We start from the raw sequence: 106,086 nt of genomic DNA on the forward strand, positions 1-106,086 counted from the left end.
TGGCAGGGTTTACTCTAGTCTCTAGATATAAACATTTTTTTATCCAAACAAATGTAATAATTGAATAACAGGTATATAACGTTTGAACATAAAACTAATTTTTTTTTCAAAAATGGGTTGATAATGGCATTATATTTGTCAGTTATTTAATAAAAACGGGCACCTGTATAGAATTCCTAATCCCTAAAGAATATAGTGTTATCATCCGGTTTAAAATGTCTGTTTAAAGGAAATGTGAATAAGGAGACTGTGAGTATCAGACCTGATGTTGCAATTAAAGGAGTTACTATTAGGCCTACTGATAGAAGATGGAATAATTACTTTAAGAAAATATTGCACAATATCTTCTAAAACACTGGCATTGAGTGCATTGACTGGAAATATGCATATTGCATAACAAATAAGGTGAGAGAAGTCTACATTTTAAAATACTTGATCTGGTACCCTGTTAAAACTCTGTAGGTTTCGTACTGAGATGTTAAATGTGATTTCTGTGGGACTGAGAAAGAACATTTTGTCCACTTATTTTTTTTTATTGCATTTATAGCTAAATGTTTTGGGTATTTGGAATGTTTTCTTTGTAAATGCTTAGGGATGAAAGTTTACTTTTCTGAAAAATATGTATTTTGTTATTTTATTTGACAAAGATTACCACCAAATGTGGCCTTTAGTGTTAATCTTTTTTTGATAATGGGGAAATACCATATACATAAACAAAAATGGGCTGAAGGAAAACCCAACTTTTTGTTATTTCAGATAGATTTGAAAAATTATATTGAGTTACTACTTGGGTTGAAAAATAGAAAAGCAAAACACACTAGGTCTCTATCTGAAGATAGATCTTTCTTTCTTTTTACTTGTATTATTATTTTATAAATGACACATATATTTTATTTTCCTATTGTTGTAGTCTGTATTTGTTTAATATTTTTACACTATATGTTGGATTATTGTCATGTTTATTATTTGTATGTGACTGTCATTCAATAATTAAAAAAATTAAATAAAAATAGAGCTGCTTGAAGTGTACGTCGGATTAGATGTAGCCTAATCATAGTTAAATTATACAGTAAATTAGGAGCATAACGGAGTTGTGGCGCCATCTGTTGACGAGTAAACCAGGCGTGGTACGTTTAAAGAAACCAGTCTTTAGATGTAGGCCTACAGCTTGATTTCATTTATAAAAACAATAAATATAAATTTGTAAATTAACAGTTTAAGATTATAATTTTAAACACTAGGCTATTAGTATTATTGTTTGCTAATTTAGCAGCCTCTTGTGGAAGTGTAATACCTCATCTGGGAATAGAATTCATATACATTTCTGTAGTACATTGAATTTTGACAAAACTCAAAAAATCACAAAAAAATGTATTTGTTTGGGAACAGTATTTTTTTTTCTTTAACCAATTATTAAAAAATAAGTTGTCGATAAATGAAAAATGACCACCATGCCACCCTGAAAGAATCGATTAGCATTTTACATTTAATCGTTTAGCAGACGCGTTTATCCAAAGCGACTTACATTGAGCAAATGATTGAGCGAATGATTCAGTGACATACTTCCTACTATATAGTTGGCGAAAATCAGTTATGTGACAAACGAACTATGTCTGAATCGACAGTACTAATAACAGGCAAAAGTACCCGGATGACCTTCTGCTTATTTATTTATGAATTACGTAACTGACACTGGTTTGGTCATGTGATAATGACAACATGGCGAATGTTGTACGTCCAAATTACATTTTTACCATATAGAAACTATTCTATTAGTGTCTATGTATAGAACATACTTTTTAGCAGCCATTTTATTCAAAATAAGTACCTACTCTGGAGGGTATGCGATTTCAGACGTAGGCTATAAGACATGCAACCTGTACATGGCTATTCACTGAATGAATCTGTGAACAATATTTTTCTAGCACGTATTCAAATGATTCCAGGCACTGAAATAAACCAAAAATCCCCCTCAGGATAATAATACTATTCTATGATAATGATATATATAATAACAAAAAAAATCTAATATAAAATTCATGTAATATTAAAATATATTGTTGTATATTGCAATACATATTTTTATTTCTTTTTCTACGAACTCAAGTAGGGAATCCATATGAAAACATCATATACACACATATAATTAAATATTCATTTGTGTATATGTGCTTAAATAGACTATAGAATAGATATGCATCAATTAAATAAATAAATAAAGAAAGAAAATGTATAAATAAATAAAAAAATAACAATTATATATATATATATATATATATAAAGTGTTAATAATATTCTTTGAAAATATTTTTTTCTGGGCTGTATCATGTGATAAGAGTCACGTGACGAGTGATAGCGTCAGCGCACGGAAGTTGTCATAACGAGCTAAAAAAGAGGTACAGGCAGAACTGCTGATGTTATAGCCTGAAAATAACTCTCTCTGCTCGCTTACATCCCACCGAATTGCGTGTGCTTTTCGGATAATAAGCTTTATAAGCAGCAGAGCACGTCCCGCGGCTCCAGGGCAGAGTTTAAGCAGCGACATGGAGTGGTTTGGAGGCGGCGTGTTCCACACTGAACAGGACCGAAAGGAAAACATGCCCCGCACACACCCACACGAGGTACCCGAGAAAGTTCACTAGTGCTTCACGTATTACCCGAGGCCTTTTCATTGTGTTTTAAATCAACACGAGGTTGCTGTCTCTATGTGTTTACACTTAAACCCGCGCGGAAATGTGCTGTAAAGTCGTCGTTAGTTTGCGTTAGCTGGATTACTAACGTTAGAGGCTGCAGTAAAAGTTTCCGCAGGATGAGAAGGGAAAGGCTGTATCTCAATACGTCCCCGTTTTCCGGGGACTGTCCCGGCCGGGTTTTGTTGTCATGTCCCCGGAAATGTCTTATACACCCGCAAATACATTGCAAAAAACCCGACCAACATACAGCAGTAATAACAAATGAGATTTCAGTGATATTTTGACCACTGAAATAGAAAATGTTCACGGTTTCTAGTTCAGAAATCTGGTCATCTTAACCCAGACAGCATTTTTGGGCATCGCAATCACACCTGTCTAGACAGGGGCATCTCCGATAGGTTTATTTGTACATTTAACTGTGAGCATCTCTGACATGAGATCATGAGCCTATGTTTTCGGTTTTCAGCTGTCATCTTGTTCTGACAGCTGAGGATAATGAGTGCTTTATTATTAGATCCATTACAATTCCACTACTACTTTGATGGCTCACAGTTGTGTTATTGTATCTCTGTAGTAACTACATTGCAAGTGCATAACATAGAGATCACACAAAAACAGCGTGGGCCTATTTTAAATCAAACTCAATACTGCAAATCATTTTTTGGAGATAAAAAAGCTTGTTCAATCCACTTTGGAGGATTTTAGAAGGAAGTACAGTGTTATGCTGTTCTTTTTACAGTTTGACAAATGCATTGGGGAAAATATATAACTGTACCACCAACCTCATGAAATATCTGAATTTAAAAGGGTTGTGAATTGAGAAATCAAATTTTATTTGATCTTTCAACATGTAAGAGGTCATTGTGCTATAAAAATATCCTGTAAGTTTCGAAACTCAAAGCTTCCTCATTAGTTCAAAAACAGCTTTTATTGAAACCAAGCTCAGAAAACAACTCGTTTCAGATTGTCACATTACATCATAGTGAGACGAAAGACTGCCTCTACAGAAGATCAAAAACCTACTTCTACATCATTATCTCTTTAGCCCCGCCCACCGATTCACACATGTCATGTAGTAGTACATACAAGACAAACACAGGATTGATTACTCCAGCAACAAAATGATAGAGGATCTTCTGAGGATTACAAGATGTGGAAAAGCAGTCTTTGCATTGCCATCCTTGTGATCCTAACATTAAGAAAGCATGGATGAACTTTTTTTTTAACCCAGTTTTAGTCCGATCGTGTCAGTAAGACACTGTTCGTTTGTTTGCTTCATTTAACTGCGGATTAGTTTTTAAACAAGACGAAAGCAGGCTTTTCGCAGAGACTGAAAATAAAAGATGATGCAGTGACGACTACACTGGATCCGACAGTAATAATGTCGCAACACACAAGTGTGAGTAACAATGTTTTTACCTTGTGTCAGTATTGCTTTGTCTGATACAGATCGTTTATGTACTGAATATTTATACTGTTGCGTCACAGTCAACTTGAATTTTGTGATTTGCTGTCGCCGTTTATATGGTTAATGTGTTGGATTATCAGATATGGAAGAACGCACATAAAGAACGCTGCTTTAGTTATTGTTCTGATCGAAGCCAATCGCCGTAATCGTGAATAAAAGCTTCAGTGACCGACATCTTCTGTTTTGTCATCAACGTTACAACACATTTCATTTTATTTAAAACACGACAATGCAAAGGGCAATGTATGCTTTTCACTTTATTGCAAAGGAGGAACTGAATAGCCTATAAGAACAGCAAAGCATTGTGACAAACAATTGTACATTCATTCATGATTGGTTTACACGAAACGCAGTAAGTTATCTCTTGTCAATTGCAACTGTTGTAAGTACTTTAACTTTATTTGTCACAACCAGGACTTATAAAGCATGTAAAATGCATAAATGTTTCACATTGTTGGCAAATGTTTCAACTATGTAACAAGATTTTTCAACATTGGATGTTTTAAAAGACTATCACACGTGTAAAAAATATTTGAATACAAAACTGTTACTCAATCATAGCCGTAGGCATTCACTTCTAAGTCTTGTATGCGACATGTGGATCAAAACGGAGAGTTTGAAAGAGAGTCAAAAACAGGATAGAAAATAGCTTATTATAGCTAAATTAGGATGTTTTTTGATGTAAATTTCTTGATAACATCTCAATTATTTTTAAATGCAGTCCATGACCCCTTTAAAATAACAGTATTCAGGCTTGAAAAAGTCATGTAAATGTGTAAAATAATGATATTGTTTTTATCTAAATATTGCTCTTTACGAGTACGTATGTAAAGTAAAACTTCCTTGCAAAAAAATGTACTAACATCACTCTTTTTGTTGAGCTTCTTACTGAAGACATTTTTGTATGTTAAGTGTTTTTTTTTTTAAATCTAATAATTCGAAAGATTGTTGCTTGCCATATAAATATAAATCTGACCCTGCAGTCTTTATAGAAAATTATATATTGTGTATATATAAGAAACCTCTTACATTTACCAAGGCTGCGTTTATTTGATAAAATACAGTAAAAACCAGTAATATTGTGAAATGTTATTGTAAATTAGCTGTTTTTTTCTATTATTATAAAATGTAATTTATTCCTGTGATCAAAGCTGTATTTGCAGCATCATTACTCCAGTCTTCAGTGTCACAGGATCCTTCAGAAATCTTTCTGATAGGATGATTTGATGCTCAAGAAAAATTTATGGTGATTATTATTATAAATGTTAAAAATGCTGGTTCATATTTTTATGGAAAACATAATTTCTATTTTAAATAGAACTCTTTTGCAATAATATAAATGTGTTTACTGTTCCTTTTGATCAATTTAATGTGTGATCGATGATTCACATTATTAATTTATTTAAAATATTACTAAAATGTAGTGTATAGATATAAAATTCAAGGGAATTTTATGTTAAAAAAGAATGGTTTAAAAGTTCAGTGCTGCTAGCTTTGTAATGTCGCTGTCATTGAGGACTGGATCTGTTGCAAAAACAGAGCAATGTTCTTTATGAATATCTGAATTTTCCATGCAGACTGGAATGATTAGTGGGTGTGTTATCTCTGTGTCACATCACAGCCCAGTGCGGAGAGCATGGCGTCTCTGTGCCAGAGTCAGCAGCGCTGTTTGGAGGCTTCCATCGCGTCCCAGTGGCAGCTGGCAGAAGCACAGGACCAGCTCTGCGGTTTGGAGCTCCACAGCTCTGAGTCTGTGGAGCAGGAGCACGCACGAGCCCTGGCCTCCTCCGCTGAGCTCTCACAGACCGAACAGGAGTGGAGACATAAGGAGAGGATGCTGGGAAGAAGCCCGACTCTGTGTCCTGAGGCCAGCCGAGATGTGTTTGACAAGGTATCTTATATCAACACTCTAGAAAAGTCATTCAGTGCTCATGTCATGCTTATTTGTGCGTTGTACGATACAGTTCACTGTGCTGCTGTTATCTCAGCACTTAACTCTTTAGTCTAAAAATAAAACACACAGCAACCCCCCTAGCCCCCGCCCTTTGGAGGGCTACAATGTTTATGGACAGGGTTAACGGCTAATAAACGGGTAAAATAAATACATATGCACTTATGTTTACGTTCTTCTGAACAGCTAAATGAACACTCCAGTTTGTAAGTTTGGGGTCAGTAAGATGACAAACATTAATACTTTAATTCATCAAGGACACATTAAATTGATGAAAAGTGATAGACATTTATAATGTTACATTCTTTTGAACTCTCTATTCATCAAAGAATCCTGAGAAAATGTATCTCAGTTTAAAACTGATTTTTTTTAACCATGTGTAATAATACTTGTATACACCAAGCAATAAAGCGTTATGCTGAATATCCTGGCCTTTCCTCTCCTATATTCCAAGTCTTTTGACTTCAATGATTGTGTGACAACAGGCATCGTTATTCACTAATAGTCTTCCACTCCAGTGAGTTGCTGAGGTTGCGTTTCACTAGTTGCCTTTTTTTATATACGTTTATATTAGGGCTGGGAAAAGATTAATCGCGATTAATCGCATCCAAAATAAAAGTTTGTGTTTACATAACATATGTGTGTGCACTGTCTATAATTATTTTGTATATATAAATACACACACATGCATGTATACATATAAGAAAAAAATGTTATTTATATATAAAATATTTATATATAATATAAATTATAAATAAATATATACAGTATATACATGCAAATATTTCTTAAATATATACATGCATGTGTGTGTATTTATATATATATATATATATATATATATATATATATATATATATACACAAAATAATTATACACAGTGCACACACATATATTATGTAAACACAAACTTTTATTTTGGATGCGATTAATTCCCAGCCCTAGTTTATATACTTCTCTAGTTTAAAATGATCAGTTATGGTGGTGTTGTACCAGCAGTAATGGACTTATTTATACTCCGTTTGTGAATATACCACTACAAATCCACTTTAAGGATGAAAAATATTTAGTAAAATTAATCCTTTTTTCATTCTGCAATGGTTCATCAATACGTAGCAGCAGTGAAATGTGGACTTTTCAAACCCTTTTCTTCTTTTTTTATTTGGACTATTAGACTGAACATTTTACTGGCCCCACCACAAACAAAGTAATAAATTAATACAGGTATGGTTTATATCGTTTGACTCATGCAACCTAAATAAATAAGGTTATGACACCAAATTTGAGATGAAATTTCACATTTCTTGATTATAGTTTTGATACCACAGCAAAAACTACTAGCCTAACTAATTTCAAATATTATAAAAGTAAACAGCAAATTATGAGCAATAGTACAAATAAATACACCAGAACCAACATAAAAATGAAATAAACTGTGCTTTTCAGGATTTTTAGGTCTAACAGTAGTTTTCAGGTACAGAATTTGAATAAATTGAATAAAGTAATCAAATGTAAAATGGCACAGCATAAGTCAAGTCACCTTTACTTACATACTGCTTTTATACAATACAGATTGTATAAACAGCAGCTCTAAAAAACAAATTGTGTCATTGTTCAACTGAAGATATTCCAGTGTTATTTCAGTTCCATTGTAAAGATAATCAATTATTAAATGAATTTCATCTATAAAGCAGCTCTGTAGAAAACAGTGATGTCATCATCCGGCTCAGTTCAGTTCTCATGCGAGCACAGTCAGATCAGTAATGTTGCTTAATATTAAGTGTCCTCAACTAAGCAAGCCAGAGACGACAGTGGGAAGGAACCCAAACTCCATCAGGTGACGGGATGGAGAAAAAAACCCTCTCGGGGGGCCAGTTCTCCTCTGGCCGACGAACAAACAAGTGTATGATTATGATTCAGGCAGCATCACGAGTCAGAATAAGATTTTGGATCGGTAGTGTTCAAATATTCATCCAGTTCCTTTTACTTGAAGATAAGATTCATCACGCCAGTATGGAGACGAAGCTGGTAATAGATCTGTGTCTGGTTCTTGTGGTCTTTGCTGAGGATCTGTGCCGACAGATGTTGTGTCGACAAGGCCTTCACAGGGGATTGACTAGTTGACAGGATCTCTGCTGACATTCAGGGCTGCGTTGAGGTCGTGTCTAGGTGAAGGTCCACCATCTGGTCTGGATACGGCCCGGATACGGCTGACTACAGTAAACCTCAGGATAAACAGAGAGACTAATATTAGCGTAGATGCCATTCTTCTTACGATGTATCAAGTACGTAAGGTGTTATAGGAAGTATTCCCGGGTCCGGTTGACAATTTATGCAGCCTAATCTTCTTTTAAAGGATGTGAATTATAGAAATGTGATAATGTGTTTTGTGTATTCCAGATTTAAACTGAGAGTGTGTCTGCTTCCCAAACAAGGCTAGGAAGACTATTCCAGAGTTTTGGTACTAGATAGGAAAAGGATCTACCGTCGTCAGTTGATTTTGATATTCTAGGTATTATCAACTAGCCAGAATTTTGAGATCGCAATAGACGTGAAGGAATATAATGTGTTAAGAGCTCGTTCGAGAACTGAGGAGTTAAAACATTTAGTGCCTTGTAAGTAATTAGCAGGATTTTTTTTAAGTGTATACTATGTTTAATAAGGAGCCAGTTCAGTGTTGACAGAACCAGGCTAAAATGGTCATACTTCCTGGTTCTAGTAAGTACTCTGCGATGGGGGTATGTGGCGAGCAGGACGAGGTCGAGGGCCGTGGGAGGACGGCTCGAGGCCGATGCCGTGATTACTGATGAGCGACACCTGCGCAATGCACCGGTCTCGTATCTCTCACAGAGGAGCGGGAGCAAAAAAGAAGGAACGACGACAGTGGAGATCGAGAGAGGAACAGGCCTGGTCTAATGTTATGTTTTTGTGTGAATTTGTTCAAGTGCAAGAAGGCATGAAAGAGAACTAAAAGCAGTATTCGTGCGTAGTCTGAGAAGCGGTTTTCTGGGCGCTGGAGGTGCTTTGCGAGTACCGAATTCAGTTCAATTTCACGTCTTCAAGCGCCTGAATATTTAAATTGGCAGGTCTTATTTGATGAGCCTTGAGTATTTGGTCTTTTAACTTTTGCTGTATTTCATTTGGTATAGTTTGTCAGTTACATTTACATTACATTTATGCATTTGGCAGATGCTTTCCAAAGCGACTTGCATTCCAAGGTACATATTTTTACATTCTTATCAGTTTTTGCTTTCCCTGGGAATTGAACCCATGATCTTGGCGTTGCAAGCGCCAACGCTCTACTGTTTGAGCTACAGGAATCAAACAGCTGTTCCCAGTTACATGTTCTGTTCCCAGTTACAAAATTCTGTCCTAAAAGTGCGTTTCCGATATGGGAAAGTGTCAGTTAATACCTTGGTCAAAATTGAGCCGGAACACAATAGGTGTTACAATGTACAATTTATTTTTTAAATGGTTATATCTCTTAAATACCTTTTTAAAAAATCTGAAATAAGTTGTGTATTTTGATAGTATTCTTAGCTTTTTTGCTTCACATACTAAAACCTGGAATTTTGAATAATTTTTTTTTTACGTTTCATTTGTTAACATAAGTTAACTACATTAGTTAACTAACAATGAACAGTATTTCAACAGCATTTACTAATCTTAGTTTATGTGAATCTCAACATTTACTAAAACATTTTAAAGGTCAAAAGTTGTATCTGTTAACACTATTTAATGTACTGTGAACTAACATGAACATGAAATGTATTATTAACTAACCTTAACAAAGGTTAAAAAACACTGTAAAAATATATTGCTCACTGTTATTTAATGGATTAACTAATGTTAACAAATAAAACGATACTCGGTTACTAAAGTAACCTCGGTTCTCTCTAGAGAGGGAACGAGTATTGCGTAAGTTTAGCTTACGCTACGGGAAAGATTCATCTTCTCGAGAACGATACTGAACGATACAGATACTGAAGCCAAAAAAAATTCCATAATTTTGTATTCCTTGTCAACGCAGTGCAGCAGCTAGCAGACCTAGAGCAGGCCATCTCGCGTGCTCATTGGCTGCCCTGCGGGGAACTGCTGCAGCCTACCAGTGAGCCCGGCGTGACGTCACGCCCAATGATGGGCGCCTGCGCCTTCATAGCGTCACAGCCCGCCAGAATGGCCGTGGCCTAGCGTATAAAAGTAGGGGCTGTAGGCTGAATTCTCGGGTTTTTCGTCGACTGAAGCGAAGTCGCTTGTGGCGCGAGCACGGCCGGTTACGCAATACTCGTTCCCTCTCTAGAGAGAACCGAGGTTACGTTAGTAACCGAGAGGGCATTGCAGACCTTTCGACGCATAAGCGGCTGCTATAGCGTCCACTATCCATCTGGACAGGCTCTGTTTCGAGGAGGCGAGACCCTTGGTGCGCCCACCAAACGAAACAAAAAGCTGCTCCGAACGCCTGAAGGAGGCGGAGCGCGTAATGTAAACCCCCAGCGCTCTGACAGGGCAGAGGAGATTCACATCACTTTCGCTGTCAGATGCTGGGAGAGCTGACAATTAAATAACTTGCGCTCTGAATGGAGTGCCCATCACTTTAGGGACATAGCGATGTCTAGGTCTGAGGATGACTTTAGAGTCATTCGGCCCGAACTCAAGACACGACGCGCTGATAGACAGCGCATGCAGGTCCCCCACACGTTTTACTGACGACAGTGCAGTCAGAAAGACGGTTTTCAGTGATAGATGTTTCAACCCCACGGAGTCTAGTGGTTCAAATGGAAAAGCTTTCAGGGCCTCAAGGACGAACGAAAGATCCCACATGGGAACCGACGCGGGGGGCGCGGCGGATTCATCCTTTTAGCTCCTCTAAGGAAGCGGATAACCAACTCATGTCTTCCCAGTGACTGGCCGTGCGTCGATTCTGCGAACGCTGCCACGGTCGCCACGTATACTTTGAGCGTGGATGGGAATCTTCCCTTATCCAGCAGCTCTTGTAGGAAGGTGAGCAGATGCGCCACCCCGCATGTCCGTGGCTCCAGACCTCTGTCGGTGCACCATCCAGAGAACACCGACCATTTAGACGCGTAGAGCCTTCTCGTGGAAGGGGCTCAAGACTGCGTGATCGTGTTCATCACTCCTTCTGGCAGGGCAACGAGTACCTGTGGACACATTTCTTACATTCAACACTCGAGCGGCTTTTCTGCGCTTTATGAGAGTGTGCACTGTGAGTGACACGGCATTCTGAGTGCTTATGTGTAGGGGTGAACACTGAGGCGTGGGCACTTTCACTACACTTAAAACACTGACGGCGTGAGCCGGACCAGACATTATACTATTTTTGAGATTTCTCTGGGTCGCCGTGAAAACGGCGTTTGTGTGCAGGCGAGAGGGTGAATAAACCGGCTCGTTGGCTGCTAATTGAACCACTGCAGTAGCCTGTTTGAAGGGGTGGCGGTCTGTGACGGCTGTCTGAGCACGATCTAGGGCGGCCGCCCTGGCGTCGCTGCGAAGGCTGAGGCTGTGCTGGACGCTGGGTGCTGATTCGCACGGGCGGCTGTCTCTGTCTCTCGCGAGAGCGGCCTGTGGCGGAACTCGAGCGTCGTGGCAGGAAGAGGTTCATGGCCTGCGTGGTATTCTTCACCTCAGAGAAGCGGTCAACGATCCCGTTCACCGCTGGGCCGAAGAGACCAGTGGGGGAGAGCGGCGCGTTCAGGAAGGTGGCTCGCTCAGATTCCCTCATATCCGCGAGCGTTAACCAGAGGTGCCTCTCTGTCACAGTTAACGCGCCCATGGCTCGTCCGATGGCTTGGGCTGCGGCTTTGGTGGCGCGGAGAGAGAGATCCGTCGCACTCCTCAGATCCGTAACCGCAGCTGGATCCCGGCCCTTCTCATCCCACTCACGGAGGAGGTCGGCTTGCAGGATCTGAAGCACAGCCATTGAGTGTAGAGCAGACGCGGCCTAGCCGGAGGCATCATAAGCGCGCCCGACCAAGGCGGACGTGGCTCTGCAGGCTTTAGACGGGAGGGCTGACCCAAAGGTGCGCTGCGACCGCCTCTTCCACAGGGGGAATAGCCGTGTACCCTTTCTCGGTGGCGCCGTCCACTTGGGAGAGCGACGCGGAGGCCTGTGACTGAAGTCTTGAAGAAAAAGGTGTACTCCACGACTATATCAGCTCCGCATGAAGTTCCGGCAGGAATGGACCGGGCCTAGTTGCTGAAGCTGTATGGCGGCGGCGGCTCTGAAGGAAACAGCCGTCGAGCCTGTTCGGCGCGGGTTCCTCTGGCAGCGACCACTCGAGCCCGAGACGGTCAACAGCCTGTGTCAGCAGGCGCATCAGTTCCGCATCAGCTCCAGCGCGGGTACGGGTTAGGGATGGGCGATATAGCCTCAAAATTCTATCACGATATTTCAAGAATATTTGCGATAATGATATTTATGACGATATAGACATTTTTTTGTTGTTGTTGTTGAAAATTTTCTTATTATGTTTATTTCGCCTAAATGTTTGCTCACTCATTGCGTTTTTACAATGTGGTAATTTTGTTATTAAGAGTTTACACAACAGAAGGTCTGTAGGTCTAACACCAGTATTCAGAAATACTACAGAAACATAATAAAGTAATCAAATGTAAAATAACACATAGTCTTTTAGTTCTGTTTCCTGATTAAATTAAATACATAGGCTAATAATTCTCATTCATTACAATTAAAGCTATCTTTTGTTGTTTTGACGACAACATTAATGACAGACGCATAGCCTATGGCTGCTGTCACTTTTACAGCTAGTGCACGGATCCATTGCTGTTTTCATTATACTGTCTGTCACACTGTCACATGCGTTTTATACATAACCGACTGTGTTTATGAGTATACTTACCAAGACCGGAAGTTTTACACAATTTTGCGTTTTCCCCCCCATTAAAGCGATATAATCCGCGAAAAATAACTTTAGTTTCGCCCGAGCTGTAGCCTACTCTATGCACGCAGTGCAACTCTCTCAGAGAGTGCGCGAAAATCTTACTGGATAGTTTAAAACCGCTTGAATGTTTAAACTGATAAGAATTAAGAAGACTTGAAAATTATGAACTTTAGTTACGATGCACGGATGGCTAGATTGTGCAAGAGACCATTCAGTCATGTCCCGACTCCTAAACGCGCGAGAGAGAAGACGCGCGTCGGCAGCCCCGCTGAACACTCAAGCTGTTTGTGAAATTGCTAAATCGTCATCGGAGGCTGACAGGCTGCTCTCGCGCTCAGACAGGTGTTGTTGTTGTGCGTGCTAGGGAACGTAAATGCGCCATACGTCATCGCGTTGCTATATCATTGATATCGCGATATGACACTTTTTTTATCATGTAAAAATGTATACCGGTATTATCGTGGACGGTATGATATGGCACACCCCTAGTACAGGTAGATTCCTGGATCGACGGGGTGGCGGAATGAAGCGACCATTCCTCGCTGTCCGATGCCAGGATGGAGCAGCAGTCTTTCGTAGCGTGTTCCTCGGCCTCATCCTCCGATGCGACGACAGTGAGGCTCGTAAGCGGCAGCTGCGCGTCAGTGAGGAGAGGGGGAGAAGGCGAAGGCGAGGCTCGAGGGAGGTTCTCCAGCGAGCGCGTCGCTGTGGCCACAGGTTCCGGCTGTCTCAGGGAACGGCGCTTCTTCCTGCGCGGTCCCACAGAGGGCGGAGTGACTGCTGTGGTGTTAAACTCCTCGAGTCGAGCCCGCAGGGTCGACAGCGGAAGCTCCTCACAGAGCTCGCAGCCCCCGGACGCGAGGGCGAGCTCTGCGTGTTCCAGGCCCAGGCAGAGAGCGCAGATCAGGTGGCGGTGTCCGGCGCTGAGCGGGGCTCTACACGAGCCGCAGGAAGTGCGAGGCATCTTGAAAAAGACGCTCGCTGCTCTTTTAGAATTTTTTTTTTTTTTTTTTTTACGGTAAAAAGGATACGACGCCGGATAGCGTAGCTCACACGGATGGCTGAAGGCGGCGAAAACTGCCGGCTTCCTCAGCGCTGTCCTAAGCTGGCTGTTCGACCGCGGCGGTGGCTTCTCTCAAATCCAGCGATGCGAAGAGCTCGCTGAAGAGACGAAAAATCAGAGAATTCAGCCTACAGCCCCTACTTTTATACGCTAGGCCACGCCCATTCTGGCGGGCTGTGACGCTATGAAGGCGCGGGCGCCCTTCATTGGGCGTGACGTCATGCCGGGCTCACTGGTAGGCTGCAGCAGTTGCCGCAGGGCAGCCAATGAGCACGCGAGATGGCCTGCTCTAGGTCTGCTAGCTGCTGCACTGCGTTGACAAGGAATACAAAATTAAGGATAATTTTTTGGCTAGAGTATCTCGAGAAGATGAATCTTTCCCGTAGCGTAAGCTAAACTTACACAATACGAGAGAACCTCTCGTAAGAGAACCTTATTGTAAAGCTTTACCAAAATTTTTATGTACCTCAAAAACGGACCCGAATGCAATAGGAGGAATATGATTAATGAGCCATTTGATACAACAATTTATGTTATTGCCCATTTGTTTTGTGTTCTTGCACAAAATCTGAATTGAACACATTAAGTGTTAGTGTGTAGATTGCTGATGCCCCTTTTCTCGTTTTTTTCCTAGAGTATCATAAACATGTCACAGTCTTGGCCTAATGAATCCGATCATAAGAACTTGGGCTTCAATCAGCTCAATGAAGAACTCTTGAAACATTTTGGTAAGTTATGGGGTTTGTGTTTGATTTGAATGCTTATTAATGGAGACTGTTGATCCTAATGGAGGTTGTCGCTTCTTCTGATTGTACAGGTATGTTGAGGAGGTGGGATGATAGTCAGCGTTTTCTAGCAGAGTACCACCATCTCATCTGTGAAGAAACGGCCAATTTCCTGATCCTGTGGTGCTTCCGCCTGCAGGCAGAGCAAGTGAGTCCTCTTTCATTTTCAAAATAATATTCTACCGGTACTGTTTCTGTAGTTTGTAGTATGTAATCCGTGCACTGTGTACATGCATCACATGACCTGCCTCTGATACTGATTGCCTCTTCTGCAGAAAGAGGCATTAATGGAGCAGGTGGCTCATCAGGCCGTCGTCATGCAGTTTATTCTGGAAATGGCCCGCAACACACAGCAAGACCCACGAGGCTGCTTCCGTCAGTTCTTTCAGAAAGCCAAAGTGAGACTCACATCTGCACTGCAATGCTGCAGACATCACCTTCAACCGGTTTTACACACGACATTAAACATCTCTTACTGTACACCAGTTATTCAACCAGAGAAGTGCAATAATAAAGTCCTCAAGGATGTGGAATGGGGAATAATTAAGATTTCTTAATGTTTTTGTCTCTTATGCTCTCCAAGGCTACATTTATTTAATCAAAAATACTTTAAAAACTGCAATGATGTGAAATATTTTTACAGTTTATAAGAAGTGTGTTCTCTTTGAATACATTGTAAAATGTAATTTATTCCTGTGATCATTACTCCAGTTTTCAGTGTCACATGATCCTTCAGAAATCATTCTAATATGATGATTTGGAGTAATGATGCTGAAAATTCAGCCTTGATCAAAGGAATAAATTACATTTTAAAATAATTTCAGTGAATTTGAATAATTTCAAACAAGACAATTATTTTAAATCACAAAAATATTTAACTATATATATATATACAGTGTATATATATATATATTTTTTTTATTATTATTTTTTATTATTATTTTTTTTAATCAAATAAATGCAGCCTTGGAGAGCAGAAGAGACTTCTTCCAACAACACTAAAAAAACGTCATTATTCCAAATTTTTGTTGTTAATGAGATGGTGTGAGGCCCCGTCTACACCTGGTATTAAGATGTTTTTTGGTTGATCGAATCACAAATAGACGAGGGAAACATATTCCTGTTTACACCTGATGTTTTAATCCGTCTTTTTCATCCACTTCCACTTCAGTCCTGATTTCTTCTGGGGGAGGGTCTATGTGTAGGTAAATGTATGGGCTTTTTTAGATCTCTCGATCTAATGGACGAAATAAGCTCACACAATTTACATATGATTGCGCTCGGAGACGACAGAAAAACACGGAGAGCAGCTATAGTTTCTGCTCTGACAAACACAAGATCGAGTGCCACTTTCCGAACACTGTGAGTGTGTGTTAGAAATCAGGAATTGTGCTTGGTTTGTTTTTCATCTTTAAACCAAACTTAGGTCTCCAGTCGACAAAGTTTAAATCCCGTCTGGCTAGCGCACTTCCCATAATGTTTGCGCATTAGGTCAGTAGGCGGAGAGTAGGTGTTTTTTGTGGTTGTTCGAACACATTCGACCACATTCATCTACACTACGAAAGCAATCCAGTCGAGTGTGTTTTCAACTACCTCTGGAAGTGGTCAAAAGTGGACAAGCACAAAGCGTTTTACACCACGTTTACACCTGTATTTACCGTCGTCCACTTGTGATCCGATCAACCAAAACACATCTTAATACCAGATGTAAACAGGGCCTGAGTGTTATGCAGTAATGTCAGTGACCACTAGAGAGAGACATGACATAACTGACAGCCCGAGGCCAGGAAACAGCAATAGAGGACAGATGAAGTTCATATTCACACATTCATCCATGTCATTTGATTGAACTCGCATGATTTTTTCACTGAAAGTGAAAACTTTGAATGCACTTTGAATCAATTTTAATCTTGCTTTGCTCTTTTTTATTATTTTTTTAAGGCAGGGCAGGAGGGATACTTGGATGTCTTCCACACAGAACTCAAAGCCTTCAAGCAGAGAGTGAAAGAGTGTACCATGAAATCAAAAGGAGGAACCCACGATGCAGTGCACCAAAATACACCGCCAGGCTGTTGCCTCGACCCCAAGGAGGTTTTGGAGTCTTTGCCACCGGTAGGAATGATTATACACGTAATTTGCAGGTGGGACATTGTCCCCTCCACTTTTTGCCAGGGTCAATATTGTCCCAACCACTTTTTGAAACATCTCGAGGCACGGATGTACCGTATACAAATGAAATATCTCCAGTTGACTTGTAGAGTATTCATTTTGCTCGTTTGTGTTAAATAAGAGGCGATCTGGCGCTGGAATGTGTTGATTTTGAAATCATGGCGAATCCTCGTTGCCGCTGTTATCAGTTCTCTCCTGGCGCTTGTGCAACTTCACACAGACAAGCGCTTCAATCTTTCGCTTAACGCTGTTGCGGAGACTCTGTGTTAACGTTTTTGCGGATCTGTGTATTTATTCACTGATGTGAAGAATCTTGGTAATAACAATACATTGTATTATAGTAGATGTAAGGACATCACATTAACCATGACTTCTATTTCGATAAATTAAACTCAATGTACTGTTGAAATTGATTTCTGGACATCATAATGTTATTTTTACTGCAATTGTTATTGTAGGCTACATATCTGAAATAGCGTTGTATTAGCAACTGACACCCACTTTTTAAAACAAAGTTAAACCACTGGGAATGATAAGTGAATCAATCAGTTCTATGTCACTGACAGCATGAAGCACAGTGAATCAGAACATGTTTCATGGTTGATATACAGTTATGTAGAGAACCATTTTGAACCTGTGAGATTTCATTGTGGCCGTGAATGCATTGAAAATAGACTGATGACTAAATGTATCGTCACACTTAATTCGCAGCTGGTTAGGACATATCTTGACAATTAAATCTTGACAACATATACTGTTTTGAACATGTTTTTCAATGTTGATCAAAAATACAGTAAAGACACTAATATTGTGAAGTATTATTACAATTTAAAATAACAGTTTTCAATTGAAATATTATGTTAAAATGTCATTTATTCCTGTGATCAAAGCTGAATTTTCTGCATCATTACTTAGTCTTCAGTGTCACATGATCCTTCAGAAATCATTATAATATGATGATTTGATGCTCAAGAAAATTTCTGATTATTATCAATGTTGAAAACAGTTGTGCTGCTCCATATTTTTGTGGATATACATTTACATTTCAGGGTTATAGAAGGTTAAAAAAGCTTCTTTTTTTTGTAACAATGTAATTCTTTACTGTCACTTTTGATCAATTTAATGCGTCCTTGCAGAATTAAATTAAATTTTTTAAATTAAAAAAATTAAATGGTAGTGTCGCTAGTAGCAAACTATAAAACGAGTCAAATGTTGAATTTGCAGGAGCTGAAAACATGCATCCAGATGCAAGATATGCAGATTCTTCAGAATGTGCTGAGCAACATGAACCCACAGGTAACGCTGCGGCATAAAGGCCCGTTCACACCAAGGACGATAACTATAATGATAAAGATATAGTTTTTGAAAATCGTTCACACCACAACTACAACGATAAAGGAACGATATTTTTGGAATCACTTTCAAATGCCGAAGAGCAATAAAAACATTGACAGCCAATCAGAATCCATCCTGCTTTAAAGAGCTCCAGCACTTAAAGTGGCAGACGACAAAACTGGAGCCTGTGCTTAATTATCAGAACGATATCATGTGTTGGTGAGGAAGCGAATATAGTTGTAGATATCGTTTTTGGTGTGAACAGCACTTTATCCTGTAAAACAACATAACATGTCAAACATGCACTTCAAAATTTGATGATTCCAGTTCGCTGATTTATTATTTTAGTACTTTTGGAGAAGAGATTTGCGGCTCTAGTACTGGTATTGTGAATAAGAACGGATTCTTGGTTCCTAACCCCACAAATGTTATGGTACAGCTTTAGAAAGCATGCCGCATTGTCCGGAGCGTCAGGGTCTGCACTTTTTTCAGGTTCTTGAACACTTTTTTCAGGTTCGTGAACACTTTTTTTCAGGTTCTTGAACACTTTTTTTTCAGGTTCTTGATCACTTTTTTCAGGTTCTTGAACACTTTTTTCAGGTTCTTGAACACTTTTTTTCAGGTTCTTGAACACTTTTTTCAGGTTCTTGAACACTTTTTTCAGGTTCTTGAACACTTTTTTCAGGTTCTTGAACACTTTTTTTCAGGTTCTTGAACACTTTTTTTCAGGTTCTTGAACACTTTTTTTTCAGGTTCTTGAACACTTTTTTCAGGTTCTTGAACACTTTTTTTCAGGTTCTTGAATACTTTTTTTCAGGTGCTTGAACACTTTTTTTCAGGTTCTTGAACACTTTTTTTTCAGGTTCTTGAACACTTTTTTCAGGTTCTTGTACACTTTTTTTCAGGTTCTTGAATACTTTTTTTCAGGTTCTTGAACACTTTTTTTCAGGTTCTTGAACACTTTTTTTCAGGTTCTTGAACACTTTTTTTCAGGTTCTTGAACACTTTTTTTCAGGTTCTTGAACACTTTTTTTTCAGGTTCTTGAACACTTTTTTCAGGTTCTTGAACACTTTTTTTCAGGTTCTTGAATACTTTTTTTCAGGTTCTTGAACACTTTTTTTCAGGTTCTTGAACACTTTTTTTCAGGTTCTTGAACACTTTTTTTCAGGTTCTTGAACACCTTTTTCAGGTTCTTGAACACTTTTTTCAGGTTCTTGAACACTTTTTTTTCAGGTTCTTGAACACTTTTTTTCAGGTTCTTCAACACTTTTTTTTCAGGTTCTTGAACACTTTTTTCAGGTTCTTGAACACTTTTTTTCAGGTTCTTGAACACTTTTTTCAGGTTCTTCAACACTTTTTTTTCAGGTTCTTGAACACTTTTTTCAGGTTCTTGAACACTTTTTTCAGGTTCTTGAGCACTTTTTTTCAGGTTCTTGAACACTTTTTTTCAGGTTCTTCAACACTTTTTTTTCAGGTTCTTGAACACTTTTTTTCAGGTTCTTCAACACTTTTTTTTCAGGTTCTTGAATACTTTTTTCAGGTTCTTGAACACTTTTTTCAGGTTCTTGAACACTTTTTTTCAGGTTCTTGAACACTTTTTTTCAGGTTCTTGAACACCTTTTTCAGGTTCTTGAACACTTTTTTCAGGTTCTTGAACACTTTTTTTTCAGGTTCTTGTACACTTTTTTTTCAGGTTCTTGAACACTTTTTGTTTCAGGTTCTTGAACACTTTTTTCAGGTTCTTGAACACTTTTTTTCAGGTTCTTGAACACTTTTTTTCAGGTTCTTGAACACTTTTTTCAGGTTCTTGAACACTTTTTTTTCGGGTTCTTGAACACTTTTTTTCAGGTTCTTGAACACTTTTTTTCAGGTTCTTGAACACTTTTTTTCAGGTTCTTGCTGCTAAGTCAATGAGAGTCAATGGACATGGGAAGAGTTGCATAACTGCTTTAATCTGCTGTGTTTCCTTCATCAGAAGAACGCAGGCTGATCTATAATCCCTCTTCCTGCGCTGCATCAACATGGATGTGCAGATTAAAACGCTGCAGTCGAAGGAAAAGATCACACAAATATTAAAATTGTCATTTATACACCCTCATTTCGTTCCAAAACCGCTTGGCTCACTTTCTTCTATTGAGCACAAAATTTAAGATTTCTTTTTTAAATAAATGCTGTTCTTTTAAACTTTCTATTTATCAAATAATCCTTAAAAAATGTTTCATGGTTTCCACAAAAACATTGATGATAATAAATGTATCTTGAGCAGCAAATCCGTATATTAGAACGATTTCTGAAGGATCATGTGACGCTGAAGCCTGTCCCATTTAAAAGTGGTATATTTTGTTTGAAAACATTTCAGAGTAACATTGATGTTTTGATAGAAAAACAATAGAGCAGTCGTGAGTTAGAAGTTTAGAAGGAATTTTATTAAATTCAATGGAGTTCATACTGGTAATTCTCATATTATATGTTCTTATAAATTTCATATAATTATATAAATAATTATTGATATATATTGAAATGTACATAAATATTGATCAAATATATATTTTCTTGCAGCACACTGGTTTTTGCTGTAGTTGTAAAATTTGAATGAATGTTTTATGAATAAAAAGTGGTTAAATACTGTACAGCAATAGCATGGAAAAAACATGGTAACATTCAAAAAAAAATGCACATTCACTCATTAAAGAGAAGTTATTGATCAGATACAATATCCTTTAAGTTTAAAAATATTAAGTTATGACTGTTCTATAAGCTTACGTTGCACCAGGTCCATTTGCAGCAGTTTTTTTTAATGCATTATATGGGTTACAGGGATAGTTCACCATTCAAGTTGTTCCAAAACCATATGCATTTCTTTCTTCTGCAAATACTATGAAAGTCAATGGGGCCCGTCAAATGTCTGGTCACCCATATTCTTCAAAATATCTTTTGTGTTCAGCAGAAGAAAGAAACTCATACAGGTTTGGAACAACATGAGGGTAAGCGTAAAGCACACTGATCTTTTGCCGTTTATTAATATCCTCTTTCTCCATCATCACAGGTGGCAGAATACCACGTGAAGCGTTGCTTGGAGGCAGGAGTTTGGACGAATATACCAAGAGCCTCCAAAGAGGAGAGTTCAGAAACGGACGAGTGGAGAATGATGGAGACCTAGCAGTGAAGACGAACCTTCAGTAGGAAAACGGCTTTGGGTCGGAGGACAGAAGGAACAAGGGCTGCTGTGCTCAAAGACTTTTCTTTTGTATCTGTGCCTGAATGTGTGCTGCACTTTATATTTGTTTAATAGAGAAAGTATTTAAATAAAAAAACACAGGAAACTGTATTTTTTTGAGGCACTTATATTTTTGTGCAGATTTTAGTTAAATTTCTGTTGCTTGCTAACTTTTCGTCATCTGTTTTAGCAGTTTGAATAAAAGTTTAGGAAAGTGGTACAAGCAGGAGTGCAAAGGAAAACCTCTTTTTTGTCGTAAATTGGTTTTAAGTCAACCAGATCAGTGATATTCGAGAAGCATTTTGCTGTTTTCTTTGTGTTTGAACTTTTTGTTTCATATCCCCACCTTTGGATTGTAATCTATAAAGTCCACTGCACATTGAACTCGAGCTGCTATCTGGGAAGTGTTTCATGTGTCATGTGTGCATGAACGCGGCAGATAACAGTGGACTTCCTGCAGATAGCGAAACGACACCGAGGCGGGGCAGGACCACCCACTTTACCGTCTTCATGTTGGTAGTGAGACATTTGCAAAAAGTCATTTGCAGGTCCAACTGGACGGCATGAAAACCAGTAATGTAATGTTACCTAGAGTTATAATGAAAGAGATTCACATTTACTGTGTAAAATGTAAACCGGATGCTTATCGCACTTGGCCGTAGAGTTTGATTTGATGTTAAAAGCAAAACAATGGCAAACGTCAGCGATATTTCGTCTGAGGTTTAAAAATTATTTTTCTCATTTTCTCACCCTCACTAACCTGTATGAATTATTTTCTTCTGTGGAACATAAATGAAGATATTTAAAAAATATATATTTATTTATACAATTAACGTCAATGGGGTCCAAACTATTTTTTTTTAAACCCCATTGGCTTCGTTATATAGTCAAAACCAAAAAAACATTCTTCTAAATACATTTTGCGTTCTACACAGAAGAGAGTAAGTCATACATGTTTGAAACAACATGAGGGTTGTGTAAAACGATGACATAATGTACTTTTTTGGGTGAGTTGTCCTTCAGAATAAGATTTTGAGAGCTTTCCCTTACCAAGATTTTAGAAAACTGACTTCTATTCATTGATATAGTTGCATTGAAACCCTGCCGAAGCTGTTTGCGCATCACATCCAGCCAGTTTGCATTGCTTGTACTGCACACAACATTTACAGCAAACCTAGGATTTGTGTTATAATTAATGTGGTGATATTGTGCAAGTCTTTTACGATCAGATCAAACTGAATTAAATCTTTAGACCCACAGTATTGCTGACTGCTTGAAACGTTTTATTTCACTGTTTTTAAAATAACATTTGAGCACTTTATAAATGTTTTGCTAGTTCTCTGTGAGCGGGATTCTCCTGATTACATGCGCGCAATAAACTCTGGCTTAAAACGTTGGTTTTCGGGGGAGGGCCTTTAATTATTCACCCTGAGGTTAGTGGGTTGTACAATGAAAGTAGGATAAAATATACAACACGTGCTTCTTTTGGCACGTCCACTCAACAAAAGGAACATAAGGCATCGGTTATAAAATGTAACGATCTAAATAAGTTCATATATATATGGTGTTGTATGAACAAACGTGGGAGATAGTGATTGAGAAAATACTGGATTATTACTGGTAACGTTGATAAGAAAAATGCATACTTTCCTTTTTATTGTCATTATTGCTCTAAAGCCTACTTTGTCAATCTTTTGGTACAAAATATATAATGTAAACAGTGTTATTATTTACATAAAAATCTAGAGCTTCACTACCAAAACAAACTAAAAAGAGTCAAGCTTCACTGTTTATTGCAGTTGTTTCAAAAGTCCCCTTTCTAAAATGACATTCAGTACATTACATTTAATCATTTATCCATTATTCAATAGCAGGGTTTTCATTCACTACAATTTATACAGTGATGCACAAACAGCCATTAAATGCATAAACAAGTGAATTAATTTGCATTTCATTTGTGGCCTAGGACTCCATAACCACACAATAGCGTTTTATCAATACAAAAGGACTTTTGATCACAGAGAAATTCCCTTTATAAATTACTGTATTGTACAAACTTTTCTTAATTGAAAATAACATTATTTTGTATATGATAAAAAAATATTAACTCTGTTAACACCATTAAACATTGCAATTAAACTTTGCAATGGGAATCATCTGACTGATAATTAGATTGTTTTTGCTAATTAAGGCCACAGTGGTTCACACACAATGGGCGGTACAGGTTTGAATGTACCGAATTTTTTTGCACTGCATTCATCTGAAAACTTTATAAATGAGAACTGAGAACTTCTCTAGTAGAGATTTCAATAACATTAAAATGCTTTTATGGATAATAAACAGGAATGCATTTTGCAGCAACTTCTGCTAAGAGAGAAGAGTCAACTATTAGCATGCCTAACACTCAAAGCTAGTTTGTTTGCTTAAGATGGCAGTGCTGGTGTTCAGAAGACTAGTTTGACCATAATCCTTTAGTTTGCTACTAACTTGTCATAAAACCAGCTGTGACACTGAAGGCTTCAGCGTGTAAATACAGTAGACTGCTTCAGGCCACAGAGGTGCGTTGTGCTTCTTCAGACAGTGTACTTCAGTTGTTGTAAAAGTCCTAGTTTTTGTTGTAGAATCACGCTTTTCCCATAGCCTGCTGGATTCCTGGGATTTTCCTGGTCAGGAAGGCGTGAACATGAGGCCATATCTTGTTGGTTTCAGTTCCTGAGAATGTCTCTAACACTCCTTTACTCCTGTTAAAGTATATCATATGCATTGGCTTAAACAAATCATTATTCCTATGATGTTACACCCTCAGTCCAGCTTAAAGGAATAGTAAAGGAAAAGGTCACTTTAACCAATGACCATTGATGTAAAGCAGGGTTTCCCAAACTGCAGGGGTTTCTTGAGTTGATGAAACGCTAATAATGAATTATATCTAATGTACAATAAAAGGGGCTCCATGATAGCCACGATTCGATTTACTGTATTCAGCATCTCGGGAACGCAACCTGCGCAAGGTTTACTTTATTCACACATTCTCATAGTTTCCAACATTTTTGTGGGCAGAAGTTTACAGTATTTCAGCAGTATTGTGCCAAAATAAAAGCAAGAATATTTTAAATATTTAAAGCTTGAGGGTTTAAAAGTTTAAAAATGATTAATTTAGGGCATAAATATTAGTACTGTAACTTGTGGTGTAAAATAAAATTATTATAAACAAATATTTTTTTACAGTAGAATATGTCATATATAAATGTATTCTTCATTTTTATTATTAGTTAAACATAAAAACAATACATTGTTTCAAAAATTATTGTTGCAATTAGCAATCACAATTTTTTTGAGATAACTCAAATATCCAAGTTGACTAAACTTGAAATTCAGCATGAACAATTACTTTGAAACAATATTTTTAGACTAATAATATTAATCATTATTATTATTATACAATTTGATTAGATTCCTAAAATACCGTTGTAAATTATGTAATAAGGACTGAGACACTTTTAAAGTTTGGCTATAAAGTCAAAATAAAACTTATAAATATTTGATCTATTTACTTGCGTGTCATGTGACCATTAACCAACATCATAGAACTGTGGACTAGCAAATGTTTATTGAAATATTAACTTAAAATTTCAAGTATTTCAATTTAGTATTTTACTTCTTTGGGGTTTGGCTGACAAAATGTTTTATGAACCACCGATGACATCAAACCTGATGCAACATGCTTCAATTTGAATGTACAAGAACACAAGTGAGATTTTAGGAAGATTTTCCACAAATAACAACTTCAATTTTGATCCATTCTCATATGGCCTCTGAAGATTTTAAATATATTGAATACAAGATGTATGAAATATTTTATGTAACTTTTGTGAGTGTTTTTTGGAGCTCATCAGCCTCACATTCATTGTATGGAAAAGAGCAGCATGAACATTCTGCTAAATATCTTCTTTGTGGTTCCATGCAAGGAATAAATTCATACAAATATCAGAAGCACAAGTGTGAGTAAAGAGTGACAGAATTTGTCTGAACTATTCCTTTAAATATTTCCTGTTTATTTTCTGTGGTGTATTACTGCATCGTTTCATTCAGCATAAATCATAAAGAAAACACAGCTTTCTGTACAGCACCTGTAGTACTCTAGAACCGGCTGTGTCTGTCTCTCATAGTCCTTTAGTCTTCTGGACACAGTTTCGGGACTGTCGTCGTCTCTCTGGACCAGCGGTTCTCCTGTGACATCATCAAGACCCTGTGCACAAGAGACCAATGTTACACTCTACAGGCACACACGAGTCACGACATCACTGCAGAGCTCAACCACAAACAGCCCGACTTTAAAACTTGCAATAAACGCCAAATTAACGGTGCCATTGCTCAAGAATTCATGTATTGAAACAGTCAACAAGCCTTGGCAGGCGTTGTCAAACTCCACAGCTGAATCGATGTGACCTTCAGACACAGTTTTGTGGACACAACTGAATTTGAGCAACACTGACAAACACTGTTTCACACTTGGCTTGTTCTGTTTTATGATATCAGTTCAAAACACACTGAATTGCTGTCTTGTTTGAAATGATTGCAAAGATGAGCAAAATGTAACCATTTTGAAACAGTTTTGAGTTGTAACTCTTTGCGACCTCAAAGGCTTCGTGGTGATATATAGATATACAGATATCACGGAAAATCTTTTAGAAGCTCTTGCATATAAACGGATTATTACTCGTTCTTTGTTCAGTTTTACTTTTCTAAAACTCCCTGCCCTTAGAAGTTTTTCTTTTTCTTTTAATGTATAGCAGCAATATTTAAGCCCATTTTCTGTCCTTGCGTTTGCTCTTTTCTCGGACAGTGTTTCATTTATTTACAGGAAGTCCGTGACTTCCTCAGCGTGCTCCAGATTTATTGCAGGGATGAGAGCAAAGTTCCTTAGTAAACAGAAGCGTTCTTATCTGTCTTGAGCGGTCAGGTTGTGAAATACCATGACCTACTTTTACCACAAGAACAAGTTTAACACACACACACATTTATATCCAATGCTCCATTTTTTTTTTTTACTTTTTACTGTTTATTTACACGTGTTAACATGATTCCATTTTTATTATTTTTATTTAAAGAAAAACTGTTTGTTTTGAGTGTGTTTATATGTTGAAATTCTTTAAACATGAAAAATTACACATTTAATATAAAATTAATTTATATTGTATATTATATAGAAAATGTATCTATACACACATCACACATGTAATAAACCTTGTGAAAAGAAAGTCTGCTTAATTGTACTGAATGTGCACTTGTAGTGTTAGTGTAGTTCAGATCTGTTTTTAAGTATATATCAATTTTTAAAAACTGTACTTGCAGATAATATAACATTAATGCAATAAAAGGCCACTTAAGTGTAGTGTAGTGAAAGAGGGTACACATTCATGACTGTTTCTTGACACACTTAAGTACACTTTCAAAAAGGGCACTTTGCAATCATGTCAGATTAAAAGTTTTACTTTAAAGCATATTTTAAATCATTGTTTTAAAAATCATATGTTTTGCTTTAAAGAAGTACACTTATTTTGATCGTGAAGCACGTGTAGTATTTGATTATCATTTTAACTAGTGTAATGTTATTTGATATTACATTTAAAGTGTTTAAATGTACAAGTAACGAGAGTTATGTAATCAGATTTTTTCAAGTAACTAGTAAAGTAAGGCATTATTACAACAGAATACCTGAGTTTGTACACTTTAACCATATTCCAAAGACAATAGAATTATGAAATTACATGTAAAATGTACTTAAATCATAATTAAGTACACTTAAAAAAGCACTCTAATTTCAGCTAATTGCATTTAATATACATTTCAATGATAAAACTTTAATTTAATTGCAACTATCATGCATCATCTATCGTTCGCACTTACTGTAAGTATATTCTTTCAAAGTAACAATACTCTTTTTTAAGCATTCTGTGTGAATTCACTTGCACCTCACTCATGCGAACAGCATTTCAGCACAAAACAAATGTTCAATAACTACCTGCAATCCAGTTTAACCAGGCCAAGGTCAATGTTAGTATTTTTAGTGTAAACAAACCTACTTTATTCAAATTAGGCTAATAAATCCACAAAACTCAGCACCATTTACCTGACGTAATTAACGTTGCACTATTATTACCTGCAGAGAACAGGGATTGAACAGCATTTTAAGTATGCTTTCTTACATTTCTATTGATCATGGCAGCAATACTGATCAAATGTATTTTTGCAGTATAGACCTTATGTAGCCCCGCCCCTTTTTCTGTTCTGTCTTCCAGTTTGTATTTCCACAGCGTGAAGGAAAGATCTTACGGATTTATGAATGAACCGCTCGTTTTAAAATCTTCCCGGTCTAACTGACATTTGTTATGACATCTGTTTCAAACATTACAATGCTCAACAACAAGTTAACTTAACAAGTGTACAGGTCACTGTGGAGTTTTCATATGAGCAGAGGTGGACAACTTCCTGTTTCTTTCGTTTAATTATCAACAGTTCCCTGAAGTAATGTTAAACAGGATTGTAAATATCTCACTGGCTTCTTGGGCGGGTTGAAGTCTATATTATAGACCCTGCCGCTGGGAAGGTGCACCCAGCGGGACGTCAGACGCTCTCTGATGGTCTTGAAAGGCACGTCCAGGTTTATAACAGAGTCCACATCACACACGGCGTCCAGGGCCTCGGCCTGAGCCACGGTGCGAGGAAACCCTGCCAGGACACAGAGGCACAGAATGAATAAAGATCATACATATAAGATCAACATGAGAGCATGGGTGAGTGTGGTACCGTCCAGTAGCCAGCTGGTCTGCTCGATTCCCCTCAGACTGGACAGGATGAGACGCGAGATGACATCATCAGGAACCAGCTGACCCTGATCGATACACGACTTCATCAGAAGACCCAAATCTGCCCAGGTGCATAAGAGACAGAATTTAGTTATTCCATAAATACAGAAGATATCCACAAATAAATATAGTCAGGAATTAATTTTTTATGTTGTATTTATGTTGATTCTAATTTTACCAATAAAATAATTTATGACGCGCCTTTCATTACTCATATTGATGGTTTCTAGTGTGATGTAAGGTTGATCATTAACTTCGTAACAAAAATGACTTTTACCACACTCCTATTAACTATTCAATTGGAAATTATGTGTGACCAACACAATAAATTTTAGTAATTCATACATGAACTTTAAATGTCTCTACACAATTCAATAACTCTGTAATAATCGTGACCCTTTGTGATATTTCTGTTTAGTGCTAAAATTTTAGGCCTATAATACTGTATATAGCTACACTATCGTTTAAAAGTAGTAATAATCTAATAACACCATTAGTAATAAATGAATAACACCCTGTTTTGTTCAGTTCTTTGTCTGTGGTCGTCATTAAGAGTGCTAAGCGTGTATGTTCTCCTGAGACTCTCCCGTGTATTTCGGTTTGTGAATTAAAGACTATTTAGATTGAATTTCTTAGTCATTTGTGTTGGATTGCAACATCAACCGTGAAATTTCCATCATTTTCAATATTTTTAGCTTTTTCACTGTTCACTTAAATAATACTGCACTGTACAAAAGCATATTTCAAAACACAGACAATTAATGTATCAAAATATGCATATTATTAAGAAAAAAGCATATGCTTTTAGAAGCGCGTGCTGTCAATTCTTGAAATCTATAATCAACATTCTGTCATCATTTCCTCACCCTCTTGTTGTTTCCTTAAGAATATGAATTTGTTTCTATAAGAAGATATTTTGAGAAATGTCTGTTTTTTGTCCATATGATGGAAGGCAATGGTAAATATTTGGGAAGACATGAGGGTGATGATGTATAATGGGAGAATTGCCATTTTTGGAAACTCCCCTTTTAAGGTCCTACTTTGATCTGTAAATATATGAAACTCAAATATTTATTGAAATATTTCTCTATATCTGGCTAAATTTTGTGTTATGCATAGGGTTCATTTGACGGTCATTTGTTTCATGCTAAATCTGGTTTATAATAATAATAATAATGGTTTAGTCTCACTGTGGTAGGTGGATCTGTACACCGGATAACTGATGGGTTCTGCAGCATAAATATCACTGTCACACAACTTGGAAGGCTATTCGGCTCCCCGGAGACACAGAGGATCTGGCATTTCATCTGGGATTTAGAGAACTGTTTTTTTTGCTTACAGAACGTGTAATTCACAAATCTTTTGAGTTAAAGAACACTGACAATAAACCTGCTCTATCAGCAGGGAACTACACTGCGACCAAAATGGTCGCATATGCGACCTTTTGAAATGCCATTGCGACCCTAATTTTTAATGGGTCGCAAATGTATCACCGTTTGATTATTTTTGTACCTACCTAATGTTTTAGGCAATATGCTATGATTTACTATGAGCATTTATTAAAATAGAAATGTGTATTTTAAGAATACGTTTTATAACGCGCTCTGAGCATTCAACACATCAAGTTGGCTTCGCGGATTCGCGCTTGTTTAACTGAGAGAACGAGCAGAGAGAGTGAAAGCCCCAGTCGCGCGCGCGCTCTCTCTCCCTCCCTCGCTCATAATAATGAATTGAGTTGACTGAATATCTTTGAGAATACACGATGGTAAAAGGTCGGAAGACCGAAGTTTTTTTTTTTCTGAACTACCACTGGTTGTGAATTGTGCTAAAATAACGTTGCCTCATCTTCTCTGAAAAGCTTTCCACACATTCAGATGGCATAAACCACTCTTTCAATAAACAAAACAAAAAATCTATCTGGTGATGAAATGTTTTCTGTGTTGAGACAAATCTTGTGCGATGTCCTAAACTGCCTGGATAATCACACAACGTGTGCCGTGGTCCGTTAATGACACGTCCGATTCGCGAACTGACTCCTTTGAACCGATTCACTTTAATGAATGGTTAAAATAACAACTGATCTGTCCAACACTGAACTCAAGAGTCATTCTAGAATGATTCATTCTTTCCAAATAGAGCTATTCAAGTCATCTGGTGAAATTGTTTTTATATCGCAATATATATCGCAGAAAAATCAAATATTGCAATGTCATTTTTTTACCAATATCGTGCAGCCCTACTGTAAATTCTGTGGGCCTTCAATTGCAGGATTGTCCAAATTTGTAACTGCGTCAAAACAATTCAAACACGAATCATTGAAGCTTCACAATGACATATTATATTTATTTTACTTTTCCTTAAGAGTTCAGAAGTCTGCCCATCTGTGCCAACCATAGCATGGTGAAATCCAAAAGAAATTAATTTAGCACTTTATTGTGTAGGCTACTGTATTTTATATTGCAGTAAATCTATCCCAACCATTTTTAAAGAAAACAAGAAGGCATGTGTTTTAAAAGATGGAGAGTAAAATAAAAAGCACATCTGTATGCAATACAGTTTCACTATTGGTTATTATTATCCAGAGCGGCTTACTATATAAATAATTTGTGCGACCAAATCATGTTTTGCGCTAGTAACTGAAAAAGTTAGTAGCGCAAGTGCCACCAGTGGAAAATGTTAGTGTAGTTCCCTGTCTATCAGTGTTGGTACAAGTAATGAGGGTTATGTACTTAGATTACTTTTTCAAGTAACTAGTAAAGTAATGCATTACTTTTAAATTTACAATACAAATATCTGGGTTACTTTTCAAACAAGTAACGCAAGTTACCTCGTTTTCTCATGTATTGACTGACAGCTCTCCTGTTCCCATGTTAAGAGAAATCAGGAGTAAGTGCAGAGGTGTTGTGTGTGCGCTGTGTGTGAACATGATGGGTATTGTAGTTCTAGACTAAATGTGAGCATTTACTCATTTCACTTGAACAAAAATAGATTCAGTACTCATCTAAATGGTTAAAAACAATGAAATGAAAAATGAATATTATGAATGAATATTACACAAACCTGCAATAATTAAATATGTTAAATAACACAAATATACTTTATGTATTTAATCTCACTTTATTAACCAATGCTGACCTTTGATGATCCAATTCAACCATAATAAAGCAAAAAATACTTTTATATTACATCATATGTGTGTTCGCTTTTTTATTTATTAAAAAAACTAACAAATTAGCAAGCAAATCCAGCCCAGGTGAGAAAACGTAATTCAAAAAAGTAATGTAAAGCATTACTTTCTGTAAAAAGTAACGCAATCAGTTACTTTTTGTGTGAGTAACACAACATTGTAATGCATTACTTTTAACCCAACACTGTACAGTATAAAGTACAATCTTACACATTTCTGAGTTTCGTAGCAAGTTTCTGCATTTCTAACATGCAAAGCAAAGACTTGGGCTTCAGGCTTCAGGCTTGGGTGTGATTTGCAGCCAAAGTCCCTTTCTTAGACATGCTTAGTATGCAGGGCACATTCTTTGCTGAAAGACATCCCCCTCAAAAGTTAAAGAAAAGCCCTATTAAAATTTGAAAATACACTTAGTCTACACATAAAAAGAGTGATGCCACAAACGTAAAAGCCTGAGGTAAACAGCAGACAGACTTAAATGGTTTTCCCAGACAGTGTTTACATACAACACCAGCACTGGAAGAAAGTGCTCGATCTCACACTAGAATATATATCAGTTTGAACTCTTCCATGCATTTCAAAACAAAAACATGAGAAAAGCTGTTTCTATAGTGACATTAACTGTTATTTTGGGACATCACACGCGCGAGCTCACTCGAAAAGTGTAAAACTGCTGTCTAGATAGGGAAGCTCACTACATTTTGAGACACAACCAAAGTTTAGACTCTGTTCTGGTGATAAGAAACCTCTAATTATCCTGCTCAACATAAAACCGAGCTCCTGAAGTTTTGCAGCCATTTTATCAACCCTGCGTAGGAAGTTGAACTACGTTCGTAACGAACGGAAAAAAAGATTCAACCGTTCATATTCTGTTACATTAGTCATGACTCGTACGGTGTAAATAAATAAACAGTGAAATAGTATTCAGCACAGTGCTGAAGCTGTCGTACCTGTCTTCGCTTCGATATTGGCCCGCAGCATGTCCCCACTGGAGAGATGCTTGAGCCCGAAACTCTGCGCTATCCGAGCAGAAACGGTCCCCTTCCCGGAGCCCGGGGCCCCCATGATCACCGTGCGGAACACAGTCTGCAGACCCATAATGCAACTATTCCAGAATATGAAATTAAAGAAATATCTCCTATTCACAACATCTCTCCGCCCACTGCAGTCCAATGAAATTAATATGAAAGTGATTCTAGGGATGTGCAGTCCTCTAAGCGATCGAAACGACAAATACGCAACTCCAGTTTTATTCCCAGATTAAGCCCGTCCTTTTCTAATGCACGCGCATCTCTCGCGGACGCGCTCACATTACAGGAAGTGCTGGATTTATCTCAAGTGAAGACACTTAGTAGTGCACACTACAACATGATGGATATTGCTACTTCTTTTTGAGAGGTTTTCGGCCTTTAACGTTCTCAGGGACCCGTACCGAAATGCAAAGACTCCTACTATAAAAAAAAGATAAAAAAAAAAAAAGATTTCCTGAGCAACACTTTAACTTTAATTAAACACATTAACACCACTACATTACACAATGTTTAATACAGTTTCAATAGTTAAAATTTAAGCTGTCTTTAATATATAATTTTGGGGCCCTTAGGGGTCTATGGACCCATGTTTGAAAACCTTGAAAGTTTTTGAAAATAAATTATATATATATATATATATAAGCTGAAATAAAACACAATAAACAAAATAATAAACTGACAAATTAAACTAATAAAAATGACAAAAGCACAACAAAATGACTAAATGAAAATCTAATTAAAATGGAAAATATGAAACTAAAATCTAATAGAAAAAATTAGTTCATGAATTATAAAAACTATATAAATTATACTAAAATAACACTGCATATTACAGTGCATGAGAAAATACTTGAGCGATATTTAATGTGTAATTATTTACTGGATCAACTCTTTTATGGTATTATTACTTTATTGTATTAATTGAAACGTGTGTAAAGTGAATCTAATATGCACAAAACAAACAAACAAACAAACAAACAAACAAACAGCATGCTGCTCAATTATTATGCAATGTGATTATGTAACATGTTAGTCAGAGTAGGTCTGCTCTGATGGGCTTTGGAGTTGGCAATGTTTTCTCTTGATTAAATCATCACCAGAATGTAGTGTGGAGTTTCATCTGAGGGATTTGATCAATCACAAGAGAGCCCATTTATCCCCAACACTGGCTCAATCATCATTTATCAGCTGACAAATGATTGACAGGAGGACTTCTTTTGGCAAGATAAAGAAGATAAGAATGGAGATTTGTTCTCTCCTAAAGACCTCTAGAACAATAGTTCATTCAAGACAATGAGACAAAGACAGGATTTGGATATGCTAATGATCACCATAGTGTTAAAAGACGTAGGATAGGACAATGATGTGCAGCTTTTGTGTATTAAGTAAATAGATGAAACAAAAAAATATATGAGGTTACAGTTGTCAGTTGGAATTTAATGATTTCATTTATTATGTGAAATATAATTTGTACCTTCCCGGTTTGAGATACTGTGGAAACGGCGTCCCCTTGCGGCCATAATAATATGGTCACGGGAGAGCGGGGACAGATGCAACACTTTTTTGCATTTCCTTCAGTTTCTCAGACTGTTCGTATTGAAAAGCCTACATTTTAATACATTAAACCCACATATGTCAGCTACCCACCCACACTGCTGCTACATGTGCACATATATGATAATATATGTACAATTTATACTTGAATAGACAAAGTTATGTGCTTAAAATGCTGACCCTATGTGGGACGTTTGCAGCAGTCCACAGGGGCAGTTGCAACATTCATTAAAATGTCATAAAAATCATTCTTTAACATAATTTTGCCTTTTCTTTATTTTATATGTGCACAGACAGGGTCTTCACAAAGTTAAAAATAACTGTAATGACAAAGACTAGTAAAAGGAAACAACAAACAAGCAACAACCATGCCTCTTTTACAATTCCAGTGCCCTTATTCTCTGGAGTGTCTGTGAGAACTGCAGTCTTCCACTTTCTCTTCCCTTTCGAGACTTTCTTGGTCCTGCTTTTGGTTGGGGTCTTGGGGTCTTGTTGGGCTACGACAGGTGGAGGAAGACAGTCTGTCAGCGAAGATGGTGCAAAATCAACATCTTGGAAGAGCTCCCAAATAAATGGCCAAATACCAGTGCACCTGAAACCTGACTGCACATTTACTGGTGTTGCTGCCAAAGGGTGGGCCAACCTAACAATGGCAGGAATGTCATTAATTGACATTGTGAGGCCTGGATGGCTCTTCATCCAAGAGTCGCAGAAACCGTTCACAGCCCGTTTTAGAGGACCGTAAACACTGCGCTCCAGTGGCTGTAGTTCATGAGTTTCATCCATGTTCCACACATCTTCTGCATGAACAGATAGTGGCGTATTGAACACTGAACAGATAGTGGTGTACTGAACACTGAACAGATAGTGGCGTACTGAACACTGAACAGATAGTGGCATACTGAACACTGAACAGATAAAGGCGTACTGAACACTGAACAGATAGTGGCGTACTGATCACTGAACAGATAGAGGCGTACTAAACACTGAACAGATAGTGGCGTACTGAACACTGAACAGATAGTGGCGTACTGAACACTGAACAGATAGTAGCGTACTGATCACTGAACAGATAGAGGCGTACTAAACACTGAACAGATAGTGGCGTACTGAACACTGAACAGATAGTGGCGTACTGATCACTGAACAGATAGTGGCGTACTGATCACTGAACAGATAGAGGCGTACTAAACACTGAACAGATAGTGGCGTACTAAACACTGAACAGATAGTGGTGTACTGAACACTGAACAGATAGTGGCGTACTGAACACTGAACAGATAGTGGCGTACTGAACACTGAACAGATAGTAGCGTACTGATCACTGAACAGATAGAGGCGTACTAAACACTGAACAGATAGTGGCGTACTAAACACTGAACAGATAGTGGTGTACTGAACACTGAACAGATAGTGGCGTACTGAACACTGAACAGATAGTAGCGTACTGATCACTGAACAGATAGAGGCGTACTAAACACTGAACAGATAGTGGCGTACTGAACACTGAACAGATAGTGGCGTACTGATCACTGAACAGATAGTGGCGTACTGATCACTGAACAGATAGAGGCGTACTAAACACTGAACAGATAGTGGCGTACTGAACACTGAACAGATAGAGGCGTACTGAACACTGAACAGATAGTAGCGTACTGATCACTGAACAGATAGAGGCGTACTAAACACTGAACAGATAGTGGCGTACTGAACACTGAACAGATAGTGGCGTACTGAACACTGAACAGATAGTGGCGTACTGAACACTGAACAGATAGTGGCGTACTGATCACTGAACAGATAGTGGCGTACTGAACACTGAACAGATAGAGGCGTACTGAACACTGAACAGATAGTGGCGTACTGAACACTGAACAGATAGTGGCGTACTGAACACTGAACAGATAGAGGCGTACTGAACACTGAACAGATAGTGGCGTACTGATCACTGAACAGATAGAGGCGTACTAAACACTGAACAGATAGTGGCGTACTGAACACTGAACTGATAGTGGCGTACTGAACACTGAACAGATAGAGGCGTACTGAACACTGAACAGATAGTGGCGTACCGAACACTGAACAGAAAGAGGCGTTCTGAACACTGAACAGATAGAGGCGTACTGAACACTGAACAGATAGTGGCGTACTGAACACTGAACAGATAGAGGCATACTGAACACTGAACAGATAGTGGCGTACCGAACACTGAACAGATAGTGGCGTACTGAACAGATAGTGGCGTACTGAACAGATAGTGGCGTACTGAACACTGAACAGATAGTGGCGTACTGATCACTGAACAGATAGTGGCGTACTGAACACTGAACAGATAGAGGCGTACTGAACACTGAACAGATAGTGGCGTACTGAACACTGAACAGATAGAGGCGTACTGAACACTGAACAGATAGTGGCGTACTGAACACAGAACAGATAGAGGCGTACTGAACACTGAACAGATAGTAGCGTACTGATCACTGAACAGATAGAGGCGTACTAAACACTGAACAGATAGTGGCGTACTGAACACTGAACAGATAGTGGCGTACTGATCACTGAACAGATAGTGGCGTACTGAACACTGAACAGATAGAGGCGTACTGAACACTGAACAGATACTGGCGTACTGAACACTGAACAGATAGTAGCGTACTGATCACTGAACAGATAGAGGCGTACTAAACACTGAACAGATAGTGGCGTACTGAACACTGAACAGATAGAGGCGTACTGAACACTGAACAGATAGTGGCGTACCGAACACTGAACAGATAGCGGCGTACTGATCACTGAACAGATAGTGGCGTACTGAACACTGAACAGATAGATGCGTACTGAACACTGAACAGATAGTGGCGTACCGAACACTGAACAGATAGTGGCGTACTGATCACTGAACAGATAGAGGCGTACTGAACACTGAACAGAAAGAGGCGTTCTGAACACTGAACAGATAGAGGCGTACTGAACACTGAACAGATAGTGGCGTACTGAACACTGAACAGATAGAGGCGTACTGAACACTGAACAGATAGTGGCGTACCGAACACTGAACAGATAGTGGCGTACTGAACACTGAACAGATAGTGGCGTACTGAACAGATAGTGGCGTACTGAACACTGAACAGATAGTGGCGTACTGATCACTGAACAGATAGTGGCGTACTGAACACTGAACAGATAGAGGCGTACTGAACACTGAACAGATAGTGGCGTACTGAACACTGAACAGATAGAGGCGTACTGAACACTGAACAGATAGAGGCGTACTGAACACTAAACAGACAGAGGCGTACTGAACAATGAACATATAGTGGCGTACCAAACACTGAACAGATAGTGGCGTACTGATCACTGAACAGATAGAGGCGTACTGAACACTGAACAGATAGTGGCGTACCGAACACTGAACAGATAGTAGCATACTGATCACTGAACAGATAGTGGGGTACTGAACACTGAACAGATAGTGGCGTACTGAACACTGAACATATAGTAGCGTACTGATCACTGAACAGATAGTGGCGTACTGATCACTGAACAGATAGAGACGTACTGAACTGATTGAGGCGTACTGAACACTGAACAGATAGTGGCGTACTGAACACTGAACAGATAGTGGCGTACTGAACACTGAACAGATAGTGGCGTACTGAACACTGAACAGATAGTGGCGTACTGAACACTGAACAGATAGTGGCGTACTGAACACTGAACAGATAGAGGCGTACTGAACACTGAACAGATAGTGGCGTACTGATCACTGAACAGACAGTGGCGTACTGATCACTGAACAGATAGTGCATACTGAACATTGAACAGATAGTGGCGTACTGAAGACTGAACAGATAGTGGCGTACTGAACACTGAACAGATAGTGGCGTACTGAACACTGAACAGATAGAGGCGTACTGAACACTGAACAGATAGTGGCATACTGATCACTCAGAGGCGTACTGATCACTGAACAGATAGTGGCGTACTGAACACTGAACAGATAGTGGCGTACTGAACAGATAGTGGCATACTGAACACATAACAGATACTGGCGTACTGAACACTGAACAGATAGAGGCGTACTGAACACTGAACAGATAGTGGCATACTGATCACTGAACAGATAGTGGCGTACTGAACACTGAACAGATAGTGGCGTACTGAACAGATAGTGGCGTACTGAACACATAACAGATAGTGGCGTACTGAACACTGCACAGATAGAGGCATACTGAACACTGAACAGATAGTGGCGTACTGAACACTGAACAGATAGTGGCGTACTGAACACTGAACAGATAGAGGCGTACTGAACACTGAACAGATAGTGGCGTACTGAACAGATAGTGGCGTACTGAACACATAACAGATAGTGGCGTACTGAACACTGAACAGATAGTGGCGTACTGAACACTGAACAGATAGTGGCGTACTGGACACTGAACAGATAGTGGCGTACTGAACACTGAACAGATAGAGGCGTACTGAACACTGAACAGATAGTGGCGTACTGAACACTGAAAAGATAGAGGCATACTGATCACTGAACAGATAGTGGCGTACTGAACACTGAACAGATAGTGGCGTACTGATCACTGAAGAGATAGAGGCGTACTGAACACTGAACAGATAGTGGCGTACTGAACACTGAACAGATAGTGGCGTACTGAACACTGAACAGATAGTGGCGTACTGAACACTCAACAGATAGTGGCGTACTGAACACTGAACAGATAGTGGCGTACTGAACACTGAACAGATAGTGGCGTACTGAACACTGAACAGATAGAGGCTTACTGAACACTGAACAGATAGTGGCGTACTGAACACTGAACAGATAGTGGCGTACTGAACACTGAACAGATAGTGGCGTACTGAACACTGAACAGATAGTGGCGTACTGAACACTGAACAGATAGTGGCGTATTGAACACTGAACAGATAGTGGCGTACTGAACACTGAACAGATAGTGGCGTACTGAACACTGAACAGATAGTGGCGTTCTGAACACTGAACAGATAGAGGCTCACTGATCACTGAACAGATAGTGGACGTACTGAATACTGAACAGATAGCGGCGTACTGAACACTAAACAGATAATGGCGTACTGAACACTGAACAGATAGAGGCGTACTGAATACTGAACAGATAGTGGCGTACTGATCACTGAACAGATAGTGGTGTACTGAACACTGAACAGATAGTGGCTTACTGAACACTGAACAGATAGTGGCATACTGATCACTGAACAGATAGTGGCGTACTGAACACTGAACAGATAGTGGCGTACTGATCACTGAACAGATAGTGGCATACTGATCACTCAGAGGCGTACTGATCACTGAACAGATAGTGGCGTACTGAACACTGAACAGATAGTGGCGTACTGAACAGATAGTGGCATACTGAACACATAACAGATACTGGCGTACTGAACACTGAACAGATAGAGGCGTACTGAACACTGAACAGATAGTGGCATACTGATCACTGAACAGATAGTGGCGTACTGAACACTGAACAGATAGTGGCGTACTGAACACTGAACAGATAGTGGCTTACTGAACACTGAACAGATAGAGGCGTACTGAACACTGAAAAGATAGTGGCGTACTGAACACTGAAAAGATAGAGGCATACTGATCACTGAACAGATAGTGGCGTACTGAACACTGAACAGATAGTGGCGTACTGATCACTGAAAAGATAGTGGCGTACTGAACACTGAACAGATAGTGGCGTACTGATCACTGAAGAGAAAGAGGCGTACTGAACACTGAACAGATAGTGGCGTACTGAACACTGAACAGATAGTGGCGTACTGAACACTCAACAGATAGTGGCGTACTGAACACTGAACAGATAGTGGCGTACTGAACACTGAACAGATAGTGGCCTACTGAACACTGAAAAGATAGTGGCATACTGAACACTGAACAGATAGAGGCTTACTGATCACTGAACAGATAGTGGCGTACTGAACACTGAACAGATAGTGGCGTACTGATCACTGAACAGATAGTGGCGTACTGAACACTGAACAGATAGTGGCGTACTGATCACTGAACAGATAGTGGCGTACTGATCACTCAGAGGCGTACTGATCACTGAACAGATAGTGGCGTACTGAACACTGAACAGATAGTGGCGTACTGAAAACTGAACAAATAGTGGCGTACTGAACACTGAACAGATAGTGGCGTACTGAACACTGAACAGATAGTGGCGTACTGAACACTGAACAGATAGTGGCGTATTGAACACTGAACAGATAGTGGCGTACTGAACACTGAACAGATAGTGGCGTACTGATCACTGAACAGATAGTGGCGTACTGAACACTGAACAGATAGAGGCGTACTGAACACTGAACAGATACTGGCGTACTGAACACTGAACAGATAGTGGCGTACTGAACACTGAACAGATAGTGGCGTACTGATCACTGAACAGATAGAGGCGTACTAAACACTGAACAGATAGTGGCGTACTGAACACTGAACAGATAGAGGCGTACTGAACACTGAACAGATAGTGGCGTACCGAACACTGAACAGATAGCGGCGTACTGATCACTGAACAGATAGTGGCGTACTGAACACTGAACAGATAGATGCGTACTGAACACTGAACAGATAGTGGCGTAAACACACTGAACAGATAGTGGCGTACTGATCACTGAACAGATAGAGGCGTACTGAACACTGAACAGAAAGAGGCGTTCTGAACACTGAACAGATAGAGGCGTACTGAACACTGAACAGATAGTGGCGTACTGAACACTGAACAGATAGAGGCGTACTGAACACTGAACAGATAGTGGCGTACCGAACACTGAACAGATAGTGGCGTACTGAACACTGAACAGATAGTGGCGTACTGAACAGATAGTGGCGTACTGAACACTGAACAGATAGTGGCGTACTGATCACTGAACAGATAGTGGCGTACTGAACACTGAACAGATAGAGGCGTACTGAACACTGAACAGATAGTGGCGTACTGAACACTGAACAGATAGAGGCGTACTGAACACTGAACAGATAGAGGCGTACTGAACACTGAACAGACAGAGGCGTACTGAACAATGAACATATAGTGGCGTACCAAACACTGAACAGATAGTGGCGTACTGATCACTGAACAGATAGAGGCGTACTGAACACTGAACAGATAGTGGCGTACCGAACACTGAACAGATAGTAGCATACTGATCACTGAACAGATAGTGGGGTACTGAACACTGAACAGATAGTGGCGTACTGAACACTGAACATATAGTAGCGTACTGATCACTGAACAGATAGTGGCGTACTGATCACTGAACAGATAGAGACGTACTGAACTGATTGAGGCGTACTGAACACTGAACAGATAGTGGCGTACTGAACACTGAACAGATAGTGGCGTACTGAACACTGAACAGATAGTGGCGTACTGAACACTGAACAGATAGTGGCGTACTGAACACTGAACAGATAGTGGCGTACTGAACACTGAACAGATAGAGGCGTACTGAACACTGAACAGATAGTGGCGTACTGATCACTGAACAGACAGTGGCGTACTGATCACTGAACAGATAGTGCATACTGAACATTGAACAGATAGTGGCGTACTGAAGACTGAACAGATAGTGGCGTACTGAACACTGAACAGATAGTGGCGTACTGAACACTGAACAGATAGAGGCGTACTGAACACTGAACAGATAGAGGCGTACTGAACACTGAACAGATAGAGGCGTACTGAACACTGAACAGATAGTGGAGTACTGAACACTGAACAGATAGAGGCGTACTGAACACTGAACAGATAGTGGCGTACTGAACACTGAACAGATAGTGGCGTACTGAACAGATAGTGGCGTACTGAACACATAACAGATAGTGGCGTACTGAACACTGCACAGATAGAGGCATACTGAACACTGAACAGATAGTGGCGTACTGAACACTGAACAGATAGTGGCGTACTGAACACTGAACAGATAGAGGCGTACTGAACACTGAACAGATAGTGGCGTACTGAACAGATAGTGGCGTACTGAACACATAACAGATAGTGGCGTACTGAACACTGAACAGATAGTGGCGTACTGAACACTGAACAGATAGTGGCGTACTGGACACTGAACAGATAGTGGCGTACTGAACACTGAACAGATAGAGGCGTACTGAACACTGAACAGATAGTGGCGTACTGAACACTGAAAAGATAGAGGCATACTGATCACTGAACAGATAGTGGCGTACTGAACACTGAACAGATAGTGGCGTACTGATCACTGAAGAGATAGAGGCGTACTGAACACTGAACAGATAGTGGCGTACTGAACACTGAACAGATAGTGGCGTACTGAACACTGAACAGATAGTGGCGTACTGAACACTCAACAGATAGTGGCGTACTGAACACTGAACAGATAGTGGCGTACTGAACACTGAACAGATAGTGGCGTACTGAACACTGAACAGATAGAGGCTTACTGAACACTGAACAGATAGTGGCGTACTGAACACTGAACAGATAGTGGTGTACTGAACACTGAACAGATAGTGGCGTACTGAACACTGAACAGATAGTGGCGTACTGAACACTGAACAGATAGTGGCGTATTGAACACTGAACAGATAGTGGCGTACTGAACACTGAACAGATAGTGGCGTACTGAACACTGAACAGATAGTGGCGTACTAAACACTGAACAGATAGAGGCTCACTGATCACTGAACAGATAGTGGCGTACTGAATACTGAACAGATAGCGGCGTACTGAACACTAAACAGATAATGGCGTACTGAACACTGAACAGATAGAGGCGTACTGAATACTGAACAGATAGTGGCGTACTGATCACTGAACAGATAGTGGTGTACTGAACACTGAACAGATAGTGGCTTACTGAACACTGAACAGATAGTGGCGTACTGATCACTGAACAGATAGTGGCGTACTGAACACTGAACAGATAGTGGCGTACTGATCACTGAACAGATAGTGGCATACTGATCACTCAGAGGCGTACTGATCACTGAACAGATAGTGGCGTACTGAACACTGAACAGATAGTGGCATACTGATCACTCAGAGGCGTACTGATCACTGAACAGATAGTGGCGTACTGAACACTGAACAGATAGTGGCGTACTGAACAGATAGTGGCATACTGAACACATAACAGATACTGGCGTACTGAACACTGAACAGATAGAGGCGTACTGAACACTGAACAGATAGTGGCATACTGATCACTGAACAGATAGTGGCGTACTGAACACTGAACAGATAGTGGCGTACTGAACACTGAACAGATAGTGGCTTACTGAACACTGAACAGATAGAGGCGTACTGAACACTGAAAAGATAGTGGCGTACTGAACACTGAAAAGATAGAGGCATACTGATCACTGAACAGATAGTGGCGTACTGAACACTGAACAGATAGTGGCGTACTGATCACTGAAAAGATAGTGGCGTACTGAACACTGAACAGATAGTGGCGTACTGATCACTGAAGAGAAAGAGGCGTACTGAACACTGAACAGATAGTGGCGTACTGAACACTGAACAGATAGTGGCGTACTGAACACTCAACAGATAGTGGCGTACTGAACACTGAACAGATAGTGGCGTACTGAACACTGAACAGATAGTGGCCTACTGAACACTGAAAAGATAGTGGCATACTGAACACTGAACAGATAGAGGCTTACTGATCACTGAACAGATAGTGGCGTACTGAACACTGAACAGATAGTGGCGTACTGATCACTGAACAGATAGTGGCGTACTGAACACTGAACAGATAGTGGCGTACTGATCACTGAACAGATAGTGGCGTACTGATCACTCAGAGGCGTACTGATCACTGAACAGATAGTGGCGTACTGAACACTGAACAGATAGTGGCGTACTGAAAACTGAACAAATAGTGGCGTACTGAACACTGAACAGATAGTGGCGTACTGATCACTGAACAGATAGTGTAGTGAACACTGAACAGATAGTGGCGTACTGAACACTGAACAGATAGAGGCGTACTGATCACTGAACAGATAGAGGCATACTGAACACTGAACAGATAGTGGCGTAGTGAGCATTTAACATGCTCAGTTAGCCCCACAACCATATGTGACATTCCTTCTGCAATAATTTCAAGTTAATATAAGTAATTTTTTTATGATCAGATTTGTGTCATACTATCTAAACTGTTTGCATTGTCATATCATTTTAATCAGTGTTTTCTTGGCTGTCTAAAATGAATAGCTAGCATTTGTCAAAGCTATTGTGTCAAGCTAACATAGCAAGTTTTATCATGGTTGTCATATATAACAAAGTTATTATTTTATGCATTAATAAAGAACCCCTTATAATAGACAGGTTTTTATTAATTTTTATATCAGTAAACAGTTTTTGTTCAAGTAAAAACCAGACAAGGCCTACATTTGATCTGTTCTGTGTTTTCAGTGTGCCACAAGAGAGGACATGCACAACAGATCGGCTTGCCCAAAACATCATGAAGCATAAAGACAGGACACTGAGGTCTGTGTCACATTTATGTTCAGTTTACCACAACAACAAAATGGATCGCTTTATTTCGTTGGCAGCATACTGACCGCCGGACTTACTGTAACTGGTGTGATGCCGTCATTGGGTGTCTGGAGAGTGTCTTGCCCCAGTTTCCATCATTAAATCGTTCTTTTCCTGTTTATCAATGAAAAGCTGCTTTGAAACAATCTGTAATGTATAAAGTGCTATATAAATAAAGGCGTCTTGACTGTCAGGATATGTTCTGTTTATTGTGTTTTTAGTTGTCATTCTAAGCTGACCTTATTTCCATGCCCGTGCCTTTTTCATTCAGTTTGCCTGTTGATTAATTAACTCATTAGTTCCCTTGTTTAGTCTGGTATAGGCCTACACGCTGTTCTGTTTAGTTCTTTGTCCTGTCTCTTTGATGTAAAGTGGTTGTGTTTGCCTTATTCTCCTGTGGACAGTTTGTGTTTAGATATTCTCCTACTGCGTGCGTTTGACTTGCACTGACTTGACTTGTTAAAAGTAAGTGTGTGCCACGTCTGTTTATTTTAACAACAGCATTTTTCTGCCTTAACCAAACAGTGTATATATTCGAGCTATACAGTATTCTTTAAAATGAGGCCAACCTCAAGTGGTTATTTGAATTAGAAGGCTAATGCCCTGTTTTAACTGAAAGCAACTTTAAATATATATTAAAATATTAAAATATGTCAGTGCCATTGTTTTTTCTCAAGATGCACACCAGTAATGTTTTTTTCGAAGACACATTTATAAAAGATAGTTAAATGTCCTAATTCAACGAACTGAATGCCTAATCTTGGCTTAATCTAAGTCCTGTCTGTAAAACAGGTGTTGTGCCGAATTTGGACCCCCTGCCACATTATTACCCCACTTGTTGAAGCAAGGACCTGATTGCCTAATCCTAACCCCTCCCCTAATCATAACCCCTCCCCCATAGTCCTAAACCTACTAATACTAAGGTGGGTAATAATTTGGCAGGGTCCAAATTCTGCACAACACCTGGCCTAAAAGTAATTACTGACTTTTAAATCTGACATTCAAATTATTGTTTTGATGTGAGCTAATGTTAAATAATATAACATAATATTTTACACTAATATTTTATAATATATGATGCAAATGTTATCATGCATTATATATACACAATTTAAAATAAATAACAAAAAAGATATACGTTTTTGTGTGCTTAATGTATATCTTTTAGCAAATTCATATATCAATATACACTGCACCTCCACATTTTATCCACAAGGTGGCGTCCTCTAATCTAATATAAGATGAGAACTCAACTTGGAAAAGATCCACGTTATTTGACTATTCACCATAGATGATCGGTCAGGGCATAATTCATACGGAGGAAAAGAAGGCGGATGTTCATCGTCCGTCATCAATAAGGTGTTTCTTTTTATAAGGCTTATGAACATCTGACTTAAAAGGACATGATTTAGAATCAACACACTCAGTTAAAACTTACATATCGATGCCTACCTCAAATGGTTATTTGTACTTAAGAGACTTTTAAATGATTCCTGAGCTGACGACCAAAATATATGGATTAGGTCCAATATAAAATATAATATTTTACATTCATATTTTATTATAGGCTATAATATATAATTTTTCGAATCTAATTTATAACTTACTATGATATAATTTAAAATAATACAAATTATGTAGAGAATATATATATCTATTCTTTTTAATAAAAAAGAACAGATCTTTTTTAGATTAATAGATTAAATTTAATATATTTAATAGATTAAAAGTCTTATATATATTAAAAAAAAAAACTTTTAGGTTTTTGGTACAAAGTTTTTTGTACAAGCGCGCCTAAGTGCTTAAATGTAGCTATAGCCTATATTCATTCAAACATTTTCCACACATTTATAACCTATATCAACATACACTGCACCTCCACAGAGCATTCACAAGGTAGCGAACTCTTATCTAATTTGAGCTGAGCACTCAACTTGGAAAAGATAAGCATTATTATTTACCGTCACGTCCATAATTAATATGGCCCATATGGTGAACGTAACTTATAAGACTGAGGAACAGAAGGCGAATGTTCATCATCCCTCATAAGAGACGTATATAGCGCTAATACGACTAATCACATGATCCAGAATCACACAGGCCTACCTCAACTGGCTATTTCATTTAGAAGACTTCAAATAATTGCTGACTTTTAAAAGGTTGTTAATAAGCAATCTTCTGTTTAGTCATAATTTTGTATTTGTAGCCTACTTTTCGCTTTTTTATTTATTTAGCCTAGTTAATTAGAGATGACATCATCTGAAGACTGAAACCTGGCTGTGATGCGTATTGATTGTTTTGCTATATTGACAGTGTTGCTATATCCCGTGCATTGTTTATAAAACTTGCCAAGCTCTCCTGTCCTGATAATGATGTCATCACAACCCTTATCCTTTTACAAGTGTCCATGACAGCATGTTTCCACTGACTCAGCCTGATGAAACTAATTCATACTCAGCCCATATTATTAACTCCACACCTGATCTTGTAAGAAGGTGAGCAGGAAGAAGGAAAGAATGAAAAGAGGAATGAATCTGGAAGACGAAATGACAATTGAGAATGAAAAATGTTCCTCTGAAGTGGAATACAAAGCCTAATGTCTCACAGAAAACAATTTCTTGTCCATCTTGTTCTGTTCACATGGAATTCAAAGAGAGACATTCAAGTCTCAAGTTTAGGCGGAAATAATATTCAAGCAAATTCCAGAGGATTATCTTTCCTACCAGTCAGCAAAGATACATGACTCAGAAAAAAAAGAAGCATGTAATTACTCAGCACTAATTATTTTGTGTTGCAATTGCAACACTATCTATTGTTTGACTTGTGTGTTGCTTTGAACTTCATTAACTGATCAAATTGTTCTTTAGTGCCTATATCCATCAATAAAGGAAATTTACGGGGTTTAAGTTTATGAGTTCACAGGTGAAAAATTAACATTAATCTATATAACACAAGCAATAATCAGGTTGTTCCAAATATCAGGAATGGAAGCATGATAATGTGTTTAAATTACAGTTTATTAGTGATGGGCACTTTCGAAACATTGCTTTGTTAAGGTTCGGTCGCCTTAGTGAAATTTATAAAAAGTAAAACATTTCTATTGTCCATTGTAAATAGTATTGCTGTAACGTAGCCGATGCAGGGAAGAGGAGAGGCTGGATCCAAATGCAAGCAGTATTTTAATAAAACAAGAGGTATTCCAAACATGAACAAGAAACACAAAGGCAGTCATACACTGCTACATCTTCACAGAGACAACGACTTACAAAGACTACGTTTACATGACAACGATATACTTAAAACAAAGTTTTTCCTTTGAGTTTTCTGTGTACATTGTTAAAACGATCCCCATTCACACAGATCCGCGAAAACAATTAAAAATGCTGTATTCTGCTCACAGGCCAGTAGATGGCGATGAAACACTGTAGATTGAACACGTACTACGCATGTGCATGACGTATACGTCTTCAGAGATTCACGTTTTTGTTGTTTACACAGAGACCAATTCCAAAAACGTGCACTTTGAAACCCGGTTTCAAAAGTTTGCATTTTCAGGCACCCAAAACAGTGTTGTCGTGTATATGAACGGCCAGAGCATATAAAAAGTTTTACGTTTTTAGTTGAAAACCATGTCGTGTAAACACAGAGATAACAAGGTAACAAGACACACCTGAGAAGAAATGTTGCTGCAAGAGGGAGGGGAAGTTATTTAGAGTAAGGATTACGATGCACATGAATTTAAAACAAAAAATAAAGATACAGTTAGCACTGCAATATTCCATAAGAAAATAAGAATGGTCGATTTTGATTTCAAGGTGAGCTTAATGGTACTAGATGATTTGTGGAATGCATTTAATAGATTATACTTTCAAGAAAACAATTGCAATTGGTTTGTAAAAGGTGTGTTTTGTGTAAACGAATCAGTTAAGTGAATAATTCAGTGACTCGCTCATTGTCGCTACCTACTGGTCTAACAATGAAACATGTTGTATTATGAAGTGTAATAATTAAATAAGCCATCAGTTATATCTTGAATTCTGATCCAAGAACTGGGATATAGGCTATATTTGTCTTTTCACACTGTACTCATTCAATACAATCGTGTTGCATAACACTATTTGTGAACTAGTCATATCTGATAGCATGTAGTTGCACCTAGTTAATTTCCAGACAGCAACATAGTGTCGGCCCACATCTATATACGTGGATTACGCATGGCCCAGATGTGGGCCGGATCTGGGCCGACACTATGTTGCTGTCTGGGTTAGTTGACACTGGTTATTTATTTTTCTTTTAATGCTAATGAGAAATGGGAAACCCCATTGAAATATCCAAATGGGCTGGATTTTAATAGGCCTTATATACAGTTTCTCATCAAACCTGTGTGTAAAATCGTATAATCCTTTATCTATAATCCGTAATTCAAAAAGCATACCAGCAACAATGCTTCCTGAGAAAACTGAACTTGTTTGGATCCCAAAATAAGAATCCTACGTACTTCCTATAGCTCCTCTATTATAAGGATTCTTTGTTTCTCCATTCCCTGCTTGTCTCTCACAACCAAGAATAAAAACCGCCTTCAAAACTTTAAACATCTGCTCTCAAATTGAATAAGAAGGGGTCCTACAATGCTCATCTCATCCTACAAGAAAGGCCGAGGATATTATGTGGGACAGCTCACATGTCCTCCTCCAGCACATCCAGCTGCTCCTTCTCATGCGTCAGTACCAAGATGCTCCACCAACAGCACAGAGAATCATTCATACCCGAGGCTATTTGTTTACTGAATAGAGCAATCGCAGAGGACCGTGAGAGCATGGCACATTACATCAGTCCACTATCTACAATTTCTCTGCAGTGCAGGACTTCTTATAGATGATAATTCGACCACTCCATACAATCCGATTACAGATATCATCATTATCAGATGTTTACCATTATAGTTTTCTAGAATTTTAGTGTCTGCTAAATTGTCCATTGACGATTATCAAAGTCATTTAGCTCGCGCTTACACGACGACGATGTACTAAAAACTGAAAAGTTTTTTGTGCGTACAGACGACAATGTTGTCAGAACGATCCCTGTTCACACGTATCCACAAACACAACTAAAGACGCTTGTAGCAATGTTTAAGATTCAGGGAAGAAGGAGGCGGGAACCGGCGAACAATCAAAGACTTTTAATCGAATAAAACAAATACAAAAACAAAACGTCCCCTCACGGACGACTGCTGGTCACACAAAACAGAAACAAAACACAACATGAAATCAGGCCTATTCCCCTCTTGATCTTCAACGTCGTCGCTCCTCCTTTAATGCTTCCGCTCCGGTGACCGGTGCGTCTCACAGGTGACGTTCATTATTACTCAGGCCACCGGCCTCGCACCGTTCTCTCACGTCCCTCGGCCTCGTCACAACGCTGTATTATGCTGCCAGGCCAGTAGATGGCGATGTCACTTTGTAAAGAAAAATGGTCTGAATACGTAATAGACATGTGTATGACGTCACCGTTTTTACAAATTCACGTTTTTGTAGTTTACACGGAGACGATAACGGTATCGTTTTCAAAAACTTGCACTTTGAAACCCGTTTTCAAAAGTTAGCATTTTCAGGCCCCTAAAGCGCAGTTGTTGTGTAAATGAACTGGCAAAATGCGTAAAAAGTTTCCATTTTTAGTTGAAAACGGTGTTGCGTAAACGGCCCCATAGTAGTATTTTATTGTATCTGCTCATTTGTTGTTACGGGTTTGGGTTTTGTTGGTGTTCTTAGCTTTGCACTGTTTCATTCATTACGATTTGGCGATTTCATTCATTACTATTGAAAGAAATAAGTTTCTTTTTTGAAATAAGAACTGTTTTGTCATCTTTTTGTTGTTGGTCAATGAAATCAGAAATCAATGAGTCCTTTTTAAATCAATGAAAAAACAACTTTGACATGTTAAATTTAAGCAAGACACCCCAGGTGAATACGATTTTTTTTTTTAAAATAACTAATAGATTCTGTATGGAAATAGAACAGGTGTAGTCTATTTAATTAAGGTTATAACTTATTTTTCATCTTGCTTTTATCCACTATTAGTACAAGCCTGTTGTAGCCGAATGATGGCCAAAAATATATTGATGAGTTCAATGAAGTTTACTGTACATCACACAAAAGATGAAGTGTTAGTTGTACTCCAGAAAATCACTGTAAGAGCTGAATAAACACAGTATAAGAAGTGCGCATTAAAGTCTTATCCATAAACTCTCTTTCATTGTCATCAACATACACAGCAAAGTAACCTAAACAAAAAACTTGTTCGAACTAACAGTAAACAATATACACATCTTTTCAGTGGGTGCTTAATATTAATAAACTGGTAAATTTTATATCCGTAAAATGACTTGATGAGCTGTCATAAAGTGCAAAAGTACGTCACATTGCCCCGAATCATAGAACGGCTTGTTCTGAGACAGTGCTTATGGGGATTTTAAAAAAAGCGCTGGGTGGATTTTTATTATTATAGGGTGGTTGTGTACACACACTGCCAACACACATTTATGTTCAAACACCATGTAACAGTGAATTTGCATAATTCAATAAAGGCGCCCTTTAAAGGAGAGCAATTGTTAAAATTAAGTGTTATTTTTTAGGTTAATTTTAATATAAGGGGGGAGATATGTTAGTTTTCAATGTTGTATTATTTTAGAATTTAAAAGTTTTTCTGGTATGTGTGAGTTTTTGGGGTTACTATTGTGCTGAAGAGTATAACCTGAGGTTAGGTTGACGATTGGCTAAACACCGTTTAAACTATATATTTTTATTTTAGAATATTTTAAAAGTAATGGCTGTGCACTCCTTAACACAGTGATAGTCTCTTGGCTAAATATCTTAGTAAGTTCAGGCATACTTGTGCTATTATTAGGCTAACTATAACTTGTAAATATGGAACATTTATAATGTAAGTAATAATAAAACATAAGAAATATATTACATTATATATTTTCTGTATTTGTGTTTATGCTGCATGAGTAAATATATCTGCATTATATTACACATACAGTATCATATCTGATCACATACATCTATATATTATGAAGTGTATTACTAAATATATAATTATTTACATTATGATATATTAGCAAATATGTTGTCACATATTTTTCAATATATCAAAAGCGGCAATTCCTTATGTATTATACAATATGTTGTATTATATTAACATATATCATTTATATATTTTAATATATCGGCGCTTAGCCGCTTAGCACTCAGGATGGGTATCAGGGGAGCAAGCAAGTGAAACGTTGCGCATGCGAAAGAGAACGTCTGCGCACATCCAAATACACTTATTTTTTATGCAAAATTAGTTGTCGTTCACTTGTAATACTTTCCGATTTGCAAGACGCACATTTCTCTGCAAAACTCATTTCACGCTCAAAATATGATCTTGCATGTGCAGAATTGTGGCATAAATATAATCCCATAGATAGAGGCTGCGATGTTTATCCTCCTTGTGGAGAACACATGCAGTTCAAATCCCGCTTGAAGCGTGTTGAGTCTGACTGGTTAAACTTTCACTTATATCTTAAATAACACAAATATACTTTATGTATTTAATCTCACTTATTTAACCAATGTCTTTGCTGCTGACATTCGATGATCCAATTAATCATTCTAATAAGCAAAAATAACTTTAGATAAACATCACATTTATGCTTTGTTTGTATTGTTGAAGAGTGCTGGACTTTGTGGTGCCCTACTTTACATATACTATATACTTTATATATACTCTACCAAAATATATCGTCACGCGTGTCATAAAAGTTACTAAGTAACGCATTTAGTTACGTTTTTAGTGAGTAACGCAACATTGTAATTAGGCTACTTTTAAAAGTAACTTTCCCCAACAACACGATATGCTCTTGTGTCTTGGCGACATCATGTGGTCAACATGTGAACCTGGAACTCACTGAGGGGTCTGAAGTGGGACATTTAATTTGGGATATTCCCACGTCCAACCTCGTCTCACACAGCAGCATTAGCTACTCTCCTTTCAAAATAATTGGCAACACTGCACCCATTTGTCTGCGTCACCATGCTCCACCCACCTCTGCTATGCGCCGATTCCCTGCAGACACGCCCACTCAACCATCTGAATGTGTGTAAGAGTGTGTGTGTGTGAGAGAGCTTCAAGCATAAGGGCCGAACACTGAGGTGTCAGCGCACCCGGACACAGGACAGTCATGGCCCTGCTCGATCTAGCTTTGCAGGGGTTCTCCATCTTCGGATTTCTCTTGTTTATCGTCCTCTGGCTCATGCACCTCGTGTCAATCATCTACGTGTAAGTGAATGCGGCATACTTGATTTGAAATAGACCACGAAACGCGACGCTCAGAACGCTTCCGTTATATTCAACGACGCTGATCGCGAGCATGCAGTGTAGACACATTCGTTGTTTGTGACGGGAGCGTTGTAGACTGACGCGGCGCGTTTCAGATGGGGTGTAGTATGTGGCTGGGTAACAGGAACACGGGTTTCCTCTTCAGCGCCTCGCTGTTATTTCCGCGTGAAAATAATATGTGTATATCTATCAAAATGTTTATATTGACTGTATAGCTGGCGGGAGAAGAACTTGTATTAATAAAAAGTCAATCATACACATATTATCCTCTGGCTTGTCTTTCAGTAATCTCGTTTTTTGTCGCTAGCGATGATCGTTAGCATAACGTTAGCTACTGCGCACTGTCCGTGTTCTTTTATTCGTTAATTTGCGAAGTCTAATGGGTTTTAAATCACTTGTGTGGTTTATTTCTCAAAGGTCTTTTATTAATTCTCAGTGGTGGGAGTTAAAGCTAGGCTACTTCAGTTAGCCTCACCAGACTACCGGCTTTCATGGTTTAGATATAATACATTTACATATTCAATGGTTTTGTTTAGGTATGTCATGGTTTGAAAGCTTGTGCTCACCAACACTAATGCTTTCCATTGTTAAAATCCTCAGTTTCCTGTAAAGTTCACCAATGTTGTTAATTATTCATAAAGTATTGTCTCATAATAATTATCTAGTATCATATGGTCGTATATCTACCCTACCATATCTACCATATGTACATATACATACCAGTCAGAAGAGCAGAATTATTTATTTATGAATGCTTGACACACCTATTTCAAGCTTTTTTGAGTATTTATGAGAAATGAATTAAGCCAAGTATGTCTGATCTTCTGACTGATAGTGTTTATCATATGATAGGCCTTCTAAGGCTATAATGAAATGAACTTTGGTAACTAGGGAACTTTGGGTCGTGAGTTTCAATGTGTCATGTGAGTAGGCTTTGCCTCTATCATGCCCTGATTCTGCTACAGAATACACATGGTTTTAGGGTCGTGTCTGTCTTACAGGATATTTTTTTTACATTTGCAAACTTCCAAATGATGTGTTCATATTCACCTGCCAATGCAAAATTGGCCAGGGTTTGGGAGAAGGTCATTACGGGTTATTCGACTCATTCAAACGAGTCTCGAGACGTCAGCTCCCTTTGTTTATGTGTTATGAAATACTGTTTTAAGAAGACTAGCAGTTTGTCCACTCTTCTCATACCTTGCCACTGTCGCCTTTTTCGCCATTGACTTTTGGCTTGCTTAGTTGGGGACATTTAATTATATTTTTAACAATATTGTTACAACATTATTTTCATGTTATCCTGTAAAGCTGCTTTGAGACAATCTGTATTGTAAAAATCGCAATATAAATGAAGGTGACTTGACTCATGAGCTTTTGAGTTGCGGTTCATGTTTTAACCTTGAACAAGCTGAGAGGTTTTGGGTTCCTAAGAATTGACCTAGATCTCAACCATCCTATGCATGTTTATAAGACATCATACACTCTTAAATGAGTGTGCGTTTTCGTTAAAGCTTTGGAATGAAGAGCTTTTTTTGAAGTTGCAGGGATTTGACTGGATTCTGGCCCGAAAGATAATCATGATGTTTTTAATGGGGCTCATTATTGTCTTTCTTTGACCACATAATGCCACACAGCTGGTCATGAGTCCAGCACCACGAGTCATTCATGAGGTCATTCACATTGATCTGTTGTGAGACCAGAATGAAAGGACTGAATTCCATGTTCAGGTTGTACCCTGGGGTCAACTGTTTCTTTGTAATAGAAAGTGGTTCACTTGTTGCCGCTCGGGCACTGAGGGTATCATTAAGTAAGGGTGAGCTATAGTAGACTCGATTAAACGGTAGAAAATTGTAAACCGTTAGAGATTTTGGACAGTCGTTTCTATCACTGTTACACTCACACTCATTTTTTAAGTAAGGGATTTTAAAAACATGTAGAAATTGTAATGTTTCAACCAACCTATTTTTTTTATCTGTTAAGAACTGTGTTGATTCAACATGTCTTATATGATGCAACATCAATCTTTTTGTTTCAACATTGTTTCCATGGCGTAAGAGACCTTGATTATGTGATGATTATATGCCACTGTTATCTGGGAAGACTGCAAGTATACATGCCTCATGTACATTGGACAACCAGAGGTGAACTATGATGTTTGGTCAGATTGTGTATGTTTCATCTCTTGCAAGCAATAGTTTTGTTGCATTTGTGGCAGAACTTTGTCTGAATTGACACAGGTGACAAAGGCAAAGAGAACTACTTGACAAAAGTGTTGTTCACTTCACTAAAGCAGGGGCTTTCGTGTGTGATAGCAGACTCTGTGCCAGAGAGATCTCTCTTCTTGATTGCAAATAGCGAAAATGCGTCATCGACAAATGTCTTAATGATATCGCAAACTAGAAACGGTTGGTGAGGTAACATTAGTGAGATGATGTTTTTGTAGCAATAATAAAAAGGAAATGTTTTTTTCTTCAAGTCAAGTTAAAATCAAAAATTTTGTATGGAATATTGCAGTATTTATTATAAATTATTTATCCATGCACATCTTTTTATTTTTTATTCATGTACCTTGTGATCAAAATAACTTCCCCTCCATGGAGTGCTTCTGTTCTCTGATGAAGATGGCGACCTGTCACTCACATGAGATCCACCAATAGCAAACCACAACCATTCAATCAATTCCCCACGGACAAAATCAAGTCCCGCCCTACATTTGTTTTTCTTGTTCCGGAAGCCGTTTCACTTGGATATACGGCACAATAGGGAAGAAAAGACTTCTACATTTTGTGCCAACTTTAATTGCTCCACTACCAAAAGCAAAACCGAATACATTAGTGCTTATTGATACTACTGCCGTCTTTCATAATATATCCCTGTGTGTCCTATTTAATCCGGGTTTCAGTACCCATCCCTAAATATATCTTTTCATAAGTTGTCAGTAGTTTTAGTATTTTCCTTTATATAATTGGATACAAAGATATTTGAATGAATCATATCACAAGGAATGTATTTGCAACCCTTTTTTTTTCTTTTGTACGTCCAATGAAATGGGGTGCATTTCAATCCGAAAGAAAAGTAATAACGCCTTAACATTCTTTTATATTGTGTATCTAGTTGAGTAATACTTCAACAGTAGCACCAGAGAGACGGAAGGGTGAAGAAATACAGGTTGAGTGATGTCTTTGAGAACTGAGATGACACACTAAAGGTGATGATACACAGGGCAACTTTTTGAGCAATGTTGCTGGGCAATCTTGCCGAGCAATTGTTGCCTGGGCACTTTCCCATTGAAAATGGGCAATACATTTCTATCTGGATAATTTAGATTGGTCGTGAGCCCTGTCTCTCATCTGGTTGCCCGTTGGCTGCAACATTGCCCAGCAACATTGCTCAAAATGTTGCCCTGTGTATCATCACCTTGAGTTTCAGTAGTCAGGTGTGGGGATCGTGTCATCGTGTGATACTCGTCCTGTGGGAACCTCGCCCAAGTGGCATCCTCCTCTATGTGATGCATTTCCTGATTCCTCAGCTCCAGTGCTTCTCATGTGGTATGTGACGTTTCACACAGTGTGATAGGATCTGTTAAGTAAAATCTTTTTTTATGTAATCCTTTCCTCTTTGCATAAAGAAGTAAAGTTGTGCATGTCATTTGCTCATATGATTGCCACAAAGAGGAATTACTGATAGCTTCCTAGTAGGGGTATAACGGTACACAAGACAGTTCGATGCATACCTCTGTGTTGAAGTCACAGTTTGGTACAGTAGGGTGGATAAAACTAAACATAATTTCCTTTTTTTTAATTCAACAATTGTTTACCAAACGAATTGTGTGTCTGTCTTTAAATTAATTCAATTATAGGATAAAAAAAACTCTGCTATTGCTGTGAACTAGCCCAAACTAAATCTAAAATAATGTTTATAAAATTATCAACAGCATTAACTTCTAATAAAAAAATTGGTATAAAATAGTTTTCACTCAAATTCGTTGTGGAATTCTAATCATAGTGACTGACATTTTCATGACAGATATTTTAAACATACATTAAATAATCAAGATATCACTAACAGGTTAAGTCAAATATAATGAATATACAGGCTAATATAGTGCATCTATTTAGCAAAAATGTTATAGCTGACTAAAAGCTGTGGACACTGAATGATTTGCCTGAGGTAAATGTAATGCGTTACATTGTTTACAACAAGCGGTTTTATTTTACTCGCCTTCAAAAATGACAATTTTAGCTTAGATGTTTATTCTGTATCTAGTATTAAAGTGGAAGAGATGATCGTGTTCACTCGCGCTCTGCCACTTGAACTGAGGCGCCTATAGTGATGTCGCCACAATGAAATAACGTCAAAACGGCATTTATTGTTTGAATTTCGTAATAAAATTGGTTTTAAAAATATTTAATTTGAAAAATTACACTTTCTTATCCAAAGTAACAAAATGCGGATGGAGCCTATTGCGATTAGTGGTGGTTAGGCTACAACGCTGTATTTTCTCTTTGGTATTTTTTTATGTATATATTTTTTACTACGCTGTAGTTGTCTTGTACACATAAGACACGTACTGAAAATTTGCGGGCCAAATATGTGTACCGTCACCCTAATTACTATTTAATCAAATGCAAAGGAAGAAACATTTGAGAGTCCCGCGGTCTGCTACATACCGTGGCGTAGTGCGGTTTTTCAGTTTGATTATTGTTACACCCCAAGGTTTTACCAGATTTTCACTTATCTACTCAAGACAAGCCCACGGCCTGGTATCTATGAGTCTCTTTTGAAGTAAAGATGCGGTGAAATTTTGCTGGCAATAAGGTCCATTGTCTACTGTCAATAGTGTAGTGATATATGAAGCACAGCTCACACAGAAGACACAAGCTGCTTTCAGCTTTCAATGTGTCAGATCAGTTGAAAATCTGCGTGGGGAAATCTTTTGCAGAGTTTCAGCCTTTGGGGCATGCGTGTACCATGAGTAATCAAAGGAGATGAATTCCTAATGTCTCATTAATTTCATCATTGTTATTTTAGGAACATGGTCTTTTTACTGGAGATTTGGCGCACTGGGCCTGCCCATTGGACTGTGTTGCATTCCCATTCCACTAATGGTCTGAGGCAGTGAGCTGAGGTCATGCTCCCCCATATTTAATAGAGCGTAAGAGAGGCCAACACCTCCAGCAGGAGCGTCTCTCACATGAACTATGAGGAAGATTTGCTCTCAGAGCTTTTAGAAATTCCCTCACTGAATCCCTCGTGTGCGGAGCTGAGTAAACGCATTACACATGCATGAATGGATGTCATATGATTTTGTAGGTCATCAAGAAAGTTCTCGTAATGTTTTTGTCTTTTTTATTGACGGTAAACCGATTTAAAGCAAGGAATGCTGTTCATTTCTCACAATGTTTGCTACTTTACCATTAAGCGACTGGCATTTATCGATAGACTCCATATAAATCAATAACCGATTAAGAAGACAATTGAATAGCTGTAACAAATAGCAGTTAAACTGATTATCAGTCTCTATAATTTACATATCTATGTATAATAGAATTTTATACTTCCAGTCAGAATGTATTAAGTCAGCTGGGATTTCCACTTCTGTTAAATCAGTTAGTTATCGTCTGATGCAGATATTTTCAAATATGCGGATTAAAAAGCCAGGCTTGTATCTTTTTATATATGTATGTACAATTTGTGGTGGTTTGTCTCCGATTTTCTTTTCATTTTCCCTATCGCTCCGTCTTTCTATTAGATGGAGCTTGACATGTTGTGAGACATTCTCAAGAAAGTGCCAACAGCTCCTTTGGCAGTCAAGATAGACAAACTTATCTCACAGAAGCAAACATGCTCAGACAGCTAAATCTTTCTTCCAGCTTTTAATGGCTGTGTCGGTCTTGGAAGCTTCTCCGCTGGTTCTGTTGAGCGGCTGGCAAGGGTGTCAGGAAAGACTCCAGACTCTTCAGACGAGAACAGATAGGAAGTGCACAAATGGAGTTCCTGAGAGGCAGAGGGTGCCGTGATGGCTTTTGAAGTTACCCAGCATTGAAACCCGATATACACTGACACGGTTAACTCAACATTACCTGCGAATTGTTCCATCAAAGCAAGACCAGATATGAACAGTTCTCAGAATGAATACTGTCTTCCATGAAAACTTTGTGTGATTTCAGTCCTGAAACTGTGCCAGGGAGGTGTTCATGAAGTCATATCTGTGTTCAGTGAACTTCTAGACGAAATAATTATAGTGGAAGATGGCCACTTGACCCCATAGTCTTTGAGTGCAGTGTGTGTGTGCTTTTTTTTTTTCTCATCAAAGTATGACAATTGTGTGAAACACACAAATAGCCGTAAAAAGCGAAACAGCAGTAACTTTTAAAACTAAACCAGTTGGATCAGCTTCGGTACATGGATGAACTTTCAGCTGCCTGTCAAACTGCAAACAAACACTAGATCAGTTTGAAATGATACACTTGTCCAAATGCACTCGTATGTGCATGTGCTGCAGCCGAGTAACCAGAATTAATATGTACAACATAGACCAGTTTATTTCCCTTTGATATTTCATTATTGCATAACATCCAACATTCTCTCTATAAATGATTACAAAGGTTGATTTATGATCATAATTGCATATGAATCCCTAGGAACCAATACAGTTGAGTTAAGACTAATATTGCAGTTTTTTGTGTATCTATATATATATCTCAATCAAATAAATATCAATAATTGGGATATTGTAATCAATTTGCATTTGTTTTTTTATGTGTCTGCATATGTTTTCAGTTCTTTGCGAACTTCTTAGGGTGCAAAGAATTGAGCGTGTGTTGATGTAATTCCACAGTATGTTTAATCTCCGGACTTATTGTTTAACAAAAATTAATGTGAATTTGTGAGAAGTTTGACATAAATTAAATTTTTGGTATGAGAATAGTCATACAATATTGCAGTGTTTTGAAATATTGATTGAGCGTGCAATATTCAATATGTATATTTCTTTTCCTTTTGACACACAATAACCAAATTATCATTATACTATAAGTATTTTATTTAATAATTTAAAGAAATATATTTTATTATTATTATTTCTGACATTTATTTAAAAGTTTCTTGTAATTATTGATAGTCGCAAATAAATGTATTTGTCTGTGGTCATGTGTTACTGTCAAGCTTCACACTTCTCATTTTTAGAATGATTTTCTCCAAAAAGTATCCAAACAATTCGTTGAAACAATACGTTGTTAAATAAGTTGATTTGCCTGCAATTGATCGTCTTTGGGTCCTTTTCTTTTAGAGATGCACCAAATGTTCTCATATGTTGATGCACCCAATAATAAAAAATCAATAAACGATTTGGCTGAAAAGTGTGAATATCTGTAAAAAAAAATTTAAATCGCTTCAACCGATTATCGGTTTCTCTACCCTTAATGTCACCAGTTGCTTTACCACTTGGAAAAAAAATAAAGAATAAATGCTAAGAAGTATTTGCTACTGCTGAAGTTGTCCACATACCAGCTTCCCTGGGATCCCAGAAATCATCCGCGTAAAATTCACCATCCGACATGAAGGCAGGAGCATAACACCTGATGGATTTATGAATCGCACACAATGTTATTATTAAAAGCTGACCTGTATTTCTTTCTCTCTCTCTCTCTTTTCAGCCGTCTGCATCTCAACAAGAAGACCCCAGACAAGGTGCCGTACAGCAAACTGGCTGGTGTCTCGCTGCTGAAGCCCCTCAAGGGGGTGGACCCCAATCTAATAAACAATCTTGAGACCTTTTTTGAGCTGGACTATCCCAAGGTACCATCATCTAAGCTCTTTGACCTTGTTGTTGTCCGCGCTGCTGTTTTGAGTTGCTGACAGTCAAGTTCAAGTTATTATTATATGCGTTTGCTATTATGTGTTTGAAAAAAAACCTCAACTCTTTCCCCGCTTGTGCTTTTCAAAAAATCATCTTTTTGATGATTTTCACAAAACCTTCATGGCCCCCAGAATTTCTTTGTTGTATGAATATCTGAACATGCAAAATATCAAAAGACAGATGGACCATCTGCTTTTAGCTTCATTCATTCATTTTTTTTAATTAACTCTTGAGTTCTAGTTTTATTTAAAAAGCAATATTGACAAAAACACAATTTTCTCCACGATTTTTTGTTGAAAAGACTATGTCCGGATTGCATTCAGAACGATGATCAAAACACAGATGGAGTAGATCGAGTCCATCAACTACCCTAATGTTTCATCCTGGGAACCTAATGTTAATTAACATTAAGACAGTTTTGATTTATATGCTGTTTAATGTTTACATCTGATCATGCAGATTCTGTACCCTTTCAGAAGATGTGTATTAGCACCCCCTAAGTATTAAGTGTTAAGTATGAAACTTCAGGGTATAACTCATCCTGCACTATATTTGCTACAGACGATAATGCCTAAAATTGCGTGACATGTTGAGGATAGGCGTGCTGTTATTTTTTTCGTGCAGTCATTATCGGATGGTCAGGTCCGATTCCAAATTGAAAAGAATTTTAAAACCGAAAGACAATGAAAGAATGGATGTTCTTGCGTTTTAAAGATTGAATATTTAATTTTAGCAAAGTCTCACACTTTAGTTTTCTTTTAATTGTGTTAAAAGATATCATGTGACCCATTTTCAACAACTCTTTAATGTTGCTAAATGACACGATACACTACAGTTCTATCTCCGCTTTTCATAAGTTACCAGTTTTCATACATTTATTCTTGTGCATATCCTGTGAAAACCCAACATCCTTTTGTGATGAGAGCGTTTTAAGAATGTTGCAAAGACTTCCTGCTTTAATGAAACCCAATCGGAGTTAGTTCAGTTTACTCTTTTCATTGGTGAATCAAACACGTTACAAGCTCATTTCTGAGTTCCGACTCTGTTTCAATTAATTAATTCAGGGCTGTAATTTGTTTGACTTAATCTCTCAAATATGTTCATGAAAATGTTTTGGTAAAAATGTATGTAGATAAATGGTTGTTTATTTCCATCAATGGGATAATGTACAGTCAGTCGGACATTATTGCAAAACAAAACCAGATGGAAAAAAATCTTTAAATTCTCATTGTGTTTACATAAACAACAATGTTGTTATCCTGCTATAATACTTTCTTTTTCTTGTGGCCACTGTCAGAAAGTGTATGTTTTCGAACAAGAAGCTTGAATTGTACCAAGCCACCTACATAGAAAGTAGGAGATGATATGAAGTTGAATCACTACTCAACTAAAATCCCACTAGTACCACTGCTTTGCATTTATGTAGATAAAGTTTACATTCTCAGTTTACACAATATTCCTGTCTTACATTCTTAAGGCACTTTTGAATAAATGTTTAAATTTTTCCTGGGGAAACCCATCCCAAAAATCACTTCAGGCTCTGAGCGTTTTCAGAGGTAAATCTAAACCTTGATGAATCTCACAAAAACATGTCCAGGTCACATTTTACCCCATAGTTATGCAAAAATAAGACATTGTAGTTTGCATAAAGAAACTAAAGCTTACTTTTAGCATTATTGCCGTGAAAATACAGTAAAATATTGTTAAATCTTATTACAACAAAGTATTATTTCTATTGTAATATATTTTAAAATGTAGTTTATTCCAGTGATCAAAGGTGTATTTTCAGTATCATTACTCCAGTCTTCAGTGTCACATGATCCTTTAGAAATATTTCTGATATGATGATTTGATGCTCAACAAACATTTCTGATTATTATCAACAGTTGTGCTGCTCAATATTTTTATGTAAACCGGGATGTATAACATTTTAAATCGCACAGCAATTCTACATTAATTTACATTTTCTAAAGCAAAATATAAAATTACGTTTTGGGGTGAAATTTGATCCGGATGTATTGTTAGATTTCATGAGGTTCCCCCATCTAGGAAGTTGACTCAGGTTTGGTTAAAGGCGTTTGACTGTGTGCTTCAGTAATGAAGAGGTTACTGTAGACCTGATGGAAACGTGCAGGGTGCGTCCCCTGATAATGCATATCTTTGTTGCTGGGCACCGCACACCATCTAATTACAGTGTTTCTATTTTGCATCCTGACTTGAGCACAAAGCTTAGGATAAATCACTGATGCTTTTCTAATGAGGAGCTTTTCCAGGTGGGGCGGCTCTGAGAAACAACCGATTTCCCATTGGACGATCATGCTCTGTTGTAAGCCATCTGTCAGTGCTTCTAAATTAAATATGAAATGGATCTGGTGTGTAATGGACCAACCCTGACCAGAAACTCCAGTCCCGTCAATCTCTTTTGATGAAGGCGGGGTTTGACATTTTACTACTAAGAAAACATGCGCATAAACTACAATGGAAACACATTTATCGAATAAATCCCTTGACGCACAACAAAAAAACTTGTGATTTGGCCTCAACAGTGGATGTTATTGGGTAACCGCGATAACCCAGCGAACCAATCGCATCGCACAGCATCTCTAATGTTGGTTTTTGTTGCTCTGAAATGCCTGAGCCAAAGTCTGTCATCTGAATGATTTGGTATAATTCCTTCCCAGAAGCGTCTCACATGATTGTATTCCCAAACACCAGCATCCGAAACAAGAACATGACAGCATTTATTGAGTTTCGTCTGTGCGCTCCGAGACTCATTTGTGATGGAGGGAAAATGGAGCCCTAGTGACTTCCCTGATTGCAACAGCTTCCAATATTATTAGATCATTTGCTCTAATTTCCCATGAAGTTTTGTACTCTTGAACACATGGGATGGAAATGATGCTTCATTCGCAAGTGTTAAATTGGCAACTTCGAATGGAAACATAGCGATTGAGTCATGTGTGAGTGAAGATCGAGACTTTGTGCGTTTCTTTAGTGCGTTCTACTGATTAAAGTTTAATGGCGACTAGGAGGATAAACCTTCACTGCTCTCCCTGCGGTCCACTCAAGGGATTTGGGGGCGACGAGTATGAACGGAGATGACGGTGTGCATTATTTCTGCAGTGGTGCGTTCAGACTCTGCAGATGGCATATTCTGCTCTATTTCCCATCTTACAGCTGTTTGAGCAGCACAGATGTTGATTCCTTCTGCTGTTGCCGCTCCTTGTTGGGTTGGAGAAGTGCTTCCCCTGTTTAGGAGCATTCCTTGTGTTTTTTTTTAAGTGAATAACATGAGGTGAAATGCTTTTAAAGCACTTACCGTGAACAAAGGATATCTAGTGGTCATCTAAATGTTCAAAACATCTAGAAAATCTCCCTAATTTCCTCTTAGATGCATTCCAGAACAAGCTATTTCCTTGTCCTGACATGTGAAACTATTACTGATGCCACACAATCTCAACCAATCAGAAGATTTTTGATATTTTTTGATGCAACCGTTAGTTTTGGTACATTGATCTGATTGGAAAGTAATGTTGTTAAGTTCTCCCTTATCTGTGTTCATTGTGTTCCTGACAAGCGTGTATAATTCTCAGAGAGATGCAACGATTAATCCTGCTGTTTGTAACTTTTTTTCCTTATTGTTACGGAAGCATACTAAATTGAGTTTATTTATGCTTGAGTTTGTTGGTGTCACATTATGTCGGATATTTGCGCTTGCTGATTTCTCCTATTTTAGATTATGGCAGAAGGGATCTTTTAAATACAACTCTGTTCTGAAATCTTTAGCAAATGATTGAACATCTATTTTTTATTCTGTACATTATAATGTTGTGATGCCTAAATTAATTTGTAGCATTTTAAACAGTTGATTTTAGTTTTTAGTGTTTCATTTAGTTTTACGTTATTTATGCAAACTGATATATTTTTAGTCGGGTTGTAACATGACAAATGTCATTATTGGTATTTAAGTATTAAAAAAATACTAAAGCTTTGCTGGCCTTAAGAAGTTTTTGAAGTAGGTTTTAGGATAATATAGGTGAATCTACTTGTAAAGTGAAGTATGTCTTCAAGACCACACAAGCCAATTTGGCATCAACATTACTGGGTGAGTCCATATAAAGATGGAAGTTTCTCCAGTTCTTTAATTCAGGCCTAATCGAATCAAATCAAGTGCAAATGCATCTTTAATTTCTCTTCTGGGACTCTAAATAGGTTCCCTCTTTAGCAAATGGTATGAAGCTCTTGTCTTATACTGGAGGAATTAAAATTTCCAGCCAGTTCTAGCTTTGTTAAAAAAATCGCTTTCATTTTCAAGTGCATTTGGAAGAAAAGAAAAAAAAGAATTGCTTTAAACAGCTATGCCAGTAAGTCTCTTTCTTCCCAGCATGTTCATTCTTGACTTAATTCCTGGGTATGCAGGCATTTCACAGAACTACAGTTTACATTTTCTTTTTTTAAAACTTTTTTTCTCTTCTGTGGATCGTGGATGATCATCTTTTGTGTTTACGAGCCTTGCAAGATTTGTGATTCTACAGTGAGCTTTAAAGCCATTCAAATGTAATATTCAGGACACAGTTTTTAGCATTTCAATTTTCAAGTCAAGTCATCCTCATTTATATAGCGCTTTTAACAATTGTTAAAAGATTGTTTCAAAGCAGCTTTACAGAGATAAAGATATAATTTAAGGTAACAGAGATTTGTTTGGTTTTATAGTGGCTCTTGAAAAATGTTTTTTCCAGCTAAAGTTAGTTTTGATTGATTCACTTCCATCTAAATGATAGTTTGTTATTAAATTAGGGGCCGCTAAGACGACACCGTTCTCTCTAAACAGACTTTAAACGTGAACCTGTGATAGACGCTGATGGCGTTCACATGCGCATTAAGAATTGATTCTATAGTTATGTGCGTTTGAATATATGTGCGCAGGTTTATAATTCCTTACAAACCATGCCTAAACAAACTACTTGTCTATAAATTTTGATGCAGAATTTTTATTTTATCTTATCACTTTGGGTAGGTACGCGAACCGAAAAATTCCACAACGCTTTATCTGTAGAGTGGTATAGGGATCCTCCATAGGGAGAGGCTAGTTGGCACTTCAGCACTGCATTGTCATCGGGTCCAGGCGAAAGTCCTTCGTCAGATCTGGAAACGGCCTGGATCCGGCAGGCTGCGGGAAAACCTCGGGATAAACAAAGACACTAAAATTAGCGTAGATGCCATTCTTCTTATGATGTAACGAGTACATCAGGATTTGAGGGAAGTGTTCCCAGTTCCGGCTGACCTAATCTAAGCAGCCTAATATTAAATTATAGAAGTCTATAGAGTGTTAAGGAAATGTTAGGTCAAAGAGATGTGTTTTTAGTCTAGCTTTGAACTGACAGACTATGTCTGCTTCCCGGACAATGTTAGGAAGATTGTTCCAAAGTTTTGGTGCTAAATAGGAAAAGGATCTACCGCCAGCAGTCGATTTAGATATTCTAGGTATTATCAACTGGCCGGAGTTTTGAGATCGCATAGACGTGAAGGACTATAATGCGTTAAGAGCTCGCTCAAGTACTGCGGAGCTGAACCATTTAGTGCTTTGTAAGTAATCAGCAATATTTTAAAATTTATACGATGTTTAATAGGGAGCCAATGCAGTGTTGACAGAACCGGGCTAATATGGTCGTACTTCCTGGTTCTGGTAAGAACTCTAGCGGCTGCGTTTTGGACTAGCTGTAGTTTGTTTATTAAGCGTGCAGGGCAACCACCCAGTAGAGCATTACAATAATCTAGCCTTGATGTCATGAACGCATGAACTAGTTGTTCCGCATTTCAAGGCACATGTTGTGAATTGTGGTTCAGATTGTATCTGTCTCTGAACATGTCAGATATGTGCAAGCAGTTTTTTCTCACATTTTTTCAGCATGCACTCGTTCTTATCTTCTACTGTACGTCAAGCACCGCCATCATTCTGTCTTGCCTAAACATGGGCATACAGAGGTACAGTTCATTACTTTTCTTTATTGTTTTGTTTCCACTAAGATAACCTGATTTAACTTGTGCATTAAAAATCCCATCATGTACCAGGCAATGTTTAGAAACATTTCATATAAAATTCAAAAAAATGTTTTGTTGGAAAATTTGTTCAATCTTTCTCATTTAATCATTTGGCATGTAAGGTATGAAAAGATAATTATTGATAATAATTAACTGCAATTTTGCTATTCCCATGCAGGGCTTAATTTGTGCTGATTCGGATCCGGCACCTCCTTCATCTCATACACCACTGAACGATATGTTATGACCAGTGTACATATGAAAAAATAACTTGTTAATATAATTTATATTAAATGTATTCAAACAAAAAACAAGTTGAAGAAATGCAGCTACAAAGTAGTCCATGCCTTATTTTTGTGATGATTTAGTGGATTTGACTACTATTCGCATTTTCAACGCATGGCAAGCAATGTATAGACAATATATATGTATATATATAAACTTCTGTAATGGTTTTCTGAAACGTATGCAAGTCGCTATGGTTATTTTTAGATTTCTGCAAGTCATGTTAATTCATGTTTATTTCATGCCTTAAGTAGTAAAGCGGAAGAGATGATCCTTTCACGTGCACTTCTCTTGAATCTGGTATATTTGCAACAGCAATCTGTCACCACATCTAAAGAGTGCCAAAACAGTAGTTTTTGATTATGATTTATTATGCTTTCAGCTACCAGTTTAAGTCTATTACTTTCAGTTGAGTTAGACATTTTTACCATGTTTAAATCCAGCTGAGTTTAGCCAGTTTTTCACCAGGTACTGCAGGAGTCTACAAATTGCATCTTCGGGTCAGTCAAAATCAATTTCTGAATGAGTCTGTGAAATTTTGAGAAAAATCAGTTGAGTATTATTAGTAAATGTGCCGATCAGCTCAGGCTCCCAGGAATGTAGTAAATGACGCACACAACCCAATGGAATGAGATCTGGATCTGGATGTCATGAGGGCCAGATGTTCAGCTGTTAAGAGCTGTTAAAATGGATCAAATTTAAAATCTCTCTCTCTTCAGAGCGTTCACTTAATGGACTCAAACCTACAACTAAGTAACAAACAATGGTAAATGTGCAACTTTCTTTAAAGAGTCGGTGTATCATGTTTATCTGCTAATTTGTCCATAAAGCGCCAGTTGTTCGGTTAATCTCTGATCATATTGTTTCTGAAACTTGGTCATGCAATGTGTGTTCATGTGTGCTGATGAATACCATCTACTTTTGCATACGTACTTGTTCTTAAGCAAACAAACATAATCCATCCCCATGCTAATGTTCATATAGAGCTGCTCACGATCAGTCATGCTTTAAAGACATTTCTGAATTCAGGAACATGCATTTTTCAATATGACTCGGTGAAAGTAAGAACACAATGTTTGCTGTGGGGTTTGTCATCTGCCGGTTTGAGCAGCGCTTTCATATAGCATTACAGAAGCCAGGATTACTGTGTGTCATGGTGGTTTGCCTGGTTCTATGTTTGTTTGGTCTCTGTTTTGCTGAAGGACACACCTAACCTACAGTATAAATGGTTGCCTGTCGTCCACCCTTCCAATCCACTCCCTGTTTTGCATTCAGCTTCAATTGAGAGCAGGAAATAACACTATTCCAGGAAACTTAATTGCCAAAAGAACAGACACCTAGTAGACCTCTAAATGAATAATGCCAGGAGGGACATCAGCTCTGGGCTTTTAAAGGGAGAAAGGCTGATTATAACAGACAGTGGAGGTCAGCAAAATGGCCATAGGTGACCATGTGGATCGTGGATGATCATCTTTTGTGTTTACGAGCCTTGCAAGATTTGTGATTCTACAGTGAGCTTTAAAGACATTAAAGAGTAATATTCAGGACACAGTTTTTAGCATTTCGATTTTCAAGGCACATGTTGTGAATTGTGGTTCAGATTGTATCTGTCTCTGAACATGTCAGATATGCAAGCAGTTTTTTCTCACATTTTTTCAGCATGCACTCGTTCTTATCTTCTACTGTACGTCAAGCACCGCCATCATTCTGTCTTGCCTAAACATGGGCATACAGAGGTACAGTTCTACAGTTCTTCTTTTCTTTATTGTTTTGTTTCCACTAAGATAACCTGATTTAACTTGTGCATTAAAAATCCCATCATCCTATCACCCTGACATTGTTGCTCCAAAAAAAAAATCTAAATGGATTAATTCAGAAATTAAAAACATGTTCATCACACAAAAGATGTCAAGTCATTAATCGTATGAATTGCATTTGTAAGATATTTAAAGGGTTAGTTCACACAAAAATCAAATTTCTGTCATTAATTACTCGCCCTCATGTCGTACCAAACCCGTAAGACTTTCGTTCATTTTCAGAACACAAAGGAAGATATTTTTAAAGAAATCTGATAGCTCTCTGTCCTTCCATTGACAATCCAGTCACATGGATTACTTTAATTATGTCTTTACAACCTTTCAGTCAATAGAGGGAACGAAATGTCTCAGATTTCATCAAAAAGTTCTTCATTCGTGTTCCGAAGATGAACGAAAGACTTAGAGGTTTGGTACGCCATGAGGGCCAGTTAATTAATGACAGAAATTTCATTTTTGGGTGAACTAACCCTTTAATAGTGTTTATATACTTTATATGATAATGTAACATTCCTAAACACAAGCCCTTAGATTTAGATGCTTTCGACACAAATGTGATTAGATCTAAGAGGATGACACATGTATCACACGCTTGGATTTCCCCTTGTTTTCCATCTCTCTGATGCTAGTATTCTTCTTGGCGTCATCCGTTACATTGTTTCACAACCTGTTGTTTAGTCTGACAAGCTCCCTCATTCAGCCAGAACAGACTGGATCAGCTGATCCCGGCACAGTTCATCAGATTTCCTTGCACTGCGTCTAAGTTGGAGGGGCTGCTCCCAGATGGGTCTATAAATGATTGAATAAAAGCCTCCCACTCTTTCAGCTCAGCGCTCGGGGGTTACTGTCGTATATCCGTTTCTCTGGACGCACAGAAAAGTCCCTTTGTCTTTCTGCTCTGTGTCAGGCGCCGTAGCCATGGCAACAGGGTCGCTGTGGAGGGTTGTGAGGGGGACTGGTGTCTCTTGTCAGAGCGCAGGTCTGCTCTTTCTCACTTTGGCCCTGGTGCGACTCCAAGGTTCAAACAGCCTTTCCTGAAAGCCTTTGTTATGTGGCCTGCCACGCTCTCTTTACTGGTACATTCAGTAGAGTACTGGAAGTTTAGTGTTGTCCGCTCAGATGCAGAGAGCAAGATCAATAGAAAATCGAGTGTCGGTTTCAGAACAGACTCGTCGCTCCTTTGAAATTTATGAGCTTTGTAGGGGACAGATTCAACTCCTTTACACTTCTTCTTTTTCATTATTGTTTTGCACCTGTGTTTATTGCTATTTTGGGTGTATCATTATTCTGTTCTTTTTACATTACGGTGTAATTGGTGAGCGTGGGGAGAGAGGGGTAAGCTGTGCCGTAGAGCTGCACGATTCTGGATAAATTGAGAATCACGATTTTTTTTCTCCATTCTCCAGTGATTCTGAGCAGACAACTAAACAAAAAAGCTTCACTAGAGGTTCTGACAAAATGTTAGTTGCTGCGATCTATTTAAAATGTTTAATGGACCTGAATGAATTATTTAAAAAAATCGGTTCAAATGAATAATTCAATGACTCACTCATTGACACTTCTCTTGTTTCATTACTGGATGAATCGGCTTTTTTTTTTTTACGAATCTCTTGACTGAGTGATTCAATGACACATAATTTTTATGCTGCTTGTCGTATGCATATGAGTGTAAACTCGTTTTTATGACTTAACTAACTGTCATATCAAAGTCAATTTATCATATATTTTAGAGACTTGTCGACTTATCGACAGACAATCACTACATGCACCATATGACTTTGATTTGGTGGACAAAAGTTTTTAAAAACTTTTTATATATATTAAAATTTATAAACAAGTATGCAGAACCATTTAAGGTTTTCTTTTCAAGAAAATAATGGTTTTAATGAGTCCCTTTTTGTTTTTATAATATCAGGGTGTTTGTATCACCCTGACATTTTTGATTTTATGCCCCAAAATAAATATCAGAATGGATTCATTTAGATACTAAAAGCATATTCCTCATACAAAAGGTGCAATCAAGTAATTGCTTATGAAATTAGAAACATCTATAACATCTGGGAAATGTCACAATATTAATTGTTTTATTTTATTTTGCTTCAATTCTGTTTTTGACCAAACTAAATGCACGCCATGTAGAAAAATGTCTCTGACATTCAAAACAAAAACTGTATTTAGCCAAATAATCATCACCAAAATGGCTTGAAACGTTACCTATTCAGTATCATGCATTTAGTGTCAGTTAAATGCTGTTAAAATTAAACTGTTAGTGTATTAATTCACAAAGAAGTTAATCAGAAAGCTGAAACTAGTTAACCCGAAATCACAACAGGGCTCTTGATAAATCTTCATGCATGATTTTTCTGAAAGAAAAAGAAAAAACATCTGTCAATCTGCTATTTGTGGCCAGTGCTAATTCAATCTAGGTGAAAATAGTCACTCTGATGATAATAATTATTATTTGCTGTTCTTTTTAACTTTTCTATTCGTCAATAAATCCTGCCAAAATGTACCACCGTTTCCACAAAATATGAAGCAGCACAACTGTTTTCAACATTGAAGATAATAATAATAAGTGTTTCTTGAGCATTAAATCATGAAATTAGAATTTCTGAAGGATCATGTGACACTGGAGTAATGATGCTGAAAATTCAGCTTTGATCACAGGAATAAATTACCTTTTAACATATATTAAAATAGAAAATGGTTCTTTTAAATTGTAATAATATTTTACAATTTTATTGTTTTTACTGTTTTTTTTTTGATCAAATAAATGCAGCCTTGGTGAGCCGAAGAGACTTCTTTTCAAAAACATTTAAATGTTATCGGCCCCAAAATTATGAACGGTATTGTAAATGACGTCTGTTATGATTGGCTAACCTCTTTTTGAAATAATATAATAATGTTTTTCAACTGTAGTGACAGACGGAAGTATTTGGCTGTATTTTTTTTATCTTTTACACCATTATAAACCAATATAGTGCTTGTGCTGTATTGTAGGGAATTTAATAGCGCCTTAAAAACCACCAGCGTGTCTGAACTGTGCGTTTCAATTTACCTCAGCGTCTGAGGGTCTTATTGTGCCATAATAACATTAATGTGATAAAATGTTCTCTTTGACAAATGGACTGAGTTGCTCAAAATTGTCCTTCTCTTTTTCTTTTTTTTCCACAGTATGAGATTCTGCTCTGTGTCCAAGACCATGACGATCCAGCCATCGATGTTTGTAAAAAGCTTCTGGGCAAATATCCGAATGTTGATGCCAGGCTATTTATAGGTAAGTCTTTGATTAATAATCTCTTATGATGTCAAATGAAGCCAGTAATCGAGAAACATCAGGCACTTTGATGCTGAGGTACATCTCGTCCCTCATGGATTGGGTTGTCTGTCAGTTTTGTTCGTCGTGTGCAGGGAAAAGGCAGGGTCTCTGAGGAGTCTCTTCAGAGGTGCGAAGGCCACCCGCGTGTGCGCCACAACTCAGCTGTGTATATGCAAATGCAGCTCTTGGAGTGGATATTGATTCTTGCTCATTAGGAACAGCTGGTGTCTCTCCGGAGGGCTGTTATCCGCCCCGCTGCCTCCAGCTAGTCAGGGGAGATGGGCTGTCCTGGAGATGGCGTCCGCTGCTTTGCACTAACCTGAAGCCATGTTACAAAACATGTAACGTCTGCCAGGTTGTGTTGGTTTAAACATCTCCAAGTTGTTAACCGAACCAGCCAATCAGATGGCAGTAAAGCGTGCGGTGCATTAGTGCTCTCAGAGGCCTCGCCGCCAAACGACCTTCAGGTGTTCGACCCACAAAAGAACATCTTCATTCTGGCTTATTGGATCTCAATTTGGTTTCCAGTCATAATTTTAATTGAATATATTATTGTAATTCAATTTGAACAGTATGAACATAATTCACTCCATTATTCACTATTAAAAAGCATTTTCACCTTGTTGAAATAATCGTAAATATTAGCCGAAAAACCTATATAAAAATAGAAATGTTGGACAGTATAAACATTCATATATAGGTGTGTGTGTGTGTGTGTGTGTGTGTGTGTGTGTGTGTGTGTGTGTGTGTGTGTGTGTGTGTGTGTGTGTGTGTGTGTGTGTGTGTGTGTGTGTGTGTGTGTGTGTGTGTGTGTGTGTGTGTGTGTGTGTGTGTGTGTGTGTGTGTGTGTGTGTGTGTGTGTGTATGAATGATAGAGGCACATAATAACTAAAATACTAAAACTTAAATTAAATTGAAAACTGAAAGTGTAAAAATAAAGCTATATAAATACTAAAACACTGATATGGGTTATGATATCTATGGCAGAAGTGATCTAGACCTGGGATAAGGATTGTTACAAAACTGGAGAATAATCCTTTTTTTTATTCCTATAATATAATATTCAGGTGGACTGGGAATCAGGATGTTGACCCTATCATAACTTAAGTGGTCCAAAAAAATATTTTTAAATTTTCTGTATTGTAAGAAAAAATGATGCGGTCGTCGAAGATCTCAAAAATGAAGTTTATTACAGCATAGCAGTGGCAGGATACACGAAGCACCCTGGGTTCACCGGCGTCAGAATGAACCCCGAAATAATCTCAGCTCAAACATTTTATACTGTATTCCATTCGTCTTCCCCCTCAGCATGTAAATGAAGTACAAGAGTCAGCCCATTTCCCCAGTCCTGATCTAACCAGTATAACAGTCTCATTCACATCTTGATGATAATCCAATCAGCCCAACTGATTCATTTAACTTACAATAGAGAGAACAGGACTGGCAGAACTTTCATGCTTAACAGGTGACATCATCACAACTCCAAAGTTCAAAACACAATGTACATCACTTCAATGTAGAACGGTCAAATGTTAAGGTGTAATCAAGATGGTTCCTGATTGCCTGCTGTCGCCCCCATGCTATAGGTGATAACCGTAACTCTGTGCATATTACTTGCATATTGTAAGGAATTAATTCTATGATAAATAAGCTCTTTTAAGTGAAGGAACACTTCAGTATATCTATATTGAAGTGGAAGTTGGATCGGAGCAGACTATAATTTCTTACAGTATCTAGAATATTATTATTTATGCCATTCTACCATGAACACAGCTGTAACCGACACTTTATCAAACTTCAATTGATAACCACAATCATTGTTTTTAAAATTCGTTAGCCTCATTGCATAATTGCCTAGCATAAAGACATTGAAATATGACTTAGGCAATTATGCTATGAGGCAGTCATTTATAGCCCTAATGGAGGTCATTTTTATTGATACTATATCACTTTATCTTCTTTTAGGAGGTAAGAAAGTTGGCATCAATCCGAAAATAAATAACCTCATGCCAGCTTATGAAGGGGCAAGGTATGAACTTGTCTGGATCTGTGACAGTGGCATTCGAGGTAAGTTTATGATCACCTTATGATCTAAAAACTCACTGCTTTAAATATAAGGTCATTATTAAAAAACAAAACCTCTTCAAAGTTTTTTACTGAATAGTACATTAACTGTCTTTTGTAAAGTTGGCCTTAAGGGTGAATATTGTACAAAGATACAATTCTTTACTATTACTTTAAAAGATTAATGGGGTGAAAAATGAGCATGACATGTTTTGAAGAGATTCACCCTTGAGACGATGTCAGTGCTGATCATGAACTAATATTCCACAGTGAAGCCAGACACTCTCACTGATATGGCTAATCAGATGACGGAGAAGGTGGGACTGGTTCACGGCCTTCCTTACGTGGCAGACAGACAAGGCTTTGCCGCCACATTGGAGCAGGTCAGAAGCCGTCACAACTGACCTTCCAAATTCTTTGTCGGAACAGTGTTGAAGACCTTTGTCTTGTTTTGGTTTTATTAGACTGCTTGCGAACCGACATCATTGCTTATTGTATCTGTGTGTGTGTATGAGGAAGGGCTGTGTTCTGTCCTGTCACTGCAATAAAACTGCTGAGTTGTGGCTGTGTTGCTAGTAGAGACACCAAACTTGAAATGGGACACCGTATGGTGGAGCTCCTCTGTGCCTCTGGACTTAAAAGCTCTTTGTACCAAATGAATGCAATATTTAAATTCATTATTGCTTTGTTTTTGTTTTTAAAGCACAAAAGAAAATTCTCCTTACTAAATATCTCTGTCAATTATTGTTTAAAAAACAGGCTTACATTCATAGTCAATATTATATAATAATATAGTCAATATTTGAACAGGTTAAATTGGCAGCCCTACAAATGAATAATTGGCCAATTTGTTTACATGCGTAATGGGATTCTTAGTTTATATTCCACATAATTAATCTCTAAAGATTTGATGCACTGTTAAACTTGTCCCATGTGAAATCCTGCAGGTTTATTTTGGAACGTCACATCCTCGTTCCTACATCTCAGCCAATGTAACCGGGATCAAGTGCGTCACAGGGATGTCCTGTCTCATGAGGAAGGACGTCCTGGACCAGGCCGGCGGGCTGATTGCGTTCGCTCAGTACATCGCTGAAGATTACTTCATGGCCAAGGCCATCGCAGACAGGTTTGCCAAACTGTTTAAACATCAGTACAGTGCTAATCGCTTATCACATTCTGTCAGGCCATATATATATATATATATATATATATATATATATATATATATATATATAAGAATTACATTATCTTTAAAGAAATATATAAATTAAAAATCTGTAATTAACTCCTGTAGTTCCAAAACATTGACTTTATTTCTTCCATGACGCACAAAAGATGTTTAGCAGAATGTTCCCGCTGCTCTTTCCCATACAATGAAAGTGAATGGGGTCGAGGCTGTCAAACATCATACATGTATGGTAAAAAATCCATAATAAAATGTATACCAAATCTTCGGAATCCATATGATAGTTTTGTGTGACTAAAGGCTCGTTTAGTCAAGAGTGTCAATCATGAAACTCAAAATTTGCTTCCATTCATATTCAGTTATAAGATTTAGGTTTTTACTTAATAATGTCTTCAGTTTTCAAAAAATGGTTTTCAGTTTTGATCATTTTCATTAATTGTATGCACAATTTTATGGTGCTTTAATAGGGCTTTTATAGCTTGAGAGTCTGGTCTCCCTATGCTTTTATTGTGTGGAAAAAACATCTCAAGGTCATATGGGTGTAGAACAACATGAGGGCGATGATGACAATGTAAATGATGTCATCACAGTTACAAATGATGACGATGTAAATGATGACAAAATGTTTAACTTTGAATGATAAATTCCGGCAATGCGTGTTCAGAACTATCTCTCATACTGTCTTTTTACCATCAGTCTCAGCAAAAATGCCCTTTTTTTGCTAGTTCATTGAAATGGTGTTTCTCTTGCAGAGGATGGAAATTTTCCATGGCAACGCAGGTAGCCATGCAGAATTCTGGCTCATACTCCATTGCACAATTCCAGTCTCGCATGATCAGGTACGGCAGTTGTTCAATCAGCTTTTTATGTTCGGTAGTGAAACCAATCTGTTTTCCTGATGGGACCACCTCCAGAGTAGTGATGAGACTGTGTTATTTTTGTTGTTGTTTGCAATTTTCTGTGTTATTTTTGTTGTTGTTTGCAATTTTCTGATAGAGTTGCAGATGGATCCCTGCCTATTTATATCGCAGCATTGTTAGGATCAGGGCTTGACATCGTTTTCCTTTTTTCTCACCAACCACTGTGACTAGTGGTTTTCCAAAGTTACCAGCCATTCTGCATTTTCACTTCCCACAATTTTAACATAGATACCATGGGGGGAAAACTGCCATATAGATCTTTTTAACATTATCTCATAATTTGGCAGCAAATATATTAGGCTGCTGGCAATTTTAGACCTGACACACAGATCCATTATAATGTTACTAGGGATGCTCATTTCGGTTAATTTTTCCGACCGACAACTGCCGATTGTTATCCGAGTATTAGCCGCTAACTGTTAAGATTATAATATTGAATTGGCATTAAATAAAAATAAAATTGACAAGTGTCTGTGAATTTTATTTTAACATGCAAACAAAACAGATCAACAAAAGAACCTGGATTCACATCAAATGTTCACACACCTGCAGCATTTCTGACAGTGACAACAGAAAAAAGCAGAATAAAATTTAAAACATAAAATAGGCCTACACTAAAAAAAAATTTCAACTTAAATAATTAACAAATTAAGATGACAAAAAGAAAACAATGAATCCGTTTGAAGCTTTGAACAACCGGCAATTTTCCAGGAGACTTTTCGTTAAATAAAAATAGCATGCCTACCTCAATCCACACCTTGTCTAGTTTTTATTTTTAAAAAGAAACATGTCTACATGATGTGGGGTTAGTCTGGAGCGCAGCCTGTTGACAGTTAGACCTGCGGCAGAAAACACCCTCTCCGTTGACACAGATGTCCCGGGAATACAGAGATAACGTCTCGCTAGAGTGGCCAGCTTCGGGAAGCGCCTTTAATTTGCCTTCAGTCGTAAGGGCCACGAACTTTGTGCTTTCGAGTTGCTTTTTTTTTTTTTTTTTTAACGGGTTTCAATTCTACGGGTAAAAGTACATCTTGATGGGATTTCGTAATTGGGCTCAATATAGCCCAGTAGCTCTTGAAAACCTTCACCACAGACGACACTGATGGGCAAAGTGTCTTTTGCTACCATTGAACAGATTCTCTGCGTTATCTCCTCAGATCGCCATGCGTCGCATCTTCTCCCTGATAACATGGAGGGTAAAGTTTTCGAGGCCTTCATCACTCGATGCTTGTGGATGTTTGCTTTGCAAGTGATATTGCATTGTACTTGTACTACTGCTGTATTTTAATACCGCGTAGCATATTTTGCAAGTAACTTCGTCGCTCTTTCTGTCGAAATGGTCCCACACAGTACTGCTTTTCGCTCGCTTCATTTTGCTTGCTCAGCAAAATATGTCTGTAGGCACGTGTGGTTGCGCGTCGACGCGCCCCGTGAGTTAACAAATTTAGGCTATATAGTATTTTTTTTAACCATGCAGCAAACAAAAAACAAAAAAGCTTTTAAAAAAAACACACAAAAAAACGTTTAACTTTTAAACCAAATTTTTACTTTCGGTTAAACGGTCAATGTGAACATCCCGAAATGTTACACATTCTTTTTCTTTCTCAACTGTTTATTTTCACTTAAGACATAACACTTTATGTGAATACTCGCCAAGACTGCCATTTTTACATTATTTTGTGTGTATTTGACTGTTTAGGCTGCTAAAAAGAACTCAATTTAGTACTGAGAGGCGGCTTTGTGCCACACTTTGAGTAGAAGCACAAAATCTGCGTGAACAAGTAAAATTATCCCACAGTGAAATTCAAGCCCTGTAACACCAACAATATTCATCCTGAGCAAATTAAACGAGTGAGTAAGGAGAGGCGGGTTTGTGTGTAACTCACTGTCGGAGAGAGAGAGAGAGAAAGCACAGCTGGTAAAAATTAGTTTTGGAAGCATTTCAGATATTTCAGTATTGAAAAATCTATGTTTTGTCAACACTACATTTGCACTTTTTTTTTTTATTTCAGGTGCCTTTTTACAATTAAAAAATATATAGGGTTTTTCACACTGCGCTTAACCCTGGTTATCGTCTTTCTAAACAATGCTTTTAACCCCGGGTAAAGGAATGTTTCACACTTGTAATTTAGAAGCGGGGTTAGCTTTTTATGTTATGAAAGCCTGCTCCGTAGCAGGGTAAGCACCGCTTTTGCAGTTACATGTCACTGATGAAATCCAATGGCGAGTGTTTGTCAAGTAGGGATAGCGAAAACTAAACATTTTCTTGACCGACCACCGAGCCTCATTAGCCGGTTGAAACCGGTTAACCGATTAGTTTAAAATATGCCACGCTATTTTAAATAACAGCCATTTCGAGCCGCACCTGCAATTTCGCAACTCTTTCGCATCTCTCTCTGCCTCCCGCTCACACACACACACACACACACTGCCCCGGGGCTGCCCTTCCACTCACGTAACTTTTTTAAAATCCCCTACTGCGCGAAACATGAGTCACGCAAACGCGGCGCCGAGGAGCTTGTATGTAATCGGAGGACAAATGGCTCCTTAGTTTCGAAATGGTTTGGGTACAAGGTGATCGCGTTGAAAATAAAGGCGTTGGTCTAGCGTTAGAAGCTCATTTGAAACATTGCCGCGGCTCATTTAAGAAAATGACAGCTCCGAAGAGACGCCGCTTTAGTTTGAGGTAGTGCTAACAATAATAAAGAAAGATGATGATCATCATCATCACCTTATCTGTTACCACTGAGATGTGGATGTAATGTATTTCCAAATCTTAGCCCATCTTATGCGGAATGTTGCCTAATAGACTGCAACATGATAAAACCAATGGATAAAACAGGCACCTTCAAAATTCGTAAAAGACGAACCGGCCAAGTCACGTCTAACTCACTGTGTGCCTTCTAATAACGGACAGAACAAGTCGCGTTTTCAGGTGATACATCATAGATGATGTAGGCCTACTGTATTTAAGCACTGTATCACACAACTTACATCTGTGTCATTCTTTTTGGTGAAATGGTCCCACACACTACTTTTCTTTGCACGCTTCATCCTGTCGTCTGCCCTGGCTCTAACCTCGAGTGTTTTAGCCTGTAGCCTTCACTTTTCGCAAACCTTGTGAGCGCCAAATGTTTTTATTGGTTTATTAAGTACAAACAGGCGAGTTATGAAAAATTGAGTGTGAGGGATTTGTTCACTTCACACAAAAATATCTTGGAATGAGATGGCTAACTGTAGTAGCGTTTAGTCCACTGTCTATAACAGCCTAATTTAGAGATCACTTCTTTTTTTTTTAACCGACTACCAACAACTTTGATCAGTTAAAGTTGATACGGTCAACCATCGGTCAAGCTGTCATTGGTTAGCATCCCTAATGTCAAGCCCTGGTTAGGATCATATCTTGAATATTTTGATGATAGTTTTTTTGTTATATGCTATCCAGTATCCTTTATGATGTTTTGTTATGGCTTTAGATTTTATCATTTCCCATTTTGTGGTGTATATAAAGTCTGCTGATCTTCTCATAAACATTTCATTGTTATCCACTCTTTATAGATGGGCCAAGCTCAGAATCAACATGCTGCCGGCCACCATCATCGAGCCCATCTCAGAGTGCTTTGTGGCGAGCCTTATCATCGGCTGGGCCGCGCACCATGTGTTCCGCTGGGACATCATGGTGTTTTTCCTGTGCCATTGTCTCGCCTGGTTCATTTCTGACTACATCCAGCTCAGAGGAGTACAGGTAAAACACTAAGTTCGGCAAAAAACAACGCACAACAAATCTGCATTTCAGCTCTGGCTCTATTTTGGTATAAAACAACCATTTTTGATGTTCCAATCAATTACAAAAGGATAAAATCAAGTCCTGGCCATTTAAAAAAAAAAATCCTATAGCTAACCTCATTCCAATCAGAAATGTCACATTACTGAGGAAATATTGGTTGTTTCTTCATTGTATTTTTCTCGACTTTTCTAGGAAAGTTTATAAACAGACATGGTTTTCATTTTTAACAACCCTTACAAACAAAATCATAAGTTGTTCCTCACAGCCATTTTATGTTAAATTGCTGCATTTTTCAGTCCTTTTTGTAATTGTCTTTCTACACTCTTTCCTAAAAGGGCGGCCCTCCATCCTTCTCTAAGCTGGACTATGCGGTGGCCTGGTTCATCAGGGAGTCCATGACCATTCAGATTTTCTTGTCCGCTCTTTGGGACCCCACCATCAGCTGGAGGGCGGGACGCTACCGATTGCGTTGCGGAGGTACAGCAGAGGAAATCTTGGATGTTTAAACGGCACCGTGTGCCAAGGACTATGCACTGGTGTAAACAAGGAAACAGAACTGCGAGAAGATGTGGGCGCAGATGGACAAATGAACTGAATTTTTTTTTTTTGTTCTGGGTTTTATTCCAACTTCTGATAGTTTTTATTCTGTGACTTTAGCAAGCTTGAATAGATTATTTATGTCCTTGGTGCTTTTTTGCTTTTCCTGAGGTCCCTTGACAATTTGAGACCTCGTTCTAGATGAGCCAAAAGTTATGAAGGGGTTAGGAAGAAAAAAACGAGGAAACGATGTCTGGCGGCACTTCAGCAGGCATCAGAACCCTGATGAAATCACATTTATATTCAACTTTCAACTTATATTCATCAAAGGTCCTTGCAACTTGTTTAGTGGTGGTTGAACAACTCTGTGTATTGCAACATATCCGTTTTATCATGTGTTTGGATGAACGGTACGGTTTTTAAACATTATATCGACACGAAAGTGGGGTAGAGAATGACTGAAGCCTTTTAAAATGGCACTAGCGCATGAATGGATCACTTGCTTATCACAGTGTTGCTCCAAACATACAGCACTCTTGCCATATTTTATACATTTTTGGACTTTTGAATGCTCAAAATGGATCCACTCAGGTCCATTTTATGTTTACTGGACAGAGCAATATCTTCTGTAGAGGTTATACATAGGAAATTGTGGCAGAGTTTCGTATACTGTCGAACTATCCTGAAACAACGCAACGCTTGTACAGTCTTTGCAGCCACTCTGCAGTATTCAAACAAGAGGTATAAAGGTCTAGTTTGAGCCCAAGTTATCTTCAACATGATATCTGCCGATTTAATTGCATATCTTTTGAAATTTAGTGCCATTTGAAGATCAAACGTTTTAAACGTTATAATTTTTGGTTTCTTCAAAGCCAACTCCATGGTTTGTCTTCAAGGACTTTATCTTCCCGTGCTTCATTCTCTGCACTATTTGCTCTCGTTGCAGAATCAGGGTTTTCTAAAACTTTTCCTCCCGTGCCGCTGTTTGTTTGAGAAGCTCTGTCAGTATTTTCCTGCAAATGTTTGACTGGATATAAATGCTCAGATTTACCTCTAAACAGTCCGAACATTTCATCCAACGCCATTTCAGCGATCCAATTAAACCAAATTCTGTTGTCATTAAGAATTTGAGAAGTTCAAGTTTATATACACTGTTTGTTTATTTTGAGTTATTGTGCAAAATGATTGGCAAACATCTGCATTTACGCTCTGAGACATTTCATAACATTGCAGTCACACAGTGTGCCTTTTGGCTTTTTTTAATTCCCCAACAACGTAAAGACCCTTATCTTCAAGAAGTCAAACAGTATTCACGAAACAATTGACATTTCTTCTCCGCCTTTTTTCCTTGTATCTTGAGGAACTGCTTGTGTGTTTCATACTGCCAGCACTTTGCTGTTAAACCGCTCTTTCTGCATTTTCCTCATTTCTTAACGGTCTTGCCCGCCTTCATGTGCTGCTGTGTGTTCATGAATCATGGCGCTGATTGTGACATACCCATGCCAGCACTGGCAGTATTGTTTAACAGATAATCTACTCCTTTACCTGGACAGTTCAACCCTTCTTGTTATTATAAACCCGTAATATGTGATTCAGGAAAACACGTTAGCGTGAGCCATGTGTCTTCATTGTCCATCAGCTGCCATTTAGGAAGTGATTAACACTGTTTTAGCCCAATGCCAAACCCTCCATTGTTTGAGTTTTTGGTATTGGTTTATTATTTCTAATTTGAATGCATTTGAGTTTGTTCTACTGGACACTTGGGCTGACTAATGGAAATATACTTAAACTTGTGTTTTGTGCATGAGGCCACAAAATGAATGCCATTTGTTCGTAACATTGCAGTTAAAGTATTAACAGTTAGCAATAACCATATACATTATAAACTGTTATACTGTATTCAGGCTGTGAAACAAAAGCAAGCTTCCAAACCCATTTCTTTCTCCAGTTGTATAATAAACATTTCAGATTTTGTTGACCGTTTCACATGAATTGCTCCTCATACAAATAATGGGCATCATTCATAAAACATGAACAAGTTTCGAGAAATTGTTGAAAAAAAGCATTCTTGAATTGATACATGGAATTAATTTGTTAAACCATTCTTGTGTAAATTGTTGCGTTAAATTGAATAATTTGTAAAACCATTCTTCCGTAAATTGGAATTGGTTTAACAAATTATTCACTTGAAGGTGACAATTTATATGAGCGGTTTTATGAATTATTTGAGCAAGAAAGGTTTTATGAACTATTCCACGAATTGAATAATTTAGCAAAACAATTCTTGCGTAATTGGTCGCATTAAATTGAATTAGTAGTTAAAACCATTTTTGCCTGAATTAAATTCAGTGCTACAACTTAATGCTTTTAGGAAAAAATTTTACTTAGGAATTGTTTTATGATTAACAAAAATGAATTCTGCTCTTGAATAAGGCCCAATTTGTTTATCTGCAGCATTGGTAAAATTGAATGTACGTTTGCATAAACATGTTACTTAACATGTTTTTTTTTTTCGTTTTCTATCAGTAACACTTGAAATTCCACCATAACATTTATTTAGGGAAGGGGAAATCCGTCTTTTTCTGCAACTATCCAACTTCTGCTCTTTTACTTTCAACCATATCAGCTGGCTCTTATTTTATATATGTGAAATATTGTGTCAAAAAAGTAACTTGTAAATTCACCTCATTTACGAAAAGTCTACAATGCACTGTAAATTTCCTGTTTAGACTTTTCCCTGGCTGTGAGAGAATGCTGAGTTTGTTTGCGTAAAATGCTCTTTATGGCCTTTTTTGATATGTCAATTCTGAAAGGATTGTATTATCGTAAAGTTCTGTGGGGAACTGGACTTTTTTTTTTTCTCAATGTTTGTTCGATTAACATGTTTTGTAGAAGACTGGTGACCCGTATGGTGCCATGTGGACATGAGAAAATGTGTGTGTGTGTTCTGCACTTGTCAACCTGAGTACCAGCAGCTGTTTACTCACAACTACAGTCTGAAAAAGTGTGACAGTCTACATTAACTGTATTGGGTCGGAATTACAGGATCTGAAACAATATGGCTGTGTGTCAAGACTTCTGGGCTGCCTCTTGAAACCGACAATTTGTGTCTCATCCTGTGGTATGATTAAAACATTACTACATTTCACTCATGATCAATCTTTACTACAGCCCTGGACTCATGGTTGAACAAAGCGACCAAGCAAAACTACTGCTACATGTCTACCATCTACGGTCATCAATCAGAGTGCAAAAAAAGTCTAGTTGTGATCCACCGCTTTTATTTTACGTGCTGTAAGTTGACAAAAGAGCAAAGGAAAAAGCTTTTAACTTTTTTTTTTGTTTTTTAAAGAGTATGTACAGTTTATTTATGAAGTTTGGTTGATAACCATTACATACACTGCTTCTTGAGGCTTAATTTATCAAGTTGTACATTTTTGCTTTTCCCTATGAGTTTGTTAGAAACAAAATTCTGGCAGTGTAAAGGTATGGCTGGACAGACTTCAGTTTTTGAATATTTTGTGTTATTTTGTAGATGTTGTGTAATGTACTCTTGATGCTAAATGCGTAATCCACAGCTGGAAACTGTGTCATTACAGATAAATTAAAGCTTTATCAAGCAATATAAAAAATGCATGTTTCCTCCATTTTATACCTGAATCTCTTCTGTGTGATCCTCATTTTTACCTTTAGAGTTGTTTTCCCAGACAGCAACATAGTGTGGGCCGTGGGGAATCCAGATGTGGGCCGGATCTGGGCCGACACCATGTTGCTGTCTGGGTTAAGGCCTGTAAAACACCAACTATAAAGATAACCTTAACAATAACTATATTAGCGTCCACATCAGTGGACGATATTGTTCTGTTTATTACAAGCATGCTGCATTTTTGTTGTCTGACGCTTTAAATGCTCAAGCTCGTTACAGCAAGATGGATTCTGATTGGCTGCCAATGTTTTTATTATTCATCAGCTGGAAAAACCTGTTCTGAAACTGATTCAAACGATATTGTTTTGCTGTGCAGTTATCATTCTGGTTATGGTGTAAACTCAGCTAATGTTTTATATTTACAACGATTTTTAGAACTTATGAATGGTCCTTTAGCTACATTGGAAATACAATAGTTCTTTTCAAGCACATGCAAATTAGTTCCTTACCCTCTTTCTGACTTCCTGTGTGTTTGAGTTTGTGTGCCACCATTCATGTTTAATCATATGTTTAAAACTGTGATTTTGAGTTTGTGTGCCACCATTCATGTTTAATCACATGTTTAAAACTGTGATTTTGTTTCATTCTTACTGACCGCCAGAGGCAGTGTAAAGATTATGGATTATCGCAGCGCCAGCTAGATAGGTCGAGAGAATATACCAACAAAGTCACGTGGCGTGACGTATGCTGAGCCCTGGAGGGTAAAGCTACAGTAGCTCAGCACTCTACCTCTTTCGCTTTCTCGCCTAGTTGAGATTGGTTGTATTGGTTGAGTGACGCGCTGTCAAGTGCAGCTTACATGAGCAGCGAGATTCGTCCTCACAAGCTGTGACAGCGCGTGTCTACGCCATTTCAAGGATTTGGATTTTCAAGGATTTGGATTTAAATTAACGGCACTTGGTGAGTTTTGTTTTTTTCATATTGCTTCGTCGGTAACACTCTGTGCCTCTCGGTGCAATCCGGTGGCTTGTGTTTGCCGCGCTATGAGTTAACGGTCTCCCGTTGACATAAGTTATCTACTTAGAGTGTTTTTCCTCGTATCCATGTAACATTTTTTGTCGCTCGGTTCAATCCGCCGGCAACTTTAGACACTTTATCTTTTTTCGTAAAATTTTTGTTGGTATTACCTGTCGGTTCACCCGAGGTAATCGTTTTATTTTACTTTTATTATTTTTTCATCCCGCTTAACTTAACCTTACGGTACTATCCGAGGGTGTTATTAGCGAATAACTATGGCTCACAGCTCGATAGCCACTGGTTTTCCACTGACTTGTAAGCTGTGCCCTAATAATCTTCTCCCTGACGACGGTCATGACATCTGCCCGTCGTGTTTGGGTGTTCAACATCTGCGAGAGGCTCTCACGGACCCGTGCATGCACTGCAGTCTTTTGCCTATGTCGGAACAACGGCTCCGTCTTGCCGAGTTAGACCCTAATTCTACAGTGAAACTAGGGCAGTTAGATGTAGCCCCTTCGCGCACTCGGAAGCGCAGGGCGTCGGCAGCAGCTGGTGCTCCCCTCCCAGCTAAGAAGGCCAAATCGCTAGATGATGAACATTCACATGTTGAGAAAGGTTCACTTTCTATGACGGTGTCGGTGCTTTCTTCAGAGATGGCAGAGCTGAAACGCCTGCTTCACTCACTTCAGCCGGTCACATCTGCTACACCTGTGAGGATGACACGGAAGGATGAGAATGTTCAAAACCAGGGAGCTGGGGAAGAGTCTCTTGATTCCCCTTGTTTTTCTCATCGTTCAGAGTTTGATGTGCTTTCTACAAGTGCTTCAGATTCCTTTTTTCACGATCATGGGGATCCTATGGATGTTGCTGCAGAACCATCACCTCAGGCTGTTTTCACTGGTTACCCAGCAGCAGAGGGCTCTAGTGGGGGGTCAGTTCAGTCGTCTGGACAAGCCCAGTCCTCCTCCGATGACACTTTGGCTGTGCTTCGAATGGCAGCTGCTCATCTAGGACTTGATGAGTCACCTGTCCAATCTGCACAAACTAATGTGTTTTTCAGACAGACCACAGCTGCAACTTCTTTTGCCATGCCACCATGTAAGGATTTTGTGGCTGAATTCTCAAATGCTCTCACTGGTTCTGGTCCACCTAAGCGGCGCTCAAAGATTGCTCGAACGCTAGCATCTATGGCTGAAGCAGATTCTATCGGGGTGGGTCGTGCTCCGGAAATAGAGCAGCCTGTGGCAGCTTTGGTAGTCTCTCCTGATGAGGCTCTGAGGAAATGTGCGATGCCCCAGTGCGCAATGCGGTCGTACGGATTCCTTGCTAAAAAAGGCATACGAGTCTGTTGCCTACATTACTCGAGCAGAAAACACGATCTGCCAGTTACTTCTTGCTGCCACCAGTACGCTGGAACCTGCAAATGCAGATCCCTCTATTTCACAATTTCTGCAAACTGCTCTGTTGGCAACAGGCCATGTGACCCGCGAGCTGGGTAGTCTTACAGCCACGCTTCTGGCAGCCCGCCGCCAAGTGTGGCTTGCCCAAGCACGACTGCCGGAGGACTGCAAGAAAACCTTGAGAGATCTTCCTTTTGTTCCCGGGCATATCTTTGGTCCAAACGTTCCGGAACTGTTGGAAAAGCGGGTAAAGCTGTCTGAAGCCACTCGTCAGCTGACACAGGTGCAGCGCAACCCTACCTTTAGGATGCCAGCGGTTCAGACCCGACATCACTATGCTGCATCGGAGCAGCGTTTCCGCCGGCACGCTACACCTCAGTCACAGCCCCCTCAAAGACCTCGTGTTCCTGAAGATGCAAGAGTTTTTCGCCCACCTCTTCGACAGTTTCCGGGAGGGCCCCGTCAGCGTCCCCCCGCGACCACTAAAAATCGCACACGTAAAGCCTGAGACAGTCAGGCCGGCGGTCGATCGTTTTTCTGTAGAGCAACTGGAGTACTGGAGATCCAACACAGCAGACCCCTGGGTGTTGGCGACTCTGAGCAGGGGATATACTCTACATTTTCGGCGCCGGCCTCCCAGATTTTCAAGAATTGTTCCTACGATTGTCAGAGACGCGGTTCGCGCAGTGGCTCACTCTCTGGAAATCTGTTCACTGTTAGAGAAGGGAGCCATAGAAAAAGTTCATCCCCTCGTTCAGAGAGACGGGTTCTATTCAACTTATTTTCTTGTTCCAAAGAAGGACGGCGGTTTCCGCCCAATTCTCGATTTGAGGCTTCTGAATTTGTTCCTGAAGGTCCTTCCCTTTCGAATGTTGCGCACAGCCGATGTTCTCCGGTCTGTGACAGCAGACGATTGGTTTGTAAGTGTCGACCTGAAAGATGCATACTTTCACGGCCCAATTGCTGTACATCACAGAAAGTTTCTACGTTTCAGTTTCCTGAATCAAGTATACGCGTTCAAAGTGCTACCCTTCGGCCTTTCCCTTGCTCCTCGCGTCTTCACAAGGTGTGTGAGTGCAGCTCTGTCTCCTCTTTGGATGAGAGGTATGCGTATTCTTCCTTATTTGGACGACTGGCTTCTCTGTGCCCCCACAGAGCAGCAGGCAGTACAAGACTCCAGACTGCTCTTGAGACATGTGCAGAAGCTGGGGTTTTCTGTGAACAAGAAAAAGAGCCGTTTGATTCCATCACAGACCACTATGTTCATAGGAATGACCCTGAATTCCTGCCTAATGTCTGCCTCCCTGTCTCAGGAACGTGTGACAAACATTCTACAACTTTTGGCTCGCTTTCGTCCGGGTGTGTCTTTGCAGTACGAGGTGGTCCTACGACTGATAGGGATGTTAACAGCGGCTACAGTTGTGATCCCCCTGGGTTTACTCCATCTCAGACCACTCCAGTTATGGAACAACAGTTTGCGGCTAGATCCCACCAGACATCGTCATCAACTGGTTATAATTTCTCACCGTTGCATATGTGCGTTGAGGCGGTGGAGACAGTTAGAGTTTCTGAAGGCAGGAGTGCCCCTGGATGTTGTTCCCTCTCGTCGGGAGTTGGTCACGACAGACGCTTCCCTCACAGGATGGGGGGCAACGTGGAATCGGAGGGGTATTTCCGGGCGCTGGACTCCGATCCAGGCCGCGGAACATATCAACCTGCTAGATCTCAGGGCAGTGTTCTTGGCTCTAAAGTACTTCATGCCGGTTCTGGCAGGCCGCCATGTTCTTGTTCGGTCAGACAATACCTCAACAGTGTTCCATCTGAACAACCAGGGCGGCACGAGATCCCGCAGGTCTCTATGGTTGACTCACGAGATCCTGACATGGTGTCAGCCACGACTCGCTTCACTGAGGGCAGCTCATATTCCAGGAGTGTGCAACCAGACAGCAGATGCTCTTTCCAGGGATCAAGTACATCCAGGAGAATGGAGGCTTCATCCAGATGTAGTGCAGGAGATCTGGCTACGATTTGGAAGAGCAGAGGTGGATCTTTTTGCTTCAGAGATGACCACCCACTGTCGCTTATGGTTCGCAAGGACAGAAGTGTCGAGCCCCCTGGGCCAGGATGCGCTGTCTCACGAATGGCCGAACTGCCTGCTTTATGCGTTTCCACCTACCCCTCTGTTATGGGAGACGTTGCACAGGATCTCCCTGTGCAAGCACAGAGTGTTACTCGTGGCACCACGATGGCCAGCCAGACCGTTGTTTCCTTTGTTGCTGAGACTTCTGACAGGCAATCCATGGAAGCTTCCCCCAAGGAAGGACCTACTCTCCCAGTTGGAGGCCAGTGTCTGGCACCCGGACCCGGCTCGTCTGCAGCTTTGGGTCTGGCCATTGGGTTAAATCCTTCCCTGGAGCATTGTGACCCTGCTGTTATTCACACCATCTCTAATGCTAGGGCTTCTTCCACACGACAGATTTATGCTTCCCTTTGGTAGCTTTTTTCTGCATGGTGTGAGGAACGGGGGCTCGATCCTGCAACATGCGACATTCCGAGTGTCTTAAGTTTTCTTCAATGTTTACTGGAGGAAGGAAAAGCAGCTTCCACGTTAAAAGTATACGTGGCTGCAATTTCTGCATATCATGTTCCAGTTGGTGGCTCTTCTCTTGGCTCTCACCGTCTTGTCTGCAGTTTTCTGAAGGGCGCACGCCGTCTGAACCCTGCTCGGAAATCTCATTTTCCTGTGTGGGATTTGTCACTCGTACTTGCATTCCTGTGCTCACCCCAGTTTGAGCCCTTGCAAAATGTTGACATTAAATGGTTGTCCTTGAAGACTTCTTTTTTGTTAGCTATTGCTACTGCGAAACGAGTCAGTGAGTTGCACGCGTTGTCTGTTAGTGAACTGTGCTTGCGTTGGTTACCGGATGGCTCCGGGGTGGTTCTACGACCCAATCCTTCTTTTCTTCCTAAGGTCCTTCTTCCTCAGTTCATAAATCAGCATATTGAACTGGCCTCCTTTCAGACTTCTTCAGGGTCCGATTCAAGTGCCCAACTCTTGTGTCCTGTTCGGGCCTTGAAGTGTTATGTGAACTCTACTGTTCAATTTAGACGGTCAGACCAGTTATTTGTCTGCAATGGTGGTGTGAAGAAAGGTGCTCCAGTGTCGAAACAGAGGTTGTCGAACTGGATAGTGGAGACCATTACGCTGGCTTACAAGGCGGCAGGGAGACCACTGCCCTGGAGACTAACTTGCCATTCCACTAGGGCCATTTCATCTTCATGGGCTGTTTTTAGAGGAGTTTCCCTGGTGGATATCTGCACTGCTGCTACCTGGGCTTCTCCATGCACGTTTGCCCGGTTTTATAAGGTCAACGTTGCTGCTCATCATGCCATCAGTTCTGCGGTTCTTCTGGAGCAGCCTTAATTTCATCAGGTGGGTGGCATTCCTCATGACTATGTTGGTATGTGTCATCCATAATGTTTACACTGCCTCTGGCGGTCAGTAAGAATGAAACAGAATGCTAGTTACGCATGTAACTGTGGTTCTGTGAATTCTGGATGACCGCCAGAGTTCTCTGTCACTCGGAATGCGCGAGAAAGGCGTACCGAGGTAGAGTGCTGAGCTACTGTAGCTTTACCCTCCAGGGCTCAGCATACGCCACGCCACGTGACTTTGTTGGTATATTCTCTCGACCTATCTAGCTGGCGCTGCGATAATCCATAATGTTTACACTGCCTCTGGCGGTCATCCAGAATTCACAGAACCACAGTTACATGCGTAACTAGCGTTAAACATCATATCACATGTTTAAAACTGTAAAATGCAAATATCACTCACAGGATCTAGGCATGACCCCAATACTTGGTATATCATTTGAAGTTAGAAGAATACTTGTCATTTTATAGACATTGAGCTGTGCTTTCTAAAACCCCTGACCTTAAAAATGAGGCGTTTAGTGTTTAAATTGTCCTGCACTGTTACATGTGTTAGATTGAAGGAGGGACCCGAGACCAGAATATCAGAGAGACTTTAGGGTTGATTAAGCAACCGGCTAGCAATGTGCTAAAACCCACTCAGAACAGCTTAGCAATGATAAACATTAGGGGTGTAACAATATGTCATGATTTGGTTTCGATGAACGATACTCTCATGATACTTTGGCTTTGTTCATAGTAGTTAAAATTAGGGGTGGGGGAAAAAATCGATTCTTAGATGGATCGCGATGCAGACGTGGACGATTCTGAATCGATTCACAAATGTCAAAAATCGATTTTCAAAAAAAAAAAAATTTTTTTTAGATATGTAGCCTATTTATAATGACGTAATATAGACGGAACGCAAAAGACGGAACTCTGAAGCGCGGAAGTGCAGTGCCCGGACCGTCTGTCTGTGGCGTGCGCACATAACAGAGACGCGATGGCTGAGCGCGAAATCCAAACACCCTCCTCGTTAAAATCTGACGTGTGGAAATATTTTGGCTTCTATGAAGTTGAAGGGGGAAAGGAGCTGGACAAGAGCCACACTAGTTGTAAGCTTTGTAGAATAAAACTAAAATATTTCGGCAACACAAAAATTAGAGAAGCCATATGACACGTTTCCACCCAGAGGAGGAAAAACACTCGGCTGTACCAGAGCCGTTTCTCTCAATGGCTCTGGGCTGTACCGGTGTTCAGACGATTTCTGCTGCCTTGTCGAAAAATGCTACCCAAACGCAAATCGATCATAGATAATGTTGATTCATTCTCTATTGTTTCCATAATGGTGTAAATCTCACAATATTATAACATCGTTATTTCATTTTAATCAGGGTAAGTGTATGGGGAGCATATTTGGATATTTTAAATGAACTAGCAATTATCACATTTGATATAACAAGTAAAAATGATATTATTATATGAAATAAAATTATAATAAAATTCGAAGTTAAGAGTACAGTATAATGTACTGTTTTTATTTTTAAAACGGTGTGAAAAGTAAAAATTATCATCAAATATTCATCTTTGATCTGTCAAAGTTTCCTACAAGTATCCACAGCAAGGATGCATAGATTTATGGGCGTGGTAAGCAGAAGAAAAATGAGTCTGCACATGCACCAGTAAGTAGCACATCTCGATGGGTAGCATGAATCGTCAGAACACCTGTTGTTGTTATATTATTAATTTACTACAAGTATGCTGCTAGTTCAGGCACACATTTATTTTCCTGTTGGTTCTTTGCAATGTTAATAAAATATATTGTACGTTAATTCTTTGTGGGTCATTACTTTGTACTTTTAAAGCAAAGTATTTATATTCACACACACACACACACACACACACACAAAAGATTCAGATAATCGATAATCGCTTTTGAATCGAATCGCAGGCCTCTGAATCGTAATCGAATCGAATCGTGAGGTGCCTAGAGATTCCCACCCCTAGTTAAAATGGTGTTTTCTTAATTATTACTTGTAACACATATGTGACCCTGGATCACAAAACCAGTCACATGTCGCACGGGTAGGCCTATATTTGTGACAATAGCCAACAATACATTGTATGGGTCAAAATTATCGATTTTTCTTTTCTGCCAAAAATCATTAGGATATTAAGTAAAGATCATGTTCCATGAAGATATTCTGAAATTTCCAGCCGTAAATCTATAAAACATTTTTTTTTTGTGAGTGAATGCAGCACAATCTTGAACATAAATGGACAACTTTAAAGGCACTTTTCTCAATGTTTCGATTTTCTTGCACCCTCAGATTCCAGATTTTCAAATAGTTGTATCTCGACCAAATATTACCCTATCCTAACAAACAATACATCAATTGAAAGCTTATTTGTTCAGCTTCCAGATTATGTATAAATATCAATTTAAAAAAAAATTTGACCCATGTGATCCAGGGTCACAATGAAAAACCGTTAACAAAAAGTAGTGTTCATTAAAGCTGTATTTGGTACATCAAGGGTGGACATAGGCTTGGACTTGGTTCTTCTCCCTCATACACAGTAACGGTGACACCAGAAGGGGTACTTCATTTTGGCAAAAATGTGTTTTCAATAAAACTTGTCTGCCTGGGCATATTGCCATCCAAGGCCCCTCCCACTTGTCTGCTATGGATACTCTTACCAGAGTCCAATATCGCCTTGCTTTAGTAGGAAACACTTCTAAGCGAACTTTCAATCATAATGGTGTCGACTTGTATTGTTCCCCGGTGCAAGAATTCAAAGAGTAAACGTTCAGCTTTTGGCTTCCAATGAAGGATCCAGTGCATTTAAAGCAGTGGCTAAAGCAGCAAAGAATCGTAAATATGGAAACACCACCACAATGGGGAGGAAAGCATTTGAACAGTAGAGTATGAATCAAAATCTCATGACATTTCTGTCAGAAGGTATGATCTGGTCAGCATTATTATTTTCTGTTTTATTTGTAGTAAAACCATGGGTAATTTTCATAAGGGATTTGTTGTGTTATTACAGGGAGAATGTGTTATGTTTTTTGAGAATACACAAAGTCAGTGTTTTACATCCTACTGTCTTTCATTGCATGAACAAAACAGTTCTTCAAAATGTCTTATTTTGTGTTCAACAGGGGAAATCAAGATAGCAAATGACATCTGGCCCAGTTGTGGCCCACATCTCCCACACTCTTCGGCCCACATACCGCATGGATGACACAACCTGACTGTGGCTGGCATCCGGGCCTCATCTGGGCAAACTATGGCACATATGGTTCAGTTCTGGCAGCGGTCACATGGGCCACACACACCAAGCCACAACTCACACTAAAACCGGCTTGATGTGTGTGGGCCAGAGACAGCCCATGTGATCTTTGCCGAACTGAGCCATATGTGCCATAGTTTGCCCAGATATGTATACCATCTAAGAAAGGTTCAACAGGTTTCGAATGTACATTGATGTGTTTTAGTAGATCATTCTTGGAATTTGGTTGGTATTTTCAATTACATCATGTCCTGTTGATCCCATCACTTTTTGATTTCAGTCAGCTGTTCAGACCAGTAGATTCAGTGCGTATCTTTGTAAATAATGGCATTACAGCAGGCATGACAGTGGGCTGCGGATCAGTGCTCTGTGTTTGCTGAGCTGTGTGATTCACTCCAGATTATGTGCACTACTCTCGCTCAGCACTACTAACTCTATCATTTCCAACCATCTGGTCTCCCAGTCCTGTGTCAGTGTGTTTTACTGACCCCAAAGCACAAATATTCCCTCATCCTGAGGCCAGAGCTGTGTTTATGTAGTTCATGTCCTACTGTTGTGTCTCTTTGTGTTATCTGCTGTATTATCTGGTGTGTGTTCTTGCCTGCAGGAGGACTGTCAGTGCTTATCTCAGCTCTCTGTTGGATATAAGCCCATTATTAGGGGAACAGGGCATGGATGGAGATCTGGCGCCACAAGAAGAAAATGCCATCTTGCTGAAAACTCAGTGTTGAGCTCAATGCTATTCCCTGTAGGCATTGCTAACACAATTTTAATATGTAAGGCTCATTTAAAGATTGTCCGTAGAGAGTTTTCTCAGTTCAAATTATGCATATAGGTTCATTATATATGGCATTGTACTACAGCTGTAAAGATTTATATAGAAATGAAGGTTTCTAGAGAGTTGATTAGTGTTTATTATTTTACACTGAAGTGTAATAACTTGCACTAGGGGTTTTGGAAAAAACTCCCAACCAAATGTAAATATGAATAGTAATATGAACACTAATAAAGCCCCAAGCAAGCACATACAATTCACAAATGAGTCCAATAAAATACTGGGTGGTCTAGACTCTAGAGAGAATGAGTTGTTTATGATTTATTTTTAGTAAAACTATTGGCCTGGAAGTTCTACAGCAGTGGTTCTCAAACCTGTCCTGGAGCAACACTGCACGTTTTCTTTGTCTCCCTAATCAAACACACCTGATTCAGCTCATTAACACATGTGAACCACTGTTCTACAGTAAATGGTGAACTAATAAGCAACCCAGACAGCAACATAGTGTCGGCCCAGATCCAGTCCACATCTGGTACGTGTGGAAACATCTCGGTTACATATGTAACCCTCGTTCCCTGAGAAGGGAACAGAGACGTTCCATCGTGATGACGAATGGGGTTTCACTTAGAAAGCCTATCAACTTCAAGTATACAAAATGAGCCAATGGCAAAGAAATCCCATGGGTCTGCGGAATTTGCATGATGCAACTCCACCCCACCTCGTGGGTATAAAAGGAGGACGCCGGCAACATGCAGATATTTTTCTTCGCTGAGGAGCCAAGACTGAACTCAGGGGGGCTTAAAGGGATAGTTCACTTTGAAATTCATTTTTGGTATGTTTTAGCTTACCTCAAGAGCATCCAAGATGTAGATGTCTTTGTTTCTGCAGTAGTTTAAATTTTTATATTTTTAGGTCAAACCGTTCTTGTCAGTCAGTTATATTATGCAGGTCTATGGTCACCACCTCAAAGAGCAGGCACAGAGAAGTCCAAATTAAACATGATTTAATGACTCGTAAATGTAAGTTCACATTGATGGCCTAAGACACGAAACGAGCGGTTTGTGTGAGAAAACGAACAGTATTTATATCGTTTTTACCTCTTGTAACCACAGCCACGTCCAAGTGATCTGTTTTAAACCGTCGTAAAAGAAAACAATTACATATGCTCGCACGAACTCATCCGGGAGTTTTCACAAATTCCCAATTTATGAGCCTTTTCTCTTGAAGGGGCCAAAAGTTTAGGAGGCTCTGCAGCGATCATTTTTCCCCTGATGATTTTACAAAAATGATCCCTGAAGACCCTCCTCAACTTTAGTAAGTTTATGGGTGTGTTGATAATATCCAGCCGAAGAGCGATCAACCATAACTTCAAGAGAGAAGGCTCAATAAGTGACGTACACGCTAGAGATGCGCGGTTGGCGGTTATAGCTGCGGATTAACCGCGGAGGGGGCGGATAATGTGGCGGAAAAAAATATTTTAATTAAATTCGGGCGGTTTCTAGTCTCGCGGCTGTCATCAGCAGCGCCTTGTATCGCCCAATCAGCGGATGGCGGGCGGGTGCGGTTTTGAAAATTGGTCAAAAACGTTGATGCGGATGGATGGAGGACGGATGATGAGTTTTGTGATTCGGTTGCGGATGAAATAATAGCCCATCCGCGCATCTCTAGTGGTGACCATAGACCTGCATTATATGACTGACAGACAAGAACGGTTTGACCTAAAAATATCAAAATTGAAACTACTGGGGAAACAAAGACACCGACATCTTGGAAAATTAGCATATGTCATCCGACCAATAAAATAAGTGTTTTTAATACAAAAAAAGTCAACCTTCAAATAATTGTGTTCAGTAATGCACTCAATACTTGGTCGGGAATCCTTTTGCAGAAATGACTGCTTCAATGCGGCGTGGCATGGAGGCAATCAGCCTGTGGCACTGCTGAGGTGTTATGGAGGCCCAGGATGCTTCGATAGCGCCCTTAAGCTCATCCAGAGTGTTGGGTCTTGCGTCTCTCAACTTTCTCTTCACAATATCCCACAGATTCTCTATGGGGTTCAGGTCAGGAGAGTTGGTAGGCCAGTTGAGCACAGTAATACCATGGTCAGTAAACCATTTACCAGTGGTTTTGGCACTGTGAGCAGGTGCCAGGTCGTGCTGAAAAACTAAATCTTCATCTCCATTAAGCTTTTCAGCAGATGGAAGTATGAAGTGCTCCAAAATCTCCTGATAGCTAGCTGCATTGACCCTGCCCTTGATAAAACACAGTGGACCAACACCAGCAGCTGACATGGCACCCCAGACCATCAATGACTGTGGGTACTTGACACTGGACTTCAGGCATTTTGGCATTTCCTTCTCCCCAGTCTTCTTCCAGACTCTGGCACCTTGATTTCCGAATGACATGCAAAATTTGCTTTCATCCGAAAAAAGTACTTTGGACCACTGAGCAACAGTCCAGTGCTGCTTCTCTGTAGCCCAGGTCAGGCGCTTCTGCCGCTGTTTCTGGTTCAAAAGTGGCTTGACCTGGGGAATGCGGCACCTGTAGCCCATTTCCTGCACACGCCTGTGCACGGTGGCTCTGGATGTTTCTACTCCAGACTCAGTCCACTGCTTCCGCAGGTCCCCCAAGGTCTGGAATCGGTCCTTCTCCACAATCTTCCTCAGGGTCCGGTCACCTCTTCTTGTTGTGCAGCGTTTTTTGCCACACTTTTTCCTTCCCACAGACTTCCCACTGAGGTGCCTTGATACAGCACTCTGGGAACAGCCTATTTGTTCAGAAATTTCTTTCTGTGTCTTACCCTCTTGCTTGAGGGTGTCTATGATGGCCTTCTGGACAGCAGTCAGGTCGGCAGTCTTACCCATGATTGCGGTTTTGAGTAATGAAACAGGCTGCGAGTTTTTAAAAGCCTCAAGAATCTTTTACAGGTGTTTAGAGTTAATTAGTTGATTCAGATTATTAGGTTAATAGCTCGTTTAGAGACCCTTTTCATGATATGCTAATTTTTTGAGATAGGAATTTTGGGTTTTCATGAGCTGTATGCCAAAATCATCAGTATTAAAACAATAAAAGACCTGAAATATTTCAGTTGGTGTGCAATGAATCTAAAATATATGAAAGTTTATTTTTTACCATTACATTATGGAAAATAATGAACTTTATCACAATATGCAAATTTTTTGAGAAGGACCTGTAACCCAGAGGGGGATGCATATGGAGAATACTGGGGTGTCCAGCCCGCAGGGTGGAATATTTCAACCCCAGGGGTGGCAAGATGGCTTGCCAAGGGAAAGACACATGCTCAGAGAGGCTTACAGTGGAAATACACATGTGGGGGTCGCCAACGCGCAGGCAATAGACACTGGCATCAACGTCAGCAGTGCTGGAGGAACTCAGGGCTTGTCGGGGAAGCTCACCTGAGGAAATATCGCACGTATTCAGTCCGTGGAGTGGAATGGCGAGCAAGTGAAGACACCTGAGCGGGTCCTAGTACTGGCTGGTTGACGCGAGTACACGAGAGGACACAGGCTCCACTCAGAGATTGTAGAATCTAGCGAATGTGTTGGGTGTCGTCCAGCCTGCAGCTCTGCAGATCTCTGTTAGCGAGGCGCCATGCGCTAGAGCCCAAGAGGAAGAGACACTCCGAGTGGAGTGAGCAGTCACACCAAGGGGGCACGGTCGACCTTGCTGCTGGTATGCCAAAGCAATGGCGTCCACTATCCAGTGAGACAACAATTGCTTGGAGAGAGCCTTTCCCTTCAGCTTTCCACCATAAAAGACAAAGAGCTGGTCTGAGGTCCTGGCCGACTGATGCCCTTTGCAGAGTGCTCCCAGTTTTGAAAATGGGCCAGGCGGATTATCGGTCGACACATAGTTGTTACCATATTAGTAGGGTGGTTTAGGTGGTTGCCAGATAAGCTATGCAGACAATTTGTTCTGAATAATTGTTTGACTATGCAGTTGTTAAGGTGTTTGGAATGGTAGGCCATTGCTATCCAGGTAGTAGGGTGTTATTGATGTCTGCTTACAAGCTCAAAAGAGTCCCGCCCTTAGTTTCTGTGAAATTTGGTCTCCAGAAATGGCTTGAATCCTCCTTCAACCAATGTCAGCTAGTAGGTGTGTAGTGTTTCAGTTGTACAACATTTTCTCCTACATATTTATCTTCTCCATTAACAGTGAATGATAGGCTTACTTATTGTGGTGTCAAGGCAGTTATGTTTGTCCCCATGAATAAACACTTCAGATCATTGACAGAAAGCCAACAATTACAATGGCCACCCTCAGTTATTGACTAACCAATGTCATCTAGACGATTCCTATAAATAGCTTAAAAGATGATTCTGCTGAAAGCTTTCCACTATGCTTTTCACAAGGTCCAAACTCCAGTGTATCTCTAGAATGCACCTAACCAAATAGCTTACTAGGACTGAAAAAAAACTACAAATATTATCTTAAGGGCTTTGTCCATGTAATTTATATCTAAATACATATGAGGGTGTGTAATTGTTCACTAAACAGGTTATTGCATAATTTACTGTGAGCTGGCAAACATAAAGACAGAACAGCTCTCTTCTTAGAATTGGTACTGTAGATAAACACACCCAGTCTTGACTGATTGTTGATAGAAAGTAGCTGTTTTGTGAAAAATCACAGACTCTCTATCAGTATACTAGATTATGGATATACGAGTTGTTACATTATTGCAGAAGCAGTGGCGTCTGTAAGTGTCCTGAGTCTCTGGGTCGGTGCCAGGGTTCAGAGAGGCGCTGGTCAAACTGAAGTGCTTGAGTACATTTCTGCCGCTGCTCGAAAGCTTCCTCTCCCAATGAATGCTTCTCTTTGTTGGACTCGTCCCATCATCCAATCAACACACTCTTAAGATTAAGGGACATTATCCAGAAACCCCAGCTGCTCTCTGGCTAAGAAATCTACTGTCTAACTCAGAGCGGAAGAGGAGTTTTGCAACATTTATCCCATCTAATCCAATACATTTTAATTATTCTTGATATCACATTATAATGTAGCAATTTACTACAGTAATCAATCAATCAATTATATCTATCGATCGTACAGAAAGAAAGATCTATCTATCTTTCTGTCTGTCTGGTCTGTCTTATATATCTATCATACAAAAAGAAAGATCCATCCATCCAGTCTGTCTTACTGTCTCTCTGTCATAGAGAAAGAAATCTCTGCTTGACTGCCTCTCAGCAATTCAGAAATATTGTCAGGTCTTTAATTGAGTATGTGTCACAAGTATTAATGTGACCAAAGATTCACTCGTGTTCAATGACAGACGTGTGCCACAGCATAAACCCCCATCATTAGCTCCTCTTGAGTCAGGGGGTTAAATTACATTCCAGAAGGTTGGATCAGTTTTCACGGACACTGAGTGTTTGGAGCCCTTGTGCAGGGGTAGGTCTCATTTCAAACCAATTTCTTCTTACCCACACACCCTTGAAATACAGACCAGTTAATTAACAGCGGCATATCAGTGGCACACTAGTGCAACTTCACCTCCAGCAGAAACACTACACATTCAAGGGCTTCTTGTGAGTTACAGGGAGAAGCATTGATTTATAGCATTAATGTGTTAAAAAGCATTTCTGGCATGTTTCACTCTACATTGACAGAGGGCAAAATGCTTTAGTGATTTGTGATATTTTATGCAAACGCATATTGATGTGCCAAAAATTGATCTATTCTAAGCTTTCAAAGTAAGCTCTAAAATCTGTAGCAGAGCACATAGAGAGTCATTCACTCCTCTCATTTATGGATGTAAATATGCATGTGTGGTTTCCACTGATACAAAAGTATTTATGAGAGAGTACTTGTGTAATGTGAATGAATAGGGTTTTGGGTCTTAGCCGCTGCTGTTACAAGTCCAAAGGACTTTCACATGATGTCTTAGAGCTTATGGAGGTCATGGGATGTATAGTAAACGTAGTTTTCCCCTGCCTGTTACCAGAATAAAAATGTAAGGAATCCGTGCCTCAAGCTCACATGTCGCCTTAGCTACATTGGTATGAGGATTAATCCTGTTTTTGCAAGGTAAAGCAATGGCTAAGCTTTGGAATAGCTTGCGTCCATACTACTCTTACTTTGTAGTATACAAAATGTATACCTGTACTTTGCAAAGCAGGCAAATATTCACATGGTTGGAATACACGGATGGTCGAATACTACGACATGTGCAGTATACATACACAATATGTTGTAATAAAGTTCACCTACCATTTGCAGTGGATGAACTGACAGCAATATCAGCACTGTGATTTTTACTTCCTTTTTGATGGGATTCACAATCATTCAAATTTGGATTAAAAATATACAATAACCATTAGTTATGCCACTTGCTGAATAAAACATGCAACATAATGAAGTCATGGAACAACGTGGCATTCTTTTGCTACTATTACTGTTGCATAACGCAGTGTAGAAGGCCCATGAATGGGTGATTTTACCTTTGCTGTGGATGGTAGTGGGCAGGCAAAAAATATAGTGTGGGATGTGCTGCGTAACATGAAAGAAGTCACCAATTAAGTAATTCAATTAAGTATTGTGCTTTGCTAGGTTTTAAAAGAGTTAAACTGTTATGTGTTGTTACGCATATGTTTAAATATGTTTTTAGGCTTCATTAGTTGTGATGTTTTATAAGGCTAATTGAAAGCTGACTGAATGTGTTTGTCATTTGTTGCTAACATTATCTTATGGTCAGATTAATTAAACGCAATGTTTTATCTCTTTTATTCGGAATGTTTGTCATAGCCCTAATGTTTCTGTAAATTTTATCACAATTTATACAAGCTGTAACAATGTGTGCTGGTGCGGGTGGTAGTGATCAGAATCTCAGCGGGAATAGTGGTTCTCAGCTGGTCTGGCCGTGGAAACCACATTTTCCTATGGTTATTAAGCCGCCGCGACAAAAATATTTAATAATTTGAACAAAGCAAATTTATTTCTCAAAAATTGTTGAGACACACAAGTACCTCCTCTTATTACTTAACATACACATTAATTGTAAGAATATCACTAACACTCGTGAATAACAGTATTAAGTATAACAGTATGATGTAATGCAATACATTATTAAATAGCAGTCCCAAACTAGTTTTTGCTTATACGATAAAGTTAGTAAGTTGGAATAAGCCACCAGTCATTTAAAAATATACAAAATAACACAAAGTGAAAATAAAGTGGTATTTTATTTAAAGTTACGGAAACTACAGTTACTATGGTAAACACACAATAATCAAGCGTAGCATCAGTTCTGGCAGGTCACGTTAGTCAAGCTCACATCAGCTGTCTCTCAGCTGATCCACGTCTTCCTATAGGAATACGACGCCTATCACTATGTAAATATATAAGCTCCTTGAGTATTATCAGCAGCTATTGCGTTTCTCAGGAGCTAATTACACTCCTCCATCCCCAGCTCCTCCTCTCATCAGTCAGGATTTGGCATTCTGATTCCCCCAGAAACAGACTAAAATTCCCTAATTATGTTGTACATTAAAATTAATTGATATCTGCAATACATTCATTTTGGTTCTGTTCTGTTTACCCTAAGGGGGGTTATTGCTGCTCTCTCTGCTCTTATCCATGCTAGGCTGCATGGATGCGCTGGGAGTTCTTGCCCAGAACAGAACCATACTGCCAATCCAAACTGTATGCTAACTGTCAATCGTATTTGACGATAGTGGTCCTGACAGAACTAACATGAACTGTTCCCTTTCAAGGTCAATCTTGGCAGTGTGTGTAGGACCTTGCATAGGATCTCGCCCCTCGTTCTGCTAAGAAGGTCACACAAGGAGTTGGGCAGAGCATGGGCAGTCTGGTGGAGCCACAGTGGCATCTTTGGCTCATCTTGACAGAGATGCGTGATGCTGACAAGTTGCCGCTGCTTAATGCTCCCGTAAGCCCCAAAGGCCCCAAAGGCCTTTTCAGAGAAGTCTGCAGAGGGCCAGAATCAGTCCAGGATGATGACACACTTCGGCCCCCCCTTAGGCACCTTCCAGGTCATCCTCTGCGCAGCGGTCAGGGGTCCCAAGCGCAGGGGTGCGATTCAAAGCCTCCAGTGCAACAGAGGTCCCACAGGAAACACTGTTTCCCCATGAACCAAGGTCACCGTTCGTCCGGACGCCAAGCAGAATCTAAGCCAAGTTCCTGTCGGCCCTAAGCAAGTTTGTTCTGCAGTCTCTAAAAGAGTTCAAGTTCTTTCATGGTTGGGCTGCGGAGAGATTGTGAGATTGTGGTTGGGTCTCAGCAGCAGGAGGGATGTAGAGGTCAGTAAGCAGGGCTGAGTTGAGTGGGGGACGGAGGGAGGTGACTCTGGGACGCAAGAATCACTGTCTTCATGTTTTTTATCATTTACGCCCGTGTTATGGAAATCATTATGAACAGCAGCTACGCTAATTTTTTCCCCTTTTTGCTTTTCTGCTGTTATCTCGGGACGCGAGTCCCGAGAAAAACGGCGTTCGTCAGCTCCAGTTTGTATCCAGCCTTTCACGGAGACTTCAGATACCCCAATCACAAAGCCTGTGAATAGACGACTCAACACCGGTGATATGGACCCTCTATGGTGGACGGCACTGATCCTCAACAACTCGTCTCAACACCGGCGTGATTACTTGGACTTCCAAAAGATGGAAATGGATAAATATTCTAAATGTTCCGATCCAATCTGACTTGTAATGCTGCCCGAATCATAAATCATAAAATGTTCCTTCGTTGGGCAGAGGAGAACTGGCCCTCCGACTGAGTCTGGTTTCTCCCAAGGTTTTTTTCTCCATTCTGTCACCTGATGGAGTTTTGGTTCCTTGCCACTGTTGCCTTGGCTTTTGGCTTGCTTAGTTGGGGACATTTATTATTCAATAATATTATTGATCTGCCTTACTTAAGGTGGACGTTGACGCAATTTTCTTTTAGAAACAAACTCTGTTATATTGTTTTCATGTTATCACTGTGAAGCTGCTTTGATACAATCTGTATTGTAAAAAGCGCTATATAAATAAAGGTGACTTGACTTGACTTTCACCAGCCCCCCTGCTGGTTGCGGTGGGCAAAGTAAAATGTTTGTATGTTGTGTTGCCACATTTGCAGGGCGCGAGCTCCTTGCAGTTCAGAATGAAGGGCGAGAACATTCCCGTGGTCCAAGCCACGAGCCAGTCTCTCACCCAGTGTATGTTGAGTGGCGCATCGCCACCGGCTGACACACAGTCCCGGCAACAACAGTCTCTGCTTCAACCCCTGTCACAAAGTGCTGGAGAGCCACAAACACAAACTTGTCTGTGAATATTCTGAAGAGCAAGCATGTTTTGTCTGCAGTTTAATGAGCTGCCATTGGATGGCTGAGAGACTTGTCACCACACTCCTCTTCAGCGGGTGGTTTCGACTAGGACGAATAGTTGAAAATGTGTTTGTATGCACCTGCACCAGCATTTCATGTAAGGATAGAGCTGGCACTTTTACTGCAGTTTACTCTTTTACTCAAGCAAACCACATTCACTTTGCGACCCGAGGGCTCCAGCAGAAAGCTGCCGCTCCTCTGTTGTGCTTTCTATTGCATTATAAACTCATGATTGTGTATAATAATCTGCTTGTCAGAGCTGATTATATATTTGTTATATTTGTATATTGTTATATTTGTTAACTCGCTTTACCAAAGCTGTTTATGTAATAAGCACACCAATTATATTATTGTTGTTTCAGTCACCTCCCCACACTGCAATACCGTGACTTTGGCACTGTGTTGGGCGTTGCTGAAGGCGCAGGCGTCATCTTGGCCCGGCTGCCAACTGGTTGAGTGTTTCAACTAGGTCCGGTAGTTAATCTGGGGGAGGCATGGCAGTTGCTTACTGCTCACACTCATTGTGGTCATGGGCTAAGTACATTCACTCCCATTCAACTCTTTCTATTAGATTTGAGCTAGAGTTTTAGTACTTTTGTTTTTACATTGCAGGGATTTTATACGTTCCCCAACGCGTCAGCTTTCGACACAATGTCGAGAGACCAACCTCAAAAAGGGATGTCTAAGAGGAGGGAACGAGACATTGCGTAAGCTGCCGTACAAAATCAAGTGTGCCACACAAGTCCTAAAAAGGGAAGCCAAAATGTCTCGATCGCCCCCGGTGGCTGGATGGATTATAGCTCATAAACCCCACCCTATCCATGAAATTTAATGGGACGTGAGACAAACTAAACAATGAAATTACACTTCAAATAAACTTATTTCCAAAGATGGCTTCTGTCATTTTATCAAGTGAGTTTCAATTAAGTTTGGTTTTAGTTAGTTATTTGATATTATAAAAATGGGAGTCTGGCATTATGATTGACAGCTGTGATTGACAGTAGTCACTGAGTCTTTTTTCTGGATTTTCAAGAGGAGATTGGAGCTTTAATTTTAATTTCTACATTTACATAACTATATTTCACACCAACAAAATGAGTCGTTCAGCAGTAAACTTTACTAACCGATTCTGCGGGAGTGTGGGGCGGGCGGGACCTTGATACCGAGACTCCACTTCACGCTCACGCTCGAGTCTGTAATCAGCGCAAGATGTCAGCACCATAATGGGACATCGTCATCCTTCTTTTTTACAGTCTATGGTAAGTCAAAAAGGTATTGTTTTGTATGCTATCGCTCAGTCAAAAGATCCAAAGACACTAGCACTCAGTGCAGACTTATAGAGGCCAGGCCTTCCCCTGTGATTCAATCAGGCTTCAACATTTCGGAGAATGGGTGTTTCCCCAACCTGTCAGCTTTCGACGCAATGTTTCGTTCCCTCCTCTCAGGGAATCATGGGTACATGAGTAACCCAAGACTTCAATAACACATGGACACTGATCCTGATGAATAGAATGAACAAGCAAATCCTTTCCAGCTAATACATTGAAAATATTATTTTTCAATGTATTAATTTTTGGTAATTTCATGACTTGACAACGCAACTATGACGTTGCATGCTCGTAATTTAATTTGCTCTTTATATGTAGTGAAGTGATATACAGCACGCGCCTCCACATTTGCGCATGTCGCGATCACAGTATAATATCTGACAGGACAAGAACAGACTTTTAATTTTATAACAAGTAGAGAAAATAATGTTTGAATAATTACTCTGACAACATCTCAACTAACCGCAGATTCTGAATCAGGACAGCATTTTTCAAAGACACAACTTTACTTAAACTGCGTCTGGCAGAAGACTCAACAGCGTTCACGCATGTCTTTCAAAATAAAAGTCTTGCATCAGAAGAACATTTATTGTTGTTGTGTTGTTGTTTCTTTTGTGTCGACCCACCAGTTAAGAAACAATGGCATTATGGATACTTTCACATCATTTCATTATTTATAAAAAAAAAAGTGTATGCAGTAAATATTTCATCCTAGTATGTCCGAATTATTTTATGAATTGTTCTCATTTTTTCTCGTATCATATTCTGTCTGCATTTTTGGACTTTAGATAAGGGCAGGTGAGGCTGCAAGCCCAATTTATACTTCTGCGACCCTTC

At 39.2% G+C, this 106,086-nt stretch overlaps 3 protein-coding genes and 1 long non-coding RNA gene across 5 annotated transcripts; 3 read left to right on the forward strand and 1 right to left on the reverse strand.

Annotated features, from left to right (window-relative positions):
- Nucleotides 1–2,349: 2,349 nt before the first annotated feature.
- cdc37l1 (cell division cycle 37-like 1) lies at nt 2,350–22,864 on the forward strand. 2 transcript variants are annotated; one of them, XM_077243150.1, is made up of 8 exons: nt 2,350–2,621; nt 5,783–6,052; nt 14,730–14,823; nt 14,913–15,028; nt 15,156–15,278; nt 16,822–16,992; nt 18,274–18,345; nt 21,432–22,864. In XM_077243150.1, the coding sequence occupies exons 1-8, from the start codon at nt 2,544–2,546 to the stop codon at nt 21,543–21,545; spliced, it is 1,038 nt and encodes a 345-aa protein (XP_077099265.1). In that variant the 5' UTR covers nt 2,350–2,543; the 3' UTR covers nt 21,546–22,864. The 2 variants fall into 2 exon arrangements, with proteins under 2 accessions (XP_077099265.1, XP_077099266.1); XM_077243151.1 differs by lacking the exon at nt 18,274–18,345 and having other exon boundaries at nt 2,351–2,621.
- LOC143750234 (uncharacterized) lies at nt 7,763–9,678 on the forward strand. The gene is made up of 3 exons (XR_013207133.1): nt 7,763–8,397; nt 8,513–8,727; nt 8,832–9,678. It is a non-coding gene; the product is annotated as an uncharacterized LOC143750234 (long non-coding RNA).
- Nucleotides 22,865–23,378: 514 nt separating the features above from the next.
- ak3 (adenylate kinase 3) lies at nt 23,379–32,955 on the reverse strand. Its single transcript, XM_077243152.1, has 5 exons — nt 32,603–32,955; nt 28,410–28,529; nt 28,159–28,331; nt 25,730–25,848; nt 23,379–24,343 (listed from the first exon to the last, which is right to left on the reverse strand). The coding sequence occupies exons 1-5, from the start codon at nt 32,748–32,750 to the stop codon at nt 24,226–24,228; spliced, it is 678 nt and encodes a 225-aa protein (XP_077099267.1). The 5' UTR covers nt 32,751–32,955; the 3' UTR covers nt 23,379–24,225.
- A 19,984-nt stretch (nt 32,956–52,939) lies between these two features.
- Nucleotides 52,940–84,664, forward strand: ugcg (UDP-glucose ceramide glucosyltransferase). Its single transcript, XM_077243155.1, has 9 exons — nt 52,940–53,154; nt 60,876–61,017; nt 72,394–72,496; nt 74,504–74,605; nt 74,873–74,985; nt 75,550–75,728; nt 76,541–76,627; nt 80,267–80,453; nt 80,831–84,664. Exons 1-9 carry the CDS (start codon nt 53,057–53,059, stop codon nt 80,999–81,001), a joined length of 1,182 nt encoding a protein of 393 aa, XP_077099270.1. The 5' UTR covers nt 52,940–53,056; the 3' UTR covers nt 81,002–84,664.
- Nucleotides 84,665–106,086: the final 21,422 nt, after the last annotated feature.

This window comes from Siphateles boraxobius, unplaced genomic scaffold (assembly GCF_051911475.1).
Source record: "Siphateles boraxobius isolate OS27281-9 unplaced genomic scaffold, OSU_SipBor_1 25, whole genome shotgun sequence".
Classification (NCBI taxonomy): Eukaryota; Metazoa; Chordata; class Actinopteri; order Cypriniformes; family Leuciscidae; genus Siphateles; species Siphateles boraxobius.

Bases quoted from the DNA above. Each gene is read 5' to 3' on its own strand.
- ak3 (XM_077243152.1), bottom strand. From the start codon at position 32,750: ATGGGTCTGCAGACTGTGTTCCGCACGGTGATCATGGGGGCCCCGGGC. The intron at 28,530-32,602 runs GTACGACAGCTT...GCACCTGGGCAG, and splicing joins CAATATCGAAGCGAAGACAG to ATTTGGGTCTTCTGATGAAG. The intron at 25,849-28,158 runs GTGAGATATTTA...TCTTGTGCACAG, and splicing joins TCAACCCGCCCAAGAAGCCA to GGTCTTGATGATGTCACAGG.
- cdc37l1 (XM_077243150.1), top strand. From the start codon at position 2,544: ATGGAGTGGTTTGGAGGCGGCGTGTTCCACACTGAACAGGACCGAAAG. The intron at 2,622-5,782 runs GTACCCGAGAAA...GTCACATCACAG, and splicing joins CCCGCACACACCCACACGAG to CCCAGTGCGGAGAGCATGGC. The intron at 14,824-14,912 runs GTAAGTTATGGG...CTGATTGTACAG, and splicing joins AGAACTCTTGAAACATTTTG to GTATGTTGAGGAGGTGGGAT.
- ugcg (XM_077243155.1), top strand. From the start codon at position 53,057: ATGGCCCTGCTCGATCTAGCTTTGCAGGGGTTCTCCATCTTCGGATTT. The intron at 61,018-72,393 runs GTACCATCATCT...TTTTTTCCACAG, and splicing joins TTGAGCTGGACTATCCCAAG to TATGAGATTCTGCTCTGTGT. The intron at 72,497-74,503 runs GTAAGTCTTTGA...ATCTTCTTTTAG, and splicing joins TGATGCCAGGCTATTTATAG to GAGGTAAGAAAGTTGGCATC.